Raw genomic sequence first — 144,179 nt, 5'->3', positions numbered from 1 at the left:
GCTACGCCCACGCATACAACACACAAATTAAAACGCATGCAGCCAGGCAAGACACATATAGTCACATGCAGACTCAAGTGGAGGTTGCCTCTATGAATGAATGGATGGATTGATGGGTGTGTGTTTGTACACAAGGAGAAAATAGTACAATATAATACACTGATGGGAGTGTAGATGGAGTGGCTGCATAGCTCGAAAGATTCCACTGTGTGTTGATAAATATATGAGTGATTCTGGTTGGATGAATATGTGTGTGAGAGAGGGTGGATGATAACGACTGAGGAGATAGATGCACAGTTCTGGGTCGATGTCTCTGAAGGGGGTGGATGGGTGTCTGTGGATTGGAGGATAATTTGATGAATACATGACTAGATTATTGCAATCAGAAGATTGTGGACAGAATGATGTAAGGGTACATGAACCCATGGACGTTTTTGCACAAGAGAAGTCACTTACAGTTACAGTGATCTACTACTGAATAATACACATTGTATGAAATACAAATACAAAGTTTCTCTTACAGCGAGTTTGACAAACACAAGCTTACCGTACGACCCCCTGGCCCCTGCCTAACAGCAGTCCAGCCGTATGGCCTGGGTACTGATTGCTCGACTGTCAGCCATTTTCTCTGCACTTGCACCACTCCCCCTGCGCTAGAGTGCTTTATTTTACACTACTCAACCGTGGATTTGTTAAAGGGACGGCCATTATGTACTTATTGTCTTCCAATATCGAGTGATCATTTGTAAAAACACAATGCAGCTGCACATGGCCTTTTGGGGCAAATGGGCTCTACCACCACTGGAATGTGTTCCATCCAGTGTGCAGTGATCTAGCACATCTGTCCCTAACCGCCATCTGATGGTGCATCAAATAAAACATGGTAGTAGGCCACTGAGAGCCTTTAGAGATCCCTTTTGGAAGAAGGTGAAACAAACTCAAAAGAAGGAACCACAGGACAAAGAAAGAGCTGAGCATCACACTTTATAGGAAAGCCTTTAGCCAGGAAATCCCATTTACCGATCATCGTCTTTGCATCCACTAAGGACCATGAGCACAGACAAACGTGCCCAAAACATCAGGCTCTGGTACTATAGTACTATTAGACGTCGAAAATAAGCACCACTCAATAATGCTGATTCAGTGATCCTGGAGCAACAATCTAGCGCTGTCTTACCAAATGAGCTATTCACACGTATACATGAAATGCAGTGGGAGGACTCACGGAAGTGTTAAATGTGCATAGGTTTGCCGGATCCAAGGGGATTTATAAAAACTCCCCACTTGAAGTGCTTCTCAAGATGAGCTCCAGTTCCTCCTCTGAAAAAGGAATCTGGGCACCCAAGAACCATTCTCCACTGTTGTATCACACAAGTTCAGCTACCAACCTCTCCTTTCTCTATACCAAAGTCAAATGTAGGTGATGGCCTCTGTGGGGCTGAAAATTAAGAAACCTCTCCAGCACAGGGGTGATTTCCTGAGCCAGAAAGGGATTTGGGTGAAGGATGGCAACATTATGCACCAGACTTAATGGAGCCACTTTTCTCAAGATCAGGAGAGTAGACCATGCATAGGGTCACTGTGTAAAGATGCATATTCTGCGCCGTCACTCAGATCTTTTTGCCTTTTGCTGCCTTACAATGCCACAGTGCATACGGTCCATCCCTAAAATGCCACTTTAGAATTGGTTTCATCCAACTGTTGTATGTAACTTTCCAGTAAGGTCAATGTAAATTGGCACAGAAATTGCACCAGTGAGCATATGTGAGCTGTATTGTGTCTCTACACCACCCACATGTATGAAACAAATGTATGACTGACAGTTGCACTATTATTCTCTGGCTGGGCTACAGTTTAAAGCACTGCAATTACACGTGACAGGAAAAAGTTTCTCAGCCATGTAGGAAAAAACTATTTTATGTATCATATAAATTACCCAAAAGTGTGCCTTGTAAGCCCACAGGGCTGGGTGCTTACTGTATAAAAATGTGGCATGCTACATACTAGAAATAGTTTGCCCCTACAGTGAATACCTACCCAAAGATGCTTTAACTGTGTAGGGAAAGATACATTTTCCATGAACAGACCTAGAGATAAATAAAGGCCTTATTTTATATTGTGACCTTTTAAAACAGAGGAGTGATTCAAAGTTATTTTTCACTTCGTTTCACAAAACAATTTAAACAGTGAAAGTCCTTTATTGATGACTTTAGTGGACAAGTACCTTTAAGAAAGAGCAATTTGTGTTGCCTGAGACAAATCTGATTTAGAACCAATATGCCCGCTCAATACACCTTCCTGGCTGGGTGTTAACACCTCTTCCACCAGAGAGCAATGGCGTGACCTCAGGGGAAAGTAAGGAGGGATTGGTGTCAACAACTGATTTTTCTTTTGACATGGTGATGCCAAATGGGACTAGCCGGAAGTGCTAGCACTCAATCTGAGGTCCCTTATTAATTTTCTGGTTCCAAAGCCTGCAGGAGTGTAAACCAGTTCTGACCTTGATAGAAAGGAGGACACTTCATCTTTATCGGGGAGTGGCTAGGGAAGGGCAAGATCTCTTCCAAGTGGAGACTGCAGGGAGCCATCTTGTTTTGGGGCTTCAGAGAGGAAATACCACAAAACAAAGTGATGAACTGGTAAGACACAAGTTAGGATTGGGCGGTGGAAGGTTTCCAATGACTGGCTAGTTAATGGGATACCACTGGCACTGCACCATTACTTCCTCAAAATATTCCTTGATCTGGGACCTAAACATCTTTCAAGAAAAGGATTCTCCCTGAAGGTTATGGGAAAGAAGGCCCAAGGACTCCTGACTCCTACTGGCACCTGGGGTTAGGACCTGGTCTTCAAGTGGCTGGCGTCCTGTTTCTCTACTGCAGGGACACAATAAACAAAAATACAACAAATTCTAACAAGGCGCAGCCGTCCACTAAGACTTGAGGACCCTGGAGGAACCAAGATTAGAGCGAGACATGGTACCTAGAAGCTTTTCCTCAGGACCTGTAAAGCATAAGTGAGATCCCAGGAGTAATGTTCGCAGGATCAATAAATGTTTGCGACTTTTGGCTGTAGCCGGATGCAGGGGCAACGGAACCTGGGTTCGACTTGGAACTTTGAATGGAGTCTCCCGGAAGAGGATCAGGAAGATGGCAAGCACTGAAGTATACCCGTGAGAAGGATTACTTACTCCCCCCTCCCTGACCTCCAGGCCTATATATTTTTGGTTCTGGAGCAGAAATGACCTTTAATGGGCCTTTTGGGATAATCAAACTATACTGACAATTACCTTTCGAGTTCTCTTGTTTCGGTGGGCCTATTTGGACCATTTTGGTGTCCTTTTGCTTATTAGAATTTTCTTCATTTTCAAAGTTTGTTTGGCATTATAGATGTTGTTTTTTGGCTTTCTGTTGTTGCTACTGCATCAACTTAGCATACATTACTCTGTGGAATTGCCAGTTTCTTGTGTCATAGTTACTAGGTTTTGAATGTCATAGAGAACTGCGCCCCTCAAAAAACAAGTGAATGAAAACGTAAAACCAAATGCTGAGGAACATTAGTATACCATTAATCTGCACTGGACGGTGCTTAGGGTTTGAACGCGGTGCTTATGATCAGTAATGCATGCATGTAAAATAACTGACACATTAGGGGCTGTCACTAAACACTCCTGCACTGTGCATCTCTCTAAAAGTTGAATTCACAGACTGATATGAAGCTAAGTTATTTCCCACCTGTAATGCAGATTTGGTAAGAAAGGGGCTTCTCTTCATGTCCATGAGGGGAGATGCTGTACACAGGGAAAACGTTTTCTAGGAAATGAATGTTCCCACCCTCGCTCCCAGCGCTGGCTGTGCAGACATAGGGTTGCCACATGCATTTTCTATCTTTAACTGGAGTTGGTAGAACAAAAAACATGCTGGAGGCTGTGAGAGGCTGGTGGGGCACATACCAAATCATGTTCTAATCCCTGACCAGTGTGACAGGGCTGGAGAAAAGGCACTGTCTTCATGACAGGACAGAGAAGACACAGAGGGGACGGGAGCTTCGGACACTGTGTAAAGAGCCCACCTGTTCCCTGCTTCAGACACCCTCCATCACCCATCAGGACAGGCACACCAAAGGAGGGCATGCAAACTTCCACAGGAGACACAACTGAGACAAACCTCGGACCGCTCTAACGGTGTATTTTCCCCCTTTTTACCCCCTCTCTCACTGTAAGCCTTCCCCTGTTTGACAGATGGTGGAAAACAACAAGCCGATAAATGTTGTCCATGCGGAAAATTAGTCGAGTGAATAATACACCGTTTCATTTGTTTTCATTTTGATTCATTGCATTCATATTGCAGCTTTTGATAAAATGAACCATTTCTGGAGATTTTTTCAAGACGTTCAGCAGATTCCTGCCGAGAATCAATGGATGAGGACGCAGATGAACTGTCACCTTTACTTCTGGACGGGGTCCAGCTGGCACAGGCTGCCTGCTACCTTGCAATATCAGTGTTTCCACTGCCAGGAATGTGAAATAAGGTGCAAAGCAAACACTGCGGCTAGAGACAGGACGAAAATGATAAAAAGAGAGGTCAACGAGAATAAACCCCGCCCGCAGCTGAAAAACAGAAGAGAATGCATCCAATAATTGAACAAGAAAAGCGGGTTATTTTGAAGATAGATGGTGAATAGTGAATATGGGGAAAAAATGTGTAATATCAGCGTTTGTGCTTTGCAGACACCACGCACGCCCCCACTTTTCTGGAGAGCTCGTGGAAGCACCCACTTCATCACTATAGAACGGAGGCGCGTGGCCTCGCCTGCTGCATCACGCGCCTCCATTGTTCATCCCTGGGGCTCATTCCATGCACTGGAAAGGCACCACATTGTGCTGCGTCATAGAAATTCAATTGTTACATTGTATTGCAGTTCTGCCTATGGACCTAAAACATTTGGAAGAGAGAAATGGTGCAATATTAAGACTATAGATTCACGGTTTTTACAAATTTGGTGCTCGCTTCCCTAGCTTGACAAAACCTTTATGAAGTGCGTCACAGTATATTTCGAAAAATTATAAATTGCAATAAAATGTGTTTGGTACTTATTTCAATGTAAAGGCTCAAGGTAAATAAGTTGGTGAAAAGTAGCAGAAATGAAATATATTAGGTATCTGTCATTGATTAGCTTCATCAGTGTAAAAAAGTGAATGAAAGAAGGGAAGGACACTTATGGAGTTCACTTGAAGTTGTGTTTTTGGAGGGAACACCAGTCTTCTTTCGTTCAGAGTATCTCACCTATGTAGTCAGTCAAGACACTGAGCAGCGGAGTAAGTGCAGTGATAGAATGTAAGGCTCTTGCAATAATTGTATTGTAAACCAGAATAATCTGGTGGGCGAGCACGTGAGGCGACATAATAAAAAAAAAATGCTGTATGCGGAGATGTAACGCCACAAGTTTTCTGACCTCAAAAAGCCTACCTATCCAATCAGTGCGCGCCCGAGGTGCTCGGTATCTCCTGGTGCTCAGTAGATTTTATTTCAAACAGTAACAGGGGATTTATCTGATGAAGTCACAGACAAAACTTCTCCCATTTCTATAATAGGACCAAATATTTCCAGACAACATGTTAATCTCAATGTTGTATGAGAATATGGAACCCTGTGAAACAAATAACTGTGTGCAAGAAAGTGGGTTATTAGTTGAGGAGGATGTGGGTACTCCACAAGTAATTAGGTCACAAACGTGTCCAAGTCAAACACAAAGTTTGCTAAATATAAATCTGGGCTCAACCCCCTGGTAGCTATGGTACAGAACGACTTGACGAAACTGAGAGAATATATTTAGCAGTACCAAAACAGATATAAAGTCAAATCGCAACCAATTTTTCAAAAGCGAGAACATTTTAATAAGAAAAATGACACAAAAATATTTTAAATGCAATAGGGGGATCTGGATATGTGAATGTTTAAACTTTTTAAGTTAAAAAGCAGCCAGAAACAGATTCTGTCTGCAATGCACCTTCGGTGGGCTAAGCCTAGTGGGTTGACTTTAGCTTCTCTGTTTTTTATGGAAGTGGAAATACTCCAATGGGGCATGATTAAAGGCTGTATCCGACTAAGTCCTCTAGAAGTTGGATACCTCTTGGATGAGGTCCTGCTAAAGCTGTTGGTTTGGTGAGAAAAGGTCCAAGCAGGAGAATTCAAATTTCATGACGAATAAATTCCTCTTGTCAGCTGGATACATTAAGTGCCTTTGATCGGTGAAGGTTTCTACATTGGGACTCTTTTTTAGATCTCAAAAACTCCAGCAGGACAAACTGGAGCTGGGCACAGTGAATCGAACACCTGAGCCACGAGGATCTGCTGAAGTTTTCTTTAGAGTGGCAAATAAGCTTGAAGCAAGACCAACCTGAATTTCTTGCCTGCCGTGTTCACACCTTTGTCAATTTGCCTTGTAGCTTATTCCCAGTCCTCCGGAGGTTTAAAAATGTTTAAGTCCCAACTTTTTCTTCAGTTTGGGGCAACTCATCATGGTCACTCCAAAGTCTCCCAGGAACTCAAGGACAGCACTTAGAGGCCCAAACTCACTCTAGTAGAGGCCACCAGCACAGTTCAGTCAGGTTTCACTTGCCACTGGTCAACTGGTCACTTCCGGGTAAAGGCCTCTAGCAGTTTCCATACAAGTTACAGACAGCGGGCTTCTTATTCTTCTGCTCATCCACAGTTCCAGATGTGTTTTGAGGAGATGAGGGTAAGGTGCCACTTCTGTACAGTACAAAAGTCAGTGGGCTAGGTGAGCAAACCGTCCCCTTTTTTTCATCACATCTTGTTTGCCTTCCTGCAAACTATCCCATAGTCCACCATTCTCAGAGAAAATCAATATGGGAGAACCTGTCTCCCCCCGAGCAGCAGTGTGTCATACACCCAGGGGTTTGGCCATAATAATGAGCAGTCCCCTCCTACCTAACCACACCTGACTGGTTCGAAAGCCACTTTCCCTCTCCCTGTGAATGGAGTGAGGATGGCTGGAGTGTACCCTGGCATCAAAAGGACCCTGTTCCACTGGTCTCACTTATCACTTCACTATGATGGGCAGCAGGGACAGTAGGTGTCCAGTAATGAGGAATTTAAAAATCATTAATTTCTTGCACCCTAGGAATTTAACTCCCAGATGAGAATTTATCCGGATAGATCCTACGCCTGCCCGAGCTCACATTTATACACATGACATGGACACGGATCGGTCATGATCAGCAACAAGCGTAAACACTGATGTTATAATTCAACATTGTTAATTACGCATTATACCTAAAACAATGTATAATGTGCTATTCACTGACTCATTCCCAAGGGCCCTGTAGAGGACGTTTGGGAAGGAGATGTACTGGAATTGGATATAGCTGATGAAATACAGAAGAAAGTGGTCAGGAACAGATAAGAGGCTTTGTAAGCCGAAATGATATCTATATAGCAGGACAAGGGTCTAACAGGTCATAATGGATACATAAGAAGACGTCAGTTGCCTCTTGGGATCTGACAAGTTAAGATGCAACGTGAAAAGTTCAGATGTGGAAGTTGCAAGGATAATAGTGGTAAATGGTGTGTGTGATGGAAAACACCATCTGTACAATAGAGCTCATAACAACTATGAACAGGCAAGCATCACCCTGGTTCCTTTCAATTTAATGAAGTTCCCGGACCCTCCCAAGTAGCCTTCCTGAGATACCTCACACCCAGGGCATCTTGCCAAAAGGCCCAAGCGTTTAAATACTGCTGTGGTAGCAGTTTTCACACCTGTTCGTGAGTGAAACACAGACTGGATGCAGTACAGGCAAGCCTCGTACTAATTAGCCCACTGGAGCTTAAGGCAGGAAACTATAACGTTCTAAAAGTTGATTTTCGTATGTATTTATCAAAACTCCAACTTGACCAAAGGAATGGATTTTGATAAATATCGAAAACGGTGGTTGAAAGAACACTGTAGCTTTTTCCAAGGCAAAGTTACAAAAATAGCCTTTTAATTGTATTTTATCTTTTCTCATCGAAAAAGACACCGCGAATATACAGTGAAAACAGCTTTTGAAGACTAGACAATGCAGGAAAATGCCAACCTAAAATGAATACATGATTCACTTTTAAAAATACTAGGCACCTTACCGTGTGGCTACAATGCCTACTTATGGGTGATTTCATGTTTAAAAGTCTGTTTCTGTCCTGTCAGAAAGGGTTAGCTTGATAGGGCTGTTCATGTTTAAAATGCAGCAGTATAGATACACATGTAGGCCTGAAGTCATATTTGCCTGGTCAGCATGGTGAATGGCATAAAACATGCTACAGATTAAATTATCTTCTCTGCCATTGCTGTATTTTTTGCACCATATACTTTCGCCTTACTGGAAAATTAAAGGTAACAATTGGTAGTTAGCAAATTCTGTCATATTTTTGGGTTCTGAGCATATACGCTCTGCACTGAACAACTGTACCTCGGTGTGCAAAGTTAAAAAAAACAACAGCATTACTACACAAAAATGAGGGTGACCACACAAAAAAGGTACTTCCCCCACTGTGACTAAAAAGAAGGTGGGTATATCAACAGCCTTGTTGACAACCCTATCATGTCATTACAGAACACCATTCGAGCCCAAGCTACTAAGCCACATAATTTCTACAGAGAAGAACAAGCAAAGCCAGACAGGATTGTCTTTCTTGGCTTCATCAGTGAGATGAAGAGTGAGTCTCAAAGTTGCACAAGAATGAATGTCCAGGCATAGATAATTTTGTATCTTGGTCTTTATTGTGTGTTATTATTTTGCCCTGCTAAGCCCAATTACATGATATCATCTGAAAAGTGTTGGGTGTCGGTAGACTGATAATATCCTTAAGCCTATGGAAGGTCCATTCAATTGATTACAAAACCATATGTCACAGATTAATTCTATTTTTATTCCACTACTACACTATCACACAAACAAGGGTTGAATCAAAAGACACATAAACTCCAGCTGTGCTCTGTACTGAAAGCACCAACTTCTCTCACACACCTCGCAGCAACCAGAGAGGCAGAGGGGTAGGGCTCCTAGTCAACAAGCAGCTCACAACCATACTGTTAGAAATGGGGGTCTCTGAGGCGTGTGCGTGACGTGACCCAAGATGGCCACCTAATACCGGAGCTGCCCGTCGCATCGGACGCGCTGATGTAATTTCGGCGGTTTTAACGCCGTTTTCGACTCCCCGCGGGTATCTCTACGCCTGTGTTCACCTGCTCCACAGAAGAATGTTATTTTTATTCAAAATGTTGCTGGTGGACCATACTTTTAACAGGTGACTCTGTAAGTCCTCTAGCAGCCGCCAATTTAATTCTCTCGCAACATGCTTTTCTCCTCAGGACGCTGCTGCCTTCGATTTAAATTGCTATTTCTTCCAACTTTCATCACTATTCTCCTCAATTTTTTTACTATTAACTGTTGCTTTATGTTATAAAGAACAATTGTTGGGAGGAATTCTGCTGATTACATGCGTGCTTTACATTGACTGCTCTAATACTTCACATAGGTGATTTTATGTGTTCTGCTGCGTTGGTTCATGGGCAGGAGAAAAACTTTGTTGCGTTCTTCCAAATGACATTTCTCCAACAAGCCTGTCTCCTGCTCTATCCATACCAGTTCTGCCATTAATCTTTCTCAGTCCTCTGAGGAAATGGCGCAATCTTCTCGACCTGCAGCTTCGCCTGTGACTACACCTAAAGCACAATTGTCTTCATCAGCTAATAAAAGAATTGAACAAGACCCTCCTTCTCGTCCCAAATCGATGTCTCCCATATCTTTAGACATTGTTTTGGAAGAGATACGTGCGCTAAGACCTTTCATTGAAGAAACTAACACGTGTCTACAGACTATGGATGATAAATGGTCTTCTATGGACTCACGTTTATTTCTGCTGCAACAACAGATCAGTGATGTACAGGACTCATCAGTCAGAATTATACACCTGGAGAAAGAGGTTTTGCAACTAAATAAATCAACTGAAAATAGAAATCGTCACAATAACCTCCGCCTATATGGCCTTCCTGAGGGCCTTGAAGGTGATGATCCTGTTTCTTATTTCACTGCCTTCCTCCCAATACTTCTTGATCTTCCTACGACGACCAAATTGAACATCCAACGTGATCATAGATTGGGTCCGCATTCATCTTCTACATCTGCTCCATCTAAACCATGTGGAGTAATCTTCTAATTTTTGGAATTTAAACACCTTTTGAAAGTCCTAAACACAGCTAAACTTAAGAAACAGCTTTTTTTGGTCTGTTACAACATTGTTTATCTCTCAAGATGCCTTATCTGCAACAGCTAAACGAAGAAAGGAATTCCTCGACCTTCGCCCTGCTCTCCGTTCTCTTGGCACTCGCTATGGCTTATTTCACCCTTGCCTCTTTAAAGTCACCTTTTTGAACAAGACTTCTTCATTTGAGGATCCTGCAAAGCTTAAGAAATTCATCCTTTCCCACTCCTCTTCCTCGATGGAGGTTGCTGGTTCATCATCTGGCACTTGACTTTAAATTGTTCTTCTGTTATACTTGTTCTTTTTAACTTATAGTGAAACATGTTATTCTAATCCGTCAACTTTTTGCCATTACAGGTTTTTTGGAGTTCAATGTTTAACCGCCTCATGTTCCTGCTCCTATTTTTGTTCATACAGCGTCTTGGTGTGGTGTGTTGCCTTGTGTTGGGTGTGCTGTCTTAGTATGTCCGTTGCCACCCCTCATCTCTCCTTCTGTTCCCCTGTAAGGTACGTATTACAGTCGTCACGTTCTGACATGTACTGTCTCTCCTTGTTTCTCCTTTTCTTCTCCTTTTTCTTACATCTTCTCAATATTATCTTTCCTTTCATTGATCACACTGCAGCTTCTTCTCATTATTCCCTTTTTCTTCCCTATGCATATCTTTTTATTCTTCACTGTGGATTACCTATACTTGGTTTCTTGCATTTTGTTATCCCCTTTCCTTTTAAGGATATTATTGCATTCTTTATCCTTCTCTCTCTTTCCCTTTCCTACATTCTCTTATCATTACTTCATTGTTGAACGTGTCGCTATTTATATATTCTAGTTATTTTACATTCAGAGTTGTTACTTGGAATTTGAAAGGTTTCATTAACCCAATTAAACGACAGAACTTTTATCCCATCTTGCTTCCCATAACCCAGATTTGGCTGTTTTACAAGAGACTCATCTTACGGAAGCAGAAGCATTAAAATTAAAAATTGGTTGGGTTGGTTCTGTTTAAGTCTCCTCCACTCCAAACAAAAAAATTGAGTAAATATTCTGTGTCATAAAAAATTGAAATGTAAAGTTTTATCCCAAGAATCTGATAGAGAGAGGAAATGGTTGTTAGCTAAATTGCTCATCAATAATATTTTTTGACAGTGTTTAACGTTTATGGTCCGACTCAACAGGATTATTGATTTTGGCCTTCTATTACTCACAAATTTATGCAATTTAGAGATGATTTTTTTATTTTAGGACGTGACTGCAATCAGAGTGTTGATTCCTTTATTGACCGCCAATCCCAGGTGCACCTGATCCCTCACAAATCCCATTAAACAATTTCTCAATTCCATCTCTCAAACACACCTCGTTGATGCATGGAGGTTATCTCATCCAGACTTTTCATTTTTCTCTCCAAAACATAACTCTCTCTCTCGATTAGAATATATCCATCTTTCCCAATCCTTATCTCAAAACCTTATCTTTATCTCAATTGAACCTATTGTTATTTATAATCACGCTCCGGTTGTGGCAGATCTTGACTTGCTCCCTCCGCACCCCATGTCATCTCAATGGCGTTTTAGCAGTACTCTTTTACAAGACCCCTTTTTCTCTAATTCGTTTATAGCGTTTGTTGAAGAGTTTTTAATATTGAACAGTGATCCCAGCCTTTCTCCTCATATACTATGAGATTCCTTTAAAGCTACAGCTTGTGGTTTTATCATTGATTTTGTTTAAAAAAAAAAAATAAGAAACGGTTCCTTCAACAACATAATTCTACGTTATCGAATATTAAAGCCCTGGAACATAAGTTTTACACTTCACACTCTGATGCTGTTATGAACGAACTTATTTGTGCAAAGCTGAACTTTAATAAACTCACTACGGATAATATATAATCTATATTACTCCGTAGCAGTGGATGCAATAAGGCCGGTAAACTCCTTGCTAATTACCTCAAATTTCAGAAAGACCGAACTTTGGTCTATTCCTTATATTCCTCAGAGGGAAAGCTTATACACAAAGACCAAGGTATCCTTGAGGAATTCATGAAATTCTACAAAGATTTCTATACTCCAGAGTATCCTCCCTCTACCTCCCTCATTCAATCTTATCTTAATAACATTCCTGCCCCTTCTAATAGTCGCCTTAATTTCTCTTCGCTTGAAGCTAATCTTTTGCTTGAAGAAATTACCAAAGCCTTACAAGTTTTAAAAAAGGTAAAACTCCCAGTCCTGCTGGCTTTACAGTTGAGTTCTATTTACATTTTTCTAATCTATTACTTCCCAAGCTATTACAACTCTTTCAATCTTTCATTCTATCTGACAAAATGGATGGTACCTTTCAAGAAGCCACGATTTGTTTGATTCATAAACAAGGTTGTGATCCTATGTTTTGTAAATAGTATCGCCCAATATCCCTGGTCAATGTAGATTATAAAGTTTTTGCTAAACTACTTGCATTAAGGCTGGAACCCCTTATGTACCACTTGATTGGTAAAGAACAATGCAGCTATGTTAAAGGTTGATTAACCTCAGATAATTCTCAATTATTTCTCAATGTTTTGAATTAAATACCTTCTTTTTCTTATTCCCTTGCTGCAATTTCCATTGATGCAGAAAAAACATTTGATAGAGTTGACTGGTCCTTTTTATTTAAAACACTCAATTAGCATGGTTTTGGCCCTAAAATAATTTCTCTTATCTCCCTGCTATACACTGCCCCGAGAGCATAGGTTTTAGTTAATGGTCGTACACCTACTTACTTTTCTTTACAACGAGGAGTTCTCCAGGGATGCCCTCTTTCCCCTCTTCTATTCATCCTAGCTATTGAACCTTTTCTATCTTCTATTCGTAATAATGATTCTATCTCTGGTTTTCCCTATGGTGATCAACATTTGAAGCTTTCCGTCTTCGCCGATGATATATTGCTTTTCATCTCTAACCCCTAAGTATCCATCTCTCCTCTTTTACAAGAAATGTCTTCTTTTTCTCTTGTTTCAGGCTATAAGATTAACTCAGATAAATCAGAATCCTCCCTCTTACCAAATTTTGTCTTCAACATCCCTTCTCTTCTACAAGATTTTTATGGAACAGATCTAAAATTAAATATCTAGGAATATGGTTCTCTAACTCTATAGTAATGACAATTAAATTAAATATGGCAGAGGCCCTCTCTCGTATTGACAAACTCCTTTCTTCTTGGAACCCTTTATTTCTTTCATGGTGGGGTCGACTTGACCCCATTACGATGATGATTACTCCTATTCTTATATACATTTTTTCCATGCTCCTGATCCTTATTCCTTCTATTTATTTTAAGAAAATAGACTCTCTTCTCTCCAAATTTCTTTGGAGAAATAAAAAATCTAGATTATCCCTATCTCATCTCCGGAAGCCGAAATCTAATGGGGGAGTTAATTTTCCTGACTTTTCAACTTTATCATAAATCCATTTGTCTCTGTCAAGCCTCTAAATGGCTTCTTTCAGAATCCTCCCCTTTTACGCCTTTATGACTCACTATCGAACACTCCTTGCTTGCACTGTTTCCTACTAAGAAGATATTCGCTTTTTCATCCAAAACTGTTCAAATTACCCTACCCCTATTCAAACATACATGTTCCCTGTTGAAACCACTTGTCCATTCAAAGATTAATTCAAGAGAATCTTTTTTACATTCCCCAATATGGCATAATCGCCTTATTACTATTAACAATAGACCCCTTTTTTGGAAATCTTGGAGCACGCGGGGGATAATTTAGGTCCATGACCTATTTGAAGGTGCAAATCCTTGTTCATTCCCTCAATTTAAGTTACTTTTAAGTGCCCCCTTTCTTTTTGGCATAACTTTTCTAACTTAATGACAATCATTTTGGACACCTTTTACTCTCTTCCCTCAACTGTTTCTTCTTCTGAGGAAAATCCTCTTCTTAAAATCCTTTCAGTTCTTCCCAAAGCCTCCTTAATTTACAAACATGTCTTATTTCCTGACCCTGAACTCCCAAAGAGTAAGGTGGAACTTGCCTAGGAGGTGGAGTTGGGTTGTGTGTGGAGCATTTATTTCTGGTATAAGCTTTGGAGCCGATCACTTAAACTCTCCAGATCTGCCTCTGTTACTCAATCTATGTTCTTTCTATATCATAGACTATACTTCAACCTATATCCATAGCCACCTTCTCTCACACAACTGATAGCAATTGTTGGACCTGCGATTTCCCAGCAGCCGATTTAATGCATCTCCTTTTTCTTTGTCCTAATGTTAGCTCTTTTTGGCAGAAAATCTGGTCCTACATTTCTCTCATATTTATGTTACAGGTCCCTCTTTCTAATTTGATTCTCTTCACAGGTAGTTTACCAGATACTCTAGATTTGCCTACACACAATAAAGGCTTATTTGATCTAATGCTTGCCTTAGCTTTCCAACAAATTGCACTTAATTGGAAAAACTCAACAAATCTTTCCGTTCAGCACTGGTGGAATAATTTGTGTCACTATCATTGTTTAGATATTGCTTTTGCCTCCTCCTGTAAACCATTTGTAAATAGAGATTTATTTTGGTTGCCACTAACTTTATATGTAGATATGTCTGCTAAAACAAAATGTTCTCGTATTTGTTCTCAAAATTTCAAACCTCCTTGAAGATTTAATTTTCTCTGTTCTTTTCTTCTGTAACTTTTATTGGTATGCTGACTTCTTCAATTGTTATAAGATCATTTTAAAACTTTTTTACGGTTATGTAAGATAACCCGTTATTCATTTGTAGAAGTATCCCCATCCTTCCCTCCTCTCCTCATCCCAGATTGCTGTTTTTAAAAAAATTAAAAGGCTTTATCCCCTGTTTATTACTAGCCGAGTTTGTATTTCTTGTAACTCATTCATTTACGCTGTTATGCTAGTTCTCTGTAACACTTCTCATTATTCAATAAAGCTTATTAAACATAATAAAACGAAATGGGGGTCTCTAGTTGGCAGAGGTAGGTACCTTTGTCCAAATAGGGACCTTTGCTTCTAGTCAGGGTAAGGGGGATACACACTTTAGATAACCCCTGCTCACCCCCTTGGTAGCTTCGCATGAGCAGACAGGCTTATCCCAAAGGCAATGTGTAAAGTATTTGTACCAACACTCACCGTAACACAGTGAAAACACCACAAATGGACACCACACCAGTTTAGAAAAATAAAATATCTTTATCTAAACTTAACAAGACCAAAATGACAAAAATCCAACATACCCAGTTAAAAATATGACTTTCACAAAGTTTCAAGGACTTGTACCATAGAAAACTATGGATGCTAGACCTTTAGACAAAGTACCAGAAGATGAGTCAAAATTCACAAGGCCAAAAGCCACAGAGAAAGGAAGCGCTGGAAAACACAGTGATGCATCACTTCCTGAGTCCTTGGGGAGGCAAGGCGACAATTCTGCTGCACACAGGAGAAGTGATGCATCGAATCTGGACTGTAGGGGGATGTGAGGCATCGAAATCCAAAACGGTTCTGGTCTACAGGTGGTACGTGGAAAACGTGGTGCACAGGTACGATGCGTGACACACCGGAGTTGATGAGTCGCCTGGCGAGACCCAGCAAGATCCTGCGAGGCTGCGCATTGTCCGGCACCGGTTCCGAGAGACTTTGCACGACTTCACGCCAGTTCTTGCAGAGATCATCTGCAAAACCCACCTCTGAGGTCCTGTAACTGGAAGGAGGCACCTCAGGCAAGAGTAGGACTCACAGATGGCAGAGTCCAGCAGCACCAGCAGATTTGCAGGACGTCTTTTGTGTCCCTGAGACTTCAGAACAGGAGGCCAGCACACTTCAGGCCCTTGGAGATCTCCATCAAGAAGGGGACACAGCACACAGCAAAGTGCTTCCCTTTCCTTGGCAGAAAGAGCAACTGCAGGCCAACCTTAGACACACAGCAAGTGCAGTACTTCTCCTCAGTCTCTCCAGATCTTCTCCTTGGCAAAGGTTCCTCTTTAATTCCAGGAATGATCTAAAGTCTGGGGTTTTGGGTCTAATAGTTATACCCCAAAATGTCTTTGTTCTCTTTGTGCAAGGGGCTCTGAGACCAGTTCAAACCGGTTCTGGGGGGCTTTCTGCAAGTGCACAACAACATCCATTGTCAGTGTTAGCCTTGGCTCCAGACACACCACAGGGGGGCGGAGCCAGCATTGTGGAAGGCAGGCACAGCCCTATTCAGGTACAGGTGCTACTCCTCCAACCACTCCAAATGCAGATCAGGCCTATTTAGCCTAGTGCTGACTCATCCAGACTCCTGGAGCCATTGCACCTCCCCAGCCCCTGTCACTCCAAAGCCAGACAGTCAATCCACAAACAGGCAGAGGCACACAGGATGGTTGAACAAGAAAATAGCCACTTTCTAAAAGTGGTATTTTCAAACACACAATTTATAAACCATCTTTACTAAAAGATGTGTTATTAAATCCGCAGTTCAGTGATACTAAACTTTTTCTATCTAATCTCTATGGGAAGATATGCTTGTAAAATGTTACAAAGCATTCCCCATTCTGTCCTATGGGGCAAGATAGCCTTTCAATCGTGAAAAACTAAATTGACAGTATTTCACTATCAGGACATGTTACACACACCAGTAGATGTCCTACCTTTCACATACACTATATTCTGCCCGGGGGGGTACCTTGGGCCTACCATAGGGGTGTCTTATGTATAAGAAAAGGGAAGTTCAGGGCCTGGCAAGTGTGGGCACTTGCCAAGTCGACATGGCAGTTAACAAACTGCACACAGGCACCGCAGCAGCAGACCTGAGACATCTTTTCAGGGCTAGTCATGTGGGTGGCAAAATCAGTGCTGCAGTCCCACTAGTAGTATTTGAATTACTAGCCCTGACACACTCAGTGCACTTTACTAGGGACCTACTGGTAAATCAAATATGCCAATCATGGATAACCAATCACAATAACAATTTACATAGAGAGCATATGCACTTTAGCACTGATCAGCAGTGGTAAAGTGCCCAGAGTCCTATAGCCAATATGAGTGGTTCTATTAATTTTTTGTGAATATTTGGCATTGGGCCGTCTACGATAAAATGCTTTTAAATACCTTACAAAAGCGGAACCTAACTATAGTTTTTCCTGGGTTCTAACGATTATCGATTTTAAAGTATTCCCAACATACTGAGGGTCGAAAATGAATTAAGGACCCGATGGGATGTGGGGCTAGAGGAATTAATTTGCATTTAAATAAAACGGGCCCTAAAATGGCGTATCAGCCCTAATGAGGATACGACTACCATGCCACTGTAGAGGATTGTAAAGGGGGCCATAAAGTTGTGATAGGATTTGCCCAAGTAGGTGTTTACTGATAAATCAGGTATGCACCTTTTTGTAATTGCAATAGGACCATGGTCTACCAGACACGCTCTCTCTTTGAGTGGTTCATAGTACGATATTATGTTGTTCCTTTAGGTGTACAATTGCTGATACCTGCACGATATCTGTGCTATTTAGGATCAGTGGGACGTATTAAGCCTCGATCCAAGCTGTATCCTTCGCCACCCATTAAGATACTTTAACGCATACCGAGTGAGGTGAGTGATACTTTTGACCGATAGTAATAGGGGTATTATAGTGGCATAGGATTTACTGGATAAAACATTGCGATTTTTAATATATTATATATCTTTCCCTTAACTAGGACGTTACTGGCAAACATGATGCAGTAAACCTGAATTAAATATATGTGGCTGGATCCCTGAATAAGAGGAGGGACGTAAATTAATTTGTCCACATAAATACATAAAATAAGTGGTATGTATTCAATCTGAGAACTTGTCCTTAAGCAAATAAAAATTATACCATAGGACTGAATTTATTTAGATATCGGTTTTGTATTATAGGCACCATTATTTTGTCTACAAGGATCTTTTATCGTTGAGTCATCTAGCCCGATAAGTAACGCATCATTATTGTGATAACGACTAGGTAGGTTCTTTTTTTCAACAAAATGTTTCCCTTTTTATAAAAAAAAAAAAAAAATGTAAAAGATTTGACATCTAGTGATGTAAAATAGGGACCTTAAAGGTAATTTACCAATCTGGTCCCTATACTATCATATAACAAGAATTTACTATATGGATACCCCATTTTATCATGAGTGTGGGACCCGTAAAGATGTGGTCAAAATGGCAATCTGATTGATCAAACCTAATAAGGTCAGTCATATGGAATCAAGTCAGGACTTTTGTAACCTACTAGCGAACTCCTTTCAAAAAAAGGTGATGAACATCTATGATAATTTCACAAGCATTAACATCCAGAGCAAGTATAAACCCAACCCCAAGAAAGATATTACCAGCTTTCTTGAATTCAGTAATCCCTCGGACGAACAATTAATAGACCTTATTTTATCAATTAAGTCTGGTTCTCCATGTGACCCCTGCCCGCCGAACATAATGCACCTGATACCCACACAACTAGCAGTGTACCTGGGCTCTATCATTAACACAGTATTTGCCAGCGGAATTTTTCCCACCCAATGGAAACGCACCTCCATTCTCCCTTTTTAATAAAAGACAATCTTGATAGCTCAGAACCCGGTAATTATCGCCCTATTGCAAGATTACCCTTCGCTGCCAAATGCATTGAAAATTCAATGAATAAACAAATTACTGAACATATTGTATCTAATTCATTATTAGACGAAACATAACATGGTTTCAGGAATCATCACAGCACTGAGTCGGCCTTAATCACAGCCACAGAAGATATCCGGTTAATTCTAGACGGAGGAGGAACGGCCGCGCTGGTGCTGCTTGATCTCTCGGCGGCCTTTGATACGGTCAGCCATGAAATCTTGGCTGTCTGTCTGCAGGAAGCAGGAATAAAAGGCACTGCACTTGAACTCTTAAAATCTTGCCTAACCAACCGGCAATCAAATGTAGCAATGGGGTCAGTAACCTCCAAACAGTTTTCCCTACCATGTGGAGTTCCGCAGGGCTCTGCCCTGAGTCCCATACTTTTTAATCTATATGTAGCGCCATTAGCCCTGATAATAAAAAAAGCAGGATTTGCCCTAGCTTTCTATGCTGATGACACACAGATTGTGGTGTCCTTAACAAATGGAGAAAAGCACCCGGGCGAGGCTTTTAAGATCTGTATGAAGAATGTGAGTGACTGGATGGATGGATGGCAACTGCTTGAAGTTGAACGCGTCTAAAACAGAGGTCATCATCTTTGGTAATAAACCCTCTCTCTGAACGCCTGACTGGTGGCCACCAGTACTTGATGTGCTACCTGTACCCGCCGCTAAAACTAAGGATCTGGGCATCATCATTGATAAAGAACTCAAATTCAAGGACCAAGTCAGTAAAGTCACATCTCCTTCTGTGCTAAAAGATTAATCAACAAAATTAAGAAATATATACCAGAGGAACTTTTGAAAACAGTGACTCTGGCTTTGGTCCTCTCCCGCCTAGATTACTGTAATAGCCTCTACCTCACCATCAATTCAGGCCTGCTTAACAGGCTTCAGATTTTACAAAACGTGGCGGCGCGTCTTATCTTTAAAATCCCTAAAAATGTTTCAGCAAGAGAAGCCATAAAAAAAAAATTACACTGGCTTCCAGTCAGGCAGAGATGCAAGTTTAAAGTCTCATGCCTGGCTTTTAAATCACTACACAATCTAGGACCAACACAATTTAGGAACAAACTAAAATGGTATGTTCCCAACAGAACCTTACGGTCAGGAACAGCCGGGAACATGGCAACCACCCCCTTCAAGAAGGCCACTTGGGGAGGCAGGAGCTTTTTCAGATCAGCAGCAATGCTGTGGAATACATTACCCCTCAATTTAAAAATAGCACCCTCCTTGATTAGTTTCAGGAAAGGTTTGAAAACTTGGCTTTTCACACAAACCATCTAAATGAACTAACCTGTTTGCCTTCTGTACTAGTGTTTCTACTGTTCTTAGATCATTTATAGCGCCAAGACGCCTCTGTGCATGAGCTGCGCTTTATAAATTTAATTTCAATTTCATTTGGTGTGTGGTAGTTGGAGTGATATGAGTGGCATGCTGGTGTGAATCCTGTCAACAATTGCGTGAACACAATGAGAATGAACTTTCTTAAATTAAGGATGAGGGCTCTAGTTTCAATTAATAAATGTTTTAAATGTTATTTTTGTATACTGTATATTGAACTAATTTACATTTTGATTTTATGTATTTGTATCTTTAATCAAGGTTCATGACTTACATGTCAGCTATAGGAGAGATAAGTATCGTTTCTGTCTTGATGAAGGTGGTGTCTCAATAAATTATCACCACCGAAACGCGTCCACGCTCTCGTTTGGTATATTGTTATATCCAAGGAACCTCTTTTTGTCCAATAGTATTATAAATTGATGGACTGATGAATTTGCTTCGAGTGATTCTCTTTGGAATAACCCTACTTTGATGTTTTATTTTCTTAACACTTCATTTGTCTCTCATGGTTTTTTATTGTTGCTTATCATTTTGATGTATTGTATATTTATTATGTTTTTATATTAAAAGCATTATTTTAATTATGATGCATCAACAAATAAATGTTTTATTGTATTGATTTGAGTTCCTTATCCTTGTGTACATGATAGTTGTTTTATTGGGTTCATACAGGAATATTTAGGTGTCTTTTATGAATCTTTAAATTTGCACCGAAGACATAGAAATATATTTAGTTTAGATAGATTTACAGTAGTTCCAAGAGAGCTCTCTTTTATTCCTATAGCCAAAAATCACAGGTCAGGAAAAATAGGAGGAAGAAGCAAAAGGTTTGGGGATAACCCTGCAAAAAAGGCCATTTCTAACACATGCTGTAAGAAACTGGGCTATTAGTTGAGAGGGATTGGTACCCACCTCAGTACCACACTCCTTGTCGGAGTGAACCCTTAAAATCACCAAATTAACCTGAGCTCAATCCCCTGGTAGCTATGGCATAGAGGAGAAAGGCTTAACTCAGAGATGTATGTGGAAAGTATTTCTGCAGTACTAAAACAGTTATAAAGTCAACATAGACAACAATAAAAATCCCTGAATTAATAATAAAATAGAGTAAAATTAATTAAACAAAATAACAACAAAATGACAAAAATCCAGAAAGGGGAACCAAAGATATGAATTTTTAATGTTTTAATTACAAATAACATCAAGAAGCACAAAGTGTCAATGGTTATCAATAGTCGTGGCAGAACAGGACCTGGGGGCAATTTAATGCTGACCGCGAGAAAGCGGGAGTCCAATATACCAACCAGGTTCATCCTTGTCAAAGAATTTTCCTTCTGACTTTAGTCTTTTAAGTCCCAATCCACCACCAGAGTACATTTCTCAAGCTTCCCAGGACCTCAGGGGAGGCACTTAGAGAGATTCATAGGCTGCCAGGCAGAGGCCACAGCAGGGTCCATTCCAGGTCCAGTTGCGACTGGTCAGCATGACAGTTGCTGGAAAAGGCCTCTAGTAGCTTTTTATGCCTGTGTAGTTTTAACAGGAGATGAGCCTTATGACTCTTGGAGTTTACTTCTTTGTCCTGGGAAAAAAAGAGAGAACAAGTGAGAGAGAGAGGCTCCAGTCCTCGAGGATTCTTCTCAGGTTGCGAACAGCAGGTTCAGTCCTCTTCTGATCTTCCTCAAGTCCAGGCGTGTTCTGAAGTGGGTGCCAGGAGATGCCACATTTATGCCTGGCATGAGCTAATGGGTGGGAATGACCCTGGGACATCCTAGCGAATGGGGTAAAGGTTCCTGGGGCTAACTGTTACAAGGAATGAATAGGCGCAAGCATGGTCTTGTTTTAAGGATTGATGATTTATTCTTCAGATCCAAATCACATGTTACAGGTTATCAGGAGATGTTCTGTTCCTTCTTAATGCCCCACCAGGAGCAGCGTCCTCCCTGCTCATCCCCTTCTCACCAACTGATCCCCACTAGAATCCCAACCACCCTCAACATTCTATCATACCTCATCAAAGGCTGAGCAGGCAGGCAGAGAACCAGAGTAGGGAGAGTGTATAGAGAATAAGCACATTACAACACATCTCCCCCCTTATAATAATTGAATACAACGAAAATGTGTTATGATGAAACAACACACACTCAGCATAGGAGGATGCAATAATACAACTAATAAACAACACCCCCCCAGCTATAATGATCATAACAATAAAATGCATGAAGATAATTTAACACACATTTGGTAGAAAAGAATGATGAAAAACATTAAACACCATCCTTCCCCTGATAATGATCAAAAAACAAATTGCAAAACTAGCATGAAAACTCAAACTACAACTATGGGTACAAAACACTACACCCCACAACGTACCCATTGTGCCTCATACAAAGGCACAAGACTGCGGCAGAACAGGGATCTACAACCCAAAACTGCACAACTAAGACAAAACAGATCTACCACTAAGACAGATCTAAGACTAAAACGAAGCAAGACCAGACTTACTCTAAGACTCAAGCCAAACTAGGGCATTTTCTAACCCCAACATTCACGCAAACTCCACGGGTATTCAAAACCCAAGACAAATTGCAAGGCAACTATAACCTCAAACAACCTCGCAATAAACTATGGGTAACCATAACCCATGACTAATTTAGGGTATCCCTTAACCCTCAAACACACTCGCAAAACACTATGGGTATTTATAACCCATGACAAATTTAGGGTATCCCTTAACCCAAGACGCACCCAAAAACCCTCACGTGGGTGACTCTAGACCCTTTAGGGTATCCTTTAACCCTATGCAAACACAGGGTAACTTTAACCCCAAAACAATTCAGGGCAACATAGAAACCCAAAAAAATACAGGGTAACGTGAAACCCAAAACACACTCAAAATTTACTGGCCAAGATGAAATTCCAAAAGTCCACAAGAAATTCGCAGAGTCTTGCACACACACACAGGCACTGCAGAGGACAGACACCAGTTAACAGCCCACACATCCCAAGAAACAAAATCCACCACTCAAAACAAAACAACCAAACAGTAACGCAAAGACAAGATGAAGAAAAGGAAAGTCTCTGACTCCGGTGAGCGATCTCTCACCCGAGGTTCTCACCAAAGGCTCTCCAGCTGATAACATCCAATGCGGGAACATCATGCTGGATAGCGTCCTGAAATACCTTCAAAACTTGCCACGTTGCAGCCCAAACTCCACAACTTCTCCAAAGATGCCAATTTGCAAATGACTACAAACGCGCAGCCCCAAATACGATAACATCCTACGGTCACGACGTGATTGGCAAACGCGTAAACGCGTGGTTGGCAAACGTGTGCTGAAATTCCAAAATCCAATCCTAAAATGGCGGCACGCAGCGCACGCCGCACCGGGTGGCTCGAGGCACGCGCGTGCATCAAAATGTGGAAGCCGCAAATTGCTGCGCGAGCCGAAAGCAGGACTCGCGCTGGGAACAACGGACGAGTGGCAGTTACTGGTGAGTGACCGTCTGCTTCGAAAATTTCAAAAGTCATCCAGTGAAACGGTCACATATGTCCCAAAAACACCCGAAAATAAAAAAAAATGTACCAAAACCTTGCGAGCCAGCTTTATGAAAGGCACACATCGGTAGGCAGAAATTTCTCGTCATAAATCGCCAATGCCACGAACTCCCGGGCTACTTACAGCTGTTGCTCAAACACCCAAACACCCCGAACACATGAAGTCTTTTCCATGACTCGCATTGCAGGCTCCTCACACGACGCTCTTCCCAAAGACGTGAACAAAGAGCTCCTCAGTTGACAAACAGAGACTGAAACGCTAACCCCAGATATCAGTCTCAATGTCTTTTTAAAATTATTTCTTTAAAGTCTCTGGGGAAACTTGACAGCACTTCCACACTGAGTAGCAATCCCACTCTTATTTCAAATCAGTAGTTTGTTAATCAGTCCAAAACAGGGATAATGTAGCAAGAGCTGGCTTCACGGTAAAAACAACAGAAATCAGCAGGCCCAGGCTGGGGCTGACTGTTCCCAGATAGTCTGAAATGTCCAAAACCACAGTCAATCTAGTCTTTTGGGGATTGGGGAATCACTCACCCAAGTCCATCATCTGGCACGTCCACGATAGGGCTGACCGGTCTTTTGGTCACTGGTGGGGCTTGTGGAGTGCAAGATTACTTCTTTTTTTTTTTAATGCGCTTCATCAGTTCCAAGTTCATCCAAAGTAGGCCCTCAAGTTTCACAAGTCCAAACTCCTTTGAAGGTGCACGCAGGTTCTTTAAATCGTCGCCAGTGTTACAAGGAATGAATAGGCGCAAGCATGGTCTTGTATTAAGGATTGATGATTTATTCTTCAGATCCAAATCACATGTTACAGGTTATCAGGAGATGTTCTGTTCCTTCTTAATGCCCCACCAGGAGCAGCGTCCTTCCTGCTCATCCCCTTCTCACCAACTGATCCCCACTAGAATCCCAACCACCCTCAACATTCTATCATACCTCATCAAAGGCTGAGCAGGCAGGCAGAGAACCAGAGTAGGGAGAGTGTATAGAGAATAAGCACATTACAACACTAACCTTACCCACATTGGTCATTTTCAAGAGAGCCGATGTCTTTGGCCACACTATATTTCAGCTTTGAGGGCTGGAGGTGTGTGTGTGTAAGGAGTGTATTTGCGGTAATCCTAGTGTCCTCCCACATCTAACACTAAAATCCAATTTGTTGCAGTCTTGTACCCACAACAATCTCAGAGACAGAAGTCTGGTAGAACCAGCCTGAGTATTCAGCAACCAGACATGGGATACACAGGCATTGTTTTGGCGTCCTTCCTTTGCCTTTTGAAGCACACCTCAAATATTATATGTAAACTCAGCAGACCTATCAAATAGGCTTTGACACTGTAATGCTAAAAAAGGGCACTGTGATTGGGGTCTGACTGGCTTGCGGGACAAAAGAAGTGCCCTGTCTGCCTAAGTGTCAGATAATATTTGCCCGTAACAGGGGAGGCCTCTTTTAAGTGCTCCCCAAGTGTTATATTAAAAACCCCAGGAGATCTGTGAAGCCGTATTTGACATTCAAGTAGGACATTAATGGCATAAAGTATCCTCCCAGCCCCTGTTGCATATTCTGTCTGGTTCAAGTGGGTCATCTCTCCCCCATTAAAGTCAGCCAATTGTTTGCACCTTACTTCCTGAACTGTGGACAAGGAAGTACAGGGGAATGCGGGGGCAGGAGAAAAAAATGCCATTCCCACCACCTGATACCCAGAGAACAGCATGGGCTGGCACAGGGAACTGCTTGCATTGTTCAGTACTATGTGCCTCAAAAAAGGGCAAAGACACACCAGTTTGCACATCACACAGACTGAGGATAAGAAAAATAAGAATTCATTGGCCATTTTCGCTGGAACAAAGGACACTTTGATAAAAACATATTGAGATTATTGGTGTTCCAGAAGAGTCGGGTCACCACCAAGGCTAGTTTCAAGTGTTCTGTTTTGTTTGGGGACTACCAGGATAAAAGGTGAGGCCCCACAAAAGTCACAACTTAACTTTCAAATTGCAGAATTCTAGGTTTACCGGGTCAAAGTATTTGCAGCCCAAAGAGAGATGCAGACAGGAATTAAACAGAGGGTTGAGTGCCTCTGTAGCTCTGGGAGGCAGTGGACACATTGTGTTTTTGGGAATTTTGTAGTTTGTAGACGCCATTGTTCAACAGTAATGTTAAAAATTGCCACTGTAATGTTCACTGCCTGCGAGTGGAAGCCTATCAAAGCTCATAGGTGTGTTGTTTTATAATGAAAGTCAAAATGCGCGTGTGTATATGGTAATATATTGAAATGTTTGTTGTGATAAATGCTCATCTTCTATTGTTGAAGGCATGGTGACAGCCTATGATAAAGCAATTAAACCTAACTTAGATTATAAATTCATACCACCAGTTTGTTGTGACATATATGGGGATATTGTGATTGTCAGTGCTTAATTTGTAAACCAATAATTGCTGTGGCTCTTGTTGGGAGGCCACTGCTGGCAATCACAATACAAACACAGCTACTAACCATCACATACAGCTGTTGTTGTGCTAATACCTACATTTGCCAGACAGTGCCACCATGTGACAGACCGTCATAAGCCCCTCTGCTGGCAATTAGGGGCCGGTGCTGAGCACCACAAAGCACCGGCTCAAATTAAGCACTGGTGATTGTAGGGGTTATGGTCTGCTGGCACACATACTGTTAAAAGTGTTTCAGACTCTCAAGGTCTAGACCAGAGTTAGGGGTTTATTTGACTCTAATGACCTTTCCTTAGTGTGTCACCCTGTTTTAACAGAGTTTGTTTACTTTCAAAAGACTACTTATCAATAGAATTTAAGTTGTGTGTTATATGGTTCATCCACTTTTATATCCATTCAAATTATGCTTAGCAAGTGTTCTTTTTGGTGTGCAGAATTTTTCTTTCTGGAATTGCTCTGACTTATAATGGTAAAACAAACTATAGATCACAGAATGCAAAGTTCTCTTGGCTAAATAAGCCTAACCTGGATGAAGGTGTTACAGAAGATAAGGGTGGTCACTTAGCACCATTGCATATGGCCAGACAAATGTAAAATTTTATACAAAAGTCCTCTTTATGTTGTAGATACATATGACGTTTTAGCACCTTCAAAATGGCCTCATCTTTATCTCTTCTCGCTTTTTCCACAAAAACATGACCTAAGTAATACATTCACATGTTTTCATTTACTCTTGACTTCTAATACAATTTAATTAGTCATTACAACACGTGATAAGAAAGATGTAAGGTTGCTGTTAATGTCTATTATTTATATACTGTCTATCATTTTCTCAGACCTACAAGGATAAAATTGATTTTGTTCGGTATGTTAATTACCTATATTGTGCATTCTATTAACGCAATTGTGAAAACGTAAAGCAACATATATAAACATCCTCAATACATTGTTTTAAACTTTTCCACACTCTTGGCCTATCCAATCCATTAGTTGTACTTATTTGTTCTTTGCAAGGAAATGGCTTCATGCAATAAAAATTGGCAACTGAGTCACTATGTTGTCAAAACAAGCTTATTATTAGAATTGCTGGTGAGGCAAGGACATTTAAATGCATGTAAATATCACTTGATAGCAAATGTCTAACTATGAAATGGCAACCATAAATTAATATCCGACTTCTATTGGTAGTGAATCAGGGAAAACAGCCAATCTTGTTGAGGGAATGATGTCAAGAAGAAATATTCCATGCAGGAAGGGGTGGCACCTTGTTCATGCTGACTACAGGTGAGCTGATGGAAGTAACAAAGGATGGAGAAGACAGTGTGGAAGAAGCAATGTAAACAGTGGTTCTTGTATCTTCCAAATAACTAGAGATGGAAAACGTGGGCAAATTCTGGCCTTCTTAAGCATGAAGGGTTTGAATTTAACCAGTTAGATGTTGTTACTTATAGGCCCTCCTTATGAGTTTGTCGGAATTAGTTGGGGAATGGAAAATAGGGCATAACATGGTCTATCATTTTTAAACCCACCAAATTCTGAGTATTTCGCCTTTTTTTGGACCATCCCCCTGGATATATTTCGGTAGATTTGTCCTGCAAACATTTATCAGAGGACAACTGGAAGGGTGTGAAAATGATCACACTTGTAATCACGATCACATGTTTGACAAAGGATCGGAATGTATCCCTTACTCAAAACAAGGCTCTTCGATAGACCTCCTCCTTGATGGACAGGACCCTGCGCCTCCTCCCCCCCTCCATCGCCTTGATACCCTTACGGGTGAGTAGTCGCGCTCAACAAACCCATGAGTGACTGATTGATACTTCATAATGAGGGCATGGCAGTTTAAACATTTATCAGGGCTTAGAATCATGCTTATTTAACAGTCACCCACAAGAAATTCCAATAAAATTAAACGGGCCTTCTTGGTATCTAATTGGGCAAAGAAAACCGGACCAGGCATATGTCTGTGGGCACTACTACCATTTCTGATTTTTAAAAAAACGATGAGTGTGTGGCGCAGAATATATGTCTGGTAGAGTGTGGCTAAGTGATAATCTTTCAATAGAGAGGGTTACCCAATGACCAGTGTTTCCAGTTTTACTAGCTGTGATGACCCTATACCAATGCGGTGAGAGGATGTGGTGCACCAGCCAGAGCTGCCGACTCAGGAGCTTGGGACCCGGGTTCGAGTTTCGACTTCGGCACAATATCCTGTGATTCTGGTCAAATCACTTAACCTCCCCGCGCCCATGGACAGCACCTAGATACCCTCACAAGTGATCAGCTTTGCGATATAAATCTTGAAGCTTAACAAGATAGGTGCAAGTGGGGTGGAGATGTAGTCTAATGGCCAGAGCTGCCAACTAGGGAACTGGGATGCTAGATTTAAGCCTCAGCGTCGGTTCAACATTCTGTTTCTGTGGAAGTAACTTTAGAAGATTAACTAACTTTTCATGCAACGTAGCACAGCAACCAAAGTTGCTGCACTGTGTAGAAGGGATAGAGCAGAACCGCATTCAAGGGTGTCTACGTTCTGTGAAGCATACGTTTTGTACGGGAAGGTAACCTCCAAGTACAAAAACTATGCTTTAATCCTTTCCCCACTTTGCATGTATGCTGTACAAGGCAGTACACATTCAGAGTTTGAAAAGAATGGCAAAATTAAAGGTTTTCTCTCCCATTGCACCTGCCTTCGAGGAGGCGTAAGATTTTGGCACACATCCTTGTCTACCAATATTGTTAAATAGGAATTTATGACAACATTCAATGTTATTGCATGGGAACGCCCATAGAAAACCAGTGGAAAGCCCCCTTAATGCAAATGAGCACACAGCGCTACTTCGCTTCACATTGGCCAACTTTACAATGCAAATCCTGATACCACCACAACATTTTGGGCCAGGTTTGTTTTGCAAAAGTTTAGGCATTAATCTTCTTGTGCTTAAAAAAAATCTGACCTTGTGTATTGTAACCTGATGCTCATTTAAAGCACTCTAATGACCTTGGGTCAAGCTTGAGTTATATAATACTGCAAAACAAAAAAGCTGCAATTGTGCCCATTTTTCACTAAAGTCTAATAGGAGCTCAGCTCAAATGGAGCTGGCTTGTGATTTTCCTAATGACGACTGCACAGGCAAAATTGGGAAATATGGTAACGAAAAAAGCAAAGGAGCTGCAAATAATATTTGCCTGCATAATTCAGAATTTTGTGTTGAGATCTGTAAAATGGACCCTGTCGGTTTTTGCACCCGATCTTACCCGCTAGGTCTCAATAATGCCAATAGTGAAAGAGATCAGCTGAGAGGGGAATGAATCCCACAAGAAAATAGGGAGCTTATTTACAAGCCCCTTGCGCCGCCATTGCGTCGCTTTTTGTGAAGCACCGGTGGCGCAATTTGCTGCCCCATATTTACAAGGACATGAAAAGCTTCCCTGCGTGGCTTTTCCTGTCCTTGTAAATACGTCCCCTTTACACGCAGCACTTTGCGAGAAAGGGGATCCATGGGTGTTGCTGTGGGTGTTCCCATGCAACACTCATGGAACCTAACAAATTTCCAGAATTAGGGGAAATCGTAAACCTGGAAATGCGTCTGAATGCTATGCCTCCCCGGGGAGGCATAGGGAAGCGCAACGTAGAGAAAGGTGTAATTTATCCTGCCGCAGGCATCCTTGCACCATGGTGCAAGGGTGCCTGCGTTAGCACATAGCAGCTAATTGTGCTCTAGGGGAGAGCAAAGGGATCTGTCATAATCTTGTGGATATGACGCATCCCTGTTCTTCGAAAGTGTTGCAGTGTGGCGCAGCCAAAGGGCTTGCGGTGCTGCGCTTCGGCGCTTTCTTGTAAATGAGGCTCTAGGTTCTCATTTGACTCCAGTCTGAAACATCATGACTAACTTCATTATATAGCGCTCCATACCTACCCTAGGGATCTCTTGGCACTAAGGGGTCTATTTCTTACCCTGTTTGCATCACTCTTGCACCACGCAATGTGGTGCAAAAGCAACCTTACATGTGATTTATGAAGCCACGCAAGGCCATTTTGCATGGCTTTAAGTGGCTCCATAAATCTGGAGTAAGGCAAAGCAGCACAAATTGCTGCGTTGCCTTGCTGTGGGCTAGGGTGGCATTCCACGGGCATTGCGTGGGTGTTCCCATGCAACGCCCAAGGTTTTTGACTCATTCCCAGATTTACCAGAATTGGGAGACCTGGGAATGCACCAAAAAGATACACCTTTCCAGGAGGGATGTAACGAGGAGAAATATCTTTATTTCTCCTTGCTACTTCCTCTTTCAGTGTGTGCTGCATCCTGCACCACACATAGAAAGAGCAATATGCCTCCCAGGTGCAAGGATGACTGCGTTGGAGCAAGGCTGCCAAAAGGACGCCAGCGAAGGGAAAGAAGGCCTGAATGCGCCGCAGTGCCTTAAATGCGGCGCACTTGTGCCCTTCCCCTGTCACGCAGCGCAGAGCAGCAAGGTGCTTTGCTGCGCTGCACTCCGCGACAAGTACGTAAATAGGCCCCTGAATGTCTGCTATCTTGAGTGCACATATTGAAAATACACAATTTATGGTTGTAATTCCTTTTAGGGGGATTGGAAAGGAGATATCTGATTTACAAAAATGCCAACATTACTTCCCCTTCCACAGCACTCAGTGTTTCGATTGAAAAAACACAATATCCAGTTTCATCAACAGGAATCACATATGTCAAGAGGCATTGGAAGCTAATCATGTACAGGATCTGTTGGATCAGGCTACACCTCATCACTCTCACATAGTTTAAATTAATTTCTAAATAATCGACGATTGCAGAAGCAAGCAACAAATCACTCAGACGTGAGAGTAATTAGCAATAATTAATGATATCAGCAATCAAGAAATGAACCGAAGGAACTGCACATTATCTTCCCTGAAGCATTCAACAAAGAATATGCAGCTGCCAAAAGGGGACATTTGAGTGTTGTGGCACAGTGGGCCTCATACTCAATTTTACGCAGGGCAGATTTACTATATCATTATTCATACATCAAAACCGCATTGAACTTGAAAAAACAAAAACAATTAAAATGCAGTCATAGAACGGACCCAATGTTGTAAACATTTCTTTGTTTTAACAAAAAATAGCGAATGTTCTCCCATTCACAAGATATACTTACAAATCAATTTAACATTAAACAATAAATTAAGGGTCCATTACGAGTTGTGTTAATTTCTGCCAAGTTACTATAACCAGGCCCACCACTGGTATTATGGGGCAGGAGAGGTCCAAATTATGCAGCAGGGTTGAATAAATTATGTGACAAGAAAAGGCAAGTTATACGGCACATAGAGAAAGCATTACTTTATTATTTTGTCATTTACGCCGTCTGAACATTAGTACCAGTTTGACACCCAAATACCGTAATAAGCAACAAAAAGATGACCCGTTTACCTTTACAAAAGGCCTTCCACTGCGCGGCAATACATGTTGTTGCACTTTTAGTAAGTTTTGAACCATTTGAGTCAGAAACAATTTTTTTTTTTTGTTAAAATCTGCAGATTATGCGGCAGATGATGGTTTATTTGGAAAATGCGGGAAATCAAAAAATGTGTGAAAAACACCACAGCTGTACAATTGTATGATTCCAGTGGCCCGTCCTATAATTCCTGAAAATCCATCAGAAATACTCGCAGTTGTGGGAAATGGTGCATTACACATGGGAATCAGTGTTACTTTCCACACCAGCTCCTGCAGTATGTTGCCTTGTATTTCACCAGAAGGGTTCTTTCATTAATCGAGAACTTTTTTTAATTTGCAATTTTTCGAAAAGGTTTAGATATAGTAACAGCATCCATTACACCAATATAATAATATTGAAAATCACAATAGAATCAAACATTGTAAAGTATTTGTAGTTCAAGGTTACAAATTTTAACTAGATGGAATAAAAAAAAGTTAATATATATTTACATATATATTTACTCATGCCCTAAAGTAACTATAACTCGCACCCCGCCATGCACAGTGTTGTCATCAATGATGTAATTTCAGATGTTGCAGTGATGTTATCAATAATGTCATAGAAGATGTCATGATGGATGCAATCCACTCAAATTACTTTCATATTTCACTATACTAATTCATCACTAATCCTTTATGGGTTCCGGAGTAGCGTGCTACTCGCCAAAAAGCACTTCAACACCCCATCAGGGGTAACAAGCGCTACATAAATGCAAACTTCCTTCTCTCTTCTATCCCTCCGCTATCCTTCTGAATCCAAATAGCTGACTAACCTATCCACCACTAAAATTACTTTCATATTTCACTATACTAATTCAACACTAATCCTTTATGGGTTCAGGAGTAGCGTGCTACTTGCCGAAAAAGCGCTTCGAAGCCTCGTCAGGGGTAGTAAGCACTAAATAAATGCAATTACAATACAATACAATACAATATGTGAGGATATTATTGCATGTCTAGGGCGCAACTATAACATCTCTTTTACCTTTGTGTTTTTCAGTGAATTGGTATTTAAAAAAACTAAAGTAAGATATAATTACAACTCCCTACTATAATATCTCACTAACCTTTGTTTTTTCCAGTGAATTTCTGTGTTTTTTCAAATGTAAAGTAAGATATACATTGCCATTTGTAGTGTGGGATGGGCGTTTCTGCGGTCATGTCCTGTGCACCTTCGGTCATGTGTGGGTTTGGGCGCAGAGGCTGCACTCAACCCCATCGGTCGGGTACAGCTGACTATGTGATGTTGCAATATAAAGGGTGTCTAGGTAAGGCAGACCTAGTGACTTTGTCAGAGGGTTAGAACACCAAAATATCAGCGCTTCAACATAAATAAAACATACCTATTGGCATAGTCAAAAGTCACCAATAACCATAATCAAATGTACACTTAAAAAAATACACACATTGCAATGTTTAATAATAGTGATTGTGATACAATATTTTAACCCCTTCTGTGCCACGCCCTTTCCCCCTCCTGTGCCGGGCGTTGTATTAGTGGGTGGGGTTCATGACGAGATAGTCTCGTCATGGGCACAGCGCGACCGTGCTCCATGACGAGACTATCTCGTCATGGGCACTGAAGAGGTTAAAAGAAAATATTAACTCTTTGAGTCTTATTTGTTTTTACATTTTTCAGGTCACAAAGTGCAGCCATACAACCAACCACTAGATATCCCAACACTCCAGCTAAAGAGTTTACAACTTCAGCTTAGAGTGCTTTTAAAAAATAGGGTAAGCTCTCCTGGGGTCAAGGATTCAAAGACCCAAGAGGATTCCTGTGTTTTTTTCCAATGTTGCTGGGGGTCAGCTGCTCTCCCTGCAGCCCCCACAACATACAAAAATGGTTGGTGGTACCCCTACCTCTTCTAGGAGCACCACAAAGATCCAAAATAAGCATAAAAAAGCCCTTCCAGGGCAATATGGGGCACTCTTTTCTTGAGCAGTGCTTAATAAATGAACGGTTTCTGCCGCTCATTTTTCATTTTTTTTTTTTACAACTTCATTTTATTTTGCGGTGGCACCCACACTTTTTCGAATGTTTTAAATGCTAGGGCCGTGGGGGTGCACTAATGCCCCCTTAGCTCCTGCCAGCTCCCGTCAGCACCCATACCGGCTGCTGGCAGCAGCCGGCTTTACATTTTAAAAACGGGTTCCTTGTGCCCACTTGGGGCACCCACAGCATTTTTAATCATTGCAGGGCCATGGGAGGGAACCCAGGGCCCCTGCAGCCTCGGCCAGCTCCCCAGGAAAGCAAACATGGTGGAGCTGGTGGGAGCCGGTGTTTTCTCTTTGCTCCTGCCCGGGCGGGAGCTGAGTTATGTTCCCAACCCGGTAGTGCACTCTCCCGGGCAGGGAACTACCATAAAAACTTTTGACTTCCTTCACAGGATGTTTCTGCACCAGGTACTTCACCTTCAGTTTCAGGTTCATTTCAGGATTAATGTGGTGTTGTCTTCCGCCTTTATGATTGGCAAGCGTATTAGATAAGTATATCCTGTCACTCCTGTTATTTGCCTGGACAGTCCTGCTGCTTGTAGCTTGAATCAGTCTTAGATCAAATTCCTTGGTGCAAGGATTATAATGGTAGTGGGAACGGGAGACCACATGTACTTATAAATGGACAACATCTTCCTATTCCTGAAATACCGAAAGTAGACCAGTTGAAGGTTAATGTAGTTTTTCAGACTCTATGGCAAAGCCTTGTGCCTGGTAGTTAACAGGGAAAAATCAACCATATTGGTGGACTGTATGTGCTTTACTGGCAGACCGAGCTATGCAGCCAAACAGATGGTCTTAATAAATTGGCATTTATTTTACTCGCAATCCAGTGCTCAGTTAAGAGCATAACTTAAGCTCCCCTAACTAAGTTTGAATAATGACCACACACGTTGGAACAAACTAGAGATTAACATCAAAGGCAAAGTGGTACTTTATAAAAGGGTTACACTTCCTAGGCTTCCTTTGCTCTTTTACATTCTTCAAAATGTTCCCTACAAAATCCCACCATTGGTCTTCGGTACTCTCTGGGTGGATGCACAAATCTTCCTATTGGCAACAAATACCCTCAAACAGCTTTGAACGAATGCACTAAATCAGTCTAGAAAGGCGTGCTGTGAATGGCAGATATTCAATTAAACTATTGGGTCACCCAACTAGTCAACGTAAGAGACTGGTTTCATGGGGTTTGGAATGACCCAGTGGTTCAACTAGAAACAGATCTATTTGAAGGAGATCAACATTATGGGGTTTAAATTGATTCTCAAATGCCAACAGCCATCCGCTGGAAAAGGTAGAAGAGCAAATTGACATACAAAACAGTTATGGTGCGACTGGCGGCTATTGCACCCACCAGACTCTCAGTCTTTGAGAAATTAGACTAAGTCGGGATCTTCAAACGTGGGAGATGTCTGGGAGACGGATTACATGAAGTCCTTTGCTACTCTACAGATAGAGTTCAAGCTCCACAAATCCCAGTTTTGCAAATACTTACAACATACATATGTAGAGGTGCATCCATCCATATAGCATCCTCCTCAAATACAACCCACTAGGTATAAATGTAGTAATAAACAAACTGGGCAAGAAGGGGATCTCAAGACTCTATCAGGTCCTGCTTTTCTAGTGCTCCTGATCTCTTTGAGAATTTGCGATACACATGGGAGAAGGACCTAGGCCTCTCGGTTAAAGAGACCAGGAGGGAAGCATGGATAGTAGACCAGCCATAGCAGCTCAGCCATATCAGTGGAGCTTTGGTTACTTCAACTGAACTACTTGCATAGAGTATGCTACAGGTTCTATAGTAGCATAGACTCCTCTCCAAGACTTGCCATTTTGGTGATATTGGAACTCCCAGGGAGGAACTCTTGATCAAACTAGGAACATTAATGGCCAAGATAGACATTGCTAAGAAGTGGAGGTGTGAAGAGGGCCCAAGAATACAGATATGGTCACGAGGCATGGGCAGATGTTAGGTACTGTAGGACCAATCTACCTGACTTGGGGTATCCCCATAAACACCACAAACTCTGGGAACAATGGTGGGGCTATTAGCACATCGCAACCACAGAGTATAGCCATTAACTATGTTTAGAACCTGACATATGGGTCACACAGTCTGATGCTGGTTTATTGGAGTGCTAAATTTATAAATGTCATGTTGTCAGGTTGTTAATCCAGGGTGGCCTTCTGTTTGCCCTGAAGAAAGTCCTGGACCTTTACGGCCGCACACGGACTGAAACATGTTGGCACTAGGGTCATAGGACCATAACTATCCTACAAAGACCCTATTTGAAATATTTTAGTATCCCAGACAGACCCGTAAATAAAGGGATACTGGGGATCTGTCTGAGGTTTTTTAATTTTCTAGCCCCCCTGGTCTATAACATCTTCAAAGAGCTCACAACATTGTGGTTGAGCCCACCCCAACTTTTAGGCGTCGGGGTGACCCGATGATGAAGCATGACACCACTAGGGTGTGTGAGGGTACCTAAACCAAAAGGAATTGCTTCCTTGCTCACCTATTGGTGAAGTTAACATTTTCCCTCAGTAGCTTCTTCATAATATTCCATCAACGTATATTGATGTTGACCGGTTATTGGTCAGTTGGAGTAAATTTATAGTGACAGTATAAATCATCACCTGTGCTGGAAAGATCATTTACTTTAACTGGTGTAAATAATAATCTCCTATAACAAAGAATGTTTGTTTGATATGGCTGGCCTTAGACATTTTACCATTTTTAATCCAAATGTTGTCCAATAGGTTTGAAAACCAGCTAAAGGACATATCTACCACCGATGCATTTCAGCAGCAGCCAAAGATTTAGGTCTTGGAGAGAGCCATTGATTTAGGGATTGCATAGCCAAAAGCGAGAAATATAATCTTTGAGGCAAAAACAGACGAATTGGAGGAGGATAATAGATTAGAGTAAAAAAAGGGCTAGGGGCCAGACGTATGACCCTTTTTTGCTCCCGTTTACAACTGCAAAAAAGGGTAATGGCATGTACAAATGCTATTTTGTGGGTCACTGACGCGCAAAATAGCATTTGCGACTCTCGCTATTAGGAAGGGGCGTCCCTTCCTAATAGCGAGTCACCATGCCATGTACTGATGTATTGCAACCGCATTTGCAGCCGAAAAACACTCGGTTACAGACATGGTGGTCTGCTGACCCCAGCAGGCCACCATCCCGGTGAGTGCTAGCCATTCCTAATGGGGTCGCAAATTGCGCCTGCCTCATTAATATCAGTGAGGCATGCAATTTGCGACCCCATTAGAAACTGCAAAATGTCTGAGACACTGTTGTACATACCAATTTGCGAGTCGCAAATGCGACGCAATTTGCGCGTTGCAAATTGGTGTGTCGCACATCTGGCCCCAGATGTACTATAACATTGGTTGCAATAACATTGGTTGCAAAAAAACAGGTTTTGCAACCACTAGTTTTGTAATCAGAGTTTATATTTTACCAATAGGATGTTCAAAACATTTCAGAAGAGTAGTGGATCGCAATCCACCATACCTTATCAATATTAATGAGGTAGGTCACATATTGCAACTCGCTCTGATTGGTCACAGTCACAGGGATGGTGCCTTGCTAGCACCAACAGACCACCATGTCCGTGATTGTGGTTAACCAAAGAAAACTTTTTTTAAATGCAGCCCAATTTCCTTAAAGGAAACAGGAATTGCTTCGAAAAAATATTTATTACAAAAGTTTCACTGAGAGTTGCCATTGGTCCCTGCCTAATCTACCTGAAACGTTTTCCAACATTCGCAAAGGGGAAGGTGTCTAAAGGGGACCCTTTGTTTTTGCAAATGGGTTACCACCCCACCTTGGTGTTTGCTAACTTTTCAATGGTTTGTGACTCTGAATATGTTTGAAAACCGTTTGGTATTTGTAAGGGACACCCACAACATGCTTCTTTTAACCAACAATTCTGTATCCAGTTAAAATCCCAATTTAGGAGATAGTTAAACTCTACCAACTCCTAAAATGAGATTTTCACATTGTATATTGTACATTGTAAAACATTTTTCCATTACAAACCCTACTTTGAAGTATTTGGGACTGAAAAAATGGTTAGTTCATCTGTCTCTAAGCCTATTATAACAGGTTTGAATGTTAGATAATGTGGAAAATCTTCATAAAATAAACTGAATTTTGTAAGTCAGTGAAGGAAAACATACTATAATCCCACACTAGTTGTGTCACCCAAGAAAGGCCTTTTGTATATCAGTCATTCTAGAAAATTGATCTGTTCTTTTTTTTAGAAGCCTATTATGCCAAATAATGTTAGGAAAACCCTTTAAAGAGAAAATATTTTGCAGTAAATCATAATTGTATTTAATCAATGGGAATATTGATCCAATTATGCGTGTTTAAAATTACATTAGAAGAAAAAATATTCAATAATGCATTTTCTAGACATGCCCATCTTGGGACATAAATACAGGAGAAATTATTTAGTAATTGGACAGATTTTCTGATAGTTAATGGAAAATTTAACTTTTTTCAAGTTTACCCAATGTGCTTCTGGTGCTTTTCTATTCCATTATTACATTAGAACGCTGATAAAATAGTCTAAACTTTTTTTTAAATAAGCTTTGATTTTAAAGGGTAAAACTAGCAAATATAGGAAGTTAGGTACAACCATCATTTTAATTGACTTAAGTTTTTCCCATCAGAAGAAACAACTTCATTTTCTGCCATGTAAAACCAGGGGCAATGCAGAGTGGACCCTACTCTTCTCTGTTACCATAGACTTGCAACAAAAAAACACTTGGGGTGGTCCTCCAAGTCACAGAAAAGGCTCTGGGCCTCGAAATACTGGGGAACCAAAAGCAGCCCTAGAAAAATCCTCTACCCTGCCCCGCTCCCTTACTCTCCTTGCTTTCTCTTTTCATCAATCATTCTCGTCTCTCATTCGTCTCTTTCTCATTCCCCACTAATAGCTCGCTCGCTTTTTATCCCTTTCTCACACTCTTTCTATCCCTCTTGAAGCCCACTGTGCCTAATGCAATTAATCTAGAGGAGCTCGGGGGCAAAGAACAGAGTACGAGCAGTGGCCCCCAGCTTTCAAATCAAGCCTTGAAAGGCTGTAGCCCATTGGGAAATTGGCAGAAGGAATAAGAGGCCAGTCCAGTCGCAGACAGGCCAAGGCGTCAATGCACATGCCAGACTAGTATGTTTTCTGGACTAAGGAAAACTGAGACTACCAGTTTTGAATGCAGTCGCATCACTCACGGAAGGAGTACACACCTGGGGACATCCAGTCCCAACAATAGCTAACATGTGGGAAGAAACTAACGCTGTGCCCATGGGTTAATCAAAGGGTTGTGATTCTTGAGTCTTCATCAGAATGCTTTCCTATTATCTGAAGTCCAGAAAGATGGTGATAAATGTGTATTAAAGGGGATTGCCTGTGAAAAGGGACACTGTGAGCTCTGGGGAAAGTTGGAGCTTGATGCAGCTCAAAGAAATGGTTCCATGTATGATGTTTTTCATGAAGGTTTTCAGGGAATCATTAGCATTATTTCCTCAATAATGAAATTCTGGTTTGAGCTTCTATGACCTGCTCTCAAGATCCTTAGCCCTTGCTCTGATTTGTAATATTCTGTTTCTAGCTGCATTGCACTTTGATTTGTAACATCTTCCAATGGAAATCAGGTCACCTTCTACCTAAAGGCATCACCGTTCTCTATTTTATCTCCCCAAACCATCCATCTTACTATTACCTGCCCAATCCTAGTTCATTGCTGTAGTAATGCTTCTATAGGTTTCTTGTACCTCTTTTAAAGTGTGTGTCAGAAAGCTGTGCAAGTGTGTAAGTATTCTGGATTTAGAATCCCCAGGGGTACATAATGTGCAAAGTAAGCGTTTGAGCAGCTAAGATCCAAGGACCCTTTGTTAATACTGCACTTTTGGTGCCCCTTTCGGAACAAACTGACTGAGGAATGTCCACATTACATTCTTCTGTCTCAGACTTTGGGTTCTCCACCTTCCCCCGGATAAGATAACTCTACATAAGTGGACCGTGCCCAGCAGACCCTCTTGTGTCTCACTCATTCTGATTGAAGAGTCTATGGACCTGCGTCACGACAGGATGGTAAATCCTTCTCACCCTTACATCTACGCTTCGGGGCAGATTTACCATTTTTTGAAATTCACAATCATTATTAGATGTATGGCTGAAAAACTGCACCACGTGCCAGTTTCCAGGCATACTTCGAGGAATGCCATGTGACAGTTCCCAAAAGAAGGCTCCCATTCCCGCTGTACGGGTTCTTCGTGTAGGAGAAGTCCACACAGAGGAATGGAGCCACTTCTGGAAATGCACACTTTTTCCTTGTTTATTTCTGTGGGGAAAACATGGTTTCCCCATAGACAAAGCCCCTCCTGTACACTCCCACCAAATGTAGGGCTGATCCGCTCCCCTTTCTTCCTTAGAAGGGAAGACACCCCAGCCCTTTTCTGACCATTTCCAGGATGGAAATGGGTTGGATCGCAGTTAGAAAATGCCAACAAATGTACATATTTGTGGGAGCTCTCAAACTTCCAAAGCAGACCACGCCTTCGAGAGCCCACTTCCTTACCCTTGAGCGGGATTCACGAGTGCAGATTTCTCCACGCGCTTTCCTTACAGGGACCAAATATTTTGAGTCATTCACTCCGCCCAGGGTACCAGAGGAAACCCTCTTATTGTCCCTCAAGTGTCTCTAGTCACTTATAGAGGGTCTTGCTTTTTGTTCGTACTCTCCAAGTACTAGAACTAATAACCTCTAATTAGTAAATTGAGATATATTTGAATAGGTTTATCATCCTCTTGATTCCAGTACATTATGAAGATTTTTAAGATGTTGTTTTGATTACTATTTTTTTCTGTTAGTATACAAACATATTGTGATGAATAAGCACCGCAGGAGCACAAGCTGCACGTTTTTTTGGTGACACAACAGCATAACTTGTACGCCATAAATTGAGTAGTGATGTTAATTGATTTGTAAACAATGCTAAATGTGGTAGCACGAGCTATATCTTATAACGTTACGAGATTATCGGTTATTAAATGCCCTCCTATGTGTGAAAAACGTCCATAGATCAGTATTATAATTAATTGTTCAATTTATGGCCGATTGGGGCTCCTTGACTGTGCTTTCTTGAAACTGCCCCGGCCCCATTGGCTTTTAAAGGACACACCCCGTTCAATACAAACCCTAAGTGCACAGCACCCGATTCCTTCCCAGCTAGGTTTGCACTTTATAAATTACTAATAAATAAATTGTCTCTCCACCTTGCACAGCTTGAGCCGGCATAAGCACTTTTAAAATATAACAAAATAAATAATTTAGAGTCAGGCAGCCCTCTATTCATAAATATTGGTTATCTTCTAGAGGCATAGGTGATGGTTCTGTGTATTATGTAGATAACTGTGTGACGTATTTAAGGGCGGAGATAACGATAGTGCAGCAGGTGCACTGGCACCGGAGCCAGGGGGGATCAGGACCCCACTTCCCCCCATTTAGTGGTATTTTAAAATGATTAAACCATAGAATAGAGGGGGGGGGGGGTACTTGCTTGCACTAGGACTCGCGGCAGCCCCGCTACGTCACTGGGTGTCTGCATTGGAGCTTAGGACACCTTACACTGTGTCAATAAAAACTATCGTCACTTCGGCTGGACCAGTAATATTGTGCGGTTAGATGTTAATGGTTTATTCTTTACGACTCTTTTGCCCCTTGTCGGCTATTAAGTCAAGCTTTATCACCTTAATAAACATTGCTAATACGTAGTGATCGCTGGTCTTCAGAGATGCGCTGTACTTCATAAATGTTTAGTCGCTTTTTCTGAATCCATACGTATGATGGATCGAGGCCTTGGTCCCTGCGGTTATGTATTGATCCCTGAATAACAGCTGAAACAATATTTACGTCTGGTCTAGAGATGGATGGAAGCAGCGTTCCTTTCTGCACCTATTGCATGCTTATGTTATGCCTGTTTTCCATTCTCTGCATTACGAGCTATTCATGGAATGAAAATCTGCGACTTGCAGCCGTTCTGCGTCGGTTGCTCACACAGAAATACACCTGCTATTTACTCTTTCCTGTTCCTTTTTGCTGACTCGCTGTTCTGTCGCTTCACGCGGCAGGAAGCGGGTCTCGGCAGGATAATGTTTCTGAAACTGTAAAAACACCGAGCGGCGCTAATGGGATCGAATCGTAAATGTCACGCTGTGGTCTTTGCATTCCTTTTGTAGCGTCACCGTGGGTGGCTGTGTCGGAGTCTCACTTCCGCCACCGCCAGCTGCTGCACCGGGAGAGGCACCACTCTGGGCGCTTTGGGTTTGTGGAAAAGGCTGCTTTATTGAAAGCAAGCAGAGCTCAGAAACACGGCAACCCTTAAGCGTCGCTGCCTGCAGTAAATAACCCTAAACAAGATCCTAACAGTAAAGTCTAACCATCCGCCCACTCCTCAACACTGACCACCCCTGAAGGCTCTAAACTCTAAAGCCTCCTCAGTCCTCCATGAACGTTAACGTCCAACACGTTCACACGTTCCTATACATTCCCAATAATTCTAACCCCTGCCCTGACTGCTGCATGCTGGGCATGGCCGGACTAGGAACAGAAACCGGCCCTGGCAAACCGCTCAGCTGGCCCCCCCTGGGGTGAGGGGGAGTGCAGCCGAGCAGTTTGCGAGGGCTGGTTTTGGCCGATTTTGTTACAGGGGGCCAATATTGCCGACCCCCGGTGACAAAAACGTCCCCCAGGGGGCCAAAACCGGCCCCCACCCTAGCGGCCTACGGGGAAACGCCCGGTGCCGCTATGGCCAGTCCATCCCTGATGCTGGGGCGACTGTTCCCACCCTTCCGGCCTCCTGTGGCGCGTGGACTTGTGATATGCGGGCCGACCTGCTCCCCCTCCAGATCAGGGTTCAAGGCCCCAAGGCCCATGTCCCCTTTCCTTTAGGGCCCGTCTTCTGCCCTGGGGGCCCCACTGATACTTACATACATGCACAAAGCCAAGAACCCATTTATTCATGATACAGATGCTAGTTTTCAATGCATACTTTGTTGCTTGCAGGCGATCCCTCACCTTCACAACAATGAAGCATTCTTGACTGCCAATAGTCACCATGCGGTACCAGGGCCTTCTGCTGCGCGCACTTCCCTGGCCGTCACTTGACCGCCTGGATTACCTCGTCGGATTGCACACCACAGCAGGGGTAAAAGCCGTGAAAACAAAGAAAGAGAAGCAAAGATACGGAGGAGCCCACCGTAAAAATGAAAAAAAAGGTGTGCGGAAGGTACTCACAGAAAAAATAAGGAATGGAAAAGGAAGGCAGGTGCAAAAAGAGACACTTCCGGGTTGTGGCCAGCCCACTTGGTACCATGCCACTCTCTTATCCTCATTGGCTGTCAGCCTTCTGGCAATTCCTGTTTTGTATGGTTTTTGCAAAACTTTATTGTGTGAGGATATTCCGGGCCCTCATCAATCTAAAAACAAAATCATTTGCTAAGGGCAAAAACGTTTAATTGATCTAAAAAAAAACACACATTTTCCTAGTATTACCAGGAACTGAAGGGAACTACTTTGGGGCCGATTCCGATTTGGGTTGGAAAGCTCTCCGACCGAGCTGGATCTGGAGTGTTTTCCGACCGAGCTGGAGTCCTGCAGCCCGACCGAGCGAGTACGATGCGGTCGTATGCTGCCGGACTCGGTTAGGGTTGGACTCCCATAGAAGTCAATGGGAGCCAGCCGTACGACGCGTACATGGGCACCCATTGACTGAATGGGTACGTCTCGCGCAAGGGTGCCCCCTACAGTGGGTACGCGTTGGTGCCATATGCACCGTACATGCCTGTGTTGGGGAGACCCTTGGGTCTCCCCCTGTGACCGAGTCGTAGGGCTGCGGGTGACAGGGGGTCCGAAGCGGACCCCCAAAGCCAACTACCCGGACGTTTTGCGAGCCGGACACTTCGGCTCGCACCGGCTGTCCTACGCGTGCATCGTACTGGCTCGGTCGTACATCGCATCCATTGCACGCCACGGTTAGCTTACAGCCGAGACGTACGGAGCAGGTCGGACCCGGACACGACTCGGTCGGTGATTTCCACGTAGCTCGCATCGCACTAGCTCGCTCATACAGCTGTACGAGTCAGGCAGAAAACACGCGTACGGCTCGTAGTTTTTCTGTCCGGATCGCGTTCGGTGCCCTTCTGACCCAGATCGGAATAGGCCCCTTTGTGTGTGGATGTGTTCCTTTTTAACCCCTTCAGTGCCCGCCCCTTTCCCCGCCCTGTGCCGGCAGTTGTATTAGCGGGCGGGGTTTATGACGAGCTGGTCTCGTCATGGGCACAGCGCCACCGCGGCCCATGACGAGACCAGCTCGTCATGGGCATTGAAGAGGTTAAAGGGCGGCATGTCATAACTCATAGTTAAGTCAGCCGGTGGCTGAAGTGGGCCGGCACAATGCGCCTTAATGCATGCTGGAGTGGGTGGAAGAAAAATGTGAATGGTACCAACCGCAGAATATAGAAGTCTGGCTGAAACCTGTGTAAGTAGCTATGTTATACATAACATTTTAGTAAAATCAAAAAGCCTTGGCTAATATAGACCTAAAAAATGCAATCAGTCTGGCATTGGCTGCAAGCCACTTGCCTTATTAAAGAAAGAAAGAGAAAGAAAGATAGAGAGAAAGCAAGAAAGAAGGAAAGCAAGAAAGAAGGGTAGAAAGAAGGAAAGAAAAGAATGAAGGAAGGAAAGAAAGAAAAAAGAATGAAGGAAAGAAAAAAGAATGAAAGAAGGCAAGCAAGAAAGAAGAAAAGAAAGAAAGAAAGTGAAACAAAAGCGAATAATAGAAAGAGAAAGAGAGAAAGAAAGAAAAAAGATAGAAAGAAAGTGAAAGAAATTGATTAAGAGAAAGAGAGAAAGAAAGAAACAAAAAAGATAGAAAAAAAAAGAATGAAAGCGAAAAAGCAAGAGAGAACGAAAGCAAGAAAGAAGGGAAGAAAGAAAGAAAGAAGGAAGGAAAGAAAAAAGAAGGAAAGAAAGAAAGAAAGAAAGTAAGAAAGAAAGAAAGAAAGAAAGAAAGAAAGAAAGAAAGAAAGAAAGAAAGAAAGAAAAAGAGAAAGATAAAACATCATCTGGTATGCTGTGAAATAGTAGCAGTCAGAAAAGCTAAACACTTCTAAAGGAATTTACAAAGCAATGGCAGTAGATGGGATCTGATAAAGATGTAATCTACATCAGAAGCATTCTGCTATCACAGCTGCCTCTAAATACAAATGCAACACTAAAGTAATTATAAGGTAAAAACAAAAAACACTGGCTCTGAAGGGAACTAGCTTGTGTGCAGATGTGCTCCTTGCGAGACAGCAAAATGCAGTCTCTCAAAGTGAAGCTAACCCATTGTCTTAATGAGGCTGCCTATTGCCTCATTCTATATGCTGTAGTGGGCTGAAGCAAAATGTGAATGACACAACACTAGACCAATGGATGGAGGAAGGAGGCTGAAAGCCCCTATATGTAAGTATATTACACATATTTTAGTAAAATCAAACTGTCTTGGCTAACGCCAGAAGTCAGAGGGAATGGAGTGAAGGAAGACACCAGTGCTAAAATGTGTGCAGGGGAAGGCACAGATGTGAAATGACCTACAATTTCACCATTCCATAATGCACTGCAAAAAGTTAGTTATTGACAATAGCCAGCAGTGTCCATCCTAAGGGGCTTATTTATGATAGGGGTGCATCACATTTGCACGATGCAAGGTGGTACAAGCATAACGCAAACCTCTATGTCAGATTTTTGAAGCCCTGCAAAGCTACTTTGCATGGCTCTGAGTGGCTTAAAAAATCTGGAGGAACGCAAAGCAATGCACATCACGGCATTGCATTACTCTGCCCTGGGTAGGTGTTCCATGGTCGCTGCGTGGGTGGTCTTATGCTACTCTCATGGATTTTGATGCACCCCAGATTTACAAGAACTTGTAAACCTGGGCATGCCTCAAAATCATACACCTTTCCAGGTGAGGCGTAGCAAGGAGAAATATCTCTATTCTCCTCCTTTCTTCCTCTTTCTATCTGTGCTGCATAATGCAGGGGAATATGGCTCCCATGATTGCAGAAAGGTATTCCTGCACGAAAACAAACCTGCATGCAACAGAGGCACTCTTGCACCATGGTGTAGTGGGACCTGCTTTGAGGCTAGGATCCCAAAAGTGCGCCAGCGCACGGGAAAGGACGGGGTTGAGCAGTATTGTCTTAAATATGGCACATTCTTGCCCTTTCCCAGTCACACACTGCAGTGCAGCAAGGTAACTCGCTGCACTGTGTCACTTGCTCATAAACGAACCCCCAAGTGTACAATCCCATTCCATCACCATGATACGTAGTCACCAGTTCATCGCTGTGGGAAAAATGTGGCTATAGCGTGACAGAGTTTTCCGTAATGACTGACATGGAGTTTAAAGAAGGCAAACAGTGTGGAACTGGACATTAAGAAGTGGAATACAATAAAGCAGTAGAGCACTGTAAAGTTTGTAATTTTGCTACAACAGCATTTATTTTGCAAAACACAAATTCCGGCTCTCTGCAGCTTAAGCATGGAGCCCTATGCACTAATTGTGCACTATGGCTAGTTTTGAAGTATTTGTTAAGTTTTCTTTCACTTCTGTATTGTGAATTAAGGCTTTGCATTCACAAAACCAGTTGAACTGACATTGGAAATGCAAAGTCTTTTGTTCATCAGGCCCCAGGTCTTTTACGGCTTACAGAAGATGAGGAGACTGAGGTGGGATCTGGAGTAAGAGGAAGAGAATTTCAAGGTTTGGGGTATTATAAGAGAAAGCCTGACCCCAACAACATGCCCTGTGGATAGCAGACAGCTTTGGGAATGGGCGGAAACCAAGCAGAAGTGAAGGAAGGGACATATCTCATGAAGCTAGATAGAGGAAACATAGCGCTTCAGGCGTGGATAACATGATTGCAAATGGGCAGACATTAAAAGTATTTTTGGGCTACTGGCTGCCAGTGGAGTTTCTGTGTTTAAAGCCCATAGTGAGGCCAACTTTAGAGTTATGAATCAAATGGAGGGCATTACAACTTGAGCCACAGTTCTGCAGCTTGTAATTAGAAGATGATTTTGCAAGGAAACAGGTAGAAGAAAGTTTCCTTACCTAAGGCTTGAGTGAAAAGAAGTGATTGAAAATGAAGCTGAATTAAGGTACCACCACGGATGTGATAGAAGCAGGTCCTATCTTAGCTGGCCACCAAAGTATCAAACCAAAGACTGGAGGAGCTCCCAAAATTGTGTCCCGCAGATGTATCCATATTCAGTTTTTAGGAGTTGAGGCTTGGACAAGTTTCAATAGACCTGAGGCAATCTTGACAGTTCTTATTCTCCAACCAACTCTACCCTGAAAGTAATCTATTGACTTAATTCCTACCTGTACCTTAGTACATCTGCCTGTACCCTAGTGGTTCTTATTCCTTAATAGCTTTAGCCTTACCTGTCCACTTGTAACATTACTCCTAAGCCCAGTGTCTCTTACCTTGCGAATACCTTATTACCACAAACCTTTACTATGTCCTAGTACCTCCACTTCTACGTATTCCCTAGTATCTCCACCCCTAGTAATACCGTAATGCCTTTTCCTAGTTACAACCTAGTATATCTACCTAATCCTGGTACCTCCACTCCTGCTTATACCCTAGTACCTCAACTAATTTCTATACCCTAGAACCTCTGCACCCTGACTACACAATGGGTATCTTTATGCCTTCCTATACCCTAGTACCTCCACCCCTAGCCTCACTGTCAACATCAACATTAGACTCTAACATCATCCACAGAGTCCCAATGCTCTCCTGTGTTGTGTTTGAGAATTCTCCAAAATGGAATTCACCATCCTAAAGGTTGTCAACGTTGGTGTTCTCCATTTTGTTTTTAGGTCGAAACTCTAAGACCTGCTGTATCCTCTTCTGTGAGCTTTGGCACACCCACCTATTGCCATTGGTTGTGATTTGTGTCCTTTAGAAATGCTGGCTTGTTATTGGTGCATTTGTTTGAATTCCCCTCCTTTGTGTACTTAGCTCCCTTCCTGGCGATTTCACTAAGAGAATATTTGTGTTGGCCATTACACTGTTACAGCATGTGATAGTGCCTCCTCCCCTCTGGGCATGGCATAATACATATTTGCAGCACTTGTATGGTTCCCTTGCCCATCATCGTGGCACGGCGTGCCTTTTTCCGCTCATACATCCATTTGTCAGATGAAAAGGCTATAACAACGGAATAATGGCAACTAACGGACCTACACAGGACCTATATGGGCTCCGTTCCCGAGCATCGCAGAGCAGTCATCGTCCCATTGGCTGGTGGATGAAAGCCCTCTGCAGCAGTCGAAAGATCACTTGCCGGGTCCATCGGTGATCAGCCTGGTGCCACCCGCAATTGGATCACTGAGCCCAACCAGCCCAGCTTCTCCGCTCCCAGGAAGTGATCACAGATACGAGACCAGCCACTGCATTAGAAATCACAGGGAGCAAGCATTAGGTATGTATTGACATGTGATAATGTCTAAATATACATTTTCCATGTACAATAAAATGCTATCCAACCCCACCGACTGTTGTGTTTTACTGTTCTTTGTGCTGGGCAACTGTATTCGGTCACCCTTAAGCGATGGCCCTCCTAATAAGCCGCATGTGGAACCGGAAGTTTATAACACGCGTGCTGCAGGAAAACAAGCATGGCGGCACCAGGCAGCAAAAGGTGAGAAAGTGTAGGGACGGGCTTGTTTGAAAGAATTGAGCGAGTCCCGCTACTAGCTGCAGGTATGTGATCTCATCTGTACAAAGCGCCAGGCCCCCTTTATTTCCTCCCGAGGATCCTTATTATAGTCAGTGGTGGAGCGGTGAACCTGTCCGGCTCAGCTACGGATAATGACCTCAGAAGCAGGTGCCCGGCTACCCTTAATTATCTCTCCCAGAGGTGCACCATATTCAGGCCGTCGCGGCACTTGCAAAATGGCGCGCGCCTCCTCCCGCGCTACCGGCACTGTCTGCTCAGTGGTACAGGGGGAGGTATCAGCGGCTGAGCCTGGGACTGATGGCAACATATATACAGAGCGGCCTCTCTAGTTCTAACTTCTGTGACCGCTCTGAAACCTTTCCCTTGATGCCATGCCATGTGCTGGCCGAAGCTCGCCTCCGATGCCACACATTGGCAATTCATCACTTTATTATCCAGTACAAACAGAAGAGAGGCCTGGAACTGTAGAGGATATCAGCTGGCTAGATGGAACAAATGACCAGATCCATTACTGAGCAGAAACGGCCACTTTACTCGGATAGTTGTGCAATGTAAAAACCGGTCCTTAAATACAATAAGAAAATACCCCACCAATACCAGTTGTAAACCTCTCACCGCCCCAACCTTAAACCTCATTTTATTGCAAATACTTTCTCCATTCCTCAACTCAGACCGTCAGTAACCCATTGTTGTTCATTATTCATGAATCTATCCAGACCAAGATATTTGATCAACTTTTAACCTTTCACCGCTGTGTGTTTTCAATATAGTAACACAGCAGCAGCTCACTTATATTACTGCAAATAATCTCTGTGACACCCTCCATGTTCTCATTACGAGGTCTGGATTTGCTCTAAAAGAACCTAATGTATGCATGTTGAATGAAACATAAACACAACATTTCTCTGTAGATGTGCGTAATAGACTCTCACACTTCACCCATATTAGCCCAAAACTTATGAGGTCCCAAAGGCGATTACATTGCAAATGCTTGTTTTCTTTGAAATAAGGTACAGCCATTCATCCATTATTCTGCTATACAGCACCCTGTTTTCCACTTAATACGCAACAGGTAATGAAAAAAATATGTTGTACAGGTATAGTCCCTAGTACACACACCTAGTTCCTGTGCATGGGTTAAAGTCTTAAACATAAATCAGCATACTGACAACAACATACCCAGTGCCTCTTCCACAGGCAACCCTGAATGACTTCATTGCCTTGTCAGGGGATCTCAGGGGCTAGGCTGATGCTGTTTGCAAGATGAGTTTATTCCTGTCATGCTCAGATCTCAGTCACCTGGGGTGGATTATGCCTGGACTACTTTAATATTATTCACTGAGAATCTGCAGTGAAGCTCATTAAAACAACAGCAGCTAATGATAAACACAGATGCATTTGGCTTCCTTGAGCTCTGGAGAGTAGATCACATCTTGTTAGAAAAGCTATCTGTCTTGGCTCTAATATCTTTGAAACAAAGCTTCCTGTTGCAGGCCAAGATGCCTTTCATTGAATCATAGGACTGTGGAGTCTGAAGGGCTCCCTTTAATCAACGTCCCAGCTGTCTGCAGCTGTAAAAACTATTAATAAAATCTATTCATTACTTTCCTAATGTTATATCTGAAACCTTCTATTGGTGAGCGCCCATCCATCTCACAAAAGAGGTTATTCTACAGCTAACAGTTGTGAAAGGCTGAAGTCATTTTAGCACTGTAGTCTGAAACTTTAACAAAGCCGTATTTTATTTGTATGAGTGACATTAAAAGCTATGCTACCGTTTGAGATGTATTTTTAGGCACCGATTTAGAGTTTGGCAGTGGGAAGTTACTTCCAGAGGGTTGGCAGAGGTAGGAATTTTTGCAATAGGTTGTTGAAATCCCTGGGGCCCAGTGGAAAGGTCAGAGTGGGACTTTGTTTCAACTGTTTTCTTTTCATGTATTTATTATGTTATAGCAATCATATATCAAAAACATTTCAATGACGTAGTAAGATATGGATGACATAGCAGGTCTTTCACTATGCATCATACAATCACCGAAGCATATCAGGTTAAATTGGCACAAATGCAGAACTCCATTTAGAATCACATATTTCTCATCCATTACCCCTTTCTCACGTTTTCCTTGTGTTTGTGAATTTTCGCTCTGAACCTTTATTGACGACCTAGGTCCCGATTCACAGAACTAACTTAGGACAAAATCCTAAACTTACTACTTTTGGTATTCACAGAAGTTAGGATTTTGTCTTAAGTTTGTCTTAAGACAAACTTAAGACAGACTTAAGACAGACTTAAGACAGACTTAAGACAGACTTAAGACAGACTTAAGACAGACTTAAGTTAGGATTTTGTCTTAAGTTTGTCTTAAGTCTGTCTTAAGTTTGTCTTAAGAAAAACTTAAGACAAAATCCTAACTTCTGTGAATACCAAAAGTAGTAAGTTTAGGATTTTGTCTTAAGTTATTTCTGTGAATCGGCCCCCTAGTGTCTGGGAAATCTGTCAGCTGCCTGAGCACCTCCACCCATTCCACAATGTCTCCAGTCATCCTCTCATCTTTCCGAGTGGCTTTGATAGGCCGCCTTGCACGAACCCACTCTAGCATTTACTACTGCATTTTTCATATCTTGGATCCTTCACCTTAATCCACAGAATCGAAATCAGTTGTTTAACTCATACTCTTCCTAAAGCTGCAAATGTACAATGTATTTACTGTTCATGTTTGTTCCTCTCGGTGAAGATGCGGGTTGTCACCTTTCCTAGACAAAACATGCCAACCACGTTTTGCCATTCTGAAATAACCAGGAACAGGTAGGAGAAAAATAATGTGGAAAACTGTCAGGATTCTTTTGTAAGGTGGCAACCAACCCTCTGTTTGTTCTAATAATCATTCAGAAACAACTTAGACAGCTTTCACATACTCTTTAAGTTATATTCTATTTGGCCATGGACATCGATTCACCAAGATGGCAGGGGTTGTGGAAGTGACATCACACACCCTTTGACCTTATCAATATCGAAGGAAGTGACATCATATGACCTTTGTCCTTGCATATTCCAAGGAAGTGATTTCACTTGACCGTAACTCGGATGATCTCAAAATAATTGACATCACTGAAGTTACATTATGACTGTGTCATTGATATAAAAATACAGCACAAATGTCTCTTTTTAATAGATACTGCTATGCTGGAGCTGCCATTAACTTTGAAGGTGGTGGGGTGTAATACAACACTTGCTCTTAATTATACTGAGCAAAGCGAGTGGACCAGAGCTCTTTTGAATGGGTTCGGAGGTAAGTGGTTCTTTCCACAAGAACTTTTAGAAAACATGGGTCAAATAGTGCATTTTAAAGTAAACTTTTAACATATATCTGTTAAAAAAGCCATGAGCTATGAAAGGGCACTCGTTAAATAAATAAGACCTTTCATGGAGTACCAAGCCAATGAAACCTACTGCTCCACAGGAATTGACCCCCCCCCTTTATTCAAAAGGTACTTTGGGCGCCTAAAACAAACTCCAATGTGCAAGCGCCAGCATTTTGCCATTGGTGCCCCTTACATGCCATGAGTGCCCCCTTATGCCAAAAATTAGCTATATTATGCCAGTCCCTGAATTTTTTCTAATAATGTTATCCATGCACCATGGAGGACCCTTATGTCAAATGGTATCTCTAGTGTGATAGGGCCAGCATTTAATCATGTTTGTCCACCTCCTATATGCCAGAGCTCTCATCCCTTATGCCAAGAATCACCTCCAACGTGCTAGCACCAGCATTTTTCCATGGGTGTCCCATTCCAAGACTTATTTCCAGTTGCCTGTGCCAGCCTTTAGTCTTGGATGTCCCATATATCAAGTATTATCTCTACTAGACCACATCCCTGTCTGTTAATAATTGCCTCCATTATGCCAGCACCAGTATTTTGCAAGGGCCAAAAGCAGACTTGCAAGCATAACAGCAAATTTTCACTCATGCTAATATACAACTATTCACTATTAGCATAATTAAAATTTAGCTGAAAACAAGGAGGGCAAAGCTGCCCCTGTCTTTTGGCCCTGATTTTGCCACCTCTGAGGCCTGGGGTCACAAAGGCAGTGCTGGGGGTCGCATAGAGCAAGCCAGGGGTCGCAGCTGTAAACCCTGCAGACACATAAATGACGTCCATGTATTTGAGATCTATGTTTCATAAGAGAAAAAATACCAGATTTCACTGTTTTTCTCATTATTTCTTGCAGCCTGGACTTACAAATACAGGTCAGGTATGTATAAAAGACCAGGTTGCAACCCTGTGAAAGTGTTTAGCGTTTTATTTCAGTTGCTTGCTGCAGATTTGTCACCAATGTATCCCAAAAATCCTACATTTGGGGACATTGCCATACCATATGTAGTAACCCGACTACTAACGCTCTACATTTGGTGCATAGTGACTACTAGCACTCTACATTTGGTGCATAGTGACTACTAACGCTGTACATGTGGTGCATACTGGTGATTTGTCTTGTTTTATTCTGTCAAGGTTTTGTGGTGTAAGATAGCTTTTATACACATAGTGGCACTGGATCAGTTTGAGCATGAAGCTTGTGGAAATCATCTTCAACTGCTCACATTCTTTTTCCCCTGAGTTATCGAGTACCTATAGTAGTATCGGAACTGTTTGTTCAGGGTTCCTCAAAAAGCCCAAGGTATCATCTGCATACATAGAGGCCACGTGGTTCCCATCTCCTAGGTCTGCATCCCTGTTGGCCATTCTGAGATGCTGTGCACACCAATGGTTTTATGGCTACGGTGAACAATATTGGTGATTGGAAGCAATCCTGTTAGGTGCCTCTATCAAGGGTCCATCTTTCCAATATTATTCACGCAGTGCACACTCTCACTATTGGTTTGGTATAAAGCAACTTGAGCTAGCTCAAACAGACCAGGTCAAACCTCATCTGTTTTAGCAACATTTGCATATTCCCAACCCACTGTGTCAAATGTGTGCTCAATGTTAAGCACCACAAATGCACTAGGGTCTTCAGTCATGCACTATGCATGAAACATGTGAGACAGTCATCGTATGTTGTGCATGTTGCTTCCGACCAGAATAAACCCACACTGGGCCTCAAGCACTAGTCTGTCTACTGCTGTTAAAACTCTATTATCAAATGTTTTCATTGAAAGTGACCGACAGGTTGATATTTTGTTTGTGTCCCTGCCTGGTTTGAGATTCATTGTAATCAATAATGCTTCCCTCATTGAAGGGGCTAGGTAGTGTGCAAAGAATGCCTCTTCAAAAACCTTTATTAATTAATGTATCATATTACCAGATATCACTTGAGTCCCACGAATGCGTCACTGCCCGGGGCCATACCCTTTGGTATTTATTGCATTGCACACCTAATTTCTTTCCACATAAGAGGGGCTTTTAATTTTTCTATTTGCTTCTCAATCAAACTGGGTAATCTCATCTAATTAAGATAATCAGTTATGTTCTGTCTGCCTGCTTTTTATGGCTTTTTGCAGGTTTTTGATATATTGTGCATCTTTGATTACCACCTGTATTACTATATTCTCCCCTGCCTCTGTCTTTAACTTTAATGTGTGGGAATGTGCCCTCTCCCTTTTCAACAACAATGGCAATAGGCACCCGGATGTGCCTCCTCCCCTAAGAAGTCTCAGACTGTGTGTTGTGTAGGTGTAGTTCTCTGGTGCGGTGCATGGCTCCTCCATCTGTCTTTTTTATCTTGAAAAGTTGTATCATCTAATATGGGGCTAACACAGTTTACTTTTACAACTTCTAAAGGATTAGGACTTTCTCCCCAATGAACGATCCAACTGCATTTTGTACCATACACCTGCTGCATGCATTCTCCTCTAAGGGCCACCTTGACGGTTTCCCATTCAACTGCTCTACTTCCTCTTCTACCCCAATTATGTGCTATAAATTATCTATAAAAGTATAAATATTATCCACAAACTGTTGATCTGAAAGTGCTTCCATCCTGAAGGCCTCATTTAGAGTTTGGCAGACGGGTTACTCCATCATAAATATGACGCATTTCCCGTCCACTTTATTAGAAGTGCCTTATATCCTATAGCACTTATAATATGGTGGGCAGGATATCTGTCATGTTAGTGATGGAATAGCTAGTCGCAAAATTAGAAATCATGCCCTAAATCTCCATACAGGAATTCGTGCTCTGACAGTGATTATGACAGTTGCGGTGGGGAGTAGTTGGATAAAACTCTACTTAAGCTTTTTCATCCTCCAATTTTTCAAGATTAGTTTGCTTTGCCAAGAAATAATCGAGTCTTGTATGCATATGGTGAACACATGAACATACCGCACCCTGTTTTCCACTTATTACACAACAGGTATTGAAAGAAAATGTGTTGTACAGGTATAGTCCCTGGTACATGGGTTAAAGAATTAAACAGTAATCTAGTTCCTGTGCAGGGGTTAAAGTATTACACATAAACAACATACTGACAACAACATACCTACTGCCTCTTCCACAGGCAACCGTGAATGACTTCATTGCCTTGTCAGAGGATCTCAGGGTCTACGCTGATGTTGTTTGCAAGATGAGTTTTTTCCTGTCATGCTCAGATCTCAGTCACCTGGGGTGGATTATGCCTGGACTAATTTCATATTCTTCACTGAGAATCTGCAGTAAAGCTCATTAAAACAACAGCAGCTAATGATAAACACAGATGCATTTTGGTATCTTGAGCTCTGGAGAGCAGATCACATCTGGTTAGCAAAGCTAACCTGTTGGGTGTCATGTCGGGTTTTATGTCCTCTGGATATCCACTTGTCCTGTTTCTTGCATAATTCTACACATAATCAATAGTCAAGGCCTGACTTGATGGACCAAAATACCCTAAAAACTCAGACAATAGAGGGGTCTGTAAAATATCTTAATGACTCCCTCCACAGTGCAGTTATATACTGCTACTTCAAATGTCTATGTGTCCAATTTTCAGAACATAAAGTCAATATATTGCAGTTGTGGAATTCCCACCAAAATTTGATTAGAAATCAGAAAAAATGTGAAAGTGGAGAGAAAGCACCTCACGGTAGTAACACCAAGGGGGGCTTGCTAGTTGGTTCTCGCTAGCACACCCACTTATCATCATTGGTTGCTTTCTCACCGTGAAAAGGAAAAGTGTTCCAACCTTAATTTTCACAGAAGTGAAGGGAAGAAATAGTGAAAGAAAGTGGAATATGCACTATTAGTGCGAATGTCACACAAGTGCCCAACTGGTCCCCGTGAATAAGGAAATGAAAATGCGATTCCCAATATTAAAAATGAGGTCTTACTCACTGGCTAAATTTAGCTTTATTCAGTGCTGTGAGCGTCCTCAATTAAAAAAATTGTACAACTCACACCATTTTTTCGTCCAAAGCGCCAACATGTTTAGTTGCTATCAATTTGCGCAACATCATCAGGGCTAAGGGGATAACCAGTCTTCACTTCTTTTAAAAATGACCACTTAGTCGAGTTGTTCCCAGTGTCCTTCGTATCTGCACCCAACTCATTAGGCAGCACGTGCCAATTGGTCATGTATTTGCCTGGTGCCCACGTTCATTTGTGGCACCACTACCGGAATCTGCCAGCGTTCAGAGTTCTCCCAAGAACACACATCAAGCTAGGTTTGAACCCTATTTTTGGTGCATTTATCCACTCGACTATGATTAACAAAATTCATGTCACTCCGCTAAATCATCATAGCATCTAAATATGGGGAAATTGTAACAAGCACCTTATTAGAGACATTTCTATTATCTGTTTTAGTTGCATGCACATTCACTAAACATATTTTTACATCCTCTGCTATACACTTGTTAGAAATTGAGGGCCCGATTCACAAAGGCAATCTGAGACAAAAGTCTAACTTTACGACTTTTGGGATTCACAGAGGGCATTTACATCCCCAGTAGGGCCGGAATTTCCGGTTTGGGGCGTACTCTCCACACCAGGGCCATGCTCTCGGGCTGGATGAAATGTAATCACTGGATCATAATGCAATTTTTAGAAAAAGTAACATTAGGAGCGTGTGATAAATAGTAGAGGAGGTTATGAAAATCAGTTTGAACAGGGATAAAGGTGTGGCCGGACACTACATCATTACCAGAAAAGTTTGCTTCTTTGCATTACATGCAGTCCATAATTTGCGCTCCCCTCAGTGTTGATCCGGGCCGCCACCTTGATTCTGGGACTCAATGCCGGCTCATCTGTGACAAACTCTCTGCACAGCCTGCTGTCTCTCCCCTCACGTTTCAGGCACATAGGCTGCAAATCACTGCAATCTCTTCATCCGCAGGCACAATCTGATTCCCCACCACATACAATCTGAATTTCTGCTATTTCGGTCAGCGCAAGATTCTAGTGGATCTATAATATTTCCTATTTGTAAAACGCAAACATATCACTGTCTTAAGGGTTACAAGGCACTGGCAGTCAGGGAGATTAAGGGGCATATTAACAAGGGCTTGCGATAATATTATCGCCGCTTTAGGGTCCATTTTCGGACGAAAAGCAGCGATAATATTATCGCTCTATCTACAAGGACACGCTAGCGCGTGTTTCCTTTCATTAGAGCCCGGTTTCATGCCGCCTCGCCTCGCATCCCTAATAAGATGCAAGGTGGGCGTGCCTCGTGAAACTTCATTGTGGAATATCGCTAACGGAGCATCGTGATATTTACAACGAAGACCCGTCCGGCATAGCGATATTAATTTCAGAGCTACGCGCCCTTAACGCTGCTTCCAGACGTCTGCCAAAAACCTGTGTTGTGTATGTTTTACATTGCTGGTGGATTATGCTGATACGAGCACATGGTCGTATCAGCAAGTTTATCGCCGTATCCATGAATTAAACTCGTGTTTTCAGGCGATGTTGTTGCACTTTCCCCCCTTATCGCTGGAAATTTATCACCCGGGGAAAAACGCTTTGTAAATAACGTGCTAACCGGGTGATAAATTTCAGCGATAGACGGCGATAAATACATAAGCGCTAAGCACGCTTTGCGGTATTTATCGCCGTCTATTGTTGATATGCCCCTCAGTGAGTTATTGTGCAGAATCACATGATGCTGAGGTGAGCTGCCGCCGGCGCCTGAATCGACCCATGAGCCTGGCGCTCCAGGGTCAGCTGCTCTTGCCACTGCGCCACACCTCTCAATGGATCTGGATAGCGTATAGAGTACTGGGAGATAAGGCGCCTCACTGATGCACGTCTAGTCGGCCATCTTGCTTGGCCAGGGAGAAGGCGGGGTTTGAGAGGCACTGGCAACACCTCTACCCTCCTACAATTAGCCACGTTCCACTATGGTATAAATAGAGGCCTAAATAATTATTTTTCTGACATCCGAAAATACAAACTTGAGTTTTAATCGGGGCACGGGCGCTTGACTGGGTGTGAGTTAAAGAAAATCACTTTCTATCCCTGAAACTGTAAATATGTGTAACACACTTATGTAATGTAATTATGTGCGAAGTAACAGTCCCTTTATACAGTTTACTATCCCATGCACAAGTTCCTTCTCTCCCATCTTATTCTGGTTTCTGAAATCTGGTTTTCTCTACCATACGGTTTTATGTGAAGTGCCTCATGTTGCTCCGAATAAAGTATTCTCTGAAAAGTGCTCTGTTTCATCTCTGCCCATAGTGTGCCAAAAAACTAAAGTGTAAATACACTGCATAAGGTTTCTGTCTTCAGGACTAAAAGCCTCATTTTGAGAACGATGGGCTGGTCACAAACAGCCTGGAGCAGCCTGCCATATTTACCGCTTGGGCAAAAAAGAACAATGGCTGCCAGTGGGCCATACCATGGTGACACGGTGTACATACCATGTGGGCCATAGTGATCAAGAACAGCTCTAACCGTGCTACCCCAATGTGTCATTAAATTGCCCTAAATTACACTAAGTATACTAATACAATATGCAGTATATGCGGGGGTGCACTCAGAAATGAGAATTAAAAGTTTAAGATTTATAGTCTTCCTTTTATTTACAAATCACTCTATTTGCACAGTGGTTCTCTATGTGGGTAAATGCCGTTTCCAAGTCAAGATCGGATCCATTTCCTTGAACATATATTTTCTCATAAATCTGCATACCAGAGAAGTGCATCGTGTGAACCTGTGCAGCTTAACCATTTGGATGTATAAAGCATCCAGAGTCAGCCACCCCCCCCCAAAAAAAAAGAACCTATGGTAACTGCTGTATGTATATAATGCAATATTGCTGAATGAAAGTGACACTTACATAACGAAAAGTGTTAGGAATTTGTGCTCTCACTTCTAGAGTTTCAGGCATTACGGTCTTTAGAGTTTTTTCTACCATACATAAGTTAAATAAAACTTAATTATATATTCTTTGCTAATTACGGTGTTTTACTAACCACTTACAACGAAAGCTCCTTTGCTTTGCACGGAGGGACTGTGACACTGCCTTCCTTGACATTTTGAAGTGATGATTTGATATAGTGAAACTTGTATTTGCGATTTTTGGAATTAATAGCAATCTCTGAAGACATTGATAATCTCAAGTACATTTTAAGAAGTGCCTGTATTATGCTATGAAGGACTGTAGGAATTAATAAATACAAAAAGAACAAATGACGGACAGAATGTTGAACAATGTCAAACATTCACACCAGTACAGAGTTCTGGGCCTAACTCCATCTTTTTTTTGCTCCCCTTGCCATTCCAGTTTAAACCGAGCCATATGAAAATCAGTCTTGACCCTGCGCCCAATGGGAACAGTCCAGCCTGAACTGCCGGGCAAAGTTATTCCTGTACCAGAATTAAGCCTCCAGCAACCGGTTTCAGGGTTTCACCGCTAATCAGCCAGGTTAGCTTGACTCCAGTGGCATGGAGAGCCCGGGACCCACGTCTGGGAATACCCGTCCCACTCGAGGTAACAAATGCAAAGACCTGGTTTGGCAGTTGGGGCTGGACTGTTCCCATGAGGAACAGGGTCAAGACTTATTTTCATGTGGCTGGGTCTGAACTGGGGTGATGAAGTGAGCTAAAAAACGATGATGGATTCAACCCAGATCTGTGACTGGAGGTGAGTGTCTGAAAAGTTGCAGTGCTCCATCCATCATCTCCTTGTGTTTGCTTTTTTGCCCTAAGTTGGCAGGATATGCCCAGACGTTGGTCCCTTGCTCACTTTGCCACTGGATTCAAGCTAGCCTGGCTGATGAGGGGAGTTACCCGAAACCGGTCCCAGGGTGCTTGTTTCTGGTCTAGGGAAGACCTGGCCTGGCAGTTCAGGCTGGACTGTTCCCATGAGGAACAGGATCAAGACTGATTTGCATATGTCTGGGTCTGAACTGGGGTGATGAAGTGAGCTAACGAACGATGATGGATTCAACCCAGATCTGTGACTGGAGGTGAGTGTCTGAAAAGTTGCAGTGCTCCATCCATCATCTCCTTGTGTTTGCTTTTTTGCCCTAAGTTGGCAGGGTATGCCCAGACGTTGGTCCCTTGCTCACTTTGCCACTGGATTCAAGCTAGCCTGGCTGATGAGGGGAGTTACCCGAAACCGGTCCCAGGGTGCTTGTTTCTGGTCTAGGGAAGACCTGGCCTGGCAGTTCAGGCTGGACTGTTCCCATGAGGAACAGGGTCAAGACTGATTTGCATATGTCTGGGTCTGAACTGGGGTGATGAAGTGAGCTAAAAAACGATGATGGATTCAACCCAGATCTGTGACTGGAGGTGAGTGTCTGAAAAGTTGCAGTGCTCCATCCATCATCCCCTTGTGTTTGCTTTTTTGCCCTAAGTTGGCAGGGTATGCCCAGACGTTGGTCCCTTGCTCACTTTGCCACTGGATTCAAGCTAGCCTGGCTGATGAGGGGAGTTACCCGAAACCGGTCCCAGGGTGCTTGTTTCTGGTCTAGGGAAGACCTGGCCTGGCAGTTCAGGCTGGACTGTTCCCATGAGAAACAGGGTCAAGACTGATTTGCATATGTCTGGGTCTGAACTGGGGTGATGAAGTGAGCTAACGAACGATGATGGATTTAACCCAGATCTGTGACTGGGGGTGAGTGTCTGAAAAGTTTCAGTGATCCGTCTATCATCTCTTTATGTTTGGAATTAATAAATAAACATTATATTTAGAGTTATACCTCCAGGCAGTGACACTTCACACTTGTAGGGATCGATTAATCTCCAATACTATGGTATTTCCACAAATTTCTGAGTGCACCCCCAAACATACCCTACGTGGTGGCAATGTAACTAGTTGACACTTTTTTCTGAAAGTCAATCTTCGGATCCAAAGCTAATGTCCACAACGTACTGCTTTCTCCAAGCACCTGGAGGACATTTTATCATGTTCCTGTCCAGTGTGCTGGTGGCCACCCTCCGGAACAGGGAAAAAGACAGAGGGAATGGTATTGAAGTGGTTGCCACTAGTGATCTAAGGGGTCTTTTGATGACAAATTCAGTGATATCTCTATCAGCAAGAAAAACACCATTCACCACACTTTAGTTGAGGTGGGGAAAGCGAGAGGTGGATAAATGTGACAGCTGGCAATTTTTGGAGGCTGCCACTTTAGCACCCACCACTAGGCAACACATATTACTTGCCTTGCCACGAAAGATGTGTAAGAGAACACGTAATCTCAGAAAGCATAATTTCTAAAACTCATGATGTGTGAAAAATCACCTACAGATATTGAACAACTAGAAATGCCCAAATGTACACATTAATGATTGGAAGATAGTATACAAAAATCTATGTTGTAGCTGCACTCCAACAAACCATTAATATCCATAAAATCTAACATGGTCTCTCATTGCATGGTCAATCTACATGGTGGCATTCCCCAAGAACCAAGAATTAATTTATCTTCAGGGCACAATTAAAAACTCATCTTTTTAACCTAGAAAGTCCTGACTCCAGACCCCAGAACATGGTAAAACAAAATAGTTTCCCCTAAAACAAACAGTCAAGACCCCAGCAAAAGACCCTGCATGCCGGGAATGGGAGGATCTTGGCAAAGCCTCTCTCAATACAGTGGACAAACAGAATACCCCCAGCAACTGCATCAGATCTTTCCTCTATTGAATGATCCTTTGTGGCTTTTAATACAATATACTTATATGAACACATTCTCATTATTCTCAGGCAAGCACCCCTGCTTAGTGTTCAAATCTGAAATGTGAGCTGTTTAAAAGATACAATGACCAAATGGCATATGTCATATGTGAACGGCTATTTTCAACTTACTCCAGTTTGGAAACATGTAGAAATGTCATTCAAACACCAACACTTACCTTCTTCGAAGAGGGTCTCAAGGACACAGAGGAGCTAGCTTCTTGCTCATCTACAAGGAGATTAGCGTTCAGGTCTTTAATGGAAAAATTCTGCATGCTGTGTAGCCCCTTTCCAGAAACTAGTGAAGTGAGAATAATCCAAGATACAGGGACAGCTCCACCTGCTTGGAAGAAAACAAGTTAGACAGTAGTGACTGGATTTTTGACTGTGGACTTGACTGAAAATCAGGGGAAGCCTTTTCCAGTCTTGATCTTAAAGCCTGATGTCCAGAAGCTGTCCCTGGATGGTTCAGTACTTCTGAAGCACTTCGAGGAGGTTGTAAGAGTTTTGTGAAGAGCTTTGACCAAGCCCTGGTGAAAATGCCACCTTAGCAGCTACGATTTATGGGTTTGCCCTGCTAAGAGGTTTTTGATGTCGAGGCTGCACTGGTGAAGAGGGGGAAGAGGGGGAAGAGGGAAGAGGTACGTGAACTTTTGAAGCGCCACTAGTCGGTTTCTGTCATTGCTCCACTGAGGATTACCGACCATCACAATAGCAGGAAGACTTCAAAATAAACACGATAGCAGGAAAAGGCACCAACGTGTGCATAACAAAGAAGCAATCTCAGTGGCTATTATTTGGTAGTTTTTCTCACTCTGACCTTGTTGCTGTCAAATTTTAGACTCCTATGCATGGATGTAATTTAGGCATTGTTGCTTTCCATTTGCTACCCCTAGCACTGCCTTTGCGGACCCCTGGTCTCAGAGGTGGCAAATTTAGTGCCAGGAACACAGGGGCAGCTGGGGCTCCACTCTCTTCATTTCTGTCAATTTGTATTCCACTAATAGTGAATAAATAAAATATGTCATTCACTAATAGTGTAAAAAAAATGCAGTACAGTAAGCTGAAATATGCCTTTCCATGGAAGCTGAGGTAAGTAAAAAATGCTTTTAAATGTATGTTGTGGGCATGCTTGTGACTGAGAGAGTGTTTATGTGTGAGAGAGTGTATATGTGTGAATTTGTATGTATGTGTAAGTGCCTGTGTGTGAGTGAAAGTGGAGGTCAAAGGGCGTGTGATGTTACTTCCCCTACCCCTGGCATTTCGGTGAATTGACTTCTATACTCTTATGCCATTACAAAAATGACATATTTGTCCTTGTGGGACACTGCCTACCCGCACAACATTTTCTTGCACTTCTGAGGACTTCGGCAAAACTGAGAAAGTCTTTAAGTAAAATTATGGTCGAGATGAGCCTTCAACCCTCATCCGACCACAAGGGGCATTTCGACCGCAAAGGGCCAAAGCTGCCGACTTTGGAACTATGGAACCAGGGTCGAGTCCTGGCATCGGGTCAACATCTTGTGATTCTGGGCAAATCACTGAACATCCCCGGGACGAAAAGAAAGAATTTGACCTTGGGTAATGTATATGGTTCTCATGTAAAGCGCTGTAATGCCCTTGGGCAAAGTTCACACTATGAAAAACTGCAACAAAAATAACAAGCATTTGCAATGCAATAGGTCTCACATTTACGCAAGTTTAAGCTATTGGCATTGTAAATGACAATGCCTTTTATTTATGTTTTAAAAACAAAAACAAAAATAAAAAGCATTGTTATCTGCAATGTCAATAGCTCAGAGTTGCGTAAATGCGAAACCTATTGCATTGCAAATGCTTGTTTAGAAATGGTCAGAAATCTGGCAGCAGCATAAAGGACAGCTCATAGGGAGGGCACATCTCCTTTCTGGAAGCCATGAGATGGGTAGAGCCATATTTAAGTCGGATGATTACCTTGGCCCTAACCAGTTGCGAGAAGGGGGTAACACTCTCCAGATGGATGAGGTGCATTATCCAACTGAGATAATTCACTGGCTTCATCTGATAGGCTGATGGGACTCTGATGCCTGTGCTGTAAAGATTCTGCGGCAGGAAACATTTTTAAGTATCTAACACAGGAGGAGCCACAATCCCTGCTAAATATAGAAGCCTCGTGTTAGCTTTGGCAACAGGCTTCATAGCCGAGCTAAAACACAGAATGCCAACACTATCAAACCTTTTCCTTGACTACATAGATACTGCAAGTAGATAACATTAAAAATGACATTTCGACATTTATAGAAGTAATATCAGAAACAGCTTTCCTAACCCGCTTGATTCCTCTGGAATAACGCGGCTGCGTTAGGAAGTTACAAAAGAATCGCATGGCAGCCATTATTAGTTACCAGTTATGGGACGCATTCATTTTTGTTAGGCACGGGGAGATTAAGTAATTTGGCCAGAATCACGGAATGTTGAGCGTCCCTGCCGAGACTTGAACCCGGTTTCCCCAGCTCCGAGGTTGACCACCCTAGCCATTAGGCCACATTCTCTCCCATCCATGAAGTGCATTAGGAATCTACTCAGGTCTCGAGCCAGGTTCTTCTGTGAGATTGTAGTGTGTGGCGCACAGCCTAGTGTGCCAGCAACTGGGGGTGCCCTCTTGTGCATACAAACATCAAATATTGTTCTCAGATCCAGGGCAAAGGCACATTTAGTTAATTCCACATTGCTTGCGGTGGAAAGCACCACGCATCAAGCCTGCATTTTCTAAATGCACTCTATGCGTGCCTCTTAAGTAGTGAGGCCTAAACTGTACAATTACGCCGCCACTGGCAGTACAACGAGGTGAGCTCACTGCACGTATCTCCTTGCTTACCTCCCCAAAGGAGTCTTGTAACTAACAATACGAGCCCTTTATGGCACCTTTTATCATCCTCGGCCCAGCGGCACACAAACTCAGAAACCCTGGATACATTGTATCAGATCCGTGATAAATGAGTCTCAAAGGGCGCGCACGCTCACGAGGATAGCCCGCGTACCGTAATTATCTGACGTGTAGTCATTCTGGCGGCCTAATGTCGCAGAGTGTTTTTGTTGCTTGGAGGTCATGTTTGCGTGCCCCTCCTCTCTGGCGCCTGTAATTCGTGCTGTGTATATTCTAGGTTTTGTGCAGACATTTTGTTTTACTTGCAGAGCGCAGTGCTTTCTGAAATTAGAATATGTGCGCATGCTCTCTTTCCATGAAGAGCTGCTACTTCGATAGTCTTTCACTCAATTAGCATATCTGCCTGCCATTAGCAGAGGCGAAGCAGACAGAACCGATTTGAGGCCGAGCCGTTCCTGTAGAAACACAGAAGCATGCTCACGGACTCTGAAACAACTTCGGCGTAAACGGTAACATACTGTGACCTGACCACTAATGCTTCTTGCAGCTATATAGCCAGCTGATTTTCATTTATTTTATATTGACCTGGTTTTGTTCAAAGAATATTCTTTAGTGTGCGAAAACATCTTATTCATACTGTAGAGGCCATGGCTGGAAGGTGTTGGCTTGTTTGCTCTACTACTTTGAATTTTAACAAGCTCTCGCCATTACGCAGAAGGCAGCAGCTTGTTTATATTTGCATCGCACTTTCACTTTAAGTGAAAGCGCGATGCAAAAATAAACATACAGCCGCCCTTGCCAAAGGCGAATTAAATAAGCTGTCGCCATTACACAAATAATAAAAAAAGTGCGTTACCAAGTAATTAAAGGAGACCGTGTAAGGCCGCAAGGAAACGATCAAGTCCGGCTGGTCGAGCCCAAAAGGAGACAGGGCGGTAACAAAGAAGCCTTGTTTTCAATGGGAAGCCAGCGTTTAGCATAAACGATGACGCCAGTCAATAGGAATGATGGGCGGGGGACTTCAAGTCCCCTTCTGAAATCTATCCGATTACAATAAGCCTCGCAGAGCGCGCAGCGCATGCGGGCTGCAACGCAGGTCTGCGAGACCTAAAAAGGGCCTAGGTCCTGGAACTCCATATATCTTGGACGTGGGGGAGGGGAGGAACCAAGAGTCTATTCAATCTAAATCTGTTGATGGTCAGCCTTGGAAGGTGCATTTGTTCTGATAAACAACACTTTATTGACTTCCAATGGATTTTTACTTCGAATAATTTTCTATGGATTTCTTTAAAATTTTTATAATTCTTGATTCATGCATGCTATTTTAGTAAATTTTTGCTCTATTTTATTGGTTGCACTTTTTTTTTTAACTAACTTGTTTTAGGTAGTTTCATTTATTTTTTTCCAATTGTAATGTTATTTTAGTTTTAGGTAACACGTGTAATTTTTCTAGGAACGCGCTGGTGCTTGTGCAAAGTAAGAAAGCAAGAAAGACAAAATGCAGGAACTCCACACAAAGCTTATTTACTTATTATAATTCGAAATATTTTGAATTTGTGGGAGCTCAGCCACAGCTCTTCTCAGGACTGTGACCTCTGTTGCCATTGTGTAAGAGTCTAGTTTCCGATAGGTAATATAGGAATTGAGCCATAGTTTTCTGCATGTGTCCATCTAGTTGTTGAAAGATACACATCTCTTCTGGGTAAGTGTTGTTTCTGAAACCAACGGACGCAGTAAGAGAAGCCAGTAGTTCAGTGGATGCACTGAAAAGACCTGTGGATTATGGCGATCTTCAGCACTCCATGTGTGACCTTGATCAGGTTCTTAAACGAATGGGCCTACATTGGAATGGCTGTATGTTCTAACCGAAATGAAGCAGACAGCTTTTGTACTTTCCACTCTATTACAATGGGTTAGAGGTGGTTTAGTTGGGAAGATGCAAAAGTGTGTGCGTGTGTGTGAGAGAGAGAGAGAGAGAGAGAGAGAGAGAGAGAGAGAGACTGTGCATGTGTGTGTGAGAGAGAGAGAGAGAGAGAGAGAGAGAGAGAGAGAGAGGGATACCGTAAAATATAATGCAAAAGTTGTGTGTTGTGCTCATATTGTCTCAGAAGGAGCTGTGTTGTCCGCTATATAATCTATGCTGTGTTAGTTTGTTACTTTGTGTATCTTATTACAACAAGATGTGTGTGTGTATATATATATATATATATATTCATACATATATATATATATATTATCTACTGGCGGTCGCCAGTAGATAGTTATAGTTAGGACCGTGTTTCCATAGGAAATCTGAAAATTCTATTTTGAATAACTTTGGCGCCGGTTGACGGATCCTTGCAAAAGTTTCAAAACTAATGGGCCGCTCCGCTCAGCTCCTACCCTGGAAGTCCCGGGGTGATTCGTCAAGCGGGGGCTGAGAAAAAAGGGGGGTCCCAAAACGCGTTTTCCCCATGCATTTTCCCATAGGACCTTTAGTCGAAGGTACAGCCCGAACGGCTGAACAGAATTACTTGAAATTTGTCAAAGAGGTAGTCCTCGGGTCAGGGATGTGCCTTTTGCATATATGGTGTCAATCTGTTCAGTAGTTCCTGAGAAAATTGCAGTTAAAAGTACATAAATATCTATATGCGCGCACCGTGTGCGCACGGTGCGCGCACCTTAACGTGCGCGAGCGTAATTGTGATTGGTGGTTACATGTCAGTCAACATTCGAATCGGTCGAAATCAGGAAGTGTTGTCCGCCATTTTGTGTGTGACAGTAAAAAAGAAAGGTGGAGAATGTGAAAAGGGGGCAGGGTACAGAGTTCCTGACCCCCTAGCTTTTGTCAGGGACCCCGAAGGGTGAAAAAAACATTTATTTTTTTTTAAATCGCGAGGTGCGCGCACGGTGCGCACACGGCGGAAAAAAAATCATAAAAATAGAATTAAAAATCAAATTTAAGTGTTTAGATGTTAGGTGGCTCTAAAAAGAGCCATTGTGTTAATTGAGGAACAGAGGAACAAAAAAATGAAAAAAATTATAGGGTGCCGCATGTGTGCTGCTGTATCTTGCTCTCTATTAGGGGAATGCTGGTGTCCCCATAAGAGAGAAGAGCATTGCACGCATTGCACCATATATGCACCCTCTTGAAAAGAGGGTGTATATCCAGAGGAACCGAAGCAGGTGAAGCTGCCGCCGCAGATGAAGTGCTCGGCTGAGCTGCCGATCATGTGCTCGGCTGAGCTGCTGCGGATGTGCTCGGCTGAGCTGCTGGAGGGTTGTCTCTAGCAGCTCGAGCAAAAGCCACAGGATGTACTCCTTTAACGTGCCTGATCATAGTGAAGATACTAAAAGAGTATTTCTTTTTAGGATCTCCTCTTGATAAGACAACACCACAAATAGTGCAGGTGACTTTTGGAGCATTCACCTTCTTCTGCCCCTCTGGAAATCTAAAAAATTGCCAGATAAAAACGTCCTTCTGTTTCCTCTGTCTCACAAGGGTCTCCTGCTCACTCCCAAAAGATGACTGCTGCTCTTCCATTCTCAAGTACTGGAGTACTGGAAAAGCTGCTCAGCTCCTTCTCCCAGGGAATCAGAAGAAATAATGAGGGGAGTGGGTGTGGTGTTGGAAGTTTCTGGAACTGAGACTACTATAAACCAATGAAAAGTGTTGTTTCTTAATCACATGACCTGAAACTACTATAAACCAATGAAAAGTGTTGTTTCTAAATCACATTACTTGCCGTGCACTGTGCGCGCACGGAGCACGCACGCATGCGCGTACGGAGCACGCGCGCATGCGGGTACGGAGCACGCTCGCATGCGCGTACGTAGCACGCGCGCATGTGCGTATGGAGTGCGCGCGTACAGAGCATGCGCGCATGCGCGTACGGAGCACGCGCGCATGCGCGTACGGAGCACGTGCGTACGGAGCACGCACGACGTACGCATGCGCACATGGAGCACGTACGCATGCGCACTCAAAGCACGTACGGATGCGTGCACCGTGCGCGCACGGTCAAAAACCCTTAAAAAAAACCCCCCAAAAAAATAAAAATTTTAAAGTGTTCATAAGTTTATTGAAGATATTAACTATGCTGTTCAACTTTATCCAAATAAAAAAAAAAGAGCTGAGCCATTCCATATTACAGGATAAAGTCAATCTATAACTATATACATAGGTAGCTTATTGTAACATAAATATTTGAAAAATATAATAATACATTCATAAATTAGCATTTAAAAAACCTTGCAAATCCACTGAAAAAACCATAGGTTTCACACACGTTATAGTTAGGAATTAGCATTTAAAAAACCTTGCAAATTCACTGAAAAAAACATAGGTTTCACACACGTTATAGTTAGGAATTAGCATTTAAAAAACCTTGCAAATTCACTGAAAAAACCATAGGTTTCACACATGTTATAGTTAGATGGACATTTCACTCGTAAAAAAACAATGAAATTCCCCCGTTATAGTTAGTTCAGCTAACTATAACTTGGGCGCCCGCAATCCACTGCTCATGACGTCACATATTACATCACTCATGACATGGTCAGTGACATCACTCATGACATCACTCATGACATCTCAAATGACATCACTGATGACATCACTGATGACGTCATCCATGTGATAAATTTACCACATCTTCTCACACCGTAATATAACCTTTGATACACCGACTCAAAATTTCAGAGTTCCATTCTCAAAACCATACATACTGCAATACCAATAACTACATACCCACTTATTAACTTTTAGGTCTACATACACCTCCACTCATTCACTTGTACAGTCACTCATACATACAGTCCCTCCATACAAGACTATCATATGCATTTATACACCTATATAGACACTCACACACCACCAATCATCCATAGAGGTACTCTCACACCTAGTCAGTCATGCAAATAATCACACTCCCATTTACTCACCTATGCGGTTATACACACTCAAGTTCACTTACTCATAAAAATAGTACCACATTCTTACGCTCTTATAGAATCATTGATACAAGCACACACTCATCCATACAGTCACTCTCACAATCACACACTCTCACATCTACCCACTTATATACTCTTACACGCATATATACTGCCTTTCAAATATGTAGTTAGTCACAAATGTACCACTGAGATATACATTCAATCACAAACACACCCATACATACACTCACTCAACCATACAGTCCATCACAGATGCACTCTTAAAACCATGCACCCATAGAATCACCCACTCACACATCTAGTCACAGAGTAACACACACCCTACCCACACAAACACTCAGGAACCCATACAGATACTGAGACAAGCAATCAATAACTCATATAGACACTCATAGCTATTCACAAAACCATGTAGCCACTTATACACCAACATACAGACACATACAAACCTTTACACAGTTTAGTCAGTAGTCTGCAGTAAGATACATTTAATGACTCACTTATAGAGTCGGTTACGCACCGCAGAAAATCATCCATTTACACACTTGTACACCCAATTATTCTTCAACAGGCCTTTCCCTATATATATTAAACATATTAAAATTGTTCAGAAACACATACTCAATGGATGACGTCATCAGTGATGTCATCAGTGATGTCATTTGAGATGTCATCAGTGATGTCATGAGTGATGTCACTGACCATGTCATGAGTGATGTAATATGTCTCGTCATCAGCAGTGGATTGTGGGTGCGCGAGTTATAGTTAGCGGAACTAACTATAACGGGGGAATTTCATTGGTTTTTTACGAGTGAAATGTCCAGCTAAGTATAACATGTGTGAAACCTATAGTTTTTTCAGTGAATATATATATATATATATATTATATATATATAGCTACCATGTGTTAAAATCCAATAAAAGAGTTTTAAAAACATACATATAATGCAGAAGTGTTACATTGTTTTTTAGGAAGTCCCAGCTGAATTTGCGCAGCTGTTCATCCTTCCGAGTTTGATAAAATAAGAAAAAATAGACTGAATACCTCAAAAACATTACCAGCTGTTACAAACAATGCTGCAAGCCTTCAAACCGTGACAGTCCTCACGGTATAAACGCATTTATTAATCCGGCGTATATGGTGTCAGCCAAAGACCAGCATGAGCCTTGGATCCCAGGCTGCCCTTCGTCGGGGGTTACAGGTGATGCTCTCCTGCAGGTGAAGAGCAGCGCCCCCTTGTTTAGTGCACAAAGCTGCAACAACTCACAGGGGAAGCGTCCAGTGTCCGCGTGCACTCTTTCCCCACTTGAGCGTCGTTGTCACGTTTTTTAATAATAAATAATACAATCCTCTCATCCTTGGGAAAGAGTTCGACATTCTTTTGGATTAGCCTTTATTTCCTTCTCCAGACCTGGCCCTCAGCTTCCTTTCGGCATCACAGATGCATGTCTTCCTCCATCCTTTCATTTACCTGTTTTCATTGTGTAAACCAATGCCTACTGTAATCCAACTGGCATCTTCTACCTACCGGTGCATGTTTTTGTTTCTTTTAAAGACTTTCTTAAAATGTGTAACAGCATTGGAATGTATTTTTTCTTATTCCGTCTGAATACATTTGACATGAGTCATCTTGTGTACAATGTGTATCGCATTGTGGAATTGTGCTGTGCATAATTGCGTCCTAAATTCTGTCCACTTACTAGACATCAGCCAGGACAGCAGACCCGGCTGGAGTGGTTGATCAGGCCACGGGACAACCCTGGCAGCCCTGGCTGGATTTGTTGATCAGGCAACGGGACAACCCTGGCAGCCCTGGCTGGATTGGTTGATCAGTCGACGGGACAATCCTGGCAGGCCTGGCTGGATTGGTTGATCAGGTGACGGGACAATCCTGGCAGCACAGGTGCTGGACTGGATTGTGATTCCACAGTGTCAGGCTTGATGGGAGAGGGTGTGTGGGTTACCCAAGAAAGGCAGCCGCGCTGCTGCAGTGGGGACCCTGCACACCACCAACAGCAGATAGGACTGGTGTGGTATAGGGGTGGGCGGAATTTGTGTAGTCGCGTTACGGAAAGTTCTGCGAAACGGTGAAAAATCTCCGAGAGCAAAGCAGAATTCCGCAAGCACGTTGAATTGCTTGTTCCTCCCGTTCGCGATGCGTTTTTGCTGTTTGGGGATGCTGTTTGCGTGCTCGGGGGAAATACCTCGCAAACTTGCCCATGCGGTCGCCAATTGGCGCGGCCATCTTGTTTCACTTGTCCCGCCCGCTCGCGATACGTGTCTCCTGTTGGCGAACATGGATGTCTGATGGCGCATCCAAATGACGTGTCCGCGATCACACACTCTCGCGGGATCGTGCGGCCGGCTACCAAAATCTCATGGCGCATGCAAACGGATAGGAAAACTTGTCGACGAAAGCAGGGATCCCGGTAAGTCGCTCCTCGTGCGTGAACACGCATTTTGAAAGCATGAACAAGGAAAAAATTCCGCTACGCCGCGGATCACGGAATTTTCGGCAATTCCGCGTTCTCCGCGGAACGTGGAATTGCCAAAATTCCGCAAATCCCAAGAGCGGAGCAGAATTTACCGCCCAGGCCTAGTGTGGTACCGTCATCAGCTGCATAATGTCAGGAGGGGCCAAATTGCCACATTAAGCATGAGACTGATGCCCAAGGGCACTGCCTCGCTGTGTACCCAGAGCCCACACAGACTATTACCTCTTTACAGGTTGCTCCTGTACACATGCAATGCAGGGAAAGAATAATAAACTGTGTATGTGTATTTGTGTTGTGGGCTAGGTTGAGAGCTGTATTATAGTAATCTCGTGTACTTTGTGGAGTATTTGTGAAGATTGAAACAGGGCTTCCATTCTAAGCTGGTTGCTAAGGATGTCGTCTTTGAGTCAGAGGTGTGGCGGGCAGTCACGGTTTACGCCTCTTTGCATGGATAAGCCTAATACTGGGACAAGGGCACACTGCAGATTGAGAAGAGATTTTTGAGGTTGTGGTCTCAGAGGAGGGGTAGTGTTACCAGCAGATGTTGCATTAAATAAGCTCTGTTCGTGGAACCCCATTAAATCCTTTTTAATGTGGAGATGGACAGGAAGGAGGCTCCAAAGGGCAAAGCTTTGAGTCTACAAAGTACCTTCCTAAATAATACATAACTTGTGGGCTAGAGGCACAGTTTGTGTTGGCAGGCTGATCATAGGCCTCGAGGCAGTAAGAAAGAAGAGGAGAGGCATGACATACAACCAGTGGTGAGGAAATGCAAAGCTTTATGCACTAGGGATTAGGGGTTTGAATCCTATCAGGGCCGAGCTGGGGAATCAAAGCAGCCCTGACAAAAATGCTCATACCACCCGCTTCCTTTATCTCATTGCGAAATCTCTCTCTTTAGCCATCCATTCTCCCTCTCTCCTCTCTCTCTTCCCCCTCTCTCATCGGTTTCTATGTACCTACCCACTCACCTATCCACTCCCTCTCTCTATCTTGAATCCTCCTGTGCCTGCTGCAATTAATTTCAAAGAGCAAAGGAAAGTGACAGAGGAACCAGGAGCACTCAACTGCACAATAAAACCCACCTCCAGGGGCCTCAGCCCACCAGGGAAATGCCCATGAAATAAAAGGCCTGTCCAGTCCTGAATACCATTAAATCTTTTGAAGGGAAAAATTATTTTCAAGACGGAGGTGGAACCCTAACTGATAACGTGAGAAACTGGTTTGCTGGTTGTTGCTGGTGTGTGCCCTGGTAAAACAACAGCCACAATCCCTTGCAGGGTAAACCACAAAAAGTCACTAAATTAAAAACATGTGTTTAACCCTGGGTGGCTTGGCAAAAAAACAGTACGGAAAAACTCAAAGGCAATGTGTATAGTATTTATGCAGCAATAACATGAAACACAACACAAGACAAATCCCTTACCAATTTAGAAAAATAGAGTGTTTTTTAATAAATTATTTGACATCAAAACAAGAAAAATCCAATCAGTAGAACCAGAGTTATAAATTTATAAAGCCTTTAGTAAAAACTAGCGCCTAAAAGATCAAAGAGGCAACACAGACATTTAGTCCCGTGAGACAGGGCCAAGTCGAACAATATGGCTGACAGCGATCGAGCCTTGTTTGGAAACAAGAAGTTGATTGAGCCTGTTAGCATTTACCTTCGGACTCAGGAGAAATTCTGGGAAAAATTGTTCTGAGAAGGTAAAGTTAAGCAGGGCAAGGCTGCAGGAGGTGTCCAAGGAGGGAACGTTGTCAACAGGGAGCCTTGGGTCAAAGCCTCAGTGAAAATGTCTATATTCGTACTTAGTCGTTTTTATGGAAGTCGAAAATTTCCAGCAGGGAGGAGGAAGAGGGCTGTAGCCAAAGACCGTTCCAGGGGCTTGGATACTCCTTTGGTGAAGGACCACTGAAAATGATTTGCTGTTGCGGAGAAGACCGTAATGGGAGAAGCTCCGAAGTCAATCTGACTGGCAATGCAACTTGGGCAGATAAGAGAGCAGGTTGGTCCCAGTCTTCTCCTGGTTCTCAGACCAGTTTTTGGTTTAAAATGTTCTAAGTACTCAGTTTTGGGATTTGGGCACATTTATCACCACTTGGGGTTCGGGACTCACTCAGGGTAGGTCCAGGTGCAGGTTCAAGATAATGGGAGCCTTTTGTGTCAATTTGGCTCTGAACAGGAGGCCAGCAAACTAACTCTTTGAGTCACTCTGGTAGTCCTTGGTTTAAGTGAAGAAGCAGGGCTCAACAGCAAGGCTGGCCTCTGAGGGTTCAAGGCAGGCTCCAGGCAGTAAAGCAGACCTACCATGTACAGCAAATCAGTCTTGCAGAGCACACAGCAGGTCACAGCAGCAGGCAGTCCTCTGAGAGTCCTCTGTAAGTCCAGAAGTGAACTGAAGAGTGGATCTGCAGGTCCTATTTTTATACCCTGGGGCTATTTCTCTGGAAGGTGGGAGAAGCTTCTAGAAAGGTTCTTTGAAGTACATGGGATTTCCTGCCTCCCCTGTCCTATCTCCAAAGTTGCTGCAGTGAAAATGTGAAGATGTTAGGTCCTTTGTGTGAAGGCAGACTACACCCTATTTAGTTGCATGTGCAGCTGTGCTCAGCTCCGTTCCCCCATCCTGCCAGCAGATGTCCATTCAGGCACACCTAATCACTCTATTGTGTTACTATCTGGGAGGAATTCACACTGGCAGTTCTACCCAGTCATGCAGTTATGTGACCAAAGACAGGCTGCAGGCACAAAAGCTAAGGGCAGGAATATGCCAACTTTCTAAAAGTGGCATTTTCAAAATTGTAATGAAAAATCCGACTTTACCATTTAAGAGGATTTTCCATTACAATTTCATAGATACCAAACATGAAGTGCCCACCTGGTTCCAATCAAAAGTTAGCACTTATTAAATGTAATAAGGCAGTGCAATGTTATCCTATGGGACAGGTAGGCCTCACAGCGGTAAAAAAAATGTTGGGAGTTTTTCACTACCAGAACATGTCCAACTTAAATGTACATGTCCAACCTTTTATTTGCAATGCACCCTGCCCTATGGGCTACCTAGGGTTTACCTTAAGGGTGATATATGCAATAAAAGGGAAGTTTAAGGCTTGGCAAGGAGGTTACATTGTCAAGCCAAATTGGCAGTTTAAAACTGCATTCAGGCTGCAATGACAAGCCTGGAGCATGTTTTAAGGTGCTACTTAAGTGAGTGGCCCAATACGTGATGCAGGCCCACTAGTCTCATTTAATTGACAAAATATGCCAAACAGGTGTAAGCCAATGAAACTATGTTAAGGGGAGTGAGTTCAAGCACTTTAGCAGTGGTAGAGTGCACAGAGTCCTAATGCCAACAAAAACGAATCCAGCAACAAATTGGAGTTTAGGGGTGACACTGCAGAGAGGGTCTGGTCTAACAGATACTCACTGAGAAGATTGTTTAGTTCCAGGATAGACTGAGGGGTATATTCTCAAGAACGTGTGATAAACATCGCAAAAGTTACTTAATGCAACCTCCAACATCGCAGTCTATCACGGGAAATTTACACCCTATTAACCAAGTATTCACAACACGGCGGTACCATGCGATAGTCACCAGATAACGCGTTAAATGGCCGGGTTAAAATCAACGGCACACCGCAAAAATGCTAAACACGAATGCAAAAAAAGCTGCGATGAGGCCAAGCGCGATACAAAAAGCTGCGATAACCAGCCACAGGCCTGCAAATCCCACATGTCTTGCGGGAAAATGCACTATAAAAGCAGAACAAGAAAAACACACCAGAAAGAAGCCAAAGTGCGTAGCAACATGGATGCACCCCGACCGAGCGCAGAGGCCAACGCGAACCCCACAAGCCCCACAAACCACCAGCAAGGAACAACTGGCTCGGGGAAGGCTAAGGAGAAGAGGGAGAGGAAGACGGGGTGCAGTCTGCAGGAAAACAAGACCAGCGTTACGGAGGTGACAGAACACAACCAACAACTGACCCACAATCAGACTACCTTGAATGCAGCAGGAGTGTCGAGGAGGCCAATGAAGGAGGTCAAGAGGCGCTGGCATGACAGGAAAATCTGAAACACGCACAAAGACGCTGCCAACAGGAAGGCAGCAACGGCGACAGGAGGTGGGAGTTCTGCGCCACAGGAGGAGTTGGAGGACACGGAGGCCACAGTCAACAGTGCGGAGACGGTGCACGGAGGTGGGAGTGCGAACACAGCTCGGGAGGACATGACACAACATCAACAGGGTGAGTAAAGACCAGGGACTGGGGGGGCGGGGGGAGATGGGCACAATGGCACACATGCACAACGATGTGTAGCACACTGCACACCCACAATGACCCTGGATCATGTCCCTCCTCCCCGTGGCACACTGCAGCACACACACATAGCAATAACAGCACATCCACATTGATGACAATGTGGTACAATGTGCAACCCCGACACTGCAGAACAGAGGACACAACTGGTTCCGCACACGTGCAGAAACAGGCCCACCACATCTGACAGAGCTGGAAATTGTGAATTGGAAATGTACGTGTAAAACCTCACACCCGTCATGTAGTCCAAATGTACAGTGTCCCGCATCTAAATCCTGCACCTACAAAACATTCACAATGTACACTGTCATACAGTCTGCATGTAAACAAGAACAATGCGCCAACACACATGTCAACACAATGTCAACATGCATCTCCCCTCCACATTGCAGAGGGACACACAACACCTCCAGCAGAGCACAGAAGACCACACATCAGTGATGCCGGAGTGGACCACCACACCTATGACACCGTCGCCCTACAGCAGCCCATTGACATCCCACGCAGCACCAGGGCAGCCAGGCTACTTAGAGGAGAACCCAGCCCCTGAAACAGGCCACACAGCATGAAGCACCCGCAAGCACGGCAGGCTCACAACACTTCACCGAACCACACTTCGCACCCCAATGCCAGGTGTCAGAACGCCAAAAGGAGGTGGCCCAACAGGTGCGGGTGGGGTCCGAACCCATGAAAGGCGAACTAGAGCACATACGTTGGTGTCCATTACCCTTCAGGAACCACCTACACCCCACAAAGGAGACCCACACTGCTAGAGAGACACATGCAGATGCACATTCCCAGTACAGAACCAAGCCCAGAGGCACGCACAGATCAGTCACACACCCACGTTGGCTCTGCGTACCACGGCACAGTCCACTGCCCTTACGAATTGTGTTGGTGACGACAAGGCTACATGTCCAAGCCCAAACCCGCTGCCTGTGGTGACATGTCTGCATCTGCTGTACACAGCGCAATGTAATGTCCTAGGGCCCAGGGCCCTTATGCATACAACAAGACCAGAGGGACACATTCAGATATGTTGAACTGGCCACGGGCACGTGCTCCGGGCCCCTTTATTGGCAGGGCCACATATACAGTGACGCCTGTGCTGTTTGTGTGTTGGGTGAGTATAAGGCAGCCCGCACGGAGTGCTTGGTGCTGGCAAGAACTTGAACAGTGGACATCAGTGCAACGGAAACAAAAAAACACTTGCATAACAGTCAACTGCTAAGCAACATGGAGGGAGCCGGAGCATGCATACATACAAACAGGAGTGTCCGTGAGTTTCAGTGCGCTGAGGTTGGGGCCCCAGAGCTGAGCGTGCTCATGTGAAGAAAATGTCTAGGATTGTGTCCCTTCTGGACATTCCTGATGCAGCTGCAGGGGGGGGTATCACACCTGCATCATCTTCCTCATCTCCGTCCCAGGTCTCCCACACTACCTGAGGTGACATTGCTGTGTGAGCACCCCACAGCACATAACCAAAACAGTAATGGACAATGATTCATGGTGCACAGAGACAGTGGCACCTGGAGTGCTGAGCAGGGGATCAGGCAGAAGATGGCATCCACGACAGGTGCGGGCAACTCTGTCAGTCTGCCAGTATGACCGTTTCGGCACTAGCAGTTGGTGGTTGGAGTTGGTCCTGGCGGTGGTGGCGTGTGCCTCCTGCGATGATGCGACGTCTGGCCCGCTCAGGACTCGAATTGATGTGTGAGCCCTGGTGTGCCACAGTTGAGGCCGGAGGCAGCGGACAGCGCAGGGCCACAGACACATGGCGCTGATGTCCCCAAGGCCATCGCCTCAGAGGCCATCCAACATCTCAGAAGAAGGGGTCCCTGACCTGATCAGCACAGAGTTAGTGTCCCTGGATGCACTGCGGCCGGCACAGGCACACCGCCACAGGACGGTGACTTGTGGTGAAGTGAGATAGGGGCACATGAAGTGCTGAGCGGGTCCTCGTCAATGTCCAAGGTGGACATGGCAGAGGCTTGTGGGGGAAAGTGGGAGTTGTCCTCCAGGGCACGATGCAGAGGGTGGGAGTTGTCCGGAAGCAGCAAATGGAGGAATGGAATCCCATGTCATCGTTTTGGCCACAAAGTAAGTATCACCGACATGCTGGCGACGACAATCCCAAGTCCATGGACTCAGTCGCCACCAAACTTCATCCAGAAAGGGTCTCGGGGAACAGACCTAGTGGCACCGGGGCTGCATGGGGATGCAGTCTGCGTTGAGGCATGTACAATGACATCAAGTCAGCCATAAATAAATCAAGACTGAATTCGAATAGTGTGTGACCTACTCGACCACAGTGTAGGCCGGAGGCAGGTGTCAGCAGTGGCCCACAGCCACGTTTCGTTGGCTAGCGATGCACAGAGTTGCTGACACCAGGGCAGTTGCCGGTAGTGTTCGATCACCACCGTAATGATGATACTTCTACCCTCCGGACTGAAACGCGTCATCCTCTTACACCTCTCGTTGCGTGCAATGATATGTACTCTGCCATTGACAAATCAAGACTCAGTCCCACATGTGCGAACGACTCAAAGGCAGCGTGGCCCAAGGGCAGTAGTCCGCGTGGGCCCACGGACACCTGTGGATGGACTGCTATGCACAGACTTGGTGGCACCTTATCGATGGGAGTACAGTGAGATAAAATATGCCATAATTAATGTTCACTGCCATAGTGTAATCAAAACTCAGTTCCAAATGTGTGACCTACATTTCCGCTGTGCATGCAGGTGGAGTACCTCAACGAGAAGGGAGTACAGCGTGCCGGTGTCGTGGAGGCCGTGCTGGTCTGAGAAGGCTTGCAGGTTCATGGCACTCTGGCTTGGAGCTTGCACAGGCACGTGGTGGGCCCTCATTGGCACACGCCGGTGTTGGCAGGTGTGCATTGAGGCCTGGGTGCGCAGGGCCCGGCCGGACTGGTACGGGCCCGGCGTCCTGGGGTGCATCAGTCGCACAGGAACGCAGGCAACACCGCTCTCGGCGATGGCGGCGGCCTCATGGCGGGGTGATGGGCGCCACCCTGCGGATTCGTTGGCATTCCGGAAGAGGACCACGCCCAGTGCTACGTGCTTTTTATTCACACCCCTACGCGTGCCCGGCTTACGCCGGGCCAGCCCACTCCGCTCACGCTTACAGGGGGGACATAACAAGCTAGATTGCCGGGATCTTCCCCACTGGCTGGGGTGACATGGTTGCGTCCACTGTCCCCTGCACTCCATACACCAGCGGTGTATGTCGACATGGATATGTGTGTGGTCTGCATACTGCAGTCTGGCCATCGCTTCAACGCCACACTTGGCATTGTGTACATTGTCATTCCTAGGTCAGTTGCCTCCTTCGCACATGCCTGGTCCCCACCTCTTCCCACAATCTGCTATCGTGTGGCCGAGGTGCCGTGCAGTTGATGGCTTATGTGCATGGCTGGCCCAGGTTGCCCGAGTGAGTTATGCTGTCATGTCTGGTGGGTGGGCATGCTGTTTGGCATGTTGTATGTGAGTGTGTGACATGTGCATTCCCAGTGTTGTGAGTTGCTTGGTTGTGGAGTTGAGGTGTGTGGTGTGTTCATTTGGTACTTGCCAACGAGCAGCACATTTACGTAGTTGCCAGCCAGGAAGCGCCGGGTGATGGTGGGCTGTCCGAAGATGTAGGACTCATGCACTCGGAATGGGTGGTTGTCGTCGATGGTTGGTGGAGGTTCCCAAGTGGTCTACTATTGCCTGCACAGTGATGGTATGCGTGTGCTTTATTTTGCGGATATTGGGTGCAATGTTACCAGGGGGCACAAGTAGGACATGTGTGCATTAAATTGCACCCTGACACGTGAAGGAATCCAGCTATGGCTTTGAGGCCTTGCTTGGTCTCCAGCTGTTCCTGTGCAGTGTGGGGAAAGGATAGGTAGTGTGGTACCAAGCTGATGATGGCATCCAAGACAGTTGGGGGGCTTGGATGTGGCTGGCTGTGAGACTCCTTGGACTCTGGCGGTTGTTGGTTGAGGGATACCAGAGGCCAACAGGTGCGGCACAGTCAGCAGATTTGTGATTTGTGTGGGGTGGGATGTTGGTTGTCCGCTGTGTTGGTGCCATCGGCCTGGTCGGCGATGATGGTAAGGATGCGTAGGATGGTTGTCCTTTTGAGCCTGTGGTGGGCAATTTACATCCTCTGGTGTTAAGTCTGTGAGGCTGGTGCGTTTCCTGTGGGTCCGCTGTCTTTGTCCGTGCTGCCTCTGTGGTGGTCTGGGGGGGGTTGTGGTCCTGGGTGTGGTGGTGGTGGGTGTTGTTGCCCTCTTGGGTGTCCGGCACGCATGTTCAGCGGCTCCACAGCATCTGTTGTTCTTCAGGTGTGGGTGTGGGCTGGGCACCCTTTTCTGTTGCAGGCTGCCGCCCGACTTTACACCAGGTTGGAGCAGGTGTTAGTTTTCTGCTGCTACCAGGGCTGGACTAGGCGTAACGGGCACCGGGCAATCCCCCAGCGGGCCGCACGGGTGGGGGCCGGTTTTGGGCCCCTGGGGGCCGTTTTTGTTACAGGGCCGTTTTAGCAGCATAGCTGCAAAATCGGCCCTTTAACAAAATCGGCCGAAAACCGGCCCTGGCAAAGAGCTCGGCGACACCCGCAACCCCCCAGGGGGAGCGGGGGGGACCGGCCGAGCACTTTGCCAGGGCCGGTTTTGGTTCCCAGTCCGGCCCTGGCTGCTACCGCGCCTTATTGCATGTTTTGTTCTCTTAACGCCAATGTGGCTGGTCGTTGAGAATGTTGTGGAGTGGTGTTGTCGCGTTTTTTTGCTCGGGGATGCCTACTCTCCATCTCATTAGCGATAGTTGCCGGGGTAATCCTTGGTGATGTTTTTTGCGGCTGATATCGCAGGAAAACTGGGGATATGGGCTGTTTGCACCAGCTTGTGAATGAGGTGGTAAGTTTATCGCAAATTTGGCTGTGTTAAGGTGTACACTAGGTACCCAGGGCATTGGTGTATCTAAGGCCTACCAGGGGCTGAAGCATGTATTGTGCCACCCCTGGCCTGGCCTAACAATTTGACACAACTGGCTGATCACTCAGCTGGGGTAATTTGGTGTATCCACCTCTTACTTAGGTGTAGTATACCTATACCTAACCTTAAATGGGACACATGTTAACCTATAAGTCACTCCTATGGCAGGCCTTAACAATCCTGAAGGCAGAGTGCGTGGTTTCATGTGAGATGGTGCTCTGGCATGAGCTGAGCCTGTCTGCTGTAGTCGGAACAACTTCCTTCTACCGTTTCCAGATATCGCCATACCATATACTCTTAAGTGCATTATGAACCTCGCGGTTAAATGCTAGCTTTGGTTTGGCTTTATCAAAACATGTCGAGTAAGGTGCCATACGAATTGGAATACTAACCCCTCGCCAATTCTGGCGACGGGGTTAGCATTCCACCCTTCTAGAGGGACACAACATGTACAGTATCTGGAACCCGGGTAAAATCAGACATAGCCTCAGCTCCACAAAATGGACGCTGCCACCACCGACACAAGTCTCCCCTCCTGCTGCTGGGAGTCCTTCCAGCTTGGGGGACGTGGACAAAGGGTTTCCTGCCAGGGGAGGTGCGAGCACCACCCCAGACAGGATTTTGTGTATTGGTCAGGTAGGGCTTGAATAGAATCAGACATGCCTGAGGCTCACAAGGAGCCTCGGTGCATATGCCAGTTCAATCCTGTCCTGGGGCAAACCAGCCCCGGACCTGGGGCGAGCTGGACAAAGGATTCGGGGTGTAACCACCCCCCTTCCTGGTCCCACCCTTAGGGAGGGACCTAGCAGGTAGTCCGGCCCCTAGAATCCGCTTAAAGGTAGGAGCTGTGTCCTAAGACTTCAGACATCCTGGAATCAACTTAACACTAAGAAGAAGACGGGAACTTCGACGCTCTGCTGCACAGAGGACTGAAGGAATTCTCCCCTATGGTCAGGGAGTGACCATCTTGCTAAACGCAAGCACCAACCAGCGAATCGACATCTGCTTTGCCGCCGCCTCCTGCCGGAGCCCGAGCCCAGAGACCGACAAGAACTGGACCTCCAGACCTCTCACCGCCCGATCCAGAGTCCCTGCAAAGAAGGAACCCGTGGAGGCACCGAGACACGTGGAGCCAGCCATCTTGAAAGACACTCGACAAGCTGCAAGCGCGACAACAGAGGCTCCCTCCAAGTTGTACTTTGGGTCCTGAGAAGCCCAACACCCGAGCAGCACCTGCACCAAAGGTGAGCCCTCCAGCATCTCCACGATCTGCATGGGGCCCCTCTGCACTTTGCAACTCGATGCGCGTGCCCGGTCCCTGGCCCGTTGGCTAGTGGCCATTTTGGCAAACTATCTTGAAAACTATGATGCTGGTCTGGTTGCCCCAGACTGGCCCCTGCTGCCCTCCAAAGGAGCAGCCCCTCTGACCTTGCTGGTCAGAACCACCAGCTTTCTTCATTTCCTGCGACTCCTGCTTTTGCCAAGGCTTGTTTGCTTCTTTTGAGTCGCCGACACCGCCGACAGTGAGAGCCTGCGTGGGACAGCTCGTGAACCGACTCCTAGACGTCGTCGACCTTCAGGGACCACGTGGCTGCGGAGACAAGCTACACCTCTTCACCTGTTTGCACTCGACATCGCCTGGTACCTACCTGGTGCCACGCCGGTCACTGGCTAGTGACTGTGAACACTGTCCCCTCTGCTTACAGGTCTTCTCCAACTCCGATCCACCCTTGGATCCACCGCATCTCTTCTGGACCGGCCGCCTGCAGCATCTTTGTCACCAGGCTCCATTGAACAGATAGACGAAACCCGACGCACTTCGAGACCTATGCACCCGCTTCCTGTGGGTGAGGTAAAGCTGGCACTCCGGTGCACAAGTGTAGAGTGACATCTCTAATGTTTAGATCTGAAGTCTTGATTTCGTAGTTCAACCAGAAGACCCTTTTAGCAGTAACTTTTGAACTTTTACGCACCCATTGAAAACCTATGGGAGCCCGCGTGTAACTTTCCTCACTTCACACGCGACCCGTGGACCTCCTGGTCACTAACTGAAGTTAGCTCCTTGTAGGCCTAGCGATTTTAGAGGCCCTAGGCCTTTTCCCTTTCCTTGTCGTGGTAATATACCACTATTTTAGTATATGGTTCGAGCGGCCACCAGGGCCTATCCATATAAAGTGCAACTTCTGTATATTGTAATACTTTCTTGTTTAACGATTTGTGCTCCTGTGCTCATAAAGAGTCTAGGGGATACTTTGAGTAATAAATACATATATATTTTGAATATATATCTGTGTGGTGTCCTTTCATTGGTATAAAGGGGGGTTACATATGGTAAAACAGCCTGCTTAACACGCTTTAACGAGTTTAGCCTCAAAGACTGCTTAGCCTACGCTACCACTAGGGCAGCTAGTCTGAAAAGGTTGACTTACAACCACACCATAAGGGTTGCTTGGCATGGTACAAGGTGGTCACTTTAACTAGTGAACGTCATATACCAGGCCAACTTCTCACATTGGTGAGCAGCGGTTGGATTTGAGCTTGCTGTGTTTTACCGTTGTAATCTCTTTGTTACCAATTGAAAGATCACACAGGTACCTGTAGGTACATATAAAACAAGATTAGTTATATACTTAAGTTCTACTGAACTTAGTTGTTGTAGAGCAAAGGGAGTAGCACACCCTGACTACAACTACTAGATAGGTTTAGTAGGAAAACCCAAGTGTAGGTAGTTGCAACACATCCACCCACACTTAAGAGAAATGGCTGGGGCAGAGGGGTCCAATGTACCCATCTCTGTCGAGAGTGACCCCCAGAGGGCACCAACCATCTTTGCTACCCTAAACCAGAATGAGCTCAGGCAGTTGGCAAATATCAGGGGCCTTAAACAGCCCAGGAACTCTACCTCTGCTGAACTCAGAGAACTCTTACAAGCTGATGAAGATCAGAGAGCTCTCAAGAAAGCCTCCCAGTTAGACCCCTCAGGGACTGGAACAGGAGGCCCTCCTTCTGAAGATGCTACTGAAGTACCCCTTTCTAACAGTCGCCCCTTAGTTGAGAATCAGACTACAGATGATGAGGATCAGCATAGGGACAGGGATGACAAAGGGGGTGAGTCTGATAGTAGTAGTAGTTCTGATGGGAGAAATAGCCCAGTGCCAGGTGCTATACCTGGCTCAGCTAACTTAAGACTACTTGGGACTGACAATGGGTTCCCCCCATTGAATCTCCCTAGTGGACTTAACCAGGGGTTTGGGAGACAGAGGAATCACTCAGGTGACTCTAATGATTCTCGTGCCTCTAGAGGCTCTCAGGGTCTCTCAAGAAGAAGGATGGCCAGCCCTCAGAGGAGGGAGTATGAGGCCAGAATGAAGGAAGCCCAGCTGAGGATCAGGAGACAGGAGCTAGAAGTAGCCCTGATGGAAGAGAAACTGAGCAAGGCTAGGCAACCTAGAGAGAGTGGGTCTATACCCACTGGTGGCAGCATTGTCCCTAGGGACAAAGATAGGGTCTTTGACAATAGGAACCTGTCCCAGGTTGTGCCCCCCTACAAAAGTGGGGATGATATCCACAAGTGGATGACTGCTCTTGAGAGAGCCTGCAAAGTGCAGCAGGTTCCTGAAGACCAGTGGGCAGCAATCTTATGGCTCTCCTTTGAAGGTAGAGGCAGAGATAGACTCCTCACTGTTAGGGAGGAGGATGTCAGAAACTACAGAGCCCTGAAGAGTGTCCTGGTTGATGGGTTAGGCTTAACCACTGAACAGTACAGGTTAATGTTCAGAGATACCCAGTAGACACAGACTCAGGACTAGTCTGAATACATTGAATGTGCCACTAAGGCTTTGGAGGGTTGGTTGCTGGGAAGTAAGGTATCTGATTATACAGGATTGTACAATTTGATGATGAGAGAACAGATTTTAAATAACTGTCAAAACCAGCAACTGCATCAACACTTGGTTGACTCAGATCTGACCTCTCCCCAAGAATTGGGAAAGAAGGCAGACAAATGGGTCAGAACCAGGGTTAAGCAAAAGAACCAGAACCAGGGCCAAGGGGATGATCAGAAGAAAACAGACCAAAAGGGTGGAGATCAGAAATCCAAAGACCAGAAGTCTTCAACAGGGCCCCAAACTAGTACTAACGAGGGTGGGTCCCAACAACCTAAAGGGAAGAAGAAAGAAGGTCCAAAGAAACCCTGGTGCAAATCTTGCAAGAATACAACTCACTGGACTAGTGATTGTAAGAAGGGTGGAGCCCCCAACACTGTGGCCCCTAAGGCACCTGCTCCCAGTACTACTGTTAGCAGTGTTGGTCCCCAGACAAAGGGTGTAGTGGGAATCACTATGGGAACTGAAGGAGATTCTGACTTAGACAGAACCCTTACACAGGCAGTCTTGATCTGTGATGGGGACATGGATTTGTCCCTGACTGTGAGCCCCAGTAATCTGGGCAAGTACAGGCAGACTCCTTTAATAAATGCAAAAGTGGCTCAAGCCTACAGGGACACATGTGCCAGTGTCACTATGGTAACACCAGGCTTTGTGGACCCTGGACAGTACATACCAGGTGAGAATTACCTGGTGACCAATGCCAGCAATGCCACTACTTCTCATAGTGTGGCTATTGTTAACTTCTCATGGGGAGGGGTAACTGGCCTCAAAAGGGTTGTGGTTAGTGCAGACCTCCCAGTAGAATGTTTGTTGGGCAATGACCTAGAGAGTTCTCTATGGTTAGAAGTGGAGTACAGGACACATGCAGAGATGTTAGGTATATCACCACATGTCCTTGCTGTGACCAGGTCACAGGCCAAAAAGTGCCTTACTGAACCACATGTCTTGGATCCTGGAACAATGGACCAAACACCTACCAAGAAGAAGAACAGGAGGGTTAAGGCTGTGCCTTCCCCCCTGCCTCCAAGTGATGATCAGTCTTCCCAGGAGGAGGATCTAGAGAACCCTGAAGGAACTGTCCCTGAAGAGCTTGAACCTGACCAGGTTGAGTTTCTGGGGACAGGGGGACCTTCCAGGGCTGACTTGGGGCAGGCTCAGTTATCCTGTCCATCTCTTGAACCCCTCAGACAGCTGGCTGCTACTGAGGCTGCAGGGAATGCTCAAGGTACCCATAAAGTGTATTGGGATGATGGGCTCCTTTATTCGGAGGCTAGAGACCCAAAACCTGGTGCAACCAGGAGGTTGGTTATACCTCTGCAATTTAGGGGCTTCCTTCTTACCTTGGCCCATGATATTCCTCTAGCAGGACACTTAGGCCAGAACAAGACTTGGGACAGGCTTGTCCCTCACTTTCACTGGCCTCACATGAATGAAGATACCAAGGAGTTTTGTCACTCCTGTGTGACCTGCCAAGCCAGTGGCAAATCAGGTGGCACAACAAAGGCCCCCCGAATCCCACTACCTGTGGTGGGGGTTCCCTTTGAAAGAGTGGGAATAGATATAGTGGGTCCCATGGATCCTCCCACTGCATCTGGGCACAGATTTATACTGGTGGTAGTGGATCATGCCACCAGGTATCCAGAGGCAATTCCCCTTAGACCACTACAGCTCCTGTTGTGGCCAGGGCCCTGCTGAGAGTATTCTCCAGAGTGGGGTTTCCTAAGGAGGTGGTTTCTGACAGAGGTACCAACTTCATGTCAGGATACTTGACAGCTATGTGGAAGGAATGTGGTGTCAACTACAAATTCACCACCCCTTATCACCCACAATGCAATGGGCTTGTTGAGAGATTCAACAAGACCCTAAAGGGCACATTTATCACCACTTGGGGTTCGGGACTCACTCAGGGTAGGTACAGGTGCAGGTTCAAGATAATGGGAGCCTTTTGTGTCAATTTGGCTCTGAACAGGAGGCCAGCAAACTAACTCTTTGAGTCACTCTGGTAGTCCTTGGTTTAAGTGAAGAAGCAGGGCTCAACAGCAAGGCTGGCCTCTGAGGGTTCAAGGCAGGCTCCAGGCAGTAAAGCAGACCTACCATGTACAGCAAATCAGTCTTGCAGAGCACACAGCAGGTCACAGCAGCAGGCAGTCCTCTGAGAGTCCTCTGTAAGTCCAGAAGTGAACTGAAGAGTGGATCTGCAGGTCCTATTTTTATACCCTGGGGCTATTTCTCTGGAAGGTGGGAGAAGCTTCTAGAAAGGTTCTTTGAAGTACATGGGATTTCCTGCCTCCCCTGCCCTATCTCCAAAGTTGCTGCAGTGAAAATGTGAAGAGGTTAGGTCCTTTGTGTGAAGGCAGACTACACCCTATTTAGTTGCATGTGCAGCTGTGCTCAGCTCCGTTCCCCCATCCTGCCAGCAGATGTCCATTCAGGCACACCTAATCACTCTATTGTGTTACTATCTGGGAGGAATTCACACTGGCAGTTCTACCCAGTCATGCAGTTATGTGACCAAAGACAGGCTGCAGGCACAAAAGCTAAGGGCAGGAATATGCCAACTTTCTAAAAGTGGCATTTTCAAAATTGTAATGAAAAATCCGACTTTACCATTTAAGAGGATTTTCCATTACAATTTCATAGATACCAAACATGAAGTGCCCACCTGGTTCCAATCAAAAGTTAGCACTTATTAAATGTAATAAGGCAGTGCAATGTTATCCTATGGGACAGGTAGGCCTCACAGCGGTAAAAAAAATGTTGGGAGTTTTTCACTACCAGAACATGTCCAACTTAAATGTACATGTCCAACCTTTTATTTGCAATGCACCCTGCCCTATGGGCTACCTAGGGTTTACCTTAAGGGTGATATATGCAATAAAAGGGAAGTTTAAGGCTTGGCAAGGAGGTTACATTGTCAAGCCAAATTGGCAGTTTAAAACTACATTCAGGCTGCAATGACAAGCCTGGAGCATGTTTTAAGGTGCTACTTAAGTGAGTGGCCCAATACGTGATGCAGGCCCACTAGTCTCATTTAATTGACAAAATATGCCAAACAGGTGTAAGCCAATGAAACTATGTTAAGGGGAGTGAGTTCAAGCACTTTAGCAGTGGTAGAGTGCACAGAGTCCTAATGCCAACAAAAACGAATCCAGCAACAAATTGGAGTTTAGGGGTGACACTGCAGAGAGGGTCTGGTATAACAGATACTCACTGAGAAGATTGTTTAGTTCCAGGATAGACTGAGGGGTATATTCTCAAGAACGTGTGATAAACATCGCAAAAGTTACTTAATGCAACCTCCAACATCGCAGTCTATCACGGGAAATTTACACCCTATTAACCAAGTATTCACAACACGGCGGTACCATGCGATAGTCACCAGATAACGCGTTAAATGGCCGGGTTAAAATCAACGGCACACCGCAAAAATGCTAAACACGAATGCAAAAAAAGCTGCGATGAGGCCAAGCGCGATACAAAAAGCTGCGATAACCAGCCACAGGCCTGCAAATCCCACATGTCTTGCGGGAAAATGCACTATAAAAGCAGAACAAGAAAAACACACCAGAAAGAAGCCAAAGTGCGTAGCAACATGGATGCACCCCGACCGAGCGCAGAGGCCAACGCGAACCCCACAAGCCCCACAAACCACCAGCAAGGAACAACTGGCTCGGGGAAGGCTAAGGAGAAGAGGGAGAGGAAGACGGGGTGCAGTCTGCAGGAAAACAAGACCAGCGTTACGGAGGTGACAGAACACAACCAACAACTGACCCACAATCAGACTACCTTGAATGCAGCAGGAGTGTCGAGGAGGCCAATGAAGGAGGTCAAGAGGCGCTGGCATGACAGGAAAATCTGAAACATGCACAAAGACGCTGCCAACAGGAAGGCAGCAACGGCGACAGGAGGTGGGAGTTCTGCGCCACAGGAGGAGTTGGAGGACACGGAGGCCACAGTCAACAGTGCGGAGACGGTGCACGGAGGTGGGAGTGCGAACACAGCTCGGGAGGACATGACACAACATCAACAGGGTGAGTAAAGACCAGGGACTGGGGGGGCGGGGGGAGATGGGCACAATGGCACACATGCACAACGATGTGTAGCACACTGCACACCCACAATGACCCTGGATCATGTCCCTCCTCCCCGTGGCACACTGCAGCACACACACATAGCAATGACAGCACATCCACATTGATGACAATGTGGTACAATGTGCAACCCCAACACTGCAGAACAGAGGACACAACTGGTTCCGCACACGTGCAGAAACAGGCCCACCACATCTGACAGAGCTGGAAATTGTGAATTGGAAATGTACGTGTAAAACCTCACACCCGTCATGTAGTCCAAATGTACAGTGTCCCGCATCTAAATCCTGCACCTACAAAACATTCACAATGTACACTGTCATACAGTCTGCATGTAAACAAGAACAATGCGCCAACACACATGTCAACACAATGTCAACATGCATCTCCCCTCCACATTGCAGAGGGATACACAACACCTCCAGCAGAGCACAGAAGACCACACATCAGTGATGCCGGAGTGGACCACCACACCTATGACACCGTCGCCCTACAGCAGCCCATTGACATCCCACGCAGCACCAGGGCAGCCAGGCTACTTAGAGGAGAACCCAGCCCCTGAAACAGGCCACACAGCATGAAGCACCCGCAAGCACGGCAGGCTCACAACACTTCACCGAACCACACTTCGCACCCCAATGCCAGGTGTCAGAACGCCAAAAGGAGGTGGCCCAACAGGTGCGGGTGGGGTCCGAACCCATGAAAGGCGAACTAGAGCACATACGTTGGTGTCCATTACCCTTCAGGAACCACCTACACCCCACAAAGGAGACCCACACTGCTAGAGAGACACATGCAGATGCACATTCCCAGTACAGAACCAAGCCCAGAGGCACGCACAGATCAGTCACACACCCACGTTGGCTCTGTGTACCACGGCACAGTCCACTGCCCTTACGAATTGTGTTGGTGACGACAAGGCTACATGTCCAAGCCCAAACCCGCTGCCTGTGGTGACATGTCTGCATCTGCTGTACACAGCGCAATGTAATGTCCTAGGGCCCAGGGCCCTTATGCATACAACAAGACCAGAGGGACACATTCAGATATGTTGAACTGGCCACGGGCACGTGCTCCGGGCCCCTTTATTGGCAGGGCCACATATACAGTGACGCCTGTGCTGTTTGTGTGTTGGGTGAGTATAAGGCAGCCCGCACGTGTGCTTGGTGCTGGCAAGAACTTGAACAGTGGACATCAGTGCAACGGAAACAAAAAAACACTTGCATAACAGTCAACTGCTAAGCAACATGGAGGGAGCCGGAGCATGCATACATACAAACAGGAGTGTCCGTGAGTTTCAGTGCGCTGAGGTTGGGGCCCCAGAGCTGAGCGTGCTCATGTGAAGAAAATGTCTAGGATTGTGTCCCTTCTGGACATTCCTGATGCAGCTGCAGGGGGGGGTATCACACCTGCATCATCTTCCTCATCTCCGTCCCAGGTCTCCCACACTACCTGAGGTGACATTGCTGTGTGAGCACCCCACAGCACATAACCAAAACAGTAATGGACAATGATTCATGGTGAACAGAGACAGTGGCACCTGGAGTGCTGAGCAGGGGATCAGGCAGAAGATGGCATCCACGACAGGTGCGGGCAACTCTGTCAGTCTGCCAGTATGACCGTTTCGGCACTAGCAGTTGGTGGTTGGAGTTGGTCCTGGCGGTGGTGGCGTGTGCCTCCTGCGGTGATGCGACGTCTGGCCCGCTCAGGACTCGAATTGATGTGTGAGCCCTGGTGTGCCACAGTTGAGGCCGGAGGCAGCGGACAGCGCAGGGCCACAGACACATGGCGCTGATGCCCCCAAGGCCATCGCCTCAGAGGCCATCCAACATCTCAGAAGAAGGGGTCCTTGACCTGATCAGCACAGAGTTAGTGTCCCTGGATGCACTGCGGCCGGCACAGGCACACCGCCACAGGACGGTGACTTGTGGTGAAGTGAGATAGGGGCACATGAAGTGCTGAGTGGGTCCTCGTCAATGTCCAAGGTGGACATGGCAGAGGCTTGTGGGGGAAAGTGGGAGGTGTCCTCCAGGGCACGATGCAGAGGGTGGGAGTTGTCCGGAAGCAGCAAATGGAGGAATGGAATCCCATGTCATCGTTTTGGCCACAAAGTAAGTATCACCGACATGCTGGCGACGACAATCCCAAGTCCATGGACTCAGTCGCCACCAAACTTCATCCAGAAAGGGTCTCGGGGAACAGACCTAGTGGCACCGGGGCTGCATGGGGATGCAGTCTGCGTTGAGGCATGTACAATGACATCAAGTCAGCCATAAATAAATCAAGACTGAATTCGAATAGTGTGTGACCTACTCGACCGCAGTGTAGGCCGGAGGCAGGTGTCAGCAGTGGCCCACAGCCACGTTTCGTTGGCTAGCGATGCACAGAGTTGCTGACACCAGGGCAGTTGCCGGTAGTGTTCGATCACCACCGTAACGATGATACTTCTACCCTCCGGACTGAAACGCGTCATCCTCTTACACCTCTCGTTGCGTGCAATGATATGTACTCTGCCATTGACAAATCAAGACTCAGTCCCACATGTGCGAACGACTCGAAGGCAGCGTGGCCCAAGGGCAGTAGTCCGCGTGGGCCCACGGACACCTGTGGATGGACTGCTATGCACAGACTTGGTGGCACCTTATCGATGGGAGTACAGTGAGATAAAATATGCCATAATTAATGTTCACTGCCATAGTGTAATCAAAACTCAGTTCCAAATGTGTGACCTACATTTCCGCTGTGCATGCAGGTGGAGTACCTCAACGAGAAGGGAGTACAGCGTGCCGGTGTCGTGGAGGCCGTGCTGGTCTGAGGAGGCTTGCAGGTTCATGGCACTCTGGCTTGGAGCTTGCACAGGCACGTGGTGGGCCCTCATTGGCACACGCCGGTGTTGGCAGGTGTGCATTGAGGCCTGGGTGCGCAGGGCCCGGCCGGACTGGTACGGGCCCGGCGTCCTGGGGTGCATCAGTCGCACAGGAACGCAGGCAACACCGCTCTCGGCGATGGCGTCGGCCTCATGGCGGGGTGATGGGCGCCACCCTGCGGATTCGTTGGCATTCCGGAAGAGGACCACGCCCAGTGCTACGTGCTTTTTATTCACACCCCTACGCGTGCCCGGCTTACGCCGGGCCAGCCCACTCCGCTCACGCTTACAGGGGGGACATAACAAGCTAGATTGCCGGGATCTTCCCCACTGGCTGGGGTGACATGGTTGCGTCCACTGTCCCCTGCACTCCATACACCAGCGGTGTATGTCGACATGGATATGTGTGTGGTCTGCATACTGCAGTCTGGCCATCGCTTCAACGCCACACTTGGCATTGTGTACATTGTCATTCCTAGGTCAGTTGCCTCCTTCGCACATGCCTGGTCCCCACCTCTTCCCACAATCTGCTATCGTGTGGCCGAGGTGCCGTGCAGTTGATGGCTTATGTGCATGGCTGGCCCAGGTTGCCCGAGTGAGTTATGCTGTCATGTCTGGTGGGTGGGCATGCTGTTTGGCATGTTGTATGTGAGTGTGTGACATGTGCATTCCCAGTGTTGTGAGTTGCTTGGTTGTGGAGTTGAGGTGTGTGGTGTGTTCATTTGGTACTTGCCAACGAGCAGCACATTTACGTAGGTGCCAGCCAGGAAGCGCCGGGTGATGGTGGGCTGTCCGAAGATGTAGGACTCATGCACTCGGAATGGGTGGTTGTCGTCGATGGTTGGTGGAGGTTCCCAAGTGGTCTACTATTGCCTGCACAGTGATGGTATGCGTGTGCTTTATTTTGCGGATATTGGGTGCAATGTTACCAGGGGGCACAAGTAGGACATGTGTGCATTAAATTGCACCCTGACACGTGAAGGAATCCAGCGATGGCTTTGAGGCCTTGCTTGGTCTCCAGCTGTTCCTGTGCAGTGTGGGGAAAGGATAGGTAGTGTGGTACCAAGCGGATGATGGCATCCAAGACAGTTGGGGGGCTTGGATGTGGCTGGCTGTGAGACATCTTGGACTCTGGCGGTTGTTGGTTGAGGGATACCAGAGGCCAACAGGTGCGGCACAGTCAGCAGATTTGTGATTTGTGTGGGGTGGGATGTTGGTTGTCCGCTGTGTTGGTGCCATCGGCCTGGTCGGCGATGATGGTAAGGATGCGTAGGATGGTTGTCCTTTTGAGCCTGTGGTGGGCAATTTACATCCTCTGGTGTTAAGTCTGTGAGGCTGGTGCTTTTCCTGTGGGTCCGCTGTCTTTGTCCGTGCTGCCTCTGTGGTGGTCCGGGGGGGGTTGTGGTCCTGGGTGTGGTGGTGGTGGGTGTTGTTGCCCTCTTGGGTGTCCGGCACGCATGTTCAGCGGCTCCACAGCATCTGTTGTTCTTCAGGTGTGGGTGTGGGCTGGGCACCCTTTTCTGTTGCAGGCTGCCGCCCGACTTTACACCAGGTTGGAGCAGGTGTTAGTTTTCTGCTGCTACCAGGGCTGGACTAGGCGTAGCGGGTACCGGGCAATCCCGCAGCGGGCCGCACGGGTGGGGGCCGGTTTTGGGCCCCTGGGGGCCGTTTTTGTTACAGGGCCGTTTAAGCAGCATAGCTGCAAAATCGGCCCTTTAACAAAATCGGCCGAAAACTGGCCCTGGCAAAGAGCTCGGCGACACCCGCAACCCCCCAGGGGGAGCGGGGGGGACCGGCCGAGCACTTTGCCAGGGCCGGTTTTGGTTCCCAGTCCGGCCCTGGCTGCTACCGCGTCTTATTGCATGTTTTGTTCTCTTAACGCCAATGTGGCTGGTCGTTGAGAATGTTGTGGAGTGGTGTTGTCGCGTTTTTTTGCTCGGGGATGCCTACTCTCCATCTCATTAGCGATAGTTGCCGGGGTAATCCTTGGTGATGTTTTTTGCGGCTGATATCGCAGGAAAACTGGGGATATGGGCTGTTTGCACCAGCTTGTGAATGAGGTGGTAAGTTTATCGCAAATTTGGCTGTGTTAAGGTGTACACTAGGTACCCAGGGCATTGGTGTATCTAAGGCCTACCAGGGGCTGAAGCATGTATTGTGCCACCCCTGGCCTGGCCTAACAATTTGACACAACTGGCTGATCACTCAGCTGGGGTAATTTGGTGTATCCACCTCTTACTTAGGTGTAGTATACCTATACCTAACCTTAAATGGGACACATGTTAACCTATAAGTCACTCCTATGGCAGGCCTTAACAATCCTGAAGGCAGAGTGCGTGGTTTCATGTGAGATGGTGCTCTGGCATGAGCTGAGCCTGTCTGCAGTAGTCGGAACAACTTCCTTCTACGGTTTCCAGATATCGCCATACCATATACTCTTAAGTGCATTATGAACCTCGCGGTTAAATGCTAGCTTTGGTTTGGCTTTATCAAAACATGTCGAGTAAGGTGCCATACGAATTGGAATACTAACCCCTCGCCAATTCTGGCGACGGGGTTAGCATTCCACCCTTCTAGAGGGACACAACATGTACAGTATCTGGAACCCGTGTAAAATCAGACATAGCCTCAGCTCCACAAAATGGACGCTGCCACCACCGACACAAGTCTGCCCTCCTGCTGCTGGGAGTCCTTCCAGCTTGGGGGACGTGGACAAAGGGTTTCCTGCTAGGGGAGGTGCGAGCACCACCCCAGACAGGATTTTGTGTATTGGTCAGGTAGGGCTTGAATAGAATCAGACATGCCTGAGGCTCACAAGGAGCCTCGGTGCATATGCCAGTTCAATCCTGTCCTGGGGCAAACCAGCCCCGGACCTGGGGCGAGCTGGACAAAGGATTCGGGGTGTAACCACCCCCCTTCCTGGTCCCACCCTTAGGGAGGGACCTAGCAGGTAGTCCGGCCCCTAGAATCCGCTTAAAGGTAGGAGCTGTGTCCTAAGACTTCAGACATCCTGGAATCAACTTAACACTAAGAAGAAGACGGGAACTTCGACGCTCTGCTGCACAGAGGACTGAAGGAATTCTCCCCTATGGTCAGGGGTTGACCATCTTGCTAAACGCAAGCACCAACCAGCGAATCGACATCTGCTTTGCCGCCGCCTCCTGCCGGAGCCCGAGCCCAGAGACCGACAAGAACTGGACCTCCAGACCTCTCACCGCCCGATCCAGAGTCCCTGCAAAGAAGGAACCCGTGGAGGCACCGAAACACGTGGAGCCAGCCATCTTGAAAGACACTCGACAAGCTGCAAGCGCGACAACAGAGGCTCCCTCCAAGTTGTGCTTTGGGTCCTGAGAAGCCCAACACCCGAGCAGCACCTGCACCAAAGGTGAGCCCTCCAGCATCTCCACGATCTGCGTGGGGCCCCTCTGCACTTTGCAACTCGACGCGCGTGCCCGGTCCCTGGCCCGTTGGCTAGTGGCCATTTTGGCAAACTAGCTTGAAAACTACGATGCTGGTCTGGTTGCCCCAGACTGGCCCCTGCTGCCCTCCAAAGGAGCAGCCCCTCTGACCTTGCTGGTCAGAACCACCAGCTTTCTTCATTTCCTGCGACTCCTGCTTTTGCCAAGGCTTGTTTGCTTCTTTTGAGTCGCCGACACCGCCGACAGTGAGAGCCTGCGTGGGACAGCTCGTGAACCGACTCCTAGACGTCGTCGACCTTCAGGGACCACGTGGCTGCGGAGACAAGCTACACCTCTTCACCTGTTTGCACCCGACATCGCCTGGTACCTACCTGGTGCCACGCCGGTCACTGGCTAGTGACTGTGAACACTGTCCCCTCTGCTTACAGGTCTTCTCCAACTCCGATCCACCCTTGGATCCACCGCATCTCTTCTGGACCGGCCGCCTGCAGCATCTTTGTCACCAGGCTCCATTGAACAGATAGACGAAACCCGACGCACTTCGAGACCTATGCACCCGCTTCCTGTGGGTGAGGTAAAGCTGGCACTCCGGTGCACAAGTGTAGAGTGACATCTCTAATGTTTAGATCTGAAGTCTTGATTTCGTAGTTCAACCAGAAGACCCTTTTAGCAGTAACTTTTGAACTTTTACGCACCCGTTGAAAACCTATGGGAGCCCGCGTGTAACTTTCCTCACTTCACACGTGACCCGTGGACCTCCTGGTCACTAACTGAAGTTAGCTCCTTGTAGGCCCAGCGATTTTAGAGGCCCTAGGCCTTTTCCCTTTCCTTGTCGTGGTAATATACCACTATTTTAGTATATGGTTCGAGCGGCCACCAGGGCCTATCCATATAAAGTGCAACTTCTGTATATTGTAATACTTTCTTGTTTAACGATTTGTGCTCCTGTGCTCATAAAGAGTCTAGGGGATACTTTGAGTAATAAATACATATATATTTTGAATATATATCTGTGTGGTGTCTTTTCATTGGTATAAAGGGGGGTTACATATGGTAAAACAGCCTGCTTAACACGCTTTAACGAGTTTAGCCTCAAAGACTGCTTAGCATACGCTACCACTAGGGCAGCTAGTCTGAAAAGGTTGACTTACAACCACACCATAAGGGTTGCTTGGCATGGTACAAGGTGGTCACTTTAACTAGTGAACGTCATATACCAGGCCAACTTCTCACATTGGTGAGCAGCGGTTGGATTTGAGCTTGCTGTGTTTTACCGTTGTAATCTCTTTGTTACCAATTGAAAGATCACACAGGTACCTGTAGGTACATATAAAACAAGATTAGTTATATACTTAAGTTCTACTGAACTTAGTTGTTGTAGAGCAAAGGGAGTAGCACACCCTGACTACAACTACTAGATAGGTTTAGTAGGAAAACCCAAGTGTAGGTAGTTGCAACACATCCACCCACACTTAAGAGAAATGGCTGGGGCAGAGGGGTCCAATGTACCCATCTCTGTCGAGAGTGACCCCCAGAGGGCACCAACCATCTTTGCTACCCTAAACCAGAATGAGCTCAGGCAGTTGGCAAATATCAGGGGCCTTAAACAGCCCAGGAACCCTACCTCTGCTGAACTCAGAGAACTCTTACAAGCTGATGAAGATCAGAGAGCTCTCAAGAAAGCCTCCCAGTTAGACCCCTCAGGGACTGGAACAGGAGGCCCTCCTTCTGAAGATGCTACTGAAGTACCCCTTTCTAACAGTCGCCCCTTAGTTGAGAATCAGACTACAGATGATGAGGATCAGCATAGGGACAGGGATGACAAAGGGGGTGAGTCTGATAGTAGTAGTAGTTCTGATGGGAGAAATAGCCCAGTGCCAGGTGCTATACCTGGCTCAGCTAACTTAAGACTACTTGGGACTGACAATGGGTTCCCCCCATTGAATCTCCCTAGTGGAGTTAACCAGGGGTTTGGGAGACAGAGGAATCACTCAGGTGACTCTAATGGCTCTCGTGCCTCTAGAGCAGGGGTCTTCAAACTGTGGGGCGCGACCCCCAGGGGGGCCGTGGAGTGATGCAAAGGGGGTCGCGCCTTCCCAGTCACACTTCTGCCCAGGCCCAAGGGCTTCTGCCCCCCCCCCCCCCCTTCCCCCGTCCTGTGTCTCAGCCCGGGCTGCTGCAGTGAAACTTGAGCTGCTGGGGGCTCAGGTGGGCAGTGTCTGGATTCCTATCTCCGGCACCCCCGTGTTTTTTCACAGGTCTTTAAAGACCATTTAACATGCCTTTGTAAACTGCTTACAGAGGCTTAGGTTTTTTTGCTGGTTCCAGTACCCCCTGGGTCCCCACTGTGCCTATTCCTTACATTTGGATTTTACATTCACTGCCGTAGTGTGAGAATGCATTTCATGGAAAGGAATACAAAGTTGGCTTCCTGGGGGCGCCGTGAGTGAAAGTTTATTGTGCTTTTGAAGCACCTGCTGCAGTGTTTCTTTCCCCGGCAATCACCAGGCCTCACATAAATGTCAAGATAACTTGTGTGATTAATTATCTTCCTGGAGAGAGATCAGAATGTTGTATAGTTGAGGTTTTGACTTGGGTGATGTTAGTGCAGAGGGTTAATATGCCTGCTGCAAAGAACGTGTACCAAGTAGATTACAGAGTGCGTATGATGTGAAGAGATCAGCAGGTTACTGCTTTCAAAAGAGACATCCTTTTGTTACTTGCAATTTATAACTTAAAGTCCTAATAGAGAATAGTGAGCTATTAACTTTCATCCTAGAACAGCATGCACACTACAAAGAATACATTATTAGACCATTGATTAATGTTGCAAAAAGGGTTAATTTGGCTAGAAATCAATTCTTATTATTAAAGGAAACTCCCAACTATGCTGTTTCTTTTTCGACTCTGAGTTTGTGCTTCTCCACACCAAGCACTCTTGAACTATACTGCCTACCAGTATGGATGACATGTGACTCCTATACTTTTAGTCCTTTGGCTTATGTAACATTTCCTATACACGGATTTACACACTTATGATTGATTGTCTCTGTGTAATGTGTGTGTGATGCAAAGTGCTCGGACACCCTACACTGGTATGAGGGGCACTATATAACTAATTCAATGCATCTGAGAGTGTGGGGTTATGGAGACTTGGTCACTGTTAAAGGGTGCTAGTGAGAGAATCCGTGGTGGGGGTGGTCATTGTGGGGGGCACCAACAAACATGGTCGCACAGGGCACCACCAGCACTAAAGCCGGCCCTGGGAAGTATGCACAGATAAGCGCTGAAAATACCGCTTTAGGTGACTGTTTTTTTTTGTACCGACTGGGCCACCAAAATAATCTGCTGGCAACCCTAACCATAGGACTGGAAGTTTGTTGCAGGATCAGCACATTATTTATTTCCTTCACCCTCGATCCCCGACTAATGCCGCAATAGTTTAACTTAGATCTTAAAGTCTACGCCCCGTCAATAACATGCTGAGTTACTTCATGGGTCTGGGAATGCACCCTGCATTCAGACAACTCATTCCTCATTCTCGCCCTTCATTGTCACGCTCACCCTGCACTCACAGTGATCACAATGCACTCACACTGATCACCATGCACTTGCACCATTCACCCGCTCACCTTGCACTCACAGCGATCACAATGCACTCACACTGATCACCATGCACTTGCACCATTCACCCGCTCACCCTGCACTCACAGTGATCACAATGCACTCACACTGATCACCATGCACTTGCACCATTCACCCGCTCACCTTGCACTCACAGCGATCACAATGCACTCACACTGATCACCATGCACTTGCACCATTCACCCGCTCACCCTGCACTCACAGTGATCACTCTGCTCTCAAAATGCACTTGTCCTGCTCACACTATACCTCAACCTGCAGTCACACGAGTACACTACTCATCCTGCACTCATGTGACACTTCACTCACCTGTCCCCCTCACTACTCAATATGCAACTCACTCAAACAAGCCCATCAGTAATCATACATTCATTCATCCCATTCTGAACTTGCATCCGCACCCAAAATGAGAGAGGACAGCAAGGGAGTGAGAGAATTTGATTGAAGAGGTCAGGGATGAGGAGAAATGTGAATTGCCGAAGAGAAGTGTGGACACGCAAGAAGTGAGTGTGATCCAAAGGTGAGGGCTTCTGTTAGAACAAAGGGGAGATGTGAAAGAGGAATGGGGGGACTGGAGAGGTGTAAGATACAAATAGACAAAAATTTGAATGAAGAGACGAGGTGAATGAGAAGTGCTGAGGGGCACGGGAGGTGACAGGGCCAGAGAGGCCATGAGATAAATGTGAGAGACTGTTAGAGATGAGGGCAGTGAAAGGACAGAATGGCAAGAGGTGATTAAAGGTGAAGTGAGAGGTTGAATGGGGAGAGTTCAGAAGTTGTAAAAAGGGGTGAAAGAAAATGACCTGCAAAGTGAGAGAGGGATCCGGGGTTAGGAGAGGAGAGAGGGATGGAAGGGAGGGGGTGAGAGGAAAGCTGCATGGGTAAAAGGCTTAACTCTACACAAAACCGCCAGGGTTTTAAGGGACCCCTGCTTCTTCCGGTCAGGGCCAGGTGAGCTTCTAATGTGGCAGCACGTATTGCTGCAGAGTGGAAGGCCCTTCACAAAGGTTAACTTGAAATCTTTCTGATGATAATTGCTGTATTTTGGTTATAAATGGGTACTGATTGGGTGAAATCTTTCCTCAGCGTTACTGTGTGTAACAAATATCAAAATAATGAAGCAATGCTATCCCAAAATACGCGGCATCACATAACCTTATTTACATTTTCATCCCACGCAATTTAGTCAACAGGTTTAGACATTTTTGTCAAGAGGGGGTCCTTACGCCTCAAAATGTTGACAGGGGGGTCTCGGCATCCAAAAGTTTGAAGACCTCTGCTCTAGAGGCTCTCAGGGTCACTCCAGAAGAAGGATGGCCAGCCCTCATAGGAGGGAGTATGAGGCCAGAATGAAGGAAGCCCAGCTGAGGATCAGGAGACAGGAGCTAGAAGTAGCCCTGATGGAAGAGAAACTGAGCAGGGCTAGGCAACCTAGAGAGAGTGGGTCTATACCCACTGGTGGCAGCATTGTCCCTAGGGACAAAGATAGGGTCTTTGACAATAGGAACCTGTCCCAGGTTGTGCCCCCCTACAAAAGTGGGGATGATATCCACAAGTGGATGACTGCTCTTGAGAGAGCCTGCAAAGTGCAGCAGGTTCCTGAAGACCAGTGGGCAGCAATCTTATGGCTCTCCTTTGAAGGTAGAGGCAGAGATAGACTCCTCACTGTTAGGGAGGAGGATGTCAGAAACTACAGAGCCCTGAAGAGTGTCCTGGTTGATGGGTTAGGCTTAACCACTGAACAGTACAGGTTAATGTTCAGAGATACCCAGTAGACACAGACTCAGGACTAGTCTGAATACATTGAATGTGCCACTAAGGCTTTGGAGGGTTGGTTGCTGGGAAGTAAGGTATCTGATTATACAGGATTGTACAATTTGATGATGAGAGAACAGATTTTAAATAACTGTCAAAACCAGCAACTGCATCAACACTTGGTTGACTCAGATCTGACCTCTCCCCAAGAATTGGGAAAGAAGGCAGACAAATGGGTCAGAACCAGGGTTAAGCAAAAGAACCAGAACCAGGGCCAAGGGGATGATCAGAAGAAAACAGACCAAAAGGGTGGAGATCAGAAATCCAAAGACCAGAAGTCTTCAACAGGGCCCCAAACTAGTACTAACGAGGGTGGGTCCCAACAACCTAAAGGGAAGAAGAAAGAAGGTCCAAAGAAACCCTGGTGCAAATCTTGCAAGAATACAACTCACTGGACTAGTGATTGTAAGAAGGGTGGAGCCCCCAACACTGTGGCCCCTAAGGCACCTGCTCCCAGTACTACTGTTAGCAGTGTTGGTCCCCAGACAAAGGGTGTAGTGGGAATCACTATGGGAACTGAAGGAGATTCTGACTTAGACAGAACCCTTACACAGGCAGTCTTGATCTGTGATGGGGACATGGATTTGTCCCTGACTGTGAGCCCCAGTAATCTGGGCAAGTACAGGCAGACTCCTTTAATAAATGCAAAAGTGGCTCAAGCCTACAGGGACACATGTGCCAGTGTCACTATGGTAACACCAGGCTTTGTGGACCCTGGACAGTACATACCAGGTGAGAATTACCTGGTGACCAATGCCAGCAATGCCACTACTTCTCATAGTGTGGCTATTGTTAACTTCTCATGGGGAGGGGTAACTGGCCTCAAAAGGGTTGTGGTTAGTGCAGACCTCCCAGTAGAATGTTTGTTGGGCAATGACCTAGAGAGTTCTCTATGGTTAGAAGTGGAGTACAGGACACATGCAGAGATGTTAGGTATATCACCACATGTCCTTGCTGTGACCAGGTCACAGGCCAAAAAGTGCCTTACTGAACCACATGTCTTGGATCCTGGAACAATGGACCAAACACCTACCAAGAAGAAGAACAGGAGGGTTAAGGCTGTGCCTTCCCCCCTGCCTCCAAGTGATGATCAGTCTTCCCAGGAGGATGATCTAGAGAACCCTGAAGGAACTGTCCCTGAAGAGCTTGAACCTGACCAGGTTGAGTTTCTGGGGACAGGGGGACCTTCCAGGGCTGACTTGGGGCAGGCTCAGTTATCCTGTCCATCTCTTTAACCCCTCAGACAGCTGGCTGCTGCTGAGGCTGCTGGGAATGCTCAAGGTACCCATAAAGTGTATTGGGATGATGGGCTCCTTTATTCAGAGGCTAGAGACCCAAAACCTGGTGCAACCAGGAGGTTGGTTATACCTCTGCAATTTAGGTGCTTCCTTCTTACCTTGGCCCATGATATTCCTCTAGCAGGACACTTAGGCCAGAACAAGACTTGGGACAGGCTTGTCCCTCACTTTCACTGGCCTCACATGAATGAAGATACCAAGGAGTTTTGTCACTCCTGTGTGACCTGCCAAGCCAGTGGCAAATCAGGTGGCACAACAAAGGCCCCCCGAATCCCACTACCTGTGGTGGGGGTTCCCTTTGAAAGAGTGGGAATAGATATAGTGGGTCCCATGGATCCTCCCACTGCATCTGGGCACAGATTTATACTGGTGGTAGTGGATCATGCCACCAGGTATCCAGAGGCAATTCCCCTTAGACCACTACAGCTCCTGTTGTGGCCAGGGCCCTGCTGAGAGTATTCTCCAGAGTGGGGTTTCCTAAGGAGGTGGTTTCTGACAGAGGTACCAACTTCATGTCAGGATACTTGACAGCTATGTGGAAGGAATGTGGTGTCAACTACAAATTCACCACCCCTTATCACCCACAATGCAATGGGCTTGTTGAGAGATTCAACAAGACCCTAAAGGGTATGATCAAAGGATTACCTGAAAAGCTCAGGCGAAGATGGGACATCCTTCTACCCTGCCTTCTGTTTGCTTACAGAGAGGTCCCACAAAAAGGAGTTGGCTACAGCCCCTTTGAATTGTTGTTTGGGCACCCTGTAAGTGGCCCCCTATGTCTGGTGAGGGAAGGATGGGAGTTACCTCTCAAAAAGCCTAAGCAAGACATAGTGGACTATGTACTTGGTCTCCTCTCCAGGATGGCTGAGTATATGGAGAAGGCATCCAAAAACCTTGAGGCAAGCCAGGCCTTACAGAAAGCTTGGCATGACCAAAAGGCTGTCTTGGTTGAGTTTCAGCCAGGACAGAAGGTATGGGTGTTGGAGCCAGTGGCCCCAGCAGCACTCCAAGACAAATGATCTGGACCCCATACAATCCTGGAAAAGAAGGGAGAGGTTACCTACTTGGTGGACCTAGGCACTCCCAGGAGTCCCCACAGGGTACTCCATGTTAACAGGTTAAAAGCATATGTTGACAGGGCAGACATGGGCTTGCTCATGGCTACAGATGAGGGACAGGAGGAAGAGAGTGACCTCTCTGTTGTCTCAGAACCCTGAAGATGGTTCAGTTGAAGGAGTGACCCTTGGAGGCAACCTCACTGAGCATCAGCAGATTGAATGTAGACAGGTTCTACAATCCTTTCAGCATATGTTCTCACTGATACCTAGTCAAACTGACTGGTGTACCCATGTGGTGGACACTGGTGACAGTATTCCTGTAAAGAACAAACTTTACAGGCAACCTGACCATGTTAGGGACTGTATAAAGGCTGAGGTACACAAAATGCTGGAACTGGGTGTCATTGAGCCCTCAGAGAGCCCCTGGGCTAGCCCAGTGGTTCTGGTCCCCAAACCTCACACCAAAGATGGCAAGAGAGAGATGAGGTTCTGTGTGGATTACAGAGGACTCAATGCTGTCACTAGGACAGATGCACATCCTATTCCAAGGGCAGATGAGCTCATAGATAAACTGGCTTCTGCTAAGTTTTTGAGCACATTTGATTTGACAGCTGGCTATTGGCAAATCAGGTTAGCTGAGGAGTCTAAGGCCAAAACAGCATTTTCAACCCCAGGAGGACACTACCAATTTTTGGTGATGCCCTTTGGTCTGAAGAATGCACCTGCCACCTTCCACAGGTTGGTGAATCAAGTCCTTACTGGGTTGGATGACTTTTGTGCAGCATATCTTGATGACATTGCTGTCTTTAGCTCCACCTGGGAGGATCACCTGATCCACCTGAAGAAGGTACTTGAGGCTCTGCAAAAGGCAGGCCTCACTATCAAGGCTACTAAGTGCCAGATAGGGCAGAGTAAGGTTGTGTATTTGGGCCACCTTGTAGGTGGAGGCCAAGTTCAACCACTGGAGAGTAAGATACAATCCATCAAGGACTGGTCTCCTCCAACCACCCAGACTCAAGTTCGAGCTTTCTTGGGCTTGACTGGGTACTACAGGAAGTTTGCTAAGAACTATGGGTCCATTGTGACTCCTCTTAATGATCTGACATCCAAGAAGATGTCCAAAAAGGTTCAGTGGACAGTAAGCTGTCAAAAGGCATTTGATGACCTGAAGAAGGCCATGTGCTCTGCACCTATCCTGAAAAGTCCTGACTACTCCAAAGAGTTTATTGTCCAAACAGATGCTTCTGAGTTGGGTGTGGGAGCTGTGCTGTCACAACTTAATGTAGATGGTCAAGACCAACCCATTGCTTTTATTAGCAGAAGGTTGACCCCCAGAGAGAAGAATTGGTCAGCTATTAAGAGGGAGGCCTTTGCTGTGGTGTGGACCCTGAAGAAGCTGAGGCCATACTTGTTTGGCACTCACTTCAAGATTCAGACCAACCATAAGCCCCTCTTGTGGCTAAATCAGGTGAAGGGTGAAAACCCCAAACTGCTTAGGTGGTCCATTTCGCTACAGGGGATGGACTTTACAGTGGAGCACCGGCCAGGTACAGACCATGGGAATGCAGATGGTCTCTCCAGGTACTTGCACTTAGGACATGAAGACGAGACTGGTCAAGGCTAGTTTAATGTCCCTGCGTTTGGGGGGGGTTGTGTAGGAGAGTAGGGTCTGCTATCCTATGGCCACCCCAAATTTTTGCTTTTTGCTTCACTGGTTTTTGACATATTGAGGCTGTGGGCCTGCTAATCAGACCCTTAGCCTGCTGTTCTCCCTACTAAATTGACACTATGCACTCCAGGTGCATAACCAATTGGAACTGGATCACCCTGTGAGCCCCTGTACCAGTGTAGACTAGGTACCCAGGGCATTGGTGTATCTAAGGCCTACCAGGGGCTGAAGCATGTATTGTGCCACCCCTGGCCTGGCCTAACAATTTGACACAACTGGCTGATCACTCAGCTGGGGTAAGTTGGTGTATCCACCTCTTACTTAGGTGTAGTATACCTATACCTAACCTTAAATGGGACACATGTTAACCTATAAGTCACTCCTATGGCAGGCCTTAACAATCCTGAAGGCAGAGTGCGTGGTTTCATGTGAGATGGTGCTCTGGCATGAGCTGAGCCTGTCTGCAGTAGTCGGAACAACTTCCTTCTACCGTTTCCAGATATCGCCATACCATATACTCTTAAGTGCATTATGAACCTCGCGGTTAAATGCTAGCTTTGGTTTGGCTTTATCAAAACATGTCGAGTAAGGTGTCATACGAATTGGAATACTAACCCCTCGCCAATTCTGGCGACGGGGTTAGCATTCCACCCTTCTAGAGGGACACGACATGTACAGTACCTGGAACCCGTGTAAAATCAGACATAGCCTCAGCTCCACAAAATGGACGCTGCCACCACCGACACAAGTCTGCCCTCCTGCTGCTGGGAGTCCTTCCAGCTTGGGGGACGTGGACAAAGGGTTTCCTGCCAGGGGAGGTGCGAGCACCACCCCAGACAGGATTTTGTGTATTGGTCAGGTAGAGCTTGAATAGAATCAGACATGCCTGAGGCTCACAAGGAGCCTCAGTGCATATGCCAGTTCAAACCGGTCCTGGGGCACACCAGCCCCGGACCTGGGGCGAGCTGGACAAAGGATTGGGGGTGTAACCACCCCCCTTCCTGGTCCCACCCTTAGGGAGGGACCTAGCAGGTAGTCCGGCCCCTAGAATCCGCTTAAAGGCAGGAGCTGTGTCCTAAGACTTCAGACATCCTGGAATCAACTTAACACTAAGAAGAAGACGGGAACTTCGACGCTCTGCTGCACAGAGGACTGAAGGAATTCTCCCCTATGGTCAGGGAGTGACCATCTTGCTAAACGCAAGCACCAACCAGCGAATCGACGTCTGCTTTGCCGCCGCCTTCTGCCGGAGCCCGAGCCCAGAGACCGACAAGAACTGGACCTCCAGACCTCTCACCGCCGGATCCACAGTCCCTGCAAAGAAGGAACCCGTGGAGGCACCGAGACACATGGAGCCAGCCATCTTAAAAGACACTCGACAAGCTGCAAGCGCGACAACAGAGGCTCCCTCCAAGTTGTGATTTGGGTCCTGAGAAGCCCAACACCCGAGCAGCACCTGCACCAAAGGTGAGCCCTCCAGCATCTCCACGATCTGGGCCCCTCTGCACTTTGCAACTCAACGCGCCTGCCCGGTCCCTGGCCCGTTGGCTAGTGGCCATTTTGGTGAACTATATTGAAAACTACGATGCTGGTCTGGTTGCCCCAGACGTGCCCCTGCTGCCCTCCAAAGGAGCAGCCCCTCTGACCTTGCTGGTCAGAACCACCAGCTTTCTTCCTTTCCTGCGACTCCTGCTTTTGCCAAGGCTTGTTTGCTTCTTTTGAGTCGTCGACACTGCCGACAGCGAGAGCCTGCATGGGACAGCTCGTGAACCGACTCCTGGACATCGTCGACCTTCAGGGACCACGTTGCTGCGGAGACAAGCTACACCTCTTCACCTGTTTGCACCCGACATCGCCTGGTACCTACCTGGTGCCACGCCAGTCACTGGCTAGTGACTGTGAACACTGTCCCCTCTGCTTACAGGTCTTCTCCAACTCCGATCCACCCTTGGATCCACCGCATCTCTTCTGGACCGGCCGCCTGCAGCATCTTTGTCACCAGGCTCCATTGAACAGATAGACGAAACCCGACGCACTTTGAGACCTATGCACCCGCTTCCTGTGGGTGAGGTAAAGCTGGCACTCCGGTGCACAAGTGTAGAGTGACATCTCTAATGTTTAGATCTGAAGTCTTGATTTCGTAGATCAACCAGAAGACCCTTTTAGCAGTAACTTTTGAACTTTTACGCACCCATTGAAATCCTATGGGAGCCCGCGTGTAACTTTCCTCACTGCATACGCGACCCGTGGACCTCCTGGTCACTAACTGAAGTTAGCTCCTTGTAGGCCCAGTGATTCTAGAGGCCCTAGGCCTTTTCCCTTTCCTTGTCGTGGTACTTATACCACTATTTTAGTATATGGTTCGAGCGGTCACCAGGGCCTATCCATATAAAGTGCAACTTCTGTATATTGTAATACTTTCTTGTTTAACGATTTGTGCTCCTGTGCTCATAAAGAGTCTAGGGGATACTTTGAGTAATAAATACATATATATTTTGAATATATATCTGTGTGGTGTCCTTTCATTGGTATAAAGGGGGGTTACATATGGTAAAACAGCCTGCTTAACACGCTTTAACGAGTTTAGCCTCAAAGACTGCTTAGCCTACGCTACCACTAGGGCAGCTAGTCTGAAAAGGTTGACTTACAACCACACCATAAGGGTTGCTTGGCATGGTACAAGGTGGTCACTTTAACTAGTGAACGTCATATACCAGGCCAACTTCTCACAATAAGGCAGCCCGCACGGAGTGCTTGGTGCTGGCAAGAGCTTGAACAGTGGACATCAGTGCAACGGAAACAAAAAAACACCTGCATAACAGTCAACTGCTGAGCAACATGGAGGGAGCCGGAGCATACATACATACAAACAGGAGTGTCCGTGAGTTTCAGTGCGCTGAGGTTGGGGCCCCAGTGCTGAGCGTGCTCATGTGAAGAAAATGTCTAGGATTGTGTCCCTTCTGGACATTCCTGATGCAGCTGCAGCGGGGGGTATCACACCTGCATCATCTTCCTCATCGCCGTCCCAGGTCTCCCACACTGCCTGAGGTGACATTGCTGTGTGAGCACCCCACAGCACATAACCAAAACAGTAATGGACGATGATTCATGGTGCACAGAGATAGTGGCACCTGGAATGCTGAGCAGGGGATCAAGCAGAAGATGGCATCCACGACAGGTGCGGGCAACTCTGTCAGTCTGCCAGTATGACCGTTTCGGCACTAGCAGTTGGCGGTTGGAGTTGGTCCTGGCGGTGGTGGCGTGTGCCTCCTGCGGTGATGCGGCGTCCGGCCCGCTCAGGACTCGATTTGATGTGTGAGCCCTGGTGTGCCACAGTTGAGGCCGGAGGCAGCGGGCAGCGCAGGGCCACAGACACATGGCGTTGATGCCCCCAAGGCCATCGCCTCAGAGGCCATCCAACATCTCAGAAGAAGGGGTCCCTGACCTGATCAGCACAGAGTTAGTGTCCCTGGATGCACTGTGGCCGGCACAGGCACACCGCCACAGGAAGGTGACTTGTGGTGCAGTGAGATAGGGGCACATGAAGTGCTGAGCGGGTCCTCGTCAATGTCCAAGGTGGACGTGGCAGAGGCTTGTGGGGGAAAGTGGGAGGTGTCCTCCAGAGCACGATGCAGAGGGTGGGAGTTGTCCGGAAGCAGCAAATGGAGGAATGGAATCCCACGTCATCGTTTTGGCCACAAAGTAAGTATCACCGACATGCTGGCGACGACAACCCCAAGTCCATGGACTCAGTCGCCACCAAACTTCATCCAGAAAGGGTCTCAGGGAACAGACCTAGTGGCACCGGGGCTGCATGGGGATGCAGTCTGCGTTGAGGCATGTACAATGACATCAAGTCAGCCATAAATAAATCAAGACTGAATTCGAATAGTGTGTGACCTACTCGACCGCAGTGTAGGCCGGAGGCAGGTGTCAGCAGTGGCCCACAGCCACGTGTCGTTGGCTAGCGATGCACAGAGTTGCTGACACCAGGGCAGTTGCCGGTAGTGTTCGATCACCTCCGTAACGATGATACTTCTACCCTCCGGACTGAAACACGTCATCCTCTTACACCTCTCGTTGCGTGCAATGATATGTACTCTGCCATTGACAAATCAAGACTCAGTCCCACATGTGCGAACGACTTGAAGGCAGCGTGGCCCAAGGGCAGTAGTCCGCGTGGGCCCACGGACACCTGTGGATGGACTGCTATGCACAGACTTGGTGGCACCTTATCGATGGGAGTACAGTGAGATAAAATATGCCATAATTAATGTTCACTGCCATAATGTAAACAAGACTCAGTTCAAAATGTGTGACCTACATTTCAGCTGTGCATGCAGGTGGAGTACCTCAACGAGAAGGGAGTACAGCGTGCCGGTGTCGTGGAGGCCGTGATGGTCTGAGGAGGCTTGCAGGTTCAAGGCACTCTGGCTTGGAGCTTGCACGGGCACGTGGTGGGCCGTCATTGACACACGCCGGTGTCGGCAGGTGTGCATTGAGGCCTGGGTGCGCAGGGCCCGGCAGGACTGGTACGGGCCCTGCGTCCCGAGGTGCATCAGTCGCACAGGAACGCAGGCAACACCGCTCTCGTCGATGGTATCGGCCTCGTGGCGGGGTGATGGGCGCCGCCCTGGCAGATTCGTTGGCATTCCGGAAGAGGACCACGCCCAGTGCTACGTGCTTTTTATTCACACTCCTACGCGTGCCCGCCTTACGCCGGGCCAGCCAACTCCGCTCATGCTTACAGGGGGGACATAACAAGGTAGATTGCCGGGATCTTCCCCACTGGCTGGGGTGACATGGTTGCGTCCACTGTCCCCTGCACTCCATACACCAGTGGTGTATGTCGACATGGATATGTGTGTGGTCTGCATACTGCAGTCTGGCCATCGCTTCGACGCCACACTTGGCATTGTGTACATTGTCATTCCTAGGTCAGTTGCCTCCTTCGCACATGCCTGGTCCCCACCTCTTCCCACAATCTGCTATTGTGTGGCCGAGGTGCCGTGCAGTTGATGGCTTATGTGCATGGCTGGCCCAGGTTGCCCGAGTGAGTTATGCTGTCATGTCTGGTGAGTGGGCATGCTGTTTGGCATGTTGTATGTGAGTGTGTGACATGTGCATTCCCAGTGTTGTGAGTTGCTTGGTTGTGGAGTTGAGGTGTGTGGTGTGTTCATTTGGTACTTGCCAACGAGCAGCACATTTACGTAGTTGCCAGCCAGGAAGCGCCGGGTGATGGTGGGCTGTCCGAAGATGTAGGACTCATGCACTCGGAATGGGTGGTTGTCGTCGATGGTTGGTGGAGGTTCCCAGGTGGTCCACTATTGCCTGCACAGTGATGGTATGCATGTGCTTTATTTTGCGGATATTGTGTGCAATGTTACCAGGGGGCACAAGTAGGACATGTGTGCATTCAATTGCACCCTGACACGTGAAGGAATCCAGCTATGGCTTTGAGGCCTTGCTTGGTCTCCAGCTGTTCCTGTGCAGTGTGGGGCAAAGATAGGTAGTGTGGTACCAAGCTGATGATGGCATCCAAGACAGTTGGGGGGCTTGGATGTGGCTGGCTGTGAGACTCCTTAGACTCTGGCGGTTGTTGGTTGAGGGATACCAGAGGCCAACAGGTGCTGCACAGTCAGCAGATTTGTGTGGGGTGGGATGTTGGTTATCCGCTGTGTTGGTGCCGTCAGCCTGTTCGGCGATGATGGTAAGGATGCGTAGGATTGTTGTCCTTTTGAGCCTGTGGTGGGCAATTACATCCTCTGGTGTTAAGTCTGTGAGGCTGGTGCGTTTCCTGTGGGTCCGCTGTCTTTGTCCGTGCTGCCTCTGTGGTGGTCCGGGGGGAGGTTCCGGGGGGGGGGGGGGGTGTTGTGGTCCTGAGTGTGGTGGTGGTGGGTGTTGTTGCCCTCTTGGGTGTCCGGCACGCATGTTCAACGGCTCCACGGCATCTGTTGTTCTTCAGGTGTGGCTGTGGGCTGGGCACCCTTTTCTGTTGCAGGCTGCCGCCCGACTTTACGCCAGGTTGGAGCAGGTGTTAGTTTTCTGCTGCTACCAGGGCTGGACTAGCCGTAGCGGGCACCGGGCAATCCCCCAGTGGGCTGCACGGGTGGGGGCCCGTTTTGGGCCCCTGGGGGCCGTTTTTGTTACAGGGCCGTTTTAGCAGCATAGCTGCAAAATCGGCCCTTTAACAAAATCGGCCGAAAACCGGCCCTGGCAAAGAGCTCGGCGACACCCGCAACCCCCCAGGGGGAGCGGGGGGGACCGGCCGAGCACTTTGCCAGGGCCGGTTTTGGTTCCCAGTCCGGCCCTGGCTGCTACCGCGCCTTATTGCATGTTTTGGTCTCTTATCGCCGATGTGGCTAGTCGTTGAGAATGTTGTGGAGTGGTGTTGTCGCGTTTTTTTGCTCGGGGATGTCTACTCTCCATCTCATTAGCGATAGTTGCCGGGGTAATCCTTGGTGATGTTTTTTGCGGCTGATATCGCAGGAAAACTGGGGATATGGGCTGTTTGCACCAGCTTGTGAATGAGGTAGTAAGTTTATCACAAATTTGGCTGCGTTAAGGTGACGATAACTCGCCGATAGCTCCTTGAGTATATGGCCCTGAGTGTTTAAAGAAACCTTTTCTAGGCAGTGTAATCCAGAGATGCATCTGAAGTTAACAACTTTCAGTAATAGGGATATGCTTACAGAAGAAGACAATTGTACGCTTGGCTTTCAGTAAAAGGGCACAGTGAACCTATTTTAAGCACCAGAAAGAGGTAAAGGTGGAATGAAACAATCTAAGCCAAGGATATGGTGGCAATGTTCTAAATTGTTTTAAAAGGTTAGTTATATGCACACAATTTCTTGCCCTTCCTCTTACCTGGGTTTAGTTTACTTCCATGGTTATAAACATCAGAAGAACAAATACTGCAAGAGTGTAGGATGTAAGTACAACAGAACTGCTCTGATGTGTAAAGGTGAAAGGCAGGGTTAATAGTGATCTTGTATTGATAAACATATATTCAAAGTAGAGGGAGGGTGCTGGAATGGTGCGGGATGCCTATATTCCTAGTGTGGTCAATTGATTTTATAGGCCGGATGAGATTGGATGTGGGCCTTTGGATATTAGTAATGGCACGGTTCCTATATTATATACAAAACGCTCTCCTTTGTGTAATAAATGTCTTATAATTTCATAAAACCTTGTTTTATTGATCCAATTTTTTTGATAATTTCATACGAATTGCCTTGGTTCCTTAATTCAATCAGATATTCTGGTACTTGTGGCAAAAAAGTGTGTATGCACACTTTCGTAGATAATTCTAATACTTCTTTATGACATTACTGAAAGACAAGTAAAATTATTTTGGAAAACAGATTGACTATAAAGGCCAATAACGCAAATCTCCCATTATTATATATTTTATTGAAGCAAGACGTGAGCTACATCAGATTAAATTCCTGATTGTACAGGTCATTCAGCAACTCTTGAGAGGCGGGGCAGACACAAAGTTGTGACTCAATAGGAATCTAAATGGATGGAATATATAGATTCTTTGACTTCTGGGGCGTTTCATAGGGAGCAATACTTTGGGCCTGATTACGATGTTGGGCGAAAAGCCTCCGACCAGAGGTCCAAGGTTTTCTGCCCGACATGGTAGGTTTAAAGTCCGACCGCTGTTTTAGGATGACGGTGGTTGGAGTTTGAACCTGTGGGCGGATTCCATCATGGTTCCGACGGGCTCAAGGAAATAATCCCTTAATGACAGTGGCTCCACCGTCGGGATTATGATGTCGGTTTCTGACAGCCATTCCATGTCGACCTTTCCAACATGGAAAGGCTGTTGCAAAGCGACATAGTGGGCCCCTAGCATGGCTCCCTTTGACCCTTGCCCCTCTGCATTTTGGCCTGGGGGGCACCCATGGTGCCACCCTAAACCTCCCTGCACCGTGTGGCAGGCACCAAGAGGTGCCTGCCACACGGTGCAGGGATGTTTCAAAACATCCATTTCACAATGGAAGCTTGTGCTGCGGGCCTTTTCCGCCCGCCGCACAAGCTTTTATTGTGAAATTGATCTTTGCGACCCATGGGCAGTTGCCTTGTACTAGTACAGTCGGAACAGCCGACCCAAGGTCTGGTGGTTCATTTCCGCAACAGTGTCGTCCGCCCGACATCGTTATAAGGCCCTTAATGTTTCCTGTAATGAAATAACTAATAAAGAGAAAATGTTCTTCACTGTTGTGATAAGCATTTCCCAGATTTATGCTTCATTGGGCATACAAAGGACAGAGGAATTACAAGATGGCTGTTGCTTAACAATGTGATTTGAAGGAGTAATGACCATGATGGAAACGACAAAACGATTAAAGAGTTAAGTTACTATTATACTCGACACTCTCAAGGACTAAAACAGAAATAGAATATGTTTACCAGCAAATTAAGGAAAAGTATCGGCACATAGCCAGTATTCAAACAGGTTGGAGAAGGGATGTGATGGATACCAATTACGCCATGCTTGAGCAAACTGGATGAGGAATTTCAAAAAGGCAATTTACATTTTCAACTCCCTTAAAATCAGATGATGAGAGAACGTTTCTGACAGCAAGAATTATCTTTGGGGAAAATATGGAAACTATTTTGAGTTCTCCTGTTTGGAGCTGAACAATTAAAGTGCACTACATATTGATTTACAAGCAATTCGAAGGCTAATAGTTTAATGTATTTATTAGGTAGATGAAACCATATAAGAAGGTTTGTCGAAATGCAAAGGAATTGGGTTTGAATCAAATTAAAATACATGAACATTTATGGGAAATTGTTCAACTGATGCTAGTAAAAATTGTTTTGAAACGATTAAATTAAGAGATCAAGGAATTAAGTGTGACATTAAATGATTTAGATAAAATGTGATAGTTGAAACAAAGTTTGGCAAATTATAATAGATTTGTTTATCACACATAGGAGTGTGCTTCGTACACAGTACTTTGCAACTCAGTAAATGAGCTGCAGATAGCAAAGGATAATAAAAAAATTATTAATTTGATACATTGAATTCGTCAATTTTATGATAAAAGTCAGCATTAGTGACCGGCATCGAAAATTATTCATTCAGACATTTCATGAGCAGAGTTGGATAGCAAGATGAACAAATATGTGGCGCGAGCTTGCATGAATGTTTCAGAGCCAAGAAAGTGGAGGAGTAAAAACAGGATGTGTGCAAGGTCAGCAGGATGTTAACAGATCAGAGATCCAAAGAAGCAGAGCAAAGGGATAATCAAACAACAGAGACAGCGACCTACATTTGTGTCCTTCCTTAATGTCGTGACTGACATTGATGCTAGAAGTTCCCTTAAACAACCATACCTGAATGTCTTAAAATGTCTTAATTTGCCATAAATGGCAAAAAATGTCTGTAAACTGGACAGTCTATTTGGAGAGCACTTATGCCAGGACCATCACAAGTGGGGTGCCCTGGGCCCCACACTCTGTTCACAATATGTAAGAGGACTAATGTATCTTACTGGAATGAAGTTGTGTGTATGTATGTGGTATTTCTATACCGCAAACCTAGCAAAGTACCAGTGGAGTGCTCTTCATGGTCAAAGACAAACATAAAATCAACGAGTAACAGGAGAGGGAGCTGGTTCGAAGGTTATTAATGCGTTGTGATGTAGTGTTCTTGAAAATTGTCTAGCTGTAAACTTGGGATTCCAGCCACAGAAGTGGGTGTGCTTTTCAGGCAGAAGTCAGCGTCATTTCTTTCGCGGGAGTGGGGTGGTTCATCTTTCAAAAACAATACAGCGGTATGTGTGCACTATCCTATGGGTGACACTGCAGTGTAAGTTTTTATTTTGTAATTATGGAAACATCGCCAAATGTTGCTGTATTGTGTAGGAAATAACTTTCCAGTGGGGAAACAAACACTAAAAGGCAAAAGAGGTAGAGGGGGATTGGAAGAGATGCACGAAAGAGAGGGGGTGAGACTGCTTTGCCAGGATATGGGCAATATCACTGCAGCACATATTGTTAATATGTAATGTGGAAATGACATATTAAAATAAGGAACTAATCTATAAATATTAATTTGAAATGTGGAAATGACATATTAAAATAAGGAACTCATCTATAAATATTAATTTGAAATGTAGAAATGACATATTAAAATAAGGAACTCATCTATAAATATTAATTTGAAATGTAGAAATGACATATTAAAATAAGGAACTCATCTATAAATAGTGATCATGCTTGTGTTTCATCTATTTCTATTCATACTCTCTTGGTGAGTGCAACTGCCATCCATTCATGAGCCTGCTACAGATATCTGTGTGCAACCTTCAAATCACACACTTGAATCCTGGCAGATTCACTCATCTTTTCAAGCTTCCAAGGTCAATAATAATCTTGGGCTGGGCCCCCGACCAACATATTTTGCCCGGTGTCCCACACGAGATAATGCCGGGTGTGCTGCGCCACGAAAGATTTACCCTTCATTTTGTTGGCTTTGCGGTGGCTTATCATTAGTTGGGTTTTGGTTGCTAACTGGCATATCTTTGCCCATCTCCCGCACAAGTTTTTAACAACAATCTCTCTTTTGAGGAAAATGCAAAGAATATGTTGTCGATGTAGTTCTTCTTACTTATAATTCTCTGTAGGAATTTGCCTCTCTTGCAATATTTTTATGGTAAATCTGTGGTTCTAGGTAGTGTTGGGACAAGGCTCGAGTAAGGTATTTGATTTTTGGCATGCCATTTTTCTTACCCAACAACTTCAAATAATCCAAAACTCTGCATGCAGGGAGGCCTCTTGTGGGTCTAAATATAATAGAGGGACTACTATGTCTCCTTTTCTGTCTACACTGCAATGGCTCAGTGTTAAAAAGTGTATGATACTGAAGGTGGTTGGTATGGCCCATCGTGCCTTTTTACGAAGAAAGGACAACTTTAATTCACAGTCATTTCCAGGATTATCTTCCTCTGATAACCATGAGATCCTCTTCTGATCTTGATTTCACTGTTCATCAGGTCTGCAAGTCTAGGGTGTGTAGCTGCACTTTTTAATTTTAGACTCCAAAAGCCAGGAATGATCTTCCTCAGGTCAATTGAGGGTCATTTCAATTTTCTGCAATAACCAAAAAGTGGCTTTTCCCTGCAGTGGTTCAATGAGACACCAAGTGCTGTTACCACTCGATTCTTTGAGCGTTCGCTTTTGTTTATTCCGCTAGGGCACCCTCTTCCAGGGTACCAGCTCCAATTAATAAGCTAAAGGCATCATGTCTAACTATTGATTTCACAGTGGTGAATCTCAGCTACTTTACTTCTTTCTTAAAATATGTGCATTAATAATCAAATAATGCAATAGTTATTGTTTATCATATTAATGAAAGACACGTATTTTAATGGTATTGTAATTGATAGTATTTATATTATTTTTAATGTGTTCTAAGTATAGACTTAATTTTAAATATACCTAGTGTGTGTGTGTGTGTGTACACACATGTATAACCTACGCTGTGAGTTACAGATTGGTCTTCATAGCTTGGGTAGTTTGGGTAAACACTGACTGAACCAGTGTATATAAGTACATTTAACCCTTTTTTAATATCTTTCACATACTTGTCTACCTGTGAAGTAGTGACGCCCGATATAAGTGTAGTTACTTCCAATCTAAAGACTGTAATGACTCCAGATGTACTGTCTGCAGTGTAATGACTCCAGATGTCCTGACTGCGCTGTAAAAACAGCCCACCGGAGGGGAAGTCCTCTGTGATTGACTACAGCTAGAAGAGACCCTCTAAAAAGAGGTCAGTAACAGCAGTGTATGAAAAGAGCTTACAAATCAATTCCTCACAAGGATGGATGTACTTTTGGTGAGCAGGTGTCCGGAATCCATACCTTCACGTGCTCACCCATTCCTACCTCATCCATTCCACCTTCAGCCCACGTACCCCTACCCACCAGTGCTCTTTAGCACCATGTACAGAGGGCAGCGCTGAGCTCCATGTGCTCCCTCAAAGAACCTGTCCAGCTGACTCCAGTGACTCGCAAAGTCTTGCGAGATTGATGCATGAGTATGTGACAGTCTGCCATTTTGAGCGTGGCAAGAGTATATAAGCCCAGTCCTAAGCTGCTGCAGCGCTCATTATCTAGAGCTTTGGCAGGAGCAGGAGTTCTGTGTCAAACTCCTGAGAACTAGGATCGCGCTTGGCAGGAAGATTGGCCCAGTCTGACTTACCTGTTTTTGTCTCCATACGCTGCTTCTTCCACAGAGTACGCCACCTGAGAAGCAAAGCTGTGCAGCTACAAAAGAAAAAGACAGTAAGGACAATTCGTGCAAACCACAAGGTAAGGCACAGGTGCCTAGTCACACACTCAGCTTACCTGGAAAACAATCAGCTTACCTAATTGGTGTTTGTTTGAAAGACCATTCACGTGAGAGCAAAAACTCCGCTCCGCATCACTTCACGGAGTTTTGCGGAACTCTGTGTTCCGGTGGTTTGGGCAAAGCTCCGCAAACGGAATTCTTCACCCACCCCTAAAGACAAAATGTATTTCTGTGAACGTGTGTTAGTGAAGAAAATATCACACGGTGCAAACGGCAACAATTGTGAAAGCAGAACACGTGCTTTAGCACAGGGACATATTATTTGCAACCGTTTTGCACCTGGAGGGACAGCCCAAAGAGCAGAGGTGTGATGCAGCACCTTCTAAGACTTCAAGATAGCAAAAAGATCAGAATCAGCAATACATCCCATGAAGGGAGAGCAGGTAACAGTGATACATAGGAGACAGAGAGTAGGGGTATGTTGACATGGGGATAGGCAGTCATAGGCAGGCGGCGACCGATTCTCTTGACCCATACTATTTGTTTCCTTCCTAGAGGTAACTCAATCGATCAACACACTTCACAGAAGCAACACGGGGAAAAGCAGACCTCAAGGTGGGTTGCTAGACTGGTAAGTATAGACCCTTCCAGAGAAGTTAGACAGGTAGGAAGGCTATTCGTTGTTAACATTTTGTCCTTGGTTTGCAGTGGCATAACAGCATCTGCATATCGCCAGATGGGAACACCAGAAAACATTTTCTCCCTTCTCCTTGTTTTCTGCAACCACTTTTCACCTAGTTCCCTAGTGCTGGCCTTCGTGCTTCTCCTCGGAGTTGGTCTTGTTAGGTGGTGGATAGGTGGGCGAAGCAGCTCTGCAGATGTGTGTCGCTCCTCCAGGAGAACAAGCACAAGTTAGTGTCAGGATCTGGCCACAGGGCTTTGGGTGGCATTCAGGAATTTTAAGAACAGTCCCCAACTGTTAAAGGAGGGAAAGCAGAGATTCAGGCCCATGTAGAGCACATATGGATAAAATGCCAATTTGATTTTATTATACAGAAGGCAGTGCAGGGAGCTTTGTTCGCCATCCAGTTTTTAGATTCCATTCAGTGAGAATGTGAGCGGTGATCAAGGTAAAAAACGTTAGGTTCCCAGAAATAACGCTTACAGCCATTGGTAGTTAGAATGTTGGACTCCTGTAAGACTTACATTTAAGAATAAGTGTAAGAACCTGCTGCATTTCTGTCTTAACTACAGATCAGACTTTGGCTGGGAGCTCTTAGGGCCAAGGAAGTATTAAACTGGGGTTGTACAGAATATTCCACCAACTTGTCCTCCTCATCACAATCTAAAATATGTGAGGCGTCCCACCAACTTGAGATACAATGGGGAAGATTTACAAGGACTGCCGCATCCCTGCATATAAGCAGGGATGCGCCAGGCAAGATGCGTCACACAAGTTTACCCTTGCGCCACCACAGATGCACCGCATTTACAATGCGGCGCATCGTGGCGCAAGGATAAACAGATGCGTAACGCATCTGATGGCGTAAGGGCGGCGCATTGCTGGAGTCGTGTTGCAAGAGCGACGCAACCCCAGCAATGCTCAGGGGCTGCCCATATCTAACATGCTGCGTCATGCCTTACGCCTGCTTCAAGCAGGCGCAGGGTTTTGACGCAGTAGCATCAGAAAAGTGACTCAGTGAAATCTTGTAGATTTCACTGCGTCACTTTTCCGAGGCTTTTTCCGAGAGAACGCCCACCCTGCATACATTAAACCGGACGCAGGTTTAATATGGTGCAGGGCTTCACAACGTGACGCATCTCCCTAGATGCGTCACGTTGTAGAATAAGGCGCAACATGGCGCATGGTTTATGCCGCTGCTGCATCACAGAAGTGACGCACGGCGGCGTAAATGTGTCGCAAGGGGCTTGTAAATCTGCCCCAATGTACTTAAAAATATAAAAGCTAAGGGGCAGATTTATGTTAACTGGCGCATCCCTGCATATCAGCAGGGATGCGCCAATTATTATGCGCCACCATGGATGCGCCGCATTTATAATGCGGCGCACCATGGGGCAAAAACGGCACAGATGCGTGACGCATCTGTGCCGTAAAAGTGGCGCATTGCTGGAGTTGCATCGCAAGCGCGACACAGCTCCAGCAATGCTCTGGGGGGCCCTATCTGCACAATGCTGCGTCAATCCTTACGCCTGCTTCAAGCAGGCGCAGGGTTTAGACGCAGCATGGGCCTAAAAGTGACTGAGTGAAATCTTGTAGATTTCACTCAGCCACTTTTAGGAGGCGTTCCTGCGCCGGAACGCCCCCACCTGCCCTGGAACGCCTACATGTGGCGCAGGGCTTTACAACGTAACGCATCTCCCAGATGCGTCACGTTGTAAATACCCCGCACCATGGCGCAGAATTTGCGCCGCTGCTGCGTCACAAAAGTGACGCAACGGCGGCGCAAAAGTGGCGCAAGTGCAACATAAATCTGCCCCTAAGTCTTTCTTCTGTGTTTACGGTAAAGACCTCCTCCTCTGTCCCAGAAATAGTCACACCTTCTGCCGTGGCAACCTGATTTACTACTGTCTCCTCGATAGAGATAATACACTAGTTACACGTTGAGATGGTTTTTATGTCATGCAAATAGTTTTTATCATTTTCTATGAGGATTTCACCAAAGCAAGAGCATACTGGTGCAATGAACTATCCTGCGCCCCGCGTTCATATGCAAAGATGGGATACAGGGAAAATAGCTGCATTTGGTCTGATTGACTGTTTTCATCCCCTTCGAAGTGGGGGATGAAAAGTTCTGCTTTCAGCGTTCCTCTGAAGCAGGACAGAGTGGATTAGGCTGTGCCCCCAGGAGTTTACAGAGTGACCAAATCTCGCAAGATGAGAGTTTGTCATTGTAGAAACCCCTCTAAACAGGAAACCATTGCTTCTAGTGTGGTGGGGGGTATTTAATCACTAAGCATGGAACAAGCTAAATAGAAGAGGCACCGCTTGGAAGAAAAAGACAATCAGGAGATCAACACTTTATCAAGGACAGAGTTTCCATCCATGATACAGAAGCCTGTATGGGTCACTTTGAATGAGCCAGCTACAAAAAAAACTATTAATGGAATTATTGGATTGTCCTAATAATGATTTAATTGTCCTAATGATGAAGAGCAAGATGCTGTCAAATATGTACAGGGAGCCATATTTCAACAAATGTTGGTACACCTAACCTTTGAGTCTTCATCCCAGGTTTCTAAAAAGGGCGTTATTCTCAATATGATGAGCAAGACTCTGACCATCTTCCTTTACATGATGTTCTGAAAAATATTGTTTTAAAAGAATGGAAGGATATTGATAAGTCTATCTATGTGATTTCTGAACAATAGATATCCTTTAGAGAATTTTGAGAAGGGCTTTCTGAAGGTCACAAAAGTTAACTCAATCCTTTCCAGTGTGGTATCCTGATCATCAATGGCCTTAGATGGAGCTCTATGAAGTGATTAATGAGACAAAAAAAAGTGAAGAGTGTCCTTAAGCATGCACATGCTGCAGCAAATGTCACCATGAATATGAGTTCATGCAGCTCAAACTTTATTTTAAAACATTCAGTCCTTGAGTGAGTGCCTGCAAGAAAGAGAGGATAGTACTGTAATTCTGAGCAACGTGGAATTGCTGGCAACATTTTTGTCAGACACAACATTTAATTCCTTGTGGTCCTTTTCATTTGGAGCAGGTACCTCAGGAGCAGTGAGGAGATTGCTATGGCTCAAACTGTTTAATTTGGATACTGCTCGGAGTACTTTGATTCATCAGCTTCTCTTCTCAAGACAAAAGCTTTTTGGACCAGAGCTCAATGACTTGATACAAAAGACAGCAGAGATAAGGAGAATGTTGTAACATTTTGTGCTTTTTTCCAGAAAAGTCTTTTGTGCAGTCTTCTCAGCAGGCACGTCATCCTTCTCATCGCCGAACCCGTCATCGGGGGAGCTGCATTGACAGAAAAAACCCCGCTACGGCAGCCTCGGTCTAACCCTCCTAAATGATGACTGTCAATGGAAGGTGAAAGGAGCAAGGCTTGCCAACTTTGATGAAAATCTAAACTACTTATCAAAGAAAAGTGGGCTTTAACAATAATAAGAAATGGTAGATCTAAAGAACTAAAAAAAATCAAGTTTCCATGTTTCAAGAAACACCAATTCCAACAAATGTGCAGAAGAAAGTATGTCTTTGAAAGCCATTTCAGATTTTCTGGCAAATGAAGCAATACTGGAAAGAAAGAAAGCAAGGGGTATATTAAATATTTTTGTGGTTCTGAAGTTAGACAGCGCCTATCGATCAGTCCTAGACTTAAAGTGACTGAATCAGTTTGCCCAATACATCCCTTTCAGAATGACAACCATTCAAGAAGTAATCCCTCTGTGTTCTATTGTGGGAGGCCACCATTTCCAGTTCACAGCTCTTCTCTTTGGTCTCTCAACATCTCCAAGGATTTTCACAAAAGTACTGGCTCTGATGCTGGCACTCTTGCACTTGGAAAGTATTCAAATAATGCATTACCTGGATGATTGCCAATTTCTTCTCCTTCTTCCTCGAAGGCACAGACCGAGATGAAGAGAGTCTCTCTGAGTGATTTAGCAATCTGAGATTTATATTGAATCTAAGAAATTTGCATCTGGTGTCAGTTCATTGGAGCCCGATACAATACAACAAAAGCCTAAGTATTCTCACTAGAGTCAAGGGCACAGGCTTTGCAAGATGCCTTAAGGACATTCCCTCTCACCAACAGGCCCTTTCTTGACTGTTTTGACATTTCAGGGGTTATTGGCAGTTTACATCAAATCTTCTATTCGCCATGCTCTAGCCCATTTGGTTTCAGAGTTCCAGAAGATAGATGCTGTAGTTAATTGTTTTCAGTTCAAGGTTGCAGTTGGAGGATAAACAAAGAGAATCACTTCAAAGGGGTATCCCTGATCCTACCAATAGTGGTAACAACTGATGCATGTGAGTTGGATTGGGGAGAGGAAAGTAAAGGACAGGTGGTCTCAAGTGGAAGCCCTTTAACCCTCAAATTGGAGAGAAGTGTCAGCAATATGGAATGCGCTTCTGTTCTCATTTTCCAAATTCGGGGAAGGGCAGCGGTAATCAGAATAGATAATCAGGTAGCCAAGAGTTATATAAATAGACAAGGTGAACCATGGTCAAATCACTAGCAAAGTTAGCACAAACAATCTATAACGGGCAGAGACACGCCTTCTAGCTGTATCTGCAATGTATATCACAGGAAGAGATGATTATCAGATGAACAGGTGACGCAGGCATGTTCCGTCCGCAATAAACTTTCATCTAATGTTGGAAGGGGGCTTTCCAGCAGTTAGTGAAGTCATTCGGTCTTCCGTGGTTGGTTCTTTTTGCTTTCCCACCCAGCTCACTCCTCCAATATTGTACCAATCTGTTAGTAATCATCTGTGCATGTCAAGATATGTGCCCCATGACTCAGTCAAGAGTTATTACCGGTCACTTAGTAATTCCTGGGACTTGCTCAGCTTGCCAACTATGACTTAGCAACTTTCAGAGCTCACTCACATTTCCCACCAAATGAAAATTTTGAGTCACCAATATATAAAGAGTCTGTGTCTTATAGTTTATATCCAAATTGACATACTGATCAGTCAACATGTGTTTTGTGATATTATGTCACTTCTTTAGGACATATGGATATATTTCATATTTAATATTTTCATAAATGTTCTTATTAATATCAGTAAACATTAGATGTTGATGAGGTTCATAATGAAACCTTATATCAGATGCTCATTCAAAACAGATTGCTCAAATAATTACACCCTAGCAACTGGGGTACTTACTTCAAAAGCACCTTCCTGTCCTACAGCCCCTATTTGCACTTCAAAACGTTACAATATTGACTTACAATCTTTGAGACATGTTCACATTTGTACTTATCAATGAGCAATTCGCAGGGGATACTTACACTAGTCAAGCATCACTTATATATAGCTATGATTTTCATCTTTATACTCACAGCTGCACTACTTTTTTACACATTGACCAGTGGACAGGAATGGAGACTGAAGAATTCCATTACCTGGTGGAAACATTTCCTCAAAGGAAGGGAAGAGGGGATTGGATAGGCACTGGCCTCTTTTATGTCTCAGAAATTTAATTTCCACCTGCAAAGTGTACATGAATTATTCATCCATTGGACAAAGTTATTCTTCCTGGCAGAGTGGTCACAGATCCAGAGGTGTACTGAAGTCATGATGTCAAAGGTCCAGTACTTATACCCAGTGGTGCCTTTGAAGCTGGGAGACTTCAAAGAACGGCTTTGAAGTGTACAGAGGTCCTCCCTTCCTGCCCTGGCTCTAGACTCACTACAGGGGTATACAGTCCTTTGTGAGGGGACAGGACACAGCCTATTCCATTGTAGTTGTGAGGCTGTGCCCAGCTTCTCCCTCCCATCCTGTCAGGATGAGCCATCAATGCCCATCAAGTCACACTTAAGATCCCTTCGAGTGTGGCTGTCTAGAGGGAATACACAAAGCTCATAGGTCACCCAACTCAAACTGAACAAAGACAGGCAGCAGTCACCAAATTTCTACGGTAAGAATATGGCAGTCTTCTAAAAGTTGCATTTTCAGAATTGCTATTTAAAAGCCGATTACACCATAAGCTGTGATTTTAAATTATGATTCCAGGACACCAAACTTTTGTTAACATCTCTTCCCAATTGGAAATTACACTTATAAAATGTAGTACGTTAATCCCAATGTTATCCTATGGGAGAGATAGGCTTTCCAATAGTGAAAATCGACTTTGGGAGTTTTTCATTATTAAGACATGTAAAACGTATAAGTACTTGTCCTGCCATTTAAATACATTGCTCCCTGCCCTGTGGCTTATACAGGGTTTATTTTAGGGGTAACTTATATGTATAAAAAGGAAGGTTTGGGCCTGGCAAAAGGGTTGTATTGCCAGGTCGAGATGGCAGTGTAAACTGCACAAACAGGCTCTGCAGTGGCAGGCCAGAGACATTGTTAGAGGAGCTACTTAACTGGGTAGCACAATCAGTGCTGCAGGCCCACTATTAGCATTTAATTTACAGGGCCTTGATAAAAGGGGTGCCACTTTACTAGGGATTTATAAGTAAATTAAAAATGCTAATTGGGTATGAACCAATATTACCATGTTTAGGGGAGAAAGCACAAGCACTTTAGCACTGGTTAGCAGTGGTAAAGTGCACAGCCTCCTAAAGCCAACATAAATTAGGTTAGAAATGTAGAGGAGGTAGGAAAAAAGTTGGGAAGAAGACCACCTCAAGGCTTTCAGGTCTAACAATTGTATATTCACAAATGTTTTAAAAATATTAAAAAGTATTAAAAGTTATTTTTATTTACTTTTAATATATTTTTGCATTTTTGGTACATTTAGATTTTGTTAAACATTTTCTAATGTTTACAATATTTTTAGATAATAAAATAAAAAAACAAGAAATGCAACTTTAGGCTGTTCCCGGATCCCTTCGGTCATGCCTCCCATTCCTGTTCTCTGGTTCAAGTATGGTTATTTATATATTGTTTTATAATGCTTATGGAACTTATGTGTTGTGTAGGTGGGTGTTTTGTGTTTCTTTTACAGGTGTCTCGGCTTGGTTGTCAGAGATACTGCATTTGTGGATTTTTCTTTCAAGAACATACATGTGGTTAATTTTTTTTAAGCAATTTTTAATTTCCTAGATATTTTGAAACTCTGGATGTTTTTAGATATCTATTTTTTTATGGGCATTGAATGGTTTCCATGACGTCTTTGGAATTTTGTTTTGTTTTAACCTTGATAACTTTGCAATTTTTTGTTGTTGGAGTTTATTTGTATGTATGGCTTATTTTTGCCATTTGGATTATCATGGATTTTCACATTTCTGCTACAAAACTGTTAGTTAGGTTTCTTTAATTTTAAAAGGTTGGCATGTGTTATCGTGTTTCATTATATGTTATTTATTGTTAATGGTATTTTTATGCTTGGTTTAGGGTAGTCCTTGATTTTTGGCACAAAGCTGGACTTTGCATTGTAACAAGTTGTACATTTCTTTGGTTATGTTGTTTTACTTTAGGTTTCAGTTGGGTTAAGGTTTAAACCATTCTTAGTTCTTGGTACCTTTGTTGCTTTTTTACATTTTCTAAAAATTGGTATATTCTCTAGTGGCTTCATCATAGAGTTAATTTGAAGGAACTGGGCCATCCTTCCACAGTGTAAACATTCCTCCATGGCATATGATACTTGGGTTGGTGTCTGTATCCAGAATGGTGCAACCTGCCAACCCAAGTATCTTCAAAGAAGTCCATTAGGGGAGGTCATTTTTGCTCACGTCTTTGACAGTAAGGTGATTCTATCAATAGTGCTTAGCTATGCCACATAAAGGGATATGTGCTAGGTATTTTTGTTTATAATATTTAGGTTTTTTTAGTTATTTTTGATTTAGATATTTCTGTAATTAATATTATTGTTATCTTTTTACGCATAGGGTCACAGTATTAAAGTAATAAGAATTTTTTTACATTATTTGTGGGGTTTGATATTGGTTTCCTCAATAATGTGTCATACAACTCTGTGTTTGTACGTGAGAGAGACAAGCATTTTCTCTTCATGGTAAATGGGGATGTACCCCTGACCTGAGTGGCTGACTGCATGTTAAACTGGCATCCTGATTTTTTGGTTTGGCCCTAGCGTCACACTAGTCGATAATGTTTGTAAAGGCCTAGTCTGTGCCTGGTAATGTGAGGTTTGGAACTTGGAAGGACAATAAAGCATGCATTTACAGTGGGCACAGGACTACTATACATGCCCTGGGGGTAGACACATAAAGTGGCGGTGGCAGCGTATCATGTTTTGTAAATTTTTACTGTGACCAGACATTTTTCCCTGTGTCATTGAGAGTGCAGTCTGCTAATCCTGCTCGATTAAGGTTCCACTGTAATCTGAACCCACGGTATACATGTTTATTGCGTGTGCGTGCAGTGAATGCGTATCACATGTATGGTAGCAAGACTCTGTGTGTGGTATGAATCCAAGAACTGGGACAGTGCAATCCATTTCAGATCTCCCAGGGTTACCATGGCACAAGATGGAGAAAAAGGCAGCTTTCCCAGAAAGTGGAGGTATATGCAGTTCCCAATGAGGCTTTCAGTTGGACAGCGACAGTCCTTTGCAACCGCAGCAGTTCTGCATCACTCCGATTGCGGAGGATATGTGGGCTCATCAATAATGCCCCTAGTTCTTTATCAGCCTATTTCCCGTGGATACAATCCTGTGAGTATACTATCTAATCCTGTGTTATCCTGGGTGCTTTCACTTGTTGGTTCTTTGCACTGCACACAGAGGAATGTATACCTGCCTTCATTTTCAAATTCAGTTCAATGCATAAGTTCTCCAAGGCCGTCCTAAGTCCTGATGAGACCGTCATATCCCTTATATGGTCTAAACGCCGTCGAAAATATTCGTAAACAAACCTTTTGATAATTCACAACAATGTGTGAATAGACAAGTGTTCTTGAATTGAATTATAGGGTTTTTGCTACCTTGGGTTTTCACTCATTGTCTCCCTTTTTTGCTTGGTTATGCTTGTTGCTTGCTTGAGGGTCACTTTGCACTTGTAGTGTTCCAATATTAATTTTAAGGTGTAATTTATAAGGTGAATAAATTCCCTTTTTGACTAGAAATCTACGATTATATTTGTCATGTCATCACACTGAAGTTATTGTGCTGATTCATTCAAAATTCTGCAAAATGAGTTCCATGTGAACTGTTGAGATGATTTTTCTTTGTAATCCCAGGCGGGCATGAACATTTGGATTGCTCTTTTTTGATTTATATGTACCTGCTAAAATAGAAATTATTTTTGGACCACTGCTGTGTCTGGGGAACACATAGAAAATGCCATTTGAAAGAGGACCAACCCGAAAGAGTTCTGAAGCCTCAGACAGATGTGTATCACATTTCCTGTCTATAGAATGTGGGGGAAAAGGGGATCCAAACAACCCCACTTTATTCCGGTTCCATGTTCTTCTTGACCACGGAGGGAGTGCTTCGCAGAGAACTAGAAGAGCTGCTGTATGACCCCGGCTGGTGATTGCCTAACAGCCAGGCTCCATGTAAGGGCGAGGACTCACCTGAAGTCTGCGCTTTCTGCTGGAGGAGCTGCTGGGCTGCTTAAAGTGCCCTCAATCCAGCCTGCTAAGAGAGGGAAGGAGCATGCCTCGCCTTAAAAGAAGAGAGGTTGTTCAGGAGGAGACCCAGCATGGAGTGCATCCAGAGAAAGCTGAGTAGTAGAGAGTGCACAGTCAGAGTCGACCCATGCATTGAGGAGATCTCCTGGCCTCTCTGATTGGTTCATGTGTGAACTGTGCAAACACGTTTGCAAGACATCAACCAGCAATCTATTGTGAGACTTGTGCTTCCACTGCAGAAACGAGGGAGTGGAGTCACCTCTCCACCGAAGAGGAAAGACCTGATCGGCCCAGAGGCTGTAATCCATCCTGGATGACTCGATCCAGAAGCCTTAACTGCGGGATCCAAGCACTTGTCTGGACTTGGCCATGGAGGCTGCCTCTGCCAAAGATGAGTGCTGTTGCTCAGGCCTGCCCTATTGATTGCATCCAGCATTCCCTGTTCCATCTCGAGGTATCCACAGCGGCCTCCTAGAACTGAAGTCGCACTGCAAGGTTGTGCACGTGTGCACCCGGCACTAGAACTGCAACACCGACCACCAGATAAAACAAGCATTGGCAAAGCCAAGAGGTCTCGCCTTTGGGACCTTATAAGTGTCTAGCCATGCAACAGTTGCATAACTAAACACTTATAAGGTCCCAAAATCGAGACCTATTGGCTATGCCAATGCTTGTTTTAACTGCTGCAATCTATTGAAGCCTCACGGAGAACATCAAAGCGGCCCTGCGGCCGCGAAAGTGATCGCGATCAAACATCAAAGCGGCCGTACGGCCACGAAAGTGAAAGTAATCGCGATCAAGCGCGGCACGCGCGCTCGCGCACATACACTGTAGCTCTAGGCTGGCCTGGTAGCACTTTTTGGAGCCCTAACAAAATGTCTCGCCAGACCAGCGCATGCGCTGGGTCAGGCGAGACCTAAACAGGGCTATCCTGCATCTGGAAGGAGAGACCGAAATGCACAGACGAGTCTGTAGCCTAGACGCGATACTTTTTGTCACGTAAACGCAAGGAGCTTAGAAATATTGAACTGAGTTGCTCATTTGATCCATGGGTTGTTTAAAGTAATCTGTCCCTGTGCCTGATAAATGCCTGTGCCCACAGTGTACTGGGGACTGTAGACATTAGATACGTCTTTTAGCGAAGAAAAAGCATACTGGAAGGGGGTGTAACACCTTATTGGAGATTGTAACTGAGATTACAACCCTGTAATTGATTTCCACTGAACTGTGCAGTATTTACTTTTTTTGTGAGATGAAAGTACTTTCTTTTAACTAAATGATAAGAACCGGGCTGGACAATATATTATTTTGGTTGACTGATGAATTCTGAGCGTTGCCCTCCCACACCAGATCCCTGAAAAGTCTTTGACTGCTCACCCTCGCTAAGCAAGAGGTGACAGGGTTGTACTTGGCCTAGTTTGAAGAGCCATAGTTGGACTGACCCCAGGACACCAGTAGCAAATAACTTCAAACACCAAGGTTGGGGCCCCATAGCCCCGCCACCCTGTGGGCGTCTAAATCAGGGCTCACTGTGTGTGTTTTAAGCCTTTGTGTGTTGTGTGCATGCTTGGGCACAGGCAGGTCTCTGTCTGTTTCCATGGTGGGTGACTGCATATTTGGTGCTCTATCAGCATTGATGCTGTATGTCTAGTTGTCCCCGTACATGGGTTTCTTTAACTCAGTGTGTTTGTGCAGGTGCATATGTGTGTTGGACTAGGTGCAGACTGCTTCCTGCTTGTATCATGCTCCTTCTGCATACATGTGTGCTTGTCTGTGCGTGCATGCGTGAATGTGCATACATGTGTACATGTCTATGCTTGTGCATGTGTTGTCCTGTGTCGAGAGGAACTAGTATGTGGTGGTCTTTGCGCGTGGATGACTGCATGTCTAAAGGTCTGTGTAAATGGGCGCTGAATATCACGGGGTCTGTATTAATGGGCCCCCCTATGGGTCAGATTGTTCATTTCAATCAGTGTCTGCATGTATGTCGATCTGGGCAAGTATTTTCTTATTTTTTGGGGGGTTAATACGACAACCGGTATATACTAGTATTGCATGATACCGTATTTACCGGGGACGGTATTAATTTAACATTCTGAGTTCTACCCCTCAGAACAGTGGATAATATGCGAATAACATTTGATTTCTCGCCTTTCAGGCTGCAAAATTCGGAATATTGTGTGTTCTCCCGGCATAAATTCCACCACGTATACCCCCTAAGGGTAAATGTGGTATTTTATCACTATTTGTAATTCAGATTTGTGTCCAAACCCCTAATCAGGATTACTGTACCCACTGTGTAGAGGGCTTCTGTGTCTGCGTGTGCATACACTACACAAAAGCCAACCCTATTCAATCTGCCATTGCTTATTTTTAACACGTTTTATAACAATGGCCCCCACACAGAACATTTGACGCATGGTGTTAGATAAAGAGCAAATTACACCATGCTGATAAATTGCTATGTAATTAAATTAAAGGATTCATATCGTATGAATCCATCTCTGCACGGGGATGTAATTGCTGGGCCAGCTAGCTCTTGCGCCCAGTTTCCTGTGCTCCTCCGAAGAGTACGCTGAGAACCCTCTCTAATCTCCAGGGTATTTGCGCATGCGTGCACTTCTCACAAAGCTTTTAACCAGATCAGGGAATGCCCTTGGCTTCCACGAGCGTCGATTGGCCTCCTGGGGCCGTTTACACTTCTTATGAATGTTCATTTATGAAAGCTGCTGGAGCTGCAATCTCCTGATTAAAAGCCTCTGGAGTTCAGATGGTGCAAAGAGCCGAAGGGGAACTAAGTGAAGCGAGGCCTGCGTGCGACTCCTTCCCATTGTTAGAATTCTCTCCTGATTAGCATACGCATAGACGCTCACATGATCCCTGGCAGACAGAAGAGCCTGCAATGATGCACGGGTCTCCTGGTGCAGGGGCATAACACGGGTCCGATAGGCCATGGTGCAATCAAAACAATGCCCCCAACTGCTGTAAATGTAGCAAAATATAACAATAATAAGGGTTCAGTGGAATCCTCAAGAGACTAGGCACCGGTGCCACTGCACCTGTTGCACCATTGATAGCTATGTCCCTGTCCTAGCGTGCAGGGTCGCTGCTGTAGCATGTCAAGGTGCACAATATCCAAACTAGTTACACAAGAGGTATGGAAAGGTCTTGAATCTAAAGGGAAGGCTGCAGGGCATCGTTCCTTAACCTGTGGTCCTGTGACCCCCTTGGGGTCCGCGATGCCTACGCAGGGGGTCTGTTAAATCTTAGAAAATTAGATCATATTAACAGATTAATAAGGTGTTTATAAGAAGCAAACATTTCACACTGAAAATGCTAAAACATTAAGTGAATGTGAAGGACAAAGGACTATGAAACTGAAGGCTAAAAACGAAGGGCCATCTTTATCAATATTTTGCCTCGCCCTTGTAAGGTTAGGCAAAACCTGAGGAGGATCACCAAGCCATGCGCGGCCACCTTGCGTGGCCCTGCAGTGCTTGGTAAATCTGGAGTAACCTAAGGCAGTGCAAATCGCTACCTGTATTTCTCTGCCCCAGGGAGGCGTTCCATGGGTGGAGCATGGATGTTCCCACGCATACACCAATGGATTTTGCTTCATTCCCAGATTTATCCTGATGGTAGACCTGGGAAGGAGTCATAATGCGACACCTACGCAGGGGAGGTGTAACAAGGAGAAATATCTTCACTTCTATCTCTTTTTTCCTGTTTCTACATGTGCTGCATTCTGCAGCACACATAGAAAGAGGAAAAAGCCACAAAGGACACCCCCTAAGTGACTCAAAGTGTCGCTAAGCATTGCTAAGTGTTGCAAACAGCAGCCACAGATCAACTTTCACTCACATCAGCCATTTTGAAATAAAAGTCAACCTTCGTGCAGACCTCAAAACCAATTGTGTCACCCCCAGCTCATGTATGTTGGGGCAATGTCTGGGGTTGGCCAGCAGAAAAACTTCAGGTTTTGGTGCAGAGCCAGATTTACTGAAATGGTGTGATCTGGCGTTGGCCTGAATCCTTACACCAAAGAAAAACAGGCACAAGCCCATTGGTATATCTTGTAATATACTTACATGTAATGTATGTGCTTTACCCTAAAGCATACATCTTATATGTCTGACGCCACTGCTGGTGTCTACATGTATTCATTTGTGCTAGAGGGTGTTCCTTCAAGACAAATCCTACGCTGTATGATGCTGTCTCTGGTGGCACAGCACGAGGATCTGCGTGATCCAGATTTGGCACAAGCGCTGCTAATGACATCATCAGCTGGCGACACCTACTGTACCTTGCACTGCACTATTTTTTTGTCCTTTGTGACTCAAAGCGCTGTCATTTTTCACACCGCACTTCCTTCCTCGAGGTAGTGTACATTTTGGCCCACTGTGTTAGGCAGCAGGGACAGTCCCTCGAGGAAGGCCTTGACAGTCGCATCAAGGACAAATATGGACTGGCAGATCTGGCCCTGCCCACATATCTATTTATTTTGGGGCTCACTATAGTGAACCTTGCAAAGTGAAGCATATCTAGAAGCTACGTTCTGAGAGCAGCGACAAATGTGTTTCAGAGCGGTCTGTACATCGCAGCCTTCGGTGAGATACACTACATCCGTCTCCCTGCTGGAAAGGGGAGCGAGAAGGATAACAAAGGGTCTTGGAGTGGTAGACTTCTAAGTCATTTGCTCTTTATTTGTAACATCAAGAAAATAAATAAAGATGTCTTTAAGTAACACTGAAGGATCTGAAATATGTGTCTGGATTGTAGGCAATAGTTAAAGCAAATGCATCTGCCTCTGTGTTGTAGGTTATAGTGGCAGACTATAAAATATCTAAACGAGTTATTACAGTGCAAATAAATCTGTCTCTGGCTTGTAAGTAATAGTGAAAGTGAATACATCAGCCTCTGTATGATTAATATTAAGAAAGCAAAGCTATCTGCAGTAGCGGCTGCTAATGAATAGTGCTGGGGTGGCGGGGGGAGGGTTATCATAAAAATAAAATTTGACTTACCTTCCGCAGCCTCTCCTCCATCCTTCTTCTATGGACGAAGAAGGAAGCACACAGGCCCCCAGACTCCCCTAGTCAATCACCAATGACAGCAGCAGTATCATGATTTGTCTGAGAGCCCTGGTTCGGCGCTCAGACAGGGAGTGGAAGCCTGTCCATGTTCTCCACCCAGTCTGTGCAATACAGCCGGGTGGAGAAGTGCTAAATGCGCATGACTGTTTGGCTGGCCCAAGATGGTCGTTTAAACAGTCACGCGCACATAGAAAGTGCCCAGCGCCCCCCCCCCCTCCCTTGCAGGCCGTGACGACAGCCCAGCCCCGCCCCACACTACACCTAAAATGTAACTGAATTGAGCCAGTGTGGAAAAATTAAATGATAATAACATTGTTTTATTATCATTTTCTTTTTCTTTTTTGCACTGCTCCGAGAGCAGTGGGGCAATGCTCCTCCGCCTTAAAGGAGGATCCGCCGCTGGCTATCTGTCTTTACATTGTGAGTAAGAGTATCAATCAACTTGTTTCTGGATTGTAGATCGGAGTTAGAGGGAATAAAGCTGTATGTGGGTTGTGAGTGACTGCACTGGTGGCGGGATCAGGCAGTAGCGGCTGTGAGTGTGGCCTCAAAGCACCACGTGGAAACAGAGAGTTCACACAAGGCCATGGGGAATGTCTTTCTCTCTCACACTCGTGATTCCTTGACACTTTGGGATTAGTCTGCCTGAATCCTAAAAAACTCCCCGGCTTACCCCTTCGCAAATGTTGTCACGACAAAGGAAGAGATCATCGTGCTCGCATTCAAACGTGCTGTTGGGTGGGATCCCCTTGAGGACCAGAGGAACCTTTCCATTAAATTAGGGTATGTTCCTATTCCCTCTTCTAGTCTGAGCTTCCTGAAAAGTTACAATATTTGGAGAGAATACTCTTGGCAGAAAATGAGAGATTATTGTATCACTGCTTAAGACCCCAAGACAACTTGTCAGTTTCAGCCCAAGTTCAAACCCCATCCATTAGTATTGTACGCCTCACTAGACATTCTACACATCAGTTTAAGGACATTTATTTATTTTTCAGATTTATCCTCAAAAGATACTTGAACTCTCTGAACTGTCTGGTATATTAAACTAGCACCTCGGTAATCCTGATGCTTCTCAGCACTATAACTGGCTTGTGCTATCGTCATTCAGTTTTTGCGCCACCAACCCCTGTAATGAAGAGCCCCAACTAACTGGCATGTGGATTTATAACAAAAAAGCACACTCTGTACCCGTTCTAGTTGCTTGAAGTCCAGTGCAACTCCTATTAGTCTTTATAACTATTTCATGGCCACCCACTTACTCATTGCCTTTCTTTCTCCCTCTTCCCCCTTGCATAGATGTTCTAATGGACAGCTCAGTGATTGCTCACGCTCTTTTGCTTAGGTTACAATATCTCCATATTATTTCGCAGGCCAGTTTACTTCTCCATCAATGCATCATTTTCAGCATCAGTAATTAAAAAATATATGTTAAAAGATAAGCAATTAACTTTATAGTTTAATTTTCACCGTGCAAAATGTGCTACTCAGAGATAGTACACTTTTCCTGTATCATGAATTCATGCATTAAATCTGCAAGTTTTTTTTCCTTTTCCAAAAAAACACCTTTGTAAGAGCCATTAAGCTTCGGATAACCTCGCAAGCTATTGCACATGATTGCGAGTTATGCTTAACATTTGCTGTTTTTCACCCGCACCATTCCTCAACTTATGAGAGAGAATCATCTTAAAATGGGGGGTGGGGGTACTCTTGCGCCCCTGTGCGAGGTATCACTTAACTGGCATTACAATAATGCCCCTTCAGAAACGATGGCTTTTTAGCATATTAATTTAAAAATGATGTAGTGAAATGCATATTTAGCCCGTTTTCAAAGTTTTCTTATGTGTAGAAACCAACTGACGTCTCCTGAAAGACTTTGAGTTCCCTCACTTCACTCGCTTGTTCTTTCAAAGAGGGAATTTACACCTCACCACTTTCAAAGTTCACCAGCCACCACTGGTCTAACTGACTGCAAGTAGGAAAGGACAGCTTTACTGTGACTGCTGGCAGGAAAGGATAACCCTACTGTGACTGCTGGCAGGAAAGGATAACCCTACTGTGACTGCTGGCAGGAAAGGATAACCCTACTGTGACTGCTGGCAGGAAAGGATAACCCTACTGTGACTGCTGGCAGGAAAAGATAACCCTACTATGACTGCTGGCAGGAAAGGACAGCACTACTATGACTGCTGGCAGGAAAGGATAACCCTACTGTGACTGCTGGCAGGAAAGGATAACCCTACTATGACTGCTGGCAGGAAAGGACAGCACTACTATGACTGCTGGCTGGAAAGGATAACCCTACTATGACTGCTGACAGGAAAGGATAACCCTACTCTGACTGCTGGCAGGAAAGGATAACCCTATTATGACTGCTGGCAGGAAAGGACAGCACTACTATGACTGCTGGCAGGAAAGGACAACCCTACTGTGACTGCTGGCAGGAAAGGATAACCCTATTATGACTGCTGGCAGGAAAGGACAGCACTACTATGACTGCTGGCAGGAAAGGATAACCCTACTGTGACAGCTGGCAAGAGTGACTCCTACAAGTTCTGACTTCATGGCCCCTGATGTCCCTGCTCCTCCCTTGCCAGCTACCCTATCCGTTTACTATCTTAATACTAGGTCAGCAGTAAAGCACTGTCACAAACTTTTCATCTTATTGGACTCGCACAAGCCGGATCTCCTATTTCTCACGGAGACCTGGTTTTGTGACAACTCCCTTCCTTCTCTGTTAGCTGCCCTTCCTGCCTCATATTATGCTCTGCGCGCCGACCGACCCTCCGGCAAGTCTGGCGGCAGCGTCGCTCTGATTGCCCGTACAGAATTCTCCTTTCAGCCTCTAACCTTTTCCCCTATTGGTTCATCAGACTTTTTAGTTGTCCGTTCACCGTCTTTCAGAGTCCCACTCACCTGCTTGCTTATGTATCGGCCCCCTCAACCTTCTCAACATTTTCTCTCCGAATTCAAGGATCTGGTGGCCGCTTTAGCGGTCAACAAGTCCTCCATCTTCATATTAGGAGATTTTAATTTTTGGCCCTCAGACCCTGCAGAATGCTCGACTTCTACCGCCCCATTTCATTGTTGCCCTTTCTGGGGAAGGTATTGGAGCGCCATGTGACCAGAGCTCTCAGTACCTTTGTGGAGGAGAACGGCGTTTTAGCCCCCCGTCAGGCTGGTTTTCACCCCGCACACTCTACGGAGTCCGTGGTGCTATCGGTCCTCGATAACCTCAGGGAGGGCATGGACACTAACCATCCCCAGGCCCTGGTCCTTCTAGACCTCTCCGCCGCCTTCGACACGGTTGACTATTCCATCTTACTCTCCCGTGTCAGGGCGGCGGGGGTTGGAGGCTCGGCCTTGGTCTGGCTGTCCTCCTTCTTGAGGGACCGCACCCAGGCAGTGCGCCTGGGTGACTTTTTGGCGGACTTCCGGAAGGTACAATGCGGGGTTCCTCAGGGCTCCTCCCTTTCCCCTCTTTTCTTTAACTTGTACATTGCCCCCCTTATTTTTGCCCTTCAGCAAATGAAGGTCTCCGTCTACAATTATGCGGACGACCTTCAGCTTATTTTTAATTTGTCCCCATCCCCTGAGTCCATGGTTAAGTTCCAGTCTGTTATGATTTTTATCCGGGACTGGATGAATTACAACCACCTGAAGTTAAACCCAGACAAATCTGAGCTGGTTTTGACAGGTGGTTGCTCCAGTCCCTGGACTTCTTTTTTTTGGCCCCCCTCCCTGGGTCCCCCCCTTCTCCATCTTCCTCTGTGAAAACTCTTGGGATTAAGTTGAACAACCACCTCACTCTGCACTCCCAGGTTTGTTTAGTGGTGTCCTCTTCCTTTCTTTCACTCCGCACCATTCGTAAAGTTTCCTGTTTCTTTTCTTTTTCTGCCTTAAAACTCATAGTCCTGGCGATGGTTATCTCTTGCCTCGATTATGGCAACGCACTATATAGTGGCATGCCCGCTTACAGTCTGCGACGATTACACCTGGTTCAAAACCAGGCTGCCCGCCTGGTTTATAATCTGGCTAAGTTCCACCATGTCACCCCTCTCCTCAAGTCCTTGCACTGGCTCCCTATCCGAGAACGAGCTCAGTTCAAGATGGGCTGTATTACTTTTCAGGCTCGGATTGGCGCCGCCCCTGCTTTCATTTCTTCGGAAATTAAAGTCTACGCCCCCGTTAGGGAGCTGCGCTCATCCTCCCAACATTTGTTGGTAGTTCCCTGCTTTAGGCGTAAAAAGTGGGGGGGCACGAAATTTTCCACACTTGCCCCCGCTTTTTGGAATTCTCTCCCCGCCCACCTCAGATCTTCTACTCAATACTCACTCTTCCGAAAGGCGCTAAAAACTTTTCTCTTCGCACAAGCCTTCCCACTGTAACTGTCTTGTTCTGCCTCCCCCCTGATCTTCTTGTTCTCTGGGTTCTGTACACTATAGAACCATGAAACCGCCAGGTGAACGTGCGCTCTATAAATGCTTTAAACTCAAAACTCAAACTTGTTCCTCCTTAAGTACTTGATACAGGTGCATCTGTTAACAGAGTCCACAATAATTACGTTCAGCAATAGCTTCTTTAAAACTTGGAGGAATAGATCAACAACTTATGTTTACTCTTTAATGCTTGTTTTATGATTTCTAAGGATTGGTTCATCCAGTTGCTGTCGATTGCTGATCACTGGCTGACTGAAATCACAAGAGGCTCAGCATTGAAATATGTCATTTACATTACAAGGCAAACAGCTGGAGCAATGATCGACCTCTCTATTGCAGTAGAATATTATGTGTATATTTTTTTATAATATGTTGCAATACTAGCATTAAATTATCCCAATCTTTGTTTTCTCTTTCCTTTATCTATCTCGTATTGTCCTACAATAGATGGGCAATTCAGGTCTCACAGATGGACAGCTGTAACTGTCTGTCAAAGACCTCAAGTTTTCAATACTATATCATGTACATACAATATACAGTTCAGAGAGAGTAGGCTTTGGTCAGTCCCTTGTGCCACTGGCTGTTGGCATTTTTTAATGCTTGCCATTGGTTAGGTGGGTTGTCCTTAAAGCCATGGCAATTTGTGGACGGTTACATGGCTTTTCCATTATTTTTCCTGCTAGTTTTTGTACTGATGCTAGACTTTTATGGGGCCCCCTGTGGTCATAGTAGAAATTTCTTCCATGTTCCCCAGAGCATTCTGCTCCCTCTCGTTGACTGTGTGCCCCTCTCCAGCAGGATGGCTCCACCAAAACCGCATGTGCCAATGCTTTTTGAATTTCATCACAAGCATTGGCAAAGCCAAGAGCCTCACCCATGTATTTTTAGAGTGTTACATTTTTATGTCTGGCGTTAGCCACGACCTTTTGATTTTACTAAAATAATATTTATAATATACTTACTTAAAGACAAATTTCAGCCACCTCTCTTCACCTTTTGATCTGCTGTTGTGTCATCCCGAGTTTGCTTCTGCCCACTTCAACATACAGCATGGGGCAATGGTTCAGCTTACTTAAGCCTCTAGTTAACATCACTTTGAGTGATTGTATTTTGCTCTTTCACAAGGTGCACATCAGCACAATGTGAGTTCCCTTTTGTGCCAGTGTTGTTGATGTGATAGTAGGACGCAGTTGAAGTGAGTACAGGTCACATTTCAGCTTTATCTGTTCCTGTCTCCTTCCAATACTGTTGTAAATTCCTTTTGAAGTGGGCTACTGCTATTTCACAGCATGCAATAATTTTTCCTGGACCCTACCACTGGTTCTTTGATAAACTTTACATAGGAAGAAAATCAAACTTTATGGTATTTAAATTGCAGCACACTTGTAACAGTTTTATTTAAACATAGGTGGGTTGCAATCTGGCTTTTAGTATCCAATATTTTATACTGAAGTCTATTTCCTTCCTTCTTTCCATTTTCTTTATTTTCTTTTTTCCTCCTTTCTTTCCTTTCTTGTTTCTTTTTTGCCTTCTTTTTCCTTTTCCTTTTTACTTCTTTCTTTCTTTTTTGCTTTCTTTCCTTCTTTCGTTCCTTCTTTCTTTCTTGCAGTTCCTCTTCTCTTCCTTTCATTTTCTTTTTTGTCTTTTTCCCTTTTTCTTTCGTTCTCTTTCTTTCCTTTCTTTTTTACCTTTTTGCTTTCTTTCCTTCTTTCTATTTCTATTTGTTTCATTTTTCCTTTTCTTTTTTCTTTCCGTCATTCCTTCTTTCTTTAATTGTTTTCATTCTTTCTTTCCTATTCCTTTGGTCTCTTTTTTTTCTTTCCCTCTGTTTTGCCTGCTTTCCTTTTTTCCTTCCTTTTTCTTTTTTGCATTCTTTGCTTATTTCCTTCCTTTCTTTTTTTGCCTTTTATTACTTTTTCTTTCATTTTTACTTTTCCCGTTTTGCATCTTTATTTTTTGCCTTCTTTACTTTTCCTTTTTTCTTTCCTTGCTTATTTTGCCATCTTTGCTTTTAACTTTCCTTCTTTTTGGGCTTTCTTTCATTTTTTCTTGCTCTCTTCCATCTTTCTTTCTCTCCTTCTTTCTTTTTTGCATTCTTTCCTTTTTCATTCTTGCTTTATTTTTGCCTTCTTTCCGTTGTTCCTACTTTTGGCCTTCTTCCTTTTTTCTTTCCTTCTTCCCTTCTTTCTTTCCTTCTTTCTATTTTGCCTTCTTTCCTTCATCATTTCCTTTACTATGTATTTTACTTTCTTTTTTCTTCGTTCCTTTTTTTTTTCCTTTTTTCTATGCCCTTTTTCTTTCTTTCTTACCTTCTTTCTTTTGCCTCTCTGTTATATTTTCCTCCTTTCTTTCTTTTTTGCAGTCTTTCCTTTTTTGCCTTCTTTATTTCTTCTTTCTTTACGTCTTTGTTTCTCACTTTCTTTGTTTCTTTCCTTCTTCCTGCTTTTTGCCTTCTTTCCTTCTTCACTCCCGTCTTCCCTTCTTCCTTCCTTCCTACCATTTTTACCTCCATTCCTGCCTTCCTTCCTTGCTTGCTCTTTTTCCTTCCTTTTTTTGTCTACCTTGCTTCCTTTTTTCCTACCTTACTCGCTTCCTTTCTTTCTTGCCTTCTTTCTCAAAGGCGGGACTAGTACCAAATACCAGACAGATAGCTTTTTTAGGTCTGTGTAAGTCAACACCTTTTGATTTTAATAAAGGTATGTTTAACCTAGTTAATTATAAGGGTTTTCAGACAGACTTCATCGATTAGTCTGTGATTGTGTCACTTATATTTTATATCCACCCACTCCAGCATACATCAAGGGGCAATGTTAGCCCACTTCAGCCATTGACTGACTTCACTATGAGTTACGGCATGATGCCCTTTCACAAGGAGCACATACACACTCAAGGAAGTTCCCTTCAGTGTTGGGTGTCCCATGGTAATGTGCACTTTTTACAACCAGAAAAACACTTTTACCATAAGCCATTTTTTAGACTAAATGAGAGTCCAGCAGCTTCCCAAACCATAAGGTTTTGCAAGACCAATGACGAAACAAAACAAGAATAGCGAAAAGGCGCTGACCAATGCCAGACCTATTGGCTTTGCCAATGCTTGTTATATTTGCAGTCATGCAATGTGATGAAATGACCATCTTGGAAATATTTACAAAAGTAACTTTGCAATGGTGGTGGTTAGGTTATGCCCAGGGCCGGACTGGCTACCGGGCGTTTTGGCATGCTGCCGAGCTGGGGGCTGATTTTGTTGATGGGGACCTGCATGTGCTGAACGAAATTTGTTTGTTTTGAAGCACACGCAGGTCTCCATCAACGAAATGAGCCCCCACCACAGTGACATCAGCCCCCAGCTCGGCAGCATGCCAAAACACCTGGTAGCGAGTCCGGCCCTGGTTATGCCTTTACTTAATGTCACAGCCATCATGCAAGAATATTAATAAAACCGTAGAAAACAGTAGGAACACTCCAATTGGCTTTGCCAATTCTTGTGATGAAAATCTGCAAGCATTGACGAAAGCAATATCTGGAGGAAGCAAGCACATGTCTCTTTCCTGTTGCTGCAGCAATAGAGCCCCAGATCCATGGGGCTCCATCTTTTCTTTGGTTCAAACAACTTCATTGTGGTGTCTCGTAGCAGAGCATCTTCTATGCCTTGAAAAGCACACTGATGTATTTTGATCCACTCTCATACTGATTGGGGTTTCATGAGTGAAAGGAGTGGCTCAGTCATGGTTGCTAAGTCCTGATAAAAATTCCACAATCGTTTGCCATCCCTGAAAACTGCAGATCCCTGACGTGTTCTGAGGACTTGTAGCCTTTTTGATGTCGTCAGCTTTCTCAGGATTGATACTGACCCCTTTGCTTAGGAAGAAGTGTCCAAAGAAACAGGCTTTGTCCTTTGGGAACTCACACTGTGAGTGATACAGCATGAAGCCTCAGTCACCCAGTCTTTATGCAGCAGATTGAAGTCTCTTATGGTGTTCTGGGAAAGTCTTTGCAAATAGTAGGATGTCATTGATGATATTCAGGATGCCATCAAGGCTGGAGAGGATTTTGAGAATAGCCTTCAGAAACACCACCACAGGTGATGATCTTCAGTATCTTGTACCTCCTGAGCCTCACATACAGGAATCTCAGGATGTATCTGCTCACTTCATCAAGGGGCAGCTTGTGAAATCAAGTTCAAGTCTAGTTTACAGAACCATTTCGCTCTGTTGAGGTCGGCCAAGATATTGTTGATTGTTGGTGTTACAAAATGCTCCCTTTGTTTTGCCTTGTTGGGTAATCCTTGGGTCAATGTGAGTCCTAATAGCCCATGGTTGTCTTGGCTGTGATAAGATTACACCCAGGGAGTGGACCGGCTATTTCCTCAATGACACCTAAGGGCATATTCACAAAAAATGTCTGATTGCGGAGTTACACCAAATTTGGCAACTCCGCGCTCCGACATTTTTTAAATGCAGGGATGCGCCATATCACAAGAATACAGCCCACCCCTATGTTTCCCCTAGCGCAGGCGCTAAAAAAGCTGCCTAGTGCAAGCGCAAGCACCCTGTTGCCATGTTGCAAGGGTGCCTGCCCTGCAGGGGTGATTGTTTATGTGCAGGAAAAGAAGCCTTCCGGCAAATAAACAATCAATAACGGCAATTAGCTCTACCTATGTGTGCTGCATTCTGCAACACACAAAGAAAGAACAAAAAACGAGGAGAAATTATTAATTTCTCCTCGTTTTTTGCTCTTTCTTTGTATCACCATTCTAAGACCAGGTATTCCCGGTCCTAAGTTTTGGCCGCTGCCCCAGCCTTGTAAATCTGGGGCAGCGTCAAAAAGCAATGGGTGTTGCGGTGCAACGCTAACTGCAACACACATTGCACGCCCTTTGCCGCAGAGGACTGCAGCAGAAAGGAGCATATTTACAAAGTGGGATTAAGCTACGTTAAGTGGCTTAGTGACACCTTGTAAATATAGAGAATGCCGCTATGCCACCAGAGCGTAAAAAAAGTGACGCTCTGGTGGCGATAAGGGCTTGTAAATATGCCCCTTAGTGTCTCTAGTTTTTGCAACTTTTGCTCCACCTGTGGCCTCAGGTGGAAGGACACTCTTCTATCTGGCAGCACTGATCGTGTTGTCTTAATACTTGAGTTCATGGGCATTTTAACTATATGGGACTTGAATCACTAAAGTCCTCTGAATATTTGGATGAATTCTTGGGTGATGTCTCTAGTGCCAAATTTGTTTATGCTGCATGTGAAACAAATCAACCCCAGATCTTTGGCAGATCCACAGCTAAGCAGAGGACCTGACTTGACCAATGGTGAGATGCACAAAGGAAACTTATACTTGTGAGTATTTAAAATTCTGAGTAAGTGTACAACTTTTGTCTATTCACAAAATTCACGTGTAAATTGGTACTTTAAAAAACCTTTGGAGGCTGCTTTTACACCTGATATAGTCAAAGGGGCTACAGCTCTTGAGCAATGGCGATGTGGGCTTTATGCGCCACCTGGGTTGTGGAATGTTACTGCTAAATTGACAGTACTGTCTGTATGTCTTGTGCCAGTCTTGGCAATTGTTTTGTTTGAACTAAAACTAATAAAAAGTTATTAAGACAAAAAAGCTACTTTAGTAATTTCCTGCTGGACACTTGGCCAACTACTGTTATTGCAAAAATTAAAGTCATAGAAAATAATATGACATTGAATTAGATTATTTAAAATAGTTACTAATATAAATAAATATCATTTAATCTTAAAAATATACAGCAACAGTACATATTTAATATTTGAATGTAAACTTTTTAAATACCCTATTATGAATTAAAATATTAATGTAACAACCGTTTTTATTACAATATAACGAATTTCTTTTTAGTTATGTTGTAGCACCAGTCGCTGGCCATGTGTGGTGCGTGATTTCCACTAAAGGTTTGCAAATAGCCAAAGTAGTAAACTTACGAAGGGGCATATTAACAAGGAACAGGGAAAATTAACACTAAGGGCGCTTAGCGTTTATTTTTTTAACGCCCGCTATCACTGGATAATATCGCCTGGTTATCGCGTTATTAACAAATCTAACCGCTAGGCGATAAAAAATCCAGCGATAGAGGCATTTTGGGAGGTTATCGCTGGTAATGCAGCGATAAAACTACAAGGATAGGGATATCCTTGTTGATAGCCCATGGTGTACTTAGCCATGTAATCCACTTCCCATTGGATTACATGGCTAAGTCTGAAAATTAGCAGACGTAAAAAAGCAGCATTAACCGTGGTTTGCGCTGCTTTTTTTGTCTCGAACAGGGTTAATGTGAAGCTTGATAATAGGAGAAATGTCGCTTAGCGACATTTCTCCTATTATTTTGCTCTGGAATGCCCACTTTGCATCTCATTAGAGATGCAAAGGGAAGCGTAGTGAAAAAGGGTGCTAACATGCGATTTTGCATGTTAGCACCCTGTTGTTGATAGGGCGATATTTTTATCTCCGCTTCTTTGGCTTTTACAGCCAGAAAAGCTGAGATAAAGCCCTTGTTAATATGCCACTTAAAAGTGTAATTTACCTTTGTGAATCAGGTCCAATGTATTTAACTTGTAAGTGCTTCATAAGTGATTCCATTTATTTCCACAAGGTTCAAGCCTTGCTGAATGATCAATAGGGGCCGGCCTACTCCTTTCTCTGCCTCGCTCTGGATCTACAGGACCTCTCCTTGTTACTTGAATCTTGGTGCTGCTGTCATCACCCCAAATGCTTCTTGAACATCAAATGATGTACGCAGGGTCATGGCATTGTTTGATCCACCACACGTTTTTCAATTCTCAGCAGAATACCTTCTTTTGGAAATGGATCAACATTTACGTTCATAGTTCTGTAAATTACTTGAAATTCACTCTTCACCACCATTTTACCTTGTGATGGCTAAAAGGAAGCACGGGTTTAACAATTTAGAATTTAATTGGTTTCCCCTACTACAAATTACCCCATTCTCTTTTTAGCCTCAGTATTGAGCCTGGGCATTTTTTAATTTCAATTACATAGTTAAAAATACTTTTGGGTTCTTGCTTGTTTACTTCTCAATTATCTACCACATGTCATCATTGC

Source organism: Triturus cristatus, chromosome 9 (genome assembly GCF_964204655.1).
Source record: "Triturus cristatus chromosome 9, aTriCri1.1, whole genome shotgun sequence".
NCBI classification, from domain to species: Eukaryota; Metazoa; Chordata; class Amphibia; order Caudata; family Salamandridae; genus Triturus; species Triturus cristatus.
Note: the sequence above shows the minus strand (reverse complement) of the source record.